The sequence below is a fragment of the Chlorocebus sabaeus genome, chromosome 4 (genome assembly GCF_047675955.1).
Source record: "Chlorocebus sabaeus isolate Y175 chromosome 4, mChlSab1.0.hap1, whole genome shotgun sequence".
Classification (NCBI taxonomy): Eukaryota; Metazoa; Chordata; class Mammalia; order Primates; family Cercopithecidae; genus Chlorocebus; species Chlorocebus sabaeus.
This window is the reverse complement of record NC_132907.1, coordinates 783,734-927,912: the sequence shown is the minus strand read 5'-3', so window position 1 is coordinate 927,912 and position 144,179 is coordinate 783,734. Positions and strand designations below refer to the sequence as shown.

Sequence of the window (144,179 nt, the reverse complement as noted above, 5' to 3'; positions counted from 1 at the left end):
TAGGCTTCTTTTTAAACTTTAGTAAATTTTTAAATGATAAATAAAATTAATATTGCTTATCCTAAGTAGTGGGTGATGATAAAAGTAAGTATATTAAAATAAAAATGGTTGTGTACATCTAAAATCATGTTGCATGCAGAATATTGTGCCTTCCTTTGAGATATCTGGTGTTACAAGTCCCAGAAACTGAGATGTGAGTCCAGACTTGAGGACAGAGCGATGACATGGAAGTCCATGAATGTGACATGATGGGGTAGTTTTATCTCTAGGTGCATGTCAAGGAGAGGATAATGAAGAAAACTGTCCGGCTCACACTTCAAACTGGTGACACTGCGTAGGCTCCTTAGCAGCTCCACAAGGACCTGCTGAGCTGTCCCATGCCTTCACATACACCCCACTGAGGCTTGAATTTGCTGTAAAGGTATCCTAACAGCCTTTTCTGGCTTTGCCCAGCCCTGTCTTTTCCTTCTCCACATAACTTGGTCTCCTGGCTTGGGTTCCATCTGTACCTTTGACTCCAGCCAGGTGGTTTCCTTTTGGCCACTATCGCTCAGCATGCTGATTGCTGCCTTGGTCCTTGTTGTTTGGCCTTTCTCTCTCTAAGGACCTGGGGCTTGAGCTGCCAATTTTATAAGGGAAGAAGGTCTTGTCTTTTAATAGCGTCTCTCCTTGCCATTCCCTGATTCCATTAATCCCATCAATGAAGTGCAAATTGTTGCCTTTCCCCTCCCACTTCTCGGTGTGAAGTGGTGACCCAGTTAACAGGGGCAGGGGCAGGGGCTCAGGGCTCCTCTGGCTCTGCCTGCACTTCCAGGACTCAGTGTGTGCCCGAGTTAGAGTGACCTGTACAGTGTGTTCCTGGTGGGACTTTAATACAGGGAGGCTTTTGCTGTTTTCTGCACAGTCAGATGAGGAGCTCTATGTTTGGAAAAGAGGCTTGGAAAAAGAAAAACCAGAATGAGCAGCCTTTTCCTGTTGACTTAGTCACCCTAGGTGGCCGGGCAAGTCTCTGACCTGCTGGGAGGCCTCAGTTTCCTCCTGTGTGAGTGAAGTGAATGGAAAGGAATGGGGGCCCATGAGCTTTCTCACTTATTTTTTCTGCTTGGTCTTCCCGAATGAAACCAGCATCCTCCTGGTTCTGATCTGGGCAGCCTCCTGGAGTCAGGTGGGGCCAGGGACCAGGTCCAAAGCTGAAGCTCCTTCTTCCTGCTGTTGGAGGTCAGCTGTGGGTAGGGAGCTGGACCGCTCAAGCTTCTGCGGTGAGACCTGAAGTTGGGGAGGCCTCTGTGTGGAGCAACAGTGGTGGGCAAGGGGTGTACTCAGCACAGTGATTGCTCAGGGGGGCTGCTGGAAAGGGTGTCTGTTCCAACTGAAGGCAAAATGAGAGAGAACAGGCATAAGCTCTGCTAAGCTGTGTGGCCTTAAATGCAACCCTTAGCCTCTCTGAGCTTCATTTATTCCGATTTTAAAAATACATGCAAAAGGGGTACAGTGCAGCTTCAACTGGAGGAAGCAGCAAGTCCCTTCCAACATCAGCGTTCTTTGAGTTCATGAATCCAAGACTCTATATTTTAAAAATATTTTTATGGGTCTCAGACCCTCACTTCAACACCCATTTCATATGCTCTTCACTATTAGCAAGCTTGCTACCTACTTTGTTCAGAAAATTGAGTTGTACTGGGGCTGAAGTTTCTTTATAATACTCAGGTGCAAGAAATGTCATATAGCACAGTTTTGTTGTTGTTGTTGTTGTTGTTGTTCATTGTTAATTCAAGTTTAAAATTCTCCCTCCAGAGTGTGACAAGGGTCAGTAGCAGTCATTATTGGAGGTCCTGCTCTCCAGGGGCAGTCAGGCATCCTTGGAGGATTGCTCAGTGCAGAAAATTCTAGGAGAGACCTCTTTTCTCTAGCCTATCACAGTCATTGCTTAGTTGTTTATTGTCTGGGCCAGAAAGGTCCATTTAAAGGCTGGAAGTTCTATTCCTAGGCCCGCCCACCCGCCTCCACACGTAGTGCAACTTGGGTGAGGTGGCCTGGTTCTCACTACTGGGAAACTCAGGACCCTTCACATCCATAAGCCACCCCATCGGAGGTCCTGCCATCTTCAGGGAACTGTATTGGAAAGGCCTGGTTTTCAGCCTGCTGCACAACTTTCTGCCACTGGCCCCTTTCTCTGTTCCAGAAGAGTCACCCCCATGGTCCTGTCACTCACTTCCTTCAACTACAATGTCACTTCCTTAGGTATGAATATAGCCACACAGTGGGCATAGTAGTGACTATTTGTAGAATCCCAATTAAATAACCACTTCAAACAAAAGCCTAGGACGGAGCTGCTACCTCAGTGTCCCAGAAACTCGTTTTTCACCCAGAAGCACAAAAGTGATCCTTACCCTTGGAGGCAAGATCAGGAGCGCACAATACAAAGGCTGACTTGTTCATCCACTGGAGACTCTGCTACAATATAAATGCAATATCAAAAATGATATCTCAATTCATTATCCTTCTATAGAGGCAAATGAGCATGAGCTCCTTCCATTTCTTGCCTCCCCCACCCCTAGGAACAGAGCTCCACTCACCCTGCATTATCGTTCTCCAGTTTCAGAAGATGCAGTGTCTCCTTTTGTTCCAGGCTGACCCCAGTTACCCATGCCAAGACTGGGCTCCACAGCCATCCTCCCTATTGAAACATCTTCCTCTTGCAGGGTTGTGTCCTCTTCAGACTACAAGCTTACTCATCTCCTTCCCATTCATTAAAAAAGAAGTCTACCTTTGACCCCCATATCCCCTTAGTAATGTCCTATCTCTTCTTCTATTTCATCCAAACATCTTTAAAGAGTTAGCTATACTCAATGTGACCACTTAATGTGCCATTCACTCTACACCCCCTGCAATCTGGCTTCTGCTTTTGGTAAGGCCACCCATATTCTAGCTGGAAAATCCAGTGCTGGAAAATCCCGTGGACATTTTCCAATCTTTGTCTCACTGTATGTTTCTGGGGCATTTGGCCATGTTGCTTGTGTGCACCACTCACTGTCTGTGACAGTCATATTATATTGCCTCATTTGCTTCTGTTCCTTATCAACCATGGGCTCCTCTCCCTCCACCCACCATCTACATTGCTGGGGTTACCTACCTTTCTGTTTTAGCCCACTGCTCCTCTCATTACTGATACGCTTCTTGCGTGGATTTTTCTAGACTCAGGATTTCAGCTACCACCTGTATGGTAATGACTTTCTAATTCAATCTCCATCTCAAATTTCTCCCCCAAGCTTTAGGCTTACCAATTCCATCACCTGCTAGGCAAGCTTTGCTTGGGCACTCTTCAGACATTTCGGATTCAATTGCTCAAAAACTACATGTATCATTTCCCTCCAACCTAAACCTCTATTTGTTCTGTTGCCTTCTCTTTACCCAGTGACAAAAGTTATAAAATGTCTGCCTTAACTTTTTTCTTCTCCTCACTCCCTTTATCTAACTGATCATTACATCCTGATGATTTCCCCTCCTACACGTTTCTCAAACCCATCCTCTCCACTCCCCTCCTACCACCACTACCCTATCTCAAATGTACCTTCTTTTAACTGGACCAATATGACAGTCTCCCAAATGGCTTCCTGGTTTCTAGACCTGGCCCACTCCATTCTCTCTCCAGAGCTACCTGAATGATTTATATGTAAAACACTAATCTGACCCAGTCCCTCTCTTGCTAAAGTCATTCTGAATCTACACAAGGAAATTCAACCTCCTTTCCTGTGGCTGTCTCCCGTCTATCTCTTAAACCTCAGCTCCTACCACCCGCTGCCCCCTATTTTGACTCCAACTCTCAACCGGCAGTAGTTCTCTGCAAGCCTTCTGCTCTCTTTCTGTTCTTTACTTCCACTTTTACCAATATATATGTTTTACTTCAGTGTATTAGGTTAGTATTATAAGGGAAGTTTCAAGTTCATTTTTTATTAAATATTAGAGCCTTCATGCTTAGGGAGAGAGGGAAAAAGAAAAAAGCCCATAGCTAAATACATAGTTAAGTGGCGTTCTTCTCCAACACAGCCAAAAATTGGACTGGGCCTGAGACATCTGTGTGCCCTGTTTGATTTAAAGCTGTTAGAAAGTATGCCAAACATTTTAGGTTTTCACTCCCAGAGCTCTTGCAAACCCACGGCAGAACTTGTCTGTTATGAAGAGTGCACTGCCCTCTAGAGGTTCCCATCGGAAGGAGCACATCAAACCCACAGTGTTAAGGCATTCTGCAGTTTCTTGTGAGCTTTTACTGCAGACCTTTGCTATTACTGTTCTTTGTCCCCAAAATGCTTTTCCAGATGTCTAATTCTGAGTCATACAGTTTTAATTCACTTTGGGAATAGAGATTTGGGGTAAAGCACGTGATGGACCTCAAAACACTCAATTTGGAGTCAGAAGACGTGACTTTTAGTCCTGGTTCTTCCTTTAGTATCTGAGGACTTAGATTTCATGTCTGTTAATCAAGTAGTAGAAGATCACACTTCAAAACTGTGAATCACCAGAAAGTATGTTTTGGGAGTAAAAATGGGAAGAGTTTCATTAATTCAGTAAATATTTAATAAGCAGGACCCTAGGGTAAGAGCTGTTTTGCAGAAGCTAGGAGTTTACGTTTGATCTTTACAATGTTGGATGAAAAGTATTTGAAAAAAAGACACTTGGAAAACATTTGGGCTTGCAATTTAAATGGATGAATTTAACCCTGATATCATGGAACCCTAAAAATGAAACTGAGCTAAAACAAAGTAAAACTTACTCTGATTCCAAGGGTCTCTGCTGACATGAGAGTGGAAATGAATCACACAACCACGCACACACACCCATAGACACTTTAATATGCCATTAAGCTCTGACGCAAACTCCATTTTAGCCTGGTTTCCCCTTTTCTATTTTCAATCAAGAGAGGAAAAAAAGGAAGTCCTTCATTTAATGGTAAGAACCAACTATGGTCTCCATATATTCCTATAATGGTAACGAATTATAGGTAAAATTATATTTTACGTACTTTATTATGGTACTATGTCAATTGACATCGAACTTCGTAGTATACTGAAGAAAGGGAAAAAATATTGGGACACCATTTATGTCTGTAGTAGCACTGGGAGTAAGATGCCACAAAACTCGGGACACAGTAGCTGGGAAACAAGATGTCTGAATTCCTGCGATTCCATCCATGTTTGGAGGGATCTGGGGACACCAGGTGGATCTTCTGTAACACAGGTAACCATGTCTGCACACCGTGGTTATGATGCTTACTTCTGTGGAGTTCAGTGTTAATGTCCTGTTTGGCATCTACCTCCTCCAAGTTCAAAACTGGACTGCTGTGCTGGGAATCCAGCAACCTGAACCTTTTTCTTCATTACAAATCTGTACATCTTTGGACTTGATTTCTGACATCAAATCAATCGTTTTACTTCTCTCTTCATTAGTTTGCTGTCTGTCTTTACAAAGTCTTCTGGGCATTAGCAAAGACATGAACCTAAGAGAATACCTCACACATTTTGAACACATATAAAACGTTAGTACTTGAAATTTTTTCTTATGTTTCTATAGCTAAGGAAAACTTTTAATTTTTTTTCTGTCTTAGCCTAGTCTATCCAGCACTTCTTGCTGGAGGCACAGCTGGGACGAAAGCTTTGTAATGAGAAATGAAAGGAGTAAATAGACTTGACTTTACTAACAGTGTCCACGTTTTTATTCCTGAAAGTTATGACACAACAATTATTAGACCATAATCATTAAGAAATTCTCGGCATCATCTTCTCTTAGGTTGAAACGTTCAACAAACAAAAAAAACAACAAACCTATTTTTATTCTGCTTTCATATTTCAAATGCATTTATGCACTTCAAATTTCAGTTTCAAATATTGTTGAGGTGAGACTCTGCATAGTTCTTTGACTTATGACTTAATGCTATATGCTACCTTATGCTGGTTTACTTCTGCTTTCTTTATGCTTTGCTTCATTTATTATCCTATTCTTTCCTTCCTTCTTCCTTTGTAATCCTTGTTTATGGTATTATTAGAACTTGTAAATTTCAGTAGGTAGTGGTTACAATATAGGTAACTCACAAGGCGTAACAGGTATATTTAGATAATAGAAAGTATTGAACTCTGAAGTGGGAAAAGTTGATCACATCACTTCTCCCCCAAACAACATTGCTCTGAGATTTAGTCTAAAGAGATTCACTTTTCAATATGTAGAAATGTGATGTGGTGGATAGCTTGCTGCTCATTCCGAAGTATATTACATTTCTTTTTCTGGAGGTGAACCGCTGCAAAGAGGGTGCTTGGTGAGCAATGGATGCCCTGCCCAGAGGCCAGAGGTTTTTGGAAATGCTGCAGAACATCCTGTTCCTGGGAGCCCTTCTGCCTGGTTGTTTGTGCTCTAGAGACTTGGCTCCTGGTGTTCTTGCTCAGACCTTTGGACTTTGGCAAGGCTACTTCTCATGTTTCTGTCTTCCTCTATGTGCCATTCTGGCTCTGTAGATGGTTTGTTTTTTTGTGTTGTGACAGTGGAGGCTGCTTGGAGTGCACTGCCAGGCATTGGCTCATGGGCACTCTGCTACATTTCAGTAACAGCAACAGAACTTGGATTTGACTGGGAAATAATAACTATTACTGGAAGAAAAGAGTAGCAAAACATATTTCCTAATATGTGCTAACATAATGAGGGGCCGTGTCTCCAGCTTTATAGGCAATTATTAAAGTTTTTGACTATCGCCAGGTACCAACACTAGGTACTTTGGCTGTGCAACTTGATTTGAATAGTATTGCCAGAAGAGCACCATCAAAGGCTTTTGATAACATGCTACCAAGAAAATATGATAACTTATGACCCCAAGAAAATTATTTAATCATCTTGGTGCATCTATAAAAATAGAACCAAGTATAAAAACAGTATAAATAACAAAACCTTTCTCACTGAGGTTTTGTGAAGGATACCAACTAGCCCTCATGAAGTACCGTGAGTTTCCTGGAAGGAAGGCCTTTTGTAAGTTCGAGGTATTGCTATGCACTAATTATTGGTCATAGCATTGCACATGATAGATAGGAAATGGAAGAGTGGGAGAATGAAGTGATTAAGCTAACGTCACACAGTGAGCTGGGGGAAAACCCAGAAGTGTGAACAGATCCAAATTTGTTTCACTGGAGGAACACAGTTATATCTGGACAAAGTCCCAGAGTTTAAGTGACAAGGATACCTAACATAAAACTTGAAGTCATAGGAATGTAGCCAAATAATACAAATATCCTTGTTAAATGCAAGTGTATCCACTACCAGTTATGGATACACTTTTCCTTGGAGGAGAGCTAAGGTGAGTCCTGCTGAGGACAGAAACTCTTCTGTGTTTGATTTCCAGGTACAGCGAGTAGTTGACCCTCTGAGCTCAATGCTGCAGAGAACACATAAACCTAGTAAACTGAGTGTGGCTATGCCCCAGGGTGGCCCTCTGAGAATTCCCCCTAGGTTCCTGAGAAAGACAGGTGGACAGGCTATAGGTGGAAAGAGACAAAGTGCCTTGAGCTCTGTGGGTTAGGATCCTATCTTCAACCCCTAGACACTTAAAAGTCTTGCCGGCACTCATGGCCTTTCAACCAGGAAAGCATCACAGAAAGACTTTATGGTAATCAAACAGGAAACAATGACTGGGGAAGAATTTTTAAGCAGTCAGTGTTAAGAGAAAGAAGGAAAGCCATGTTTGTGCTGTTTATCTCAATGTTATATTTTGCAGCACCTAATGCCAACTATTAAACAAGGACATACTCTTATCTAATTTGTGCTGTTGTCTTCCCAGGATCTGGAACATTTTCTGCGGGAGTCCACCTTTATCTCTAGAAGCCTCTGGCAAACTGTTTCATTTCAGCTCAGGTCCTTTTGTAGAAAGAACTTGAGGCTGAAAGCAGCTCGCCCCTTCTGCCCTCAACCCCCGCTCTCCCCCTATCCTCCCCACCATGGTTAACTTGTTTTTCATCTTTGTTCTGAGTCGCTCTAAGCTGATTCAATTTTTATTTCTGTTTTTAATGAGTTAGTAATTCAGATATCTTGGCTTTGAATCTTTGGAACTGTGGGTTGTTAGTAAGGATTGAATCAGCTTGTTGGATCCTAATAGACTCTGAAATCCAGTAACATTCATGATGTGTTTGTTCACTCTGTTGACTGCCAGGTCCCAGTAGGAGCAATGGCCAACAGAGAAGAATAGAGGTAAATCCTCCTTGGTTGCCTAAGAACTGTTGTTGTTTACCCCAGTTGTATAACCTTTTCACATTGAAGCATCAATGTGAAGTTACTCCCCACTTTGAGTATCACTTACTTGACTTTACAAGAAACTTTCACATCTTCCAAACCAGTAAGCTATAAGATTTGCTCCAAGCTCTACACCGTATATACTGTGACCATTTTCCATTTAGAAATTATATTACAGCTGTAAGTCTATATGCTGAACTTACGATACTTGCTACTGAATGAATGATAATGGACATGAAATCGTCTGTAATTCATATTCAAAATCTACCATTGCTATGTTTGTCTAAGGAAGCTTCAGTGAGTATACTTGAGATGCATATGAAATTAGAAAAACAATTAACAGAAATAGTTCAGTAGAGAAATCCTCATCCTAGGACTAATAAAACTAGATTTTCTTAAGTCCAAATGTCTATAAGATTATATGCAGAAGGATAATTTGTGTCCAGCATGTAAATAATCATGATTCTCAGAGGGAATTATTTGTACTTTAATTGCTCTTAGTAGTGGAGAGTTGTGTCTTCTTATTTGTCCGCTTGTCATTAGAAAGTATGACTTACCATACATTTAATTCAAGTTTTTATCTTAAAAAATGTTATTCTAGAAATCTTAATCTCAATTTCCTTTCATTCCTGCCTACTCCCATCCCCCCAACCCTCTACCCCACCCCTCCATCCTGCTCGGTTTTGGTTTGTTGTTTTGGTTTTTACAAACCAGTGTATAACTCACTAAGGCTCAAGATACTATGTTTGAAACCTGAAAGCTAGCCTGAAGGTCAAATTTGAAGTAAGAATTTTCTTTTTGAATTTGAAGTCTCATTAGTGTAAGTGCCAGGATAACAACCCACAGTCTTCTTAATATAGTGGTTCCCATTTACATACTGTATCCTTAAACCACCTCTATTATCCCTTTCTGGGTGTTTTTCTTTTGAATGGTGCTTGTTTTATTTAAATAAACTTTCTTTAGATTGAACTTTCAGATAATGATTTCAAGTGGAAAACCAGTATCCTCTGTCACAATAAATGATATCCAGGAAGAGAAATAATGGTGAAAACAACAAAATATTATTGAATTCTAGCTAGAAACATGAGCCTACCGAGGCACTGAGCCCAAATCTTTCTCCTCTTGTGTTAAGTGTTAAAGATGTGTTGAATACACTAAATGGAGACATTCTCTAGACATTATAATGATTACTGGGAAGTTGAAAACAACTTTCTCATAATGTGATTTCGTGGATTTAATACCTTCTCCCAACCAAAAATTACCTTTACGTTAGAAAACAATGCCTCGATAAAACCAACTGAAATCCCCTAAATTTAACAAATGATGGTGGTAATGTACAGTCCTCCATGTGAGACCAAACTGAACCCAAGGCTCTATTCCCCAAGATTCTTCTTCCTTACTAATTCTCACTAATATGGAGTGGCTGCCACCACCACCACCATGATGCCCTCCAGGTGTGCCCTCCTGGACATTCTGGCTCAAGCAAATACAGGCTTCTTTCCTTAATTCCTCTGAGGACACCTGGGAAGAATGTGGAAGTTTAAATATGACTTCATAGACAAATAGGAAAATAAAAAGGAAATAGAAAAGCATAACTCATCTGCTTTTTCATTGTTGGTTAGGGTTTTTTTTGAGGCAGTTAGCACATATTGAAACCGGCTGGGGATTGTTAAAACAGAGTGCTAGGCCACCCCCACATTTTCCAATTCAGCAGGGCTGGATTGGGGCCTGAGGATTTACATTTTCAACAAGTGCCCAGGTGAGGCTGGGGCTGATGATCTGGAAGCCACACTTGGAGAACCACTGTCCTTAGGAGACCCATTGCTGCCTGGCTTCTGCCTACCTGCCTTTAAGCCAGGTCCATATTTCAGGTCTATTTGGAGACTTGTCAAGGGACAGACCCTAATTATAAAATGGAAAGGCAGCTAGTCCCATACATAAGACTGAATTGAATTCTCTCATTTCCTTGCAAGCTAGCATAGATCGGCTCTTCCCTCATAGCTAGCCATATGACTCCTTCTCATTGAGATCACCCAGCCATTTCTCCTCAATTCTAAGTGGTATATTTCACACATTTTCACATCCCTGAAAATGGGATGTGTTTCACAATCATGCCGCAAATGCCCTGAGCCTATGGGAATCCTGTTGTACTTGTTCGTAGTATCATTGCTTCACTGAGTTATGTGCATTTTTGGTACTGCATAAGTTGATTTCATTGCCATTTAAAATGTCTTTAAAATTATGATAATGTCATTGAGTATTGAGACAAAAAGTTGTTGTGTATGAAGAAAGGCGTGGGAATAGGGCAATGAAGCTTACATTTGGTATTGAAGGAAATATTTTGTTTCTAGAAGAATGATCACAATTTCATATTTTTTAAAAGAGCTATAACAGTTTTATTTTAAAATAGCAACATGTACAATATACCCATACATAGTTTGCAGTTATTAAAATGATGATGAAAATCTTTAACCTCACTTAAAAAAAACACATTTACAGATTTAAAAAAATTCTTTTAGGGGGTCACAAGATAAAAATTTGAAGACCTCAGCTGTAGATTGCAATTTCCCAAATGAATCTCAGAATACTGGCACCTGGCCAAAATAAATTCTTTAAACAAAGATAGGAAGATGAGAAAATAGGACAACTTCCTTATTTTTTTATAAAATGATGTTAAATGTTTTCAGTTTAAAGTTCTGTTCTATATTCTGAAATTAAGGTGCTTTCTACTTTTTTAGGGGGTTGGGAGGAGTTTGGTTTGAAAATAATGATGTTAATAGTAACACGCTTTTCTTTTTTCATTTCTACATTGCCTTTGAAAGCAACAACTATGTGCTTTACAGGGCCTGCCTAAGGAGGCTACCTATAAGGAGAAGAAGCTGAGTTTCATTTTGCTACTGAGAAACACACAAAGGATGGATGGCCTTTAACTTCCTAAGCGTTGCGCCTGAGAGCAGAAGAAATTGCCAGATCCCTGCTGATTTATGAAATGCATTTCAAAGCCACAGAACTACCATTTTAGGCATTTGCAGCATAATTTAATTGGCATTATTTTTCTTACTGGTCCAGGCAATAATGGTGTGCTTTACAAATGTTGATGTCTTCAATTTGATCAAACACTGTGTTTAAAATTGTATACCTCTTACTGCTGATCTACTTTATCCTGCTCTACTGAACTATATAATTCACTAATTTGCTCTAAATTTACCATCAGTCTCCTTCAGCTGAAGATGAGCTCCCTGAAGGCAAAAGCGTCTTTGTTTATTCATCGTAGGGTCTAGAAAAACCAATGTTCAATACATAGTTGTTGAATGAATTAATGACTGAAGGAATTGGATTGTAACCCCTACTTGAATGTAATTTTACACTTGCCCTTGTGACCTTGGTAGAACTGATAGCCCTGCCTTTGTCAGGCTGGCAGCTTTATGGCAAACCTACATTTTGAGTGTGTAGGGAGACTGGCCAAGGGACAACATCAAAGGCTAGTACCACAAGCCCTAAAGCAATAATGAAGAATAACATAGGTAGTTTCTGGCAATGAGTCTGTATGTATAGGAGGGAAGTGGGCATTGGGACGAGGAAGGAATCAATGATTATTCTCTTACAGCCATGGATATGGTCAAATGTGTGGAATGAATAGATGAGTAAATGCAACATTTGACAATTTCTCCAAATATGATTTTTTTTTTATCATGTACTAATGGTTATATTTTTTAAGTGGTAATCTCATTACCTCTCCAAGACCAAGCAAGACATCAGTCAAATGGTGTGAGAAGCAAATTCATGCATTAACTTAACCGTGAAAGCAAGCAGTGGCTCATGTGCCATGAAAAGAATTCAGATTTGAAGGAATGAGAATCAGGCAGCAGGCTGAGTAACTATTCTCACAATCAGAGCTTGACCTAGTGAGAAATTAAGCATACGCTACTTTTCCTTTAGTCTTCATTTATTTTTGCTTAAGTTTGTGGGGGATATGCTGGCTTAATTTGCGTCTGATGATTGTATTTCTTCTTGGGAGAAATGGAACAAATGACTAATACCTACCAGGTGGACGGCAGGTAGGCAGAGGTGAATGGAAGCAGAGCCAACACATTTTCTGTGCCAAGTACAATTCCCCAGGCTGAATTATATTCCAAATTTGTTTGCATTGGTTCTTTCATTATCTCTTACACAAATAGAGCTGAAAAACCAGATGGTTAAGTACAGAATACCGTGATATGATGACTTGTAGACACAAGGGGTCAGCATTTGAACGCAGATGATTTGGTCGAAGTCTTGCCTTGTTCCCTTCTGCTGCGCTACCTCTGCCTTGATGTGCTTATGTGTATGAGGGTAGATAGGGAAATGAAATTCAATTTGTATTTTGCAAATCGCTTTCTTTTCCAGTTTAGAATTTTGAGATCTCCCTTTTAGATTTAATCAGTCTGTTGTTGCCATAGGAGAGGACATCTAACAATGAGTCTTACCAATCTCACTGGCCCCAATGGTTTCAGCAAACTTCAGTGACCTCCAGATACATGCTAATTTTCCTCTTCCCAAAAGAGCTTCTTAACCTGAAGAGTCCCTAATCTATGCTTGCTTAATACATGTATTGGATAATACACTATTTTACTGATGTAAATCTGCCCAAAACAAGAGATACGTGGTTAGAGAGATTGTATCTTGATTCTGAGCTTATTCTGAGCTTTTGACTTCGCATTGGGCTCCATTATAATTGCTGTCTTTGATCTGTCCTTTCATTTTCTACATCTAACTCAGTGCAAATGCACACTACAGTATCTCTTAAGAAACACTATATTATTCCCATAATTAAAAATTATTACATATAGTAAAATTCACTTTTTTGGGTGCACAGTTCCTTAGCTGGGTGTCTCTGGCTCAGGATCTCATGAAGCTGTAATTGAGATGTCAGACAGAGCTGCTCTCCCATCTGAAGGTATAACTGAGGGGGAATCCACATTTGCTCATGTGGCTACGTGTGGGATTCAGTTCCTCATGGACTGTTGGACTGGGGACTTCAGTTCCCTGCTGGCTATTGCTGGAGGCTTCCCTCAGTTCCTTGTCATGTCTCCACAGGACAGAGTAACCCAGGTGACACAGCTTGTTTCCATGCAGGTGAGAAAGCGAGAGACTGAGAGCAAGATTAAACTCAGGGTGTTTTTTCTAACCCATGTAGAAGTGACATCCCGTCATGTTTGCTGTATTCTATTTATTGGATGCAAAAGTAGAGAGGATTACACAACGGTAATCAGAAAGCAGGGATCATTGGGGACCATTTTAGAGGCTGCCACCATAAAGGCTGTCACAATGATCCAATTGAGAAATGATGGAGTTTGAATTCGGGTGGTGTCAGTAGGCTAGCATCCTCCGATTGCAAAATATGAGTGACATTTAGAAGAATAAAATTGCTAAAACGTGATGGTTGATTGGCTATGGTAGATAAAGGAACACACATTTTTGAAGAAGACTCCAGATTTCGAGCTTGAGCTCCTGAGTAGATGGCAGTATTCTTCACTTATAATGATATCCTGCAGGAAGGGAGAGATCGTGACTGCTGTTTTGGGCATATTAGCTTGCAAGTACCTGTGAGGTATCTAATTTGAATGTCAGGCAGGTGGTTAGATATTCAGATTTGGAACTCATAAGAAAGTTGTGGGTCAGATAATAGATTTAGGTTTTGTCACCATAGAGATTGTAATTGAAGCCCGTCTTAGGTCCAGTTTCTAGGAGCGCAAATTTCCCAAATAACAAGTGAGTCAGTAGGAATGAAGTGAATGGACTCTTTCTAGTTCTACCCCTTGACTCCTGTATTCATATATTCTACCACTGGATTCTACCATTGGATACACAGTACCACATAATGATCATTGGTATAAGGTATATACTACATCCTAAAGCAACACCAAAACCTCATAATGTATTGTCTCTAAGCTGGCACGTTAGTTGTGACTTTAAGAAACTGTTCCAATCTCTATCAGAATAGCAATGTCTGGGCTATACAGTATGTGGGAATTGGTGGATTCCATACTCACACACCTGTTCTGTGACCCCCCTCTGCCATAAGTTGGCTTCTTGGTCTGATGCAATATTGTTCAGGATTCCATGTCAGTAAATCAAGTACTCTGTGAGTCTTTGAATAGTAGGTGTGAATTGAGGCACTGTGGGCAGAAAGGCAAACCTATACCCAGAAAATATGCTATTACTGGATAAGAAAAATCACTTCCCTTTTCAGGGTAGAAAAGGAATTATTTGCAACTAAATGGTGTCTTCTTGAGAGATGGTAGCATACTGGGCATCTTTCAGACAGGTTTGAGCAGTGGCAGTAACTAGATCAGCATTGGTGGGAGGGAGACCCTTCCACTGGGTTCATGCAGAGCCTCCATTTGAATATCCATGACTATTCTTTGAGGAGGCCCAATGTGCCAGCCCTGGTGTGGCCAGGGCTACCTGATATTTACCAGTTAAGTCATCCTGTCCAACCAGTTTTATAGAGCCTCTTCTAGAGTCAATACTCCCTAATGGACGTTAATGCATGATACACAGTTTGCCCATTCCTGTAGATCCATGAACCTGTTTCTACTCCCGATCTCTTTGTTGCCAATCTTCCAATCCAAATGGTCCAATTCCAAATGATCCACTCTGCACTGCTCAGAAGTCCATGCTTATCCTTCCTTCAAGCGACTCTCTTCACACAAAGTGGGTGACCAGGTGCACTCCTGTTCAAAGCTGAGACCTCTGTCATGTAGCAGCAGGCTATTTTTGTTTATACTAGTGCACCAAGCTGGTCTATCTGTGCATCAGACCTTGGTTTTTTCTCTCCTTCATCACTGGTGGGTCCTCAGTTATACTATAGAACTATTTTGGCATACCCACATCTTGGGCTTTTGAATCTCTTCCTTAGAACTCTGGTGAGACTACTCTGGTACCTCCACCTCATTTAATGCGAGTCAGCCTTATCACCCCACACCAAGTTCTTAAGAGTCATCCCAGCAATGGAATAAGACTGGTTCTAAACCCCACAGGAAGTCCTCTGAGGGTCACTGGGAGCAAAAGTGAACTAAAACCAGGGAAGAGGCACAGAGACTGGTAAAGATGATTTGAAGAGAGCTGTGCAGCCACTAACCGTGTCTACTGTGAAGCCATCAGGGTGGATGACATGGAGAGAGGGTGAAGTGAGAAGAGCACAATACTTCAGACAGAGCCCTCCCTACAAAACCCCAAAACCCCAATAGTTAATGATTAATAGAGAAAATATTGCCTACAAATAAGACAGAAATCGAGTTGCAAAAGATGATGCCAGACAGTGTTTTAAGTAAAGGATTATTTCACTGAACTGGCAGATGCTGAGTCATTAAGTAAGCTGAAAGTTCAAATGCATTCACTGGATGTAGTATAATGGAGGTCAATGATGACCTTGGCAAGGGCAGTGTCAGTGGGATGGTGGGCCCAGGAGCCAGATTTAGAGTGAAGAGTGGGAGGAAAGTAAAGAAAACCAAATAAAGAAAGGTAACAGAAGAGGAAAGGGAAGAAATAAGATGATGGATTGAAAGGACTATCGGATTAAGGGAATATTTTATTCTACTCTCTGTTTTGATTTTAAGTTTGGAGAGACATGAATAATGCTAGTTTGAAGGAGGTCTGGGAGAGAGAGGGAGAGAGGAAGAGAGGAAGAGAGGGAGAGATAGAGAGAGAGATTCGTTGGTGCCTGATTCCTAAGGAGAAGACTCTAGGGAAAAAAGATTCTAAGTCCAGATGAAGGAATTGCTTTTGATGATAAGGAACAATCTCCATATTGCAACAGAAAGGTGGAGAGAATGATAGTTTTGGGATTTGATGGTGGGAAGTTGAGGCTATATAGTTCCAATCAGATGGTTTATTTTCCCCCAGTAGAAGACAGAGTCATTTGGTAAGAGTTCATGGGTTGGACAAAGTACGAGGATTGAGGATGGTGGACAGTGTCTGAAAGAAAGGACAGATGGTATACAGAGGTGGCAGATGGCAATGGCAATAAGGAAGATAGAGACTGTAAAGCTAGACTCAGTAGGTCCAGGATTTACAGAGGCTGGAAAAATATTGTCTGGAACGTGAACCCACTTGCAGCCCTGAGATAGTTGGGGAATTAGGAAATATGCCACTTCTATCAAAAGGGCTGTAACAGAAGTGGTGTTCCACATGGGAAGTTAGGGTTAATTATGAGCAGAAAGTGCAAGGAAGACAAGTTGTGGGAATGTAGAAGAATTGTTTATCATAGAGCTGGGGTTTCTGAAGAATAAAATGAAGATTTGGGGAGTTTGGGAAGGGTTGGGATAGGGATTAAGTCAGGAAGGAGAAAACATAGAACATTACACAAACCGGCAAAATATTCTATAATTTTTTTTTCTGATCTTTCTCTCTCATTTTTCTTTTCAACCAACAAGGACACTATTTTTTTTTTTTACTAGTTATCAGTATAAACTGTTCCCTATCCAAAGAAATTCAATTGGAACAATTTGCAAAATTGAACTAAAATAAATCTTAACTGGAATTTAAGTTGACTATAAACTGAGATATTGCTTTTAAGAATATATTCATGTTTGGGCATTAATAGTTCACCATTTTGCTGTGATTATAATTAAATATTATTAACTTCTCTCTCCTTGACCTCACTGTGGCATGATTATTTTGCTGTAATTTTAAAAAGATCTACTTTTAGCCTTTGGATGTAGCACATGTAACTGTTCATCAAGGATCAACTGCAGATATTTTTGTCTTTCATATCTATCAAGAGGCTTAAGTGTTATCATGAGTCTATTAAAAACTCTTTGGAGTCAGCAAGACATTTACACTTATAAGGAAGAGTAGATAAATTTGTATCTTTCAAAATAAGAGGATGTTAGCGGCTGAAAAAATTTCAGTATTTTCAATTGCATACTTCATTGAACCTAAGAAGGTGCACTGGAAAATAAAGACTAAAAAGTAGATTGACCTGTAGTTGTTGAGGAAAGGGTGTGCTTAGGAACTGGACATTATTCTGTAAGTGATAGGGAGCCAGTAAACTCCTTTTTGTATGTGTAACTTTCACCATCAGAACTGAGCTTTAGTAAAATAGCTGCTATGTGGAAGTTGGAATGGAGAGAGAGAAATTGGAGGCAAGAAGGAAAGGAATAAGCTAGTGCAGTGGCTTAGGTGAGAAATAACATGAGTCTAATGTACATAAGTGACCAGGGATAGAAACGTGGTGATAGAATAAACTGGATAGATAATGCACACTTGATTGGAAATCGACTAAACTTCTTGATTTGTCAAATTATACTGGAAAGGTCATAATTCCTGACCTCATGTTTGTAAGCCAAAAAGTGTCGGAGACAGGTCTCAATCAATTTAGAAAGTTTATTTTGCCAAGGTTAACGACGTGTGCCCAGGAGGCAAGTTTGTGCCTTTCTCCAAAGATAATTTTAAGGGCTTCAGTGTTTAAAGGGAAAAGGCAAATATTGGGGAAAGAGAAATAAATTGTTAGAAGATGTGGGTAGATAAGAGACAAACAGTTGCACTCTTTTGAGTCTTTGATCAGCCTTTCACCAAATACACAATTTACATGTGAGAAGGAGTTAGAGGAATAGTCACTTATGCCTTCATCTAGCTCAGTGAATCTGCATTTTGTATACATCAGAGGAAGCAATCATATATCCATTTGTCTCAGGTGAACAGAAGGAGGACAAAGTTCTGTCCTTTGTCCCCCACCTGTGAAGATAAGCTATCAATTTACATTGTCAGGGTGAAATTCAACAGAACTGTTTTAGGGTAAAGATCTTGGAGCCCACAAGGAATTTTCTAGTGGACAAATTGTAGGGGATGTATGTAGCTTTTTTTTTTTTTTTGAATCTTTGTAGCTGTTTTATTTAGAAATAAAATAGGAGGCAGGTTTGCCTGACACAATTCCCAGCTTCACTTTTCTCCTTGACTTAGTGATTTTGGGGTCCCGAGATTTATTTTCCTTTCATATATTTTTCAGTATTCCACTCCAACTGCATTCTTCCCCATGTGCCCCCGAATATCTTTCTGAGCCATAAAGAGTTAATATTAAAAGGAACAGCACATTTCCTGACATCCGTGACACTAGGGAAGAGGAATAGAACACAATTGCATAATTATCATTGCACAATCACAACTGGAACTGATTGTTTCAGATTGAAAATGGCTCTTGGTTTCCCCTGGTGACATTTTCAGACCTTCATTATAAGGGAAGAACCTTGGTAACCATGTCATACATTTTTCCGTGGTCTGAAACATATCCATTTAATGAGATGATGACCTTTATTTATCTACAAAGTGTGAAACCATTAGCTGTTAACCAAACATACAGAGTAAGGTTGAGACAGTAATTTGGGACTTTGAATCTCAGAATTTAGATGTTTTTCTAAACAACACTTAGACAAAGTGAACAGAAATTTCCTCTTTTACTAGGGATTTTGATATAAAAATACATACATCATAACTCTGTACTTGAGTGTGTATAATAGATTGTATAACTGTTTACTAATATTCAGTGCCCCACCTTTAAGAAAAATTTGTATTTATCTGACCCTTAGGTTTGGCCATGTGACTTGTTATGGTCAAAGACATATAATGGCAGTGGCATGCATGTCCTTTTCAGGTGGAAGTTTAAGAACCAGTGCACTTTTTGGCCATACTGTCTCTGCACATTGCTTCAGCAATGGGTAATGTAGATTGTGTCCACTGTCTCAGGCTAGGTCTCTGTGTGAAGACAAAGTGACAGAAAACAGAACACTCAACTGGCACATGGGGGAAATGTATTATAAGCAAGAAGTAAGCTTTGCTGCTTTAGGCCACAGAGATGTAGGGTTGTTTGTTATCCCAGTGTAATTAAGCTGTCTCGGTTTGTTAAGGGTATATGTCTACTGCACACCTGTATTACATATCTGGAGTCATTTTTACAAGAAAGAAACACTGAGGGGAAAGGTAGTGTGGGTGTAATGAGAAAAAACTGGTAGAAAACAGTCTTTAAGTTGTCACTAGAAATTGGTGAAAAACACTCACTGTTCTTTTATGTTTAACTATATACTGCTATAAAAATGATCAAATATTTTGTTTTAAGTGCTTAGGGATAGAGAAGAAGGTGGAGAAATTGGAAGTGCAAAATAATAAATGTAGAAAGAAATGGAAAGTTCTCCAGATTTTCTAAAAGGATCAAAGAAAAGTTAACTAACAGAAATGCCTCTAATTGCAGAGACCCAAATAACTGTTGGGTGGGTATTTTTGTGACTCCTTGTCTGGAATTAGCCTCTAGGTGTGTACCTCACCATACAATCACATCTTAGAGGACTATCCTAACATTTAGAATATTGGAGAGGTCAATCGGATCTGCCCATAGTGTGATGGCCAAAGACTGGCTGGAACTCAAGAAAGTTCATGAAGAGCCTTTCTCCAAGGTGCTTAAGACTTTATCATGTTTATACATGTCTTTTTGGTCAGAAAGAATTTGTTCTGTGTCTCTTGTTGTGTTCTTCAAAGTGAAATGCATAATTTGAATTAAAAAGTCTGAAGAGAAAAAAGACTGAAGAGAGGATAAAATCAAGACCTTACTTTAGTGTTACTTTGAAGAAAGCAAGCAGGAGTTAATTCACCTGACTCATGAAATTTGTCTATGTTTCATTGTTTTGTATATGTGTTTGTGGAAGGGGCTTCAAGAAATTGAACATAATGTAAATGACTAGCAATGTACCAGGCAACTGTTTCTAAGGGTTTCAGAGGGCTTTTTAAATTTTGTTGCTGGACAAACTTGGCATCCATGATTCAATGCCATAGGAGATGTGGTTTTAGCTTTTTCTCTATGTAGGAAGTATTTGTTTCCACCAACAGGGGTAACAACATTCCTTTCAACACAATTCTCAAAATAAAATAAATCTGCATAAAGGAACCAACATCTTTGTAAGATGTGCTTAGGTTTTCTGGACAGGTATGCGGTTAATATGGTTTGGTTCTCTGTCCCCACCAAAATCTCATCTCAAACTATAATCCCCACTTGTCAGGGGAGGGACCTGGGGGGAGGTGATTGGATGATGGGAGGGGATTTTCTTCATGTTGTTCTCTTAAAAGTGAGTGAGTTCTTCCCTCCTTTCTCTCTCTCCTGCTGCCATGTAAGACGTGCTTGCTTCCTCTTAGCCTTCTGCCATGATTGTAAATATCCTGAGGCCTCCCCAGTCATGCAGAACTGTGAGCCAATTAAACCCCTTTTCCTTATAAATTACCCAGTCTTAGGTAGTTCTTTATAGCAGTGTGAAAATGGACTAATACAGCAGTCTTACATGAGCATGGTCAGGATTTGCTGACAATACCAGAAAGAGGCAAAAACTTACAAATACTGATTGATAAAAAAAAAAAATCAATACTTGAGGACTTATTTTTGAACAAGCACATAAACAAAAACCAAGACTTAGTTTATTATTATCTATAAAAGCAGGTGAACAATAACCATACTGTTTAGATGAGGGATGTAGGAAAATGAAGAAACAAACCCAAATTTTGTCTTCAGCTTAGCTAGGACAGCATTCCAGACTTGTGTATATAATTTTCCTACTAATCACTTCCACTAAGATGTTTAAGTGGCACCCAAACTTGTATGACCTAACTGCACTCTTGATCTTCCTCCTTCCTTATCCTGCTGTGATGGTTAACTTTATGTGTCAACTCGACTGGGTTGTAGAATGTCCAGATCACTGGTAAAACATTGTTTCTGGGTGTGTGCATGAGGGTGTCTTCAGAAGAGATTAGAAGTTGAATCTGTAGACTAAGTAAAGAGAATCCACTTTCACCAATGTGAGTGTGCATCATCCAGTCTGTTGAGGGCCTGAACAGAACAAAAGGACAGATGAAGGATAAACTTACTCTTGTCTGGAACTGTGATTTTCATCTCCTTCTGCCCTTGGATAGCAGTGCTTCTGGCTCTCAGGCCTTTGACCTTTAGGACTTAACACTATTCTTCTCCTTCCCCTACCCAAGGCTTTCGGCCTCAGACTGAGTAACATTACCAACTTTCCTGGTTCTCCAGCGTGTAAACAGCACATTGTGAATCATCTCAATTTCCATAATTGCATGAGCCAATTCTCATAATAAATCCCCTCTTACCTCTCTCTCTATCTCTATCATCTGTATCTATATCTCCTATTGGTTCTATTTCCCTGGAGAACCTTGACTAATACCTGCTTTTCATATAGTCTTCCACATCTCAGGATATTGAAACTTCATCCTTCCAGCTTCTCAGGCCAGAAACCTCGTAGTCATGTGTGATTCTCTTCTTTCTTTCATATTCCACATTCAATACATTGGTAAACTTGGTCAGCTGTATTTTAAATACGTATCAAGAATCTGACCAATTACCACCACCTCCATTGTTACCACTAAACCATCACCAGTCTCCTGAACCAAGCAAGAGACCCTGCTCATTTTCCCCTTCCCAATCTTATCCTCCTAGTGATTCTTTTCCACAAAACAGCCAGCGGGATTGTTAAAAACGTTTAAAACATGATTTTAAAGTCTTTTTGTGTAGAATAAAGAACACATATACATAAAGAGTCAAATAATTTCACAAGGTTGTTACTACAATAGCAGTCCCTTACCGCCCTCACCACCCCACCCATGTGGCTTCTCAGAGGCAGCCATTTTGACCACCCCACCCATGTGGCTTCTCAGAGGCAGCCATTTTGACCACCCCACCCATGTGGCTTCTCAGAGGCAGCCATTTTGACCACCCCACCCATGTGGCTTCTCAGAGGCAGCCATTTTGAACTCCTTCAACTGACTGGCATTGACCCCATTTTGTTAAATCAACAATGCCTGTGATTCTATAATGCAACAAATGCTGCCAGTTAAACTATGATACATCTTGGGTTGAGGCATATCCTGACTATGGAGATGTTGAAGTGTAAAATAAAAAAAAGTATGTCTCAGAATTGTGGAAATATGGGATTTTCATTTCTTTGAATAACATGTTTATATATGTGTGTGTATGTATATTTACACATGCTTATTTACCTATAGACAATATATATTATGTATATTATATATAATATAAATTATGCAATGTAAATGTAATATAGATGTTATGCTTATTATTAATGTTACATATATTTATGTATATATTTCTTTATTCTTGGGCTTAGGCAATAAATGTTAACTTCCTACTATGAAATATGCAGGTCTAGTATGCTTTTATTTATTTATATTTTTATCACTTAATTTACTTTTTATTTTTCCTTAAGTTTTTTATATTACATTTTCAATATCAGAGTATTTTCAGACACTAAAATATATTTTGGTCAGTACAGGTTTCAAAAATTTTACCTATGTCTCTGGATGCTTCTTTTTTCATTCTTTATAGTTTTTTTTTTTTTTTTTTTTGGTTTAAATTCAGGGATACATGTGCAGAACGTGCAGGTTTGTTACATAGGTATAAATGTGCCATGGCGGTTTGCTGCACCCATCAACTCATCATCTAGGTTTTAAACCCCGCATGCATTAGATATTTCTCCTAATGCTATCCCTCCCCTAGTCCCCCACCCCCCGACAGGCTCCAGTGTGTGATGTTCCCCTCCTTGTGTCCATGTGTTCTCATTGTTCAACTCCCACTTGTGAGTGAGAACATGAGGTGTTTCGTTTTTTGTTCCTGTGTTAGTTTGCTGAGAACGATGGTTTCCAGCTTCATCCATGTCCCTGCAAAGGGCATGAACTCATCCTTTTTTAATGTATGCATAGTATTGAGTGGTGTATTTTTGCCACATTTTCTTTATCCAGTCTATCATTGATGGTATTTGTGTTGGTTCCCAGTCTTTGCTAATGTGAACAGTGCTTCAATAAACATTCGTGTGCATGTGTCTTTATAGTAGAATTATTTATAATCCTTTGGGTATATACCCAGTAATAGGATAGCTGGGTCAAATGGGATTTCTGGTACTAGATCCTTGAGGAATCACCACACTGTCTTCCGCAATGGTTGAAATCATTTACACTCCCGTCAACAGTGTAAAAGCATTCCTATTTCTCCACATCCTCTCCAGCATCTGTTGTTTCCTGACGTTTTAATTTATTATTATTATTTTTTGAGATGGCATCTCACTGTGTCACCAGTCTGGAGTGCAGTGGCATGATCTCAGCTCACTGCAACCTCCGCTTCCTGGGTTCAAGCGATTCTCCTGACCCAGCCTCCCCAGTAGCTGGGACAACAGGTGCATGCCTCCACACCCAGCTAATTTTTGTATTTTTAGTAGAGATGGGGTTTCACCATGTTGGCCAGGATGGTCTCGATCCCTTGACCTCGTGATCCACCTACCTCAGCCTGCCAAAGTGCTGGGATTACAGGCGTGAGCCCCTGCCCCCGGCCTATTTCCTGATTTTTTAATGATCGCCATTCTTACTGGCGTGAGATGGTATCTCATTGTGGTTTTGATTTGCATTTCTCTAATGACCAGTGATGACGAGCTTTTAAAAATATGTTTATTGGCCACATAATTGTCTTCTTTTGAGAAGTGTCTATTCATATCCTTTGCCCACTTTTTGATGGGGTTGTTTGTTTTATTCTTGTACATTTGTTTAAGTTCCTTGTAGATTCTAAATATTAGCCTTTTGTCAGATAAATAGATTGCAAAAATTTTCTCCCATTCTGTAGGTTGCCTGTCCACTCTGAGGATAGTTTCTTTTGCTGTGCAGAAGCTCTTTAGTTTGATTAGATCCCATTTGTCAATTTTGGCTTTTGTTGCAATTGCTTTAGGTGTTTCAGTCATGAAGTCTTTGCCCATGCCTATGTCCTGAATGGTATTGCCCAGGTTTTCTTCTAGGTTTTTATGGTTTTAGGTCTTACATTTAAGTCTTTAATCCATCTTGAGTTAATTTTTATGTAAGGTGTAAGGAAGGGGTCCTGTTTCAGTTTTCCGCATATGGCTAGCCAGTTTTTTCAACACCATTTATTAAATAGGGAATCCTTTCCCCATTGCTTGTTTTTGTCAGAGTTGTCAAAGATCAGATGGTTGTAGATGTGTGGTGTTATTTTTGAGGTCTCTGTTCTGTTCCATTTGTTTATATATCTGTTTTGGTGCCAGTACCATGCTGTTTTGATTACTGTAGCCTTGTAGTATAGTTTGAAGTCAGGTAGTGTGATGCCTCCAGCTTTGTTCTTTTTGCTTAGGATTATCTTGACTAAACAGGCTCTTTTTTGCTTCTGTATGACATTTAAAGTAGTTTTTTCTAATTCTGTTTAGAAAGTCAGTGGTAGCTTGATGTGGATAGCATTGAATCTATAAATTACTTTGGGCAGTATGGCCATTTTCACAATATTGATTCGTCCTGTCCTTGAGCATGGAATGTTTTTCCACTTGTTTGTGTCCTCTCTCATTTCCTTGAACAGTGGTTTGTAATTCTCCTTGAAGAGGTCCTTCACATCCCTTGTAAGTTGTATTCCTAGGTATTTTATTCTCTTTGTAGCAATTGTGAATGGGAGTTCACTCATGATTTGGCTCTCTGTTTGTCTATTATTGGTGTATAGGAATGCTTGTGATTTTTGCACATTGATTTTGTATCCTGAGACTTTGCTGAAGTTGCTTATCAGCTTAAGGAGATTTGGGGCTGAGACGATGGGGTTTTCTAAATATACAATCATGTCATCTGCAAACAGAGACAATTTGACTTCCTCTCTTCCTATTTGAATACCCTTTATTGTTTTCTCTTACCTGATTGCCCTGGCCAGAACTTCCAGTACTATGTTGAATAGAAGTGGTAAGAGAGGACATCCTTGTGTTGTGCCGGTTTTCAAAGGGAATGCTTCCAGGTTTTGCCCATTCAGTATGATATTGGCTGAGGGTTTGTAATAAATAGCTCTTATTATTTTGAAGTATCTTCCATCAATACCAAGTTTGTGCGTGTTTTTAGTATGAAAGGCTGTTGAATTTTGTTGAAGGCCTTTTCTGCATCTATTGAGATAATCATGTGGTTTTTGTCTTTGGTTCTCTTTATGTGGATTACATGTATTGATATGTATATGTTGAACCTGCCTTGCATCCCAGGTTTGAAGCTGACTTGATTGTGGTGAATAAGGTTTTTGATGTGCTGCTAGATTTGGTTTGCCAGTATTTTATTGAAATTTTTGCATTGATGTTCATCAGGGATGTTGGCCTAAAATTCTCTTTTTTGTTGTTGTTGTGTCTCTGCCAGGCTTTAGTATTAGGATGATGCTGGCCTCACACAATGAGTTAGAGAGGAGTCTCTCTTTTCTATTGTTTGGAATAGTTTCAGAAGGAATGGTACCAGCTCCTTTTTGTACCTGTGGTAGAATTCGGCTGTGAATCCATCTGGTCCTGGACTTCTTTTGGTTGGTAGGCTATTAATTACTGCCTCAATTTCAAAACTTGTTATTGGTCTATTCAGAGATTCAACTTCTTGGTTTAGTCTTAGGAGGGTGTATGTGTCCAGGAATTTATCAATTTCTTCTAGATTTACTTGCATAGAGGTGTTTATAGTATTCTCTGATAGTAGTTTGTATTTCTGTGGGATCAGTGGTGATCTCCCCTCTATCATTTTTTATTGTGTCTATTTAATTCTTATGTCTTCTTTATTAATCTGGCTGGTGGTCTATCTATTTTGTTAATCTTTTCAAAAAACAACTCCTGGGTTCATTTATTTTTTGAAGGGTTTTTCGAGTCTCTATCTCTTTCAGTGCTGCTCTGATCTTAGTTATTTCTTTTCTTCTGCTAGCTTTTGAATTTGTTGGCTCTTGCTTCTTTAGTTCTTTTAATTGTGATGTTAGGGTGTCGATTTTAGATCTTTCTTACTTTCTCTTGTGGGCATTTAGTGCTATAAATTTCCCTCTAAACACTGCTTTAGCTGTGTCCCAGAGATTCTGGTACGTTGTGTTTTTGTTCTCATTGGTTTCAAAGAACTTATTTGTTTCTGCCTTAATTTCACTTTTACTCAGTAGTCATTCTGGAGCAGATTGTTCAGTTTCCATGTAGTTGTGCAGTTTTGAGTGAGTTTCTTAATCCTGAGTTCTAATTTGATTGCAGTGTGGTCTAAGACACTGTTATAATTTCCATTCTTTTGCATTGGCTGAGGAGTGTTTTACTTCCAATTATGTGGTCAATTTTAGAATAAGTATGATGTGGTGTTGAGAAGAATGTATATTCTGTTGATTTGTGGTGGAGCGTTCTGTAGATGTCTATATGGTCTGCTTGGTCCAGAGATGAGTTCAAGTCCTGAACATCCTTGTTAATTTTCTCTCTCATTGACCTGTCTAGTATTGACAGTGGGGTGTTAAAGTCTCCCACTACTATTGTGTAGGAGTCTAAGTCTCTTTGTAGGTCTTTAAGAACTTGCTTTATGAATCTGAGTGCTCCTTTATTGAGTGCATATATATTTAGGATAGTTAGCTCTTCTTGTTGTGTTGATCCCTTTACCATTACATAATGTCCTTCTTTGTTTTTTTTTAATCTTTGTTGGTTGAAAGTCTGTTTTATCAGAAACTAGGATTACAACCCCTGCTTTTTCTGGCTTTCCATTTGCTTGGTAAATATTTATCCATCCCTTCATCTTGAGCCTATGTGTATCTTTGCATGTGAGATAGGTCTCCTGAATACAGCACACTGATGGGTCTTGACTATCCAATTTGCCAATCTGTGTCTTTTAATTGAGACATTTAGCCCATTTACAGTTAGGGTTAATATTGTTACATGTGAATTTGACCCTGTCATTATGATGCTAGCTGGTTATTTTGCCTGTTAGTTGATGAAGTTTCTTCATAGTGTCGATGGTCTTTACAATTTAGTATGTTTTTGCAGTGGCTGGTACCTGTTTTTCCTTTCCACGTTTAGTGCTTCTTTCAGGAGCTCTTGTAAGGCAGGCCTGGCAGTGACAAAATCTCTCAGCATATGCTTGTCTATAAAGGACTTTGTTTTTCCTTCGCTTATGAAGCTTAGTTTGACTGAGTATAAAATTCTAAGTTGAAAACTCTTTTCTTTAAGAATGTTGAATATTGGCCCCCACTCTCTTCTGGCTTGTAGGGTTTCTGCAGAGAGATCTGCTATTAGTCTGATGGGTTTCCCTTTGTGGGTAACCTGACCTTTCTCTCTGGCTGCCCTTAACATTTTTTCCCTCATTTCAACCTTTGTGAATCTGATGAGTATGCGTCTTGGGGTTGCTCTTCTCGAAGAGTATCTTTGTGATGTTCTCTGTATTTTCTGAATTTGAATGTTGGCCTGTCTTGCTAGGTTGGGGAAGTTCTCCTGGATAATATCCTGAAGTGTGTCTTCCAACTTGGTTCCATTCTCCCTGTCACTTTCAGGTACACTAATCAAACGTAGGTTTGGTCTTTTCACATAGTCCCATGTTTATTGGATACTTTGGGCATTCCTTTTCATTCTTTTTTCTGTAATCTTGTCTTCACACTTTATTTCATTTAGCTGAACTTCAATCTCTGATATCCTTTCTTCTGCTTGATCGATTCAGCTATTGATAGTTGTGTATGCTTCACAAAGTTCTCATGCTTTGTTTTTCAGCATCATCAGGTCATTATGTTCTTCTCTAAACTGGTTTTTCTAGTTAGCAATTCCTGTAACCTTTTTTCAAGGTTCTTAGCTTCCTTGCATTGGGTTAGAACATGTTCCTTTAGCTCAGAGGAGTTTTTTATTATCCACCTTCTGAAGCCTACTTCTGTCAATTTGTCAAACTCATTCTCCACCAGTTTGTTCCCTTGCTGGTGAGTAGTCGTGATACTTCAGAGGAAAAGAGGCATTCTGGTTTTTGAATTTTCAGCCGTTTCACACTGTTTTTTCCTCATCTTCATGGATTTATCTACCTTTGATCTTTGATGTTGATGATCTTTGGATGGGGTTTTGGTGTGGACTTCCTTTTTGTTGATGTTGATGCTATTCCTTTCTGTTTGTTAGTTTTCCTTCTAACAGACAGTCCCCTGTGCTTCAGGTCTGCTGGAGTTTGCTGGAGGTCCATTCCAGATCCTGTTTGCCTGGGTATCACCAGTGGAGGCTGCAGAACAGCAAAGATTGCTGCCTATTCCTTCCTCTGGAAGCTTCGTCCCAGAGGGGCACCCACCAGATGCCAGCTGGAGTGTCTGTCAACCCCTGCTGGGAGGTGTCTCCCAGTCAGGAGGCACGGGGGTCAGGGACCCACTTGAGGAAGCAGTCTGTCCCTTAGCGGAGCTCAAGAGCTGTGCCGGGAGATCTGCTGCTCTCTTCAGAGTCAGCAGGTAGGTGTGTTTAATTCTGCTGAAACTGCACCCACAGCCACCCCTTCCCCCAGGTGCTGTGTCCCAGCAAGATGGGAATTTTATCTATAAGCCCCTGACTGGGGCTGCTGCCTATTTTTCAGAGACACCCTGCCCAGAGAGGAGGAATCTAGAGAGGCAGTCTGGCTACAGTGACTTTGCTGAACTGCGGTGGGCTCTGCCATTCGAACTTCCCGGCAGCTTTTTTTACACCTGCCTACTCAAGCCTCAGTAATGGTAGATGCCCCTCTTCTCACCAAGTTCGAGTGTCCCAAGTCGACATCAGACTGCTCTGCTGGCAGCAAGAACTTCAAGCCAGTGGACCTTAGCTTGCTGGGCTCTGTGGGGGTGGGATCTGCTGAGCTAGACCACTTGGCTCCCTGGTTTCAGCCCCCTTTCCAGGGGAGTGAACAGTTCTGTCTCGCTGGCATTCCAGGAGCCACTAGGGTATGAAAAAATAAACACCTGCAGCTTGCTCAGTGTCTGCCCAAATGGCTGCCCAGTTTTGTGCTTGAAACCCTGGGCTCTGATGGTGTAGGCATCCAAGGGAATCTCCTGGTCTGCAGGTTGTGAAGATCATGGGAAAAGCACAGTATCTGGGTTGGAATGCACTGTTCTTCATGGCATGGCCCCTCATGTCTTCGCTTGGCTAGGAGAGGGAATTCCCCAACCCCTTGCACTTCCCATGTGAGACGCCCCACCCTGCTTCAGCTCACCTTCCATGGGCTACACCCACTGTCTAACCAGTCCCAATGAGATGAGCCAAGGACCTCAGTTGAAAATGCAGAAATCACCTGCCTTCTGTGTTGATCTTGGTGAAAGCTGCAGACAGGAACTGTTTGTCTTCAGCCATTTTGCCAGCCACAATGCTAGTATGCTTTTATAATATGTTCCTCATTGTCCTCCATGTCCACTTATCTAATTTGATTATATAAGTATCCAACATTTTCATAGTCTAATTATGCAAACATGTTCATAACTGAACCTTATAGTATTCTTTAATTAAATAACTTTTCTTTTTTTCCGCCTTGCCTTGCCTTGCCTTGCCTTCCCTTCCCTTCCCTTCCCTTCCCTTCCCTTCCCTTCCCTTCCCTTCCCTTCCCTTCCCTTCCCTTCCCTTCCCTCCCCTCCCCTCCCCTTCCCTTCCCTTCCCTTCCCTTCCCTTCCTTTCCCTTCCCTTCCCTTCTTCCCTTCCCTTCCCACTTTTCCTTGGAGTTACTAATGACCAATTGTTCAAATTTCTATAGAACTGGCCGGGCACGATAGCTCACTCCTGTAATCCCAGCACTTTGGGTGGCCAAGGCTGGTGGATCACCTGAAGTCAGGAGTTCAAGACCAGCCTGGCCAACATGGTGAAACCCCGTCTCTACTAAAAATACACAAATTAGCCGGGTGTGGTGGCGCATGCCTGTAATCCCAACTACTCAGGAGGCTGAGGCAGCAAAATCCCTTGAACCCAGGAGGTGGAGGTTGCAGTGAGCTGAGATCGCACCACAGCACTCCAGCCTGGGCAACAAGAGCAAAACTCCATCTAAATATATATAATTATTCTCAGACTCACTTTCCCATGTATAAATCTCAGACACATTCAGTTCTTCCTCTCAGAGCCTTCTGATTCACTCCAGTAGGAAGTGACTGATCTCTCAGCCTGCTGCAGAACTGTGAACTTGGTATTTCTGTCCACTATCTTTCTGGGATTCTTGTCTTCTCTCTTAACAAGCTCCTATTCCTTGGATCCTATGTTTTCTTGAATTGCTCCCTCAGATTGAGAGAATATCTATTCTATTACTTTTCTGAAAAGTTTTGCAAAGTAATGTTTTTGAAACCTTGCTTGTCTAAAAATAATTTCCTTCTACCCACACCCTTAATTGGCTAGGTATGAAATTTAAACCTGGAAAGAATTTCTCTTAGTATTTAGAAACTGTTAACTCCATTTTGTTCCTAAAGCTTGGTATTGCTATTGCATGAAACCTGTTTTCTCACTCGTTTGAAAGTGTTCTTTTCTTTGTGGTCAGAATTCTGAAACTTTATAATGATTTCTCAATAATTGCTTCAATTATTTAATGACTATTTCATCCATGTACCCTCAATATTCTATATCTCTTGTTTAGACTTTTACTATTTGGATGTTGACCTTATGTTGTGTTTTTATCTATATATTTCATACATTTTTTTCTATTTCTGATTTCTGGTATTTTTATTTAATTTTCTTTTTAAAATAAATTTTACTTAGTTATTGATGGATTATTATGTAAATCTCTTATTGAGTTTTTCATTTTTTTATTCTCCAAATTAGCTTTTTAACATCAGTATTTCTTCTCTTCTCTCCCTGAAAATATCAAACATTTTTGAAGTTTTCTTCTCCTTGTGAAATCTTTGTTTCTTCTAAGTTACTGTTTTGCCTGTTGGCTTTGTCTTCTAACCTTCAGATTCGTGGCTGAAGATTAGAAGAAAATCTGGCAGCCCTTAGCTGCCTCTTCATATTTAACTATGGAGCACCAGAAAGCTTTCTCAGAAGCTGTGCAGCAAAAATTCACTCTGATGTGATCTGGCTGAGTTGTTTTGTTAATGAAAACCAAAGGTAATTCAGATCTTTTCTCTTGGGAAGATGATCATAGAAGAATATGGTGGAAGACCTTTTAATCTCCTTTCTGATATTTAATTACAGAGCTGCCAGAAATCTGAAATCCAAGTAAGGAAATGTGGCTGAGAGTCTCAACATTCAGTAGGTACATTTTACTCAATTCTCCTTGTTTTACTATGCCACCCCTCCCCTCAAGTGACTCTTTGTCTCTTTATTCTGTTTTATTTTCCTTCTAAGCTCTCTACACTACATGACCCACTATATTTTCATCTCTTATTCTGTTTATTTTTGTCTTCAATTAGAATGTAAAGTCAATGAAAACAAATTTTATTTTTGTTCACTGTTGTATCCCCAATGTCTGACAACTATGCTTTCTACACAGTAACTGCTCAATAAAAATGTATGTTATGACTTAGGTTAAATAATATGAAATTTCTGCTATTCATCTGGTTTTGACCTTCAGAATGGAAATCTCATACATTTCAAACTAAATAAAAGAGGATCTGAATGGATAAGGATTATCACCATTTTCCTTGTGATATGAAACTCATCATAGGAGGTATTAATATATTTTATAGTTTATTATATATAATTAATTTAAAAGATAGTAAGTGGAGAAATGCAAACTCAGAGAAGTTAAATATCTCGCTGACTTGCCTAAGATTACACAATATTAGGCAGTACTGGAGTAGAACCAGGACCAGAATTTTGTATGTACCGCGCACTGTTAGAGATTCTGGGGATAAAACAGCGACTATAATCTACTTCTGGGTATTTCTAGGAGTAAGATAGAAAGAAAAGAAGCAAGTAGCTATAACAGAGTATTGAATGAAATTGTTCTTACTTTCCTGAAACTTTAAAGGCCCCAAACTGAGGACAATATGCAATATGGAACCTCATAAACTAAAGAGAGCAACATGGAGCTATGAAACACCCCTGCAGGGCCAAATAGATTCTTTAATTTTCACCCCCCACAACTGCATCCAACTTCTATACACAGAAAACTGAAATTCACAGGCATAACAGCACTGATTCACAGTAAGGGGGAGGCCTGGAAGTCAACAGTACTGTTGCTTTATTCCAGATCTCTTCATATTCAGGGTAGGGATATGAAGACTTTGGATTGTAAGTGCCTAGCCTGCCTACTTGGACTACATGGTGCAACTATTGCTTCAGAGAGACTTGATGTGGTGGAATTATGAGAAGACATGTAAAGCAAATTCACAAGCAAAACAATAGAAGAAAGCACATGTAATTCCTATTTTCACCATAGAGAAGCTATGAGTAAACTTGAGGTGCTGTCTTAGGGATTCACCTGTTTATGATATAACTCAAGTTGGAGAGCTCCCAACCATGTATACCTAAACGAAGCCAAGTTAATATCCACAATACACTCACTCACACTTCCAATTCTGGGTACCTATCTTTATATTTAAAGTAAATGAAGAACATCTGTTAGCAGATGGCGGCCTACATAAGGGCCCATGAAATACACCTGTGTCTTGTAGGCCCCAGTTACAAAGGAAACAGCTGTTGACCTGGACCAGCATGTGTTAGTTTTCCATTAGCTCATAGTGTTCATCAGGCCGTCTGTAGTGTGGAACTAAGTAAATGGAGTCACTTTTCCATGTTGGCTCATTTCCATTGCTCATTATGTAGGAAGGCTGATAAAGCATTATTGTGCTAAAGCATTAAAAAAAACTCAGGTTCTGGAAAAGTTTCCAGAAAGGTCATCATTAACAAGGCTAGTCAATAAGTTCTCCACCTCCTGTAGATACTGTACTAATCCTGTGATAACCCACTGGGGAGGAGAGCTCTACTTGAATTGCTGTCAACTATTGATGAGGAATGGGGCAGAGGCTTAGCATATTCACATTTATTTTCTGAGAGCACACTTCCTGCCCTCTCTACCTTTCTTCCTTTCTTCTTCCAGAAACATTTATTGTCACTGACATGGAGATGAAGTATTTTATAAGGTGTCTGGACCCTCAAGGTGTAAAATTATACTTTCCTTTCATTATCTTCTATTAGGAAGCTCTGTGTCTCTTTCACTCGCTGGACTATAAATCACAGGAAAGAAGGAACCATTCTGGGTGTTGGGTTCTCGTTACCTATCATACCATCCAACACATAGTAGGTGTTCAATAAATACCCATTGGTTGAAAGTATGAAAAAGGAATTTTGATCATGAGCCTAGACAACCAGTCCATACTGGTCTTTAAAAGCACTCCAGCTTTATAGGCTGAAATGGGATTAAAACAAGAGAAGCAGAAGAAAAAAACCTTAAACACAGCAGGATTTATGATCATTACAGAGCTAAAAGTACATTATATTCTAATACTAAGGCAGTATACCAGGCTGCCTTTGTTATCATTCATATAAACTCCTCTAGCTCACTTTCTGATTTTTTCCTTCCAATAATTTGCCCTTGATTAACTTTCTTTTTTAAAACTAACATTTATTAAGTACCAATATTGTGCAGAAATGCTGTGCTTTTGTTTTCTCCTGTAAATTACATGAAGCAACGATCACCCCAGTTTTGGAAATGGGAAAAATTGAAGCTCTCAGAGTTTAAGTTCTTACAGGTAGTAAATAGAATGGTTAGGATTGGAACCCAGGTTTGTGGGCTGCTACAATGCAGTTTGTTAAATATCAAGTGGCTTCTTCAGTGTTCCTTGGCTATACCTCACCCTTTTAAATCCCATTTTGGAAAAAAATTCCTGAGAGCTCTGTTCTTCATTCCTTTATTTGTTTTTCTTTTGCCCATGAATCTGATGACATATAAGTTATACCCATGACCTTCAGTATTTTGCCAGACCTTGGCCAGGGGTGGCTCTTCTAGCCAATAGATATCATGGTGGCTGCCCTCAGAAGGCATGAAAACCTCCAGGAGGAGGACTTTGGAAATTTGGAACCCATTGGCCCAGGGAAAGAGCTGAATATTTCTAGGGAGGCCAGACCCACCAAGGACTGCTGCATTGGTCATAAACATAATACCAATGTTACACCTTGAGGGTCCAGACACCTTATAAAATACTTCATCTCCATGTCAGTGACAATAAATGTTTCTGGAAGAAGAAAGGAAGAAAGGTAGAGAGGGCAGGAAGTGTGCTCTCAGAAAATAAATGTGAATATGCTAAGCCTCTGCCCCATTCCTCATCAACAGTTGTCAGCAATTCAAGTAGAGCTCTCCTCCCCAGTGGGCTATCACAGGATTAGTACAGTATCTACAGGAGGTGGAGAACTTACCATGGGACTTAGGCAGAGAACAAGCAAGTCTGATCCCAGAGCTGAGGAGTAGCCAGGGGGTTATGGCTATTTCCAGATTTAAATACTGTCCCTGTCTCTACAAAAGCAACACATCTTTCTAGGGGTCCCCACACACCTCCCTGTGAATCCTGCCAAATTTCTGCCTTTCTTAAGGCTGCACCTTGGGAACCACTCTCTTATTTCCTTCATCTTCTGTAACCCTCTTTCCTGGCTTTGTGGATATTTTCAGCAGGAGCCACCATCAATGCTGACTGAAGAGGACATCTTTTGCATCATCATCTAGGAAGATTGGCTCCTGGGTGTCTCTTTCATCAATTTTTACTTAACCCAATGAAAAAGAACTTCACAGATGATAGCACAATGTCCAGGAGCATCTAGGAAAGGACATTACTAATTAGGATATATTAATATCCTCTCTTGAACTGATTCTCCAATTTTTTTTTTTTTTTTTTTTTTTTTTTTGCTTTCTTTCTAATGAAAGAATCCTTAGCGTCTACTTGAATTCAGGCATGCATATTTTTCTGCTGTGATACTTTCTCTTCATTTGACAGGCAGGATTGTCTTACAGGGAAAAGCTGAACACTCTGACAGCTGATTACGTTACATGCCTTTTTTGTTCTGCTCCACAAAGAGAACTGGATGACAGTGATGATGACCTATGAAAAGCAATTAAGGCCTCAGGATCATTTCTACTTGTGGGCTGGAGATTAGATGACAGAGGGCACCAAGGGATTGTTTATAATGGATAATAGGTTCTTTGTGTAAGATGCAGGGTAGGACATGAAATATCTTAGATTCTGTAGCAATGTGTTATTTTTCTTTGCCAAAATAGGTAGACAAACCCAACAGAACTCTTTAGTGCTGGTAGATCAACTTAATCTTTTCTGCTTTTGCCAACAATATTTCACAGAGGATGTGTCCATTTGTCTTTTTCAGGAACAGCTAGTTTTCCTCTGTCACTGAGTAGGACTTTCAGAAAATTGCTTCATATCCTGGATGCATTGCAGCCCTGCGGACATTTCCATAGGGAATAAAAGCAGCTATCCCTTCAAAGACAGACTTGTGAATAACTTAACATGTAACAATAGAATCGTAATGCTTACACTACCTAAGCAGTTTTGTCATCTCTGAGGGTGGTTGTGCCGGACGTGGAGCATTTAATTTCTTTTTTTCTTTTCTTTATATTTATTTATTTATTTATTTATTTATTTTAAGACAGGGTCTCAATGTGTTGCCCAGACTGGACTGCAGTGGCACAATCACAGCTCATTGCAGCCTCGAGCTCCTGGGGCTCAAGCAATCCTCCCAGCTCAGCCTCCAAAGTAACTGGGACTACAGGTCCACACCACTATGCCTGGTAAGTTTTTGGTATTTTTTTTGTAGAGACGGGATCTCACTTATCTACTTGAATTCATTGTTTTTGCTGAAAGACTTGATGTTTTGCCTGTTCTGATTGTGGGCAGCAGTATTTGCTGTTCAGTTTAGCATGTGGAGTTGGTATAAAACATGTGTAAAAACATTAAGATTTGGCACCTTATGTAGAAAACCTGCTACACTTCAAAGTAGAATAATTGCCAGCTACTCAGATACACTTGGTGGGGAAAAGATAGTTTCCATAACAGCAAAGCAATGTCTGCCTGAACCATATGTTTTCGAATCCAAACACAGGTTTTTGGATTCAAAACGTTCTCCCTCTTTCTTTATTTTCTTCTTGGTAATATGACAAGTAGAAAAACAGCAGGAAACATTTAGGACCACATAATAGAGGGCCATTTCCAGAAAACAAACAAATTCATTGGGACATTCCAGAAAGAAAACCTTGATATGCCCATGAATATTTGCTCTATTCTGGAACTTCTGACATAAAGGAGGTGTAACGGAAAGCCTCCTGGACTGAAATAATTTCTGATTTCCACTCTTCAAACTCAAGGTGTGAAAGGTAAGGATGACAAACAAGGAGAAGACTGTACTACGCACTAGACTCTCTGCATCAATCTGCACATTCAAGTGCCGATGGGTACAGTAATTACTTGTGTCTGCTCAACATCTTTTGAAAATGCTCTTGTATGTCTTGTAGTTTTCCATCTTTTGAGTTCTGTCTCATCAAAGTATGCTGCAAAAACTGCATCAGAATCTTTTGCTACTTAAGGTACAAGCATGTGACCTAGGTTTCCTCATTCAGATGCACCCCTACCAAAGACCGATGAGAAAGGGACTAGTGTTAGGATGTGGCCATGGAGAGATAAATTTTCTGGTAGTTGTGGTGGAAGAAATGTTCCGGTTCTTCTGGGGTTGTGGCGCTGGAGTTTCTGGCACTCAATCTCGGGTATGATCAGTGCTGAGCAGTGGGTGGTGGTAGCAGGGCTGTTTTCACTAATACATTTCCCCTCGGGTAGAAGATGGGCATTGTTCCTATATTTCTAGCTGCTTAGCATTTTAAGTCCAATTCTCTGACTCTTTGAGATTCTGACACTTTCTCATATATTCAGTAAGTCTCATTTTGCTTAAATTAGTTAGAAATCATCCTGTGATTTTCAACCAAGAGTCTTGACCTGAATAATGGATATAAGAAATAGTAATGGAGGGGCAGTTTAACCTCAGTTATGATAGCTAGAAGAGGTGTTGGAAATGGAATATTGGATGTGACCATAGAATAAAAGAATCTGATAGAGATTTTCAGGTGTCTTCAAATACGGAAGTTGTTTTCTTGCTTAAATAAAGGAATATTCTTTCAACTTGCCCTATAGCTGTACAAGAAATAGCATTAAGGGAAAAAATCTTGAGCATTTTTAAGAGTTTGTTAAATAGCATGAAGAAAATAAGTCCTGAATCATCATCTGGGATAATTTATTATTTGCTTTTTGGTGTATTTTGTTTTATTTTTTTGCTATGCACATGCATTTACTCTGATGCGTTTACTATACAGTATAGCTTCATTAAAGAAAAATTAAAAATATAAAAAGCACAAAACCAAAGGAAAGTCTTCTGTGATGATTAATTTATGTGTCAACTGGCCAGGCTATATAGTTCCTAAAGTGATTTAATAAAACCTAACTTAGGTGTTACTGTGAAGATATTTTAGCAATGTGGTTAACATCTACAATCAGCCGACTTTAAGTAAAGGAGATTGCCCTGTATAATGTGGGTTGGCCTTACCCAAGCAGTTGAAGGCCTTATAAGCAAAAACTGAAGGTTGCCACAGAATAAGAAATTCTGCCTCAAACACTATCATAGAAATACTGCCTACGTTTCTAACCCACTGGCCTATCCTTTGAGTTTTAAACTTGCCAGCCCTCACAATCCTATAAACTAATTACTTAAAATAACTCTCTCTATATATATATATGTGTGACATATATTTATATATATAATATATGATATATATATGTGTGTGTGTGTATATATGTCTCCTATTAATTCTGTTTCCTGGAGAACCCTGACTGATACTTCACCCATAAGACCATCACCCTCTAATATCACATGCTAATATCATGGTATCTTTACTCGTTTTTTTCTTTTCTTTTCTTTTCTTTCTTTTCTCAGACCTCTCAGGGTGAATTCATATTTTCTCTATATACATATATATAGTCTTATAATGCATAACATTTCAGCCAGTAATGGACCACATATATAATAGTGGTCCCATAAGATTAAAATGGAGTTGAAAAATTCCTATTGTACAACAATGTTGTAGCCATCCTAATATAGCACAATGCATTGCTCATGTGTTCGTGGTGATGCTAATTAAAGAAAACTACTGTGCTTCCAGTTGTATAAAAGTATAGCACACATAATTATATACAGTACATAATGTTAGATAAGGATAATAAAAAACTATGTTACTAGTTTATATATTTACCATACTATAGTTTAAAAAAATTATTTTTATTTATTTTTTATTTTTTGAGACAGAGTCTCACTCTGTCACCCAGGCTGGAGTGCAGTGGCGTAATCTCAGCTTACTACAACCTCTGCCTCCTGGGTTCAAGTGATTCTCCTGCCTCAGCCTCCTGAATAGCTGAGATTACAGGCATGCCATGCACCACCATGCCTGGTTAATTTTTGTATGCTTACTGGAGACAGAGTTTCACCATGTGGGCCAGGTCAGTCTTGAACTCTTGACCTCAAGTGATCTGCCTGCCTGGCCTCCCAAAGTGCTGGGATTGCAGAAGTTTGCCACCATACCCAACCCCATACTATACATTCAATCATTATTTTATAATGTACTTCTACATATATATAAAAAGAGTTAACTGTAAAACAGCCTCAGGTAGGTCCTTCAGGAGGTATTCCAGAAGAAGGCATTGTTATTATAAGAGATGACAGCTCCATAAGTGTTATTGCTCCTAAAGTCCTTCCAGTGGGATAAGATGTGGAGGTGGGAGACAGTGATATTAATAATCCTGACTCTGTATAGGCCTAGGCTGTGTGTGTTTGTGTGTTTTTTCTTAACAAGAAAAGTAAAAAGTAAAGCAAAATAAATAAAATAGATAAAAATCTTATAGAATAAGGATACAAAGGAAGAATATATTTTTGTACAGCTGTACAATGTGTGTTTTAAGCCAACTTATTACAAAAGAGCCAAATAAAAAAGTCAAACTTTGATTTTTTTAATTAAAATTTTAATTTTTAATTTTTTTAAAAAATAAATTTATAAAGTAAAAGTCTACAAAAAGCTAAGTTTAATTTATTATAAAAGAAATAAAAATATCTATGAATTTAGTGTAGGCTAATTGTACAGTGTTTATAAAGTCTACAGTAGTGTACAGTAATGTCTTAGACCCTCACATTCAATCACCACTTGCTGATTCACCCACAGCAACTTCCAGTCCTGAAAACTCTTTTCATGGTTAGATATACGGGCAAATCGTTTTTTTCTCTTTTATACTGCATTTTAACTGTACCTTGTCTCTATTTAGATATGTCTAGATATACAAATATTTACCATTGTGTTACAATTCCCTACGGTGTTCAGTATAGTAACATAGTCTACAACTTTGTAGCCTAGGAGCAACAGGCTGTACCAGGTAGCCTGGATGTGTAATAGGCTATACCTTCTAGGCTTATGTCAATATACTTCATAATGTTCACACAATGATGAAATTGCCTAACAACATATTTCTTAGACTGTATTCCCATTGTTAAGTGATACATGACTGAATATATGTGCAACTATTTACCCATTTATTTACAAAATAGGATAATACCATTCACACTGTATGTTAGGATGCTTTTTTTGCCCACTCAACAGTGTACCTTGAATACATTTCCAAATCAATGAATGTACTTTTAAAAACATAATTTTTAATTTATTGCTGCATTATTGATAATAATCAAGATATGTAAACAACTTAAATATTCATCAACCAATGAATGGATAAAGAAAAAATGTGGTGTGTATATATACAATGGAATGTGCTTTAGCCTTAACAAAGAAGGCTATCCTGCCACCTGTGACAATACGGATGAACCTGGGGGACATTATGCTGCGTGAAATAAACCAGACACACAAATACAAATACTGCATGACTTCATTTATATGTGGAATCTAAAATAGTCAAACTTATAGAAGCAGAGAGTGGAATGGTGTTTGCCAGGGAATGGGAAGGGGGAAAGTGGGAAGGAGAAATTGGGAGATGTTAGTCAGAAGATAAAAAGTTTCAGTTATAAAAAATGAATGAATTCTAGAGATCTAATGTACAGTGTGGTGACTACAGTTAACAAATACTGTATTGTATACTTTACATTTTTTAAGCAGATAGGTCTTAAATGTTCTCACTGCACCAAAAAAGAGAAAAAAGAAAATAAGAATGGTAAGTATGTGGGGTGATAGATATGTTAATTGGCTTGATTGGGATGATTATTTTACAGTGTATATGTATATCAAAACATCAAGTTGTGCACTTAAATATATAGTTTTTATTTCTCAATTATACCTTGATAAAGCTGAAAATTGTTTGCCAGTTTTATAAGCAAAAAACTAAAGAAACAAATTCATAAACCCCATCATTTTTAGTGCCAGTTTATTATCCCACTGTGTGAATAGTACAATTTCTGAAAATAGCTCTAAAGATATCCTTTAAAACTCCTAGAATTAGAACTTCTGGATGAATAAAATTCATATTTTTAAAATTTTTGGTACATACTGCCAAACTGCTCTAAAGAAAAAGAATACCAACTTATACTCTTATTTATGAGTGTCCTTTCACCGTACTTTAACCAATTCATTTTATTATCATTCAAATTATTTTCTAGTTTAGAACTTTAAAAAGTTAACATGTATTATTTTAAAATTTTATGTTGGTATATATGTATTTTTGCCTAATTGAGATTAGTGTATGTATATATGTAAGTAAATATATATATTCTACTTTTAAAAATAGTTATTACAAATAATTTCTTACATTATAAAACTTTCTAATTCATTTTTAGTGACCTAATAACATTCCTCTTCACAGATGTGCCATAATTGATTTATGCATTCTGCAATTAGTTATATGCTCTCATTTTTGCCAAAATTTCTATTTCCTTAGGATATTTTCTCAGAATGGGATTATAGGATCAAAAATTAGGAATGTTTATGAGCTTTCGATACCAGTGAATGTTCTCATTAGTAGAATAAGTCTGTTTCACCATATTCATCGATTTTGAATATTGGCTAAAAAAGTGAGAAAAACTTTTGGCTAAAAAATATTGGCTAAAAAAGTGAGTTATGAATGTGGTATGTAAGAGTGAAGCAGGTATTGCATTAAAAATAACATACAACTGAAATTACTACGTTAATAGTTTACATCCTTAAAATACAACTGTTACTCTAAGACGTAAAGTTATTTTTTTAAAATGCATTCTTATTTTACTTCCTTTGTAAAAAAAAAAAATGAAAGAAAGAAAAGAAAAGAAAAAACAAACAAAAAAACACTTTTTGGATTTTGTTTAAAATATATATACTGCTTAGGTTATAAAGGGGGCTATGAACTGAATCAAGGGCCCTATTCCTGCGAATTTATATGATGAAGCCATAAACCCAACGTGACTGTGTTTGGAGATAAAAATTTTAGTAGGAAAATAAGCTTGAATGAGGTCACAAGGGCAGAGTCCTAATCCAATAGGACCAGTGGATTTATAAAGAGAGAAAGAAAAAAGTCTTTCTCTTCCTGTGTGTGTGTGTATGTTTGTGTGTGTGTATGTTTGTGTGTGTGTGTATGTGTGCACTGAGGCATGACCAGGTGAGGTCATAGTGAGAAAGTGGTCATGGCCTCTATAAGACAGGAAAGTGCCTGTCCCAGAAATTGAATCAACCAGCATGTTGATTGTGGACTTCCCAACGTCCAGAACTGTATAAAAATAAATTTCTGTTATTTAAAAAAAAAAAAAAAATACTAATGAGGGTTAATTTTGGCCCTCATCTAGATTCATTTGCTATTTCTCTTTCTTGTTTTATAAATGAGAATGAGGGACTTGAAACAAGTATTTAGTGAATCCATTCACATTGGGAAAACGTTTCCCAGGTTTCTACATTAGTATTAACTTACACTGTAGCATAGGAAAAATAGCTAGGGCAACAAAAATGAAGAAGTATATAAATTGTAAATATAAATTTTTATAAGTTACAGATATGTACATAATAACATTTTATAATTGCCTGTCTTTCAGGTCCAGAGGATCTACTACCACAGAACCATTCGAGATGTGAGTTCCCAGTGTGAAAGGACTGGGAGTTAACAGAAGAGCCACAGTGAGGTAGAGTTTGCTGTGTTTATATTTGCATTGAAGTTATTTTTAAAATATTATTTTCTCTCTCCTGCACACAATATTTTTGATTCTATAGCATACACAGAATCTATAGGTTTGATTTGATAGCATAAGTTCATTTCTTCCCAATCAGCCTTTTTGGCCATTTTGTTAAAGATCAGAGGTGTAGCCGCATTAAGGAAAAGCATTCAAATCTGGATTAGCCCTATCCGTGGTGACAGTTATTACCTGAGTGCCAGCACCAGGATTGGATAGAGGGGGTATACAGCAGCCTGTCCTGAATGGTGTCTGAACAGGACCATTTCTGGTTCAATGTAGCCTTCCTTGGTTTTAACCTGTATCGCATGGACTTGCCTAAAAGGAACAATATCCCTTAATATTGAAAATTCTCTAACACAGCTATTCTTAAATTATTGTCCACACAACCCCAGGAATCCTGACATCTTTTCAGGGTGTCTGCAAAGCCAGCATGATTTTCGTAATAATCCTGACATAATTTGGCTTTTTCACTTTGTTGATATTTAGATTGATGGTGCAAAAGCTATTGGTGGTACCTTAGTTACACCAAACTGTACTAGAAGTCATTTTATGCTTCACCCTTACATACTCATAATTTTTTAAAAAATTCCAGATGCAATTAAAAACACTCTTGGTGAAGCAGTAAAAACTAAATATAGACCCTTGAATATATGCCTTTTATGTTAGCTGATGAAATGTGAAGTTTATATAAAGCACTTTACTGCATGCCAAATTATCAGGCTTTTCTTGAAGAAAAACATTTGTGTAATTGTTTGAGTTGCAAACTGAACTAGTTGCTTTTTTCATCGAACATCATTTTTACTTGAAAAAAAAAAAAAGACTTATGGAAAAACTGTGCTTATTCTGACCTGAGTATTTGGCAGAAATGTTCTTCAAAATGAATAAAATGAGCTTGTCACTTCAAAGAAAACAGCTGATAGTCTTCATTGCCGGTGATGAAGTTTGAGCTTTCAAGTGAATTAAAGTTTCAGAACACTTGTATCTACTATCATGAGGTTGACGGCTTCTTAATATTTAGAGATTTTATTATGAAATTAGGAATATTAACTAATGTGATTTTTAAAAATATTATATGATTAAATGTGTCAAAATTTGGAACATTTGCTAACTCAGTGAATCAATATTGTCCAAATAGCAATGCTTGGGGTTACAAAATTATGCATGGATAAAAACTCTATTCCAAGTTCAAGATAGACCAATGTATTTTAATTTAAGAGAGCCCAAAAAGTTTATTGGTATAGTTTCAGAGTCTACATTGTATCTTTTAAAAAACAACTTGTTGAATCTTGGTGCAGTATCACAGGAGAATATCTACAACTGTGTTCCTTCCTTTTTCAGCCGTATCTTTATGAAGCTACTTTTTCTGCATATACTTCAACCAAATTTTATGTTGCAGCAGGTTGAATGCTGAAGTAGGTAGCAGAATCCAGCATTCTTCTATTAAGCCAGACACTAAAGAGATTTGCAAAAATATAAAACAATGCAATTCTTCTCATTAACATTATGTTTTGGAAATATAATTATTTTTTCATAAAAATATGTTAATATACAGTGGGCTTAAATATGTTATTTATGTTAATATACAGTGGGTTTATTACTGTAATTTTAGAATTAACTAGTAAGTAGATATTTAATTTTTTACATTTTTAAATACAGAAAGTTTCAATAGATATAACCCACATAAACAAAAACCCTTTGGGGTCCTCAATAATGTTGAATGTGAATGGTGTATGAGTCCAAAAACTTTAAGAACTGCTATCGGGCGCGCACCCAAGGCCGAATAGGAACAGCTCCAGCCTCCAGCTCCCAGCGTGAGCGACACAGAAGATGGGTGATTTCTACGTTTTCAACTGAGGTACTGGGTTCATCTCACTGGGGTGTGTCAGACAGTTTGCGCTGGTCCACGGGTGCAGCCTGAACAGCGAGAGCTGAAGCAGGGCGAGGCATCGCCTCACCTGGGAAGCACAAGGGGGAAGGGAATTCCTTTTCCTAGCCAAAGGAAATTGAGACATACAACACCTGGAAAATCGGGTAACTCCTACCCTAATACTGCGCTTTACCAAGGGTCTTAGCAAACAGCACACCAGGAGATTATATATCCCACACCTGGCCCAGGGGGTCCCAAGCCCAGGGAGCCTCCCTCATTGCTAGCACAGCAGTCTGAGATCTAACTGCTAGGCAGCAGTGAGACTAGGGGAGGGGCGCCCACCATTGCTGAGGTTTAAGTAGGTAAACAAAGCCTCCGGGAAGCTCGAATTGGGTGGAACCCACCACAGCTCAAAGAGGCCGGCCTGCCTCTGTAGACTGCTCCTCTGGGGACAGGGCACAGCTAAACAAAAAGCAGCAGAAACCTCGGCAGAGGTAAATGCCCCTGTCTGACAGCTTTGAAGAGAGCAGTGGATCTCCCAGCATGGAGGTTGAGATCTGAGAACGGACAGACTGCCTGCTTAAGTGGGTTCCTGACCCCTGAGGAGCCTAACTGGGAGACATCCCCCAATAGGTGCAGACTGACACCTCACACCTCACATGGCAGAGTACACCCCTGAGACGAAGCTTCCAGAGCAAGAATCAGACAGCAACACTTTCAGTTCAGCAATATTCTATCTTCTGCAGCCTCCTCTGCTGATACCCAGGCAAACAGGGTCTGGAGTGGACCTCAAGCAAACTCCAACAGACCTGCAGCTGAGGATCCTGACTGTTAGAAGGAAAACTAACAAACAGAAAGGACATCCACACCAAAACCCCGTCAGTACGTCACCATCATCAAAGACCAAAGGCAGATAAAACCACAAAGATGAGGAAAAAGCAGTGCAGAAAAGCTGGAAATCCAAAAAATCAGAACACCTCTCCCCCTCCAAAGGAACACAGTTCATCGCCAGCAATGGAACAAAGCTGAATGGAGAATGACTTTGACGAGTTGAGGGAAGAAGGCTTCAGTCGATCAAACTTCTCAGAGCTAAAGGAGGAGCTATATAGCCAGCACAAAGAAACTAAAAACCTTGAAAGAAGAATGGATGAATGGATAGCTAGAATAATCAATGCAGAGAAGACCTTAAAAGAACTGATAGAGATGAAAACCATAACACGAGAACTACGTGACAAATGCACAAACTTCAGTAACCGATTCAATCAACAGGAAGAAAAAGTATCAGCGATTGAAGATCCAAGGAATGAAATGAAGCAAGAAGAGAAGTGTAGAGAAAAAAAGAGTAAAAAGAAATGAACAAAGCCTCCAAGAAATATGGGATTATGTGAAAAGACCAAATCTACATCTGATTGGTGTCCCTGAAAGTGACAGGGAAAATGGAACCAAGTTGGAAAACACTCTGCAGGATATCATCCAGGAGAACTTCCCTAATCTAGTAAGGCAGGCCAACATTCAAATTCAGGAAATACAGAGAACACCACAAAGATACTCCTCAAGAGGAGCAACTCCAAGACACATAATTGTCAGATTCACCAAAGTTGAAATGAAGGAAAAAATGTTAAGGGCAGCCAGAGAGAAAGGTCAGGTTACACACAAGGGGAAGCCCATCAGACTAACAGCAGATCTCTCAGCAGAAACTCTCCAAGCCAGAAGAGAGTGGGGGCCAATATTCAACATTCTTAAAGAAAAGAATTTTCAACCCAGAATTTCATATCCAGCCAAACTAAGTTTCATAAGTGAAGGAGAAATAAAATCCTTTACAGACAAGCAAATGCTTAGAGATTTTGTCACCACCAGGCCTGCCCTACAAGAGATCCTGAAGGAAGCACTAAACATGGAAGGAACAATAGGTACCAGCCATTGCAAAAACATGTCAAAATGTAAAGTCCATTGATGCTAGGAAGATACTGCATCAACTAGCGAGCAAAATAACCAGCTAATATCATAATGACAGGATCAAGTTCACACATAACAATGTTAACCTTAAATGTAAATGGACTAAATGGTCCAATTAAAAGACACAGAGTGGCAAATTGGAAAAAGAGTCAAGACGCATCAGTTTGCTGTATTCAGGAGACCCATCTCACATGCAGAGACACACATAGGCTCAAAATAAAGGGATGGAGGAAGATCTCCCAAGCAAATGGAAAACAAAACAAAACAAAAAGCAGGGGTTGCAATCCTAATCTCTGAAAAAACAGACTTTAAACCATCAAAGATCAAAAGAGACAAAGAAGGTCATTACATAATGGTAAAGGGATCAATTCATCAGGAAGAGCTAACTATCCTAAATATATATGCACCCAATACAGGAGCACCCAGATTCATAAAGCAAGTCCTTAGAGACTTACAAAGAGGGACTTAGACTCCCATACAATAATAATGGGAGACTTTAACACCCCACTGTCAACATTAGACAGATCAACGAGACAGAAAGTTAACAAGGATATCCAGGAATTGAACTCAACTGTGCACCAAGCAGACCTAATAGACATCTACAGAACTCTCAACCCCAAATCAACAGAATGTACATTCTTCTCAGCACCACATCGCACTTATTCCAAAATTGACCACATATTGGAAGTAAAGCACTGCTCAGCAAATGTAAAAGAACAGAAATTATAACAAACTGTCTCTCAGACCACAGTGCAATCAAACTAGAACTCAGGACTAAGAAACTCAATCAAAACTGCTCAACTACGTGGAAACTGAACAACCTGCTCCTGAATGACTACTGGGGACATAACGAAATGAAGGCAGAAATAAGGATGTTCTTTGAAACCAATGAGAACAAAGATACAACATACCAGAATCTCTGGGACACATTTAAAGCAGTGTGTAGAGGGAAATTTATGGCACTAAATGCCCACAAGAGAAAGTAGGAAAGATCTAAAATTGACACCTTAGCATCACAATTAAAAGAACTAGAGAAGCAAGAGCAAACACATTCAAAAGCTAGCAGAAGGCAAGAAATAACTAAGATCAGAGCAGAACTGAAGGAGATAGAGACACAAAAACCCTCCAAAATATCAATGAATCCAGGAGCTGGTTTTTTGAAAAGATCAACAAAATTGATAGACTGCTAGCAAGACTAATAAGAAGAAAAGAGAGAAGAATCAAATAGATGCAATAAAAAATGATAAAGGGAATATCACCACCGACCCCACAGAAATACAAACTACCATCAGAGAATACTATAAACACCTCTATGCAAATAAACTAGAAAACCTAGAAGAAATGGATAATTTCCTGGACACTTACTCTCTCCCAGGACTAAACCAGTAAGAACTTGAATCCCTGAATAGACCAATAGCAAACTCTGAAATTGAGGCAATAATTAATAGCCTACCAACCAAAAAAAGTCCAGGACCAGATGGATTCACAACCTAATTCTACCAGAGGAACATGGAGGAGCTGGTACCATTCCTTCTGAAACTATTCCAATCAATAGAAAAAGAGGGAATCCTCCCTAACTCGTTTTACGAAGCCAACATCATCCTGATACCAAAGCCTGACAGAGATACAACAAAAAAAGAGAATTTTAGACCAATATCCCTGATGAACATCGATACAAAATTCCTCAATAAAATACTGGCAAACCAAATCCAGCAGCACATCAAAAAGCTTATCCACCATGATCAAGTGGGCTTCATCCCTGGGATGCAAGGCTGGTTCAACATACGCAAATCAGTAAACATAATCCAGCATGTAAACAGAACCAAAGACAAAAACCACATGATTATCTCAATAGATGCAGAAAAGGCCTTCGACACAATTCAACAGCCCTTCATGCTAAAAACCTCTCAATAAATTTGGTATTGATGGAACGTGTCTCAAAATAATAAGAGCTATTTATGACAAACCCACAGCCAATATCATACTGAATGGGCAAAAACTGGAAAAATTCCCTTTGAAAACTGGCACAAGGCAGGGATGCCCTCTCTCACCACTCCTATTCAACATAGTGTTGGAAGTTCTGGCTAGGGCAATCAGGCAAGAGAAAGAAATCAAGGGTATTCAGTTAGGAAAAGAAGAAGCCAAATTGTCCCTGTTTGCAGATGACATGATTGTGTATTTAGAAAACACCATTGTCTCAGCCCAAAATCTCGTTAAACTGATAAGCAACTTCAGCAAAGTCTCAGGATGCAAAATCAATGTGCAAAAATCACAAGTATTCTTATACACCAGTAACAGACAAACAGAGCCAAATCATGAATGAACTCCCATTCACAATAGCTTCAAAGAGAATAAAATACCTAGGAATCTAACTTACAAGGGATGTAAAGGACCTCTTCAAGGAGAACTACAAACCACTGCTCAGTGAAATAAAAGAGGACATAAACAAATGGAAGAACATACCATGCTCATGGATAGGAAGAATCAATATTGTGAAAATGGCCATAGTGCCCAAGGTAATTTGTAGATTAAATGCCATCCTCATTAAGCTCCCAATGACTTTCTTCACAGAATTTGAAAAAACTGCTTTAAAGTTCATATGGAACCAAAAAAGAGCCCACATTGCCAAGACAATCCTAAGACAAAAGAACAAAGCTGGAGGCATCACGCTACCTGACTTCAAACCATACTACAAGACTACAGTAACCAAAACAGTATGGTACTGGTACCAAAACAGAGATATAGACCAATGGAACAGAGCAGAGCCCTCAGAAATAATACTACACATCTACAGCCATCTGATCTTTGAAAACCTGACAAAAACAAGAAATGGGGAAAGGATTCCCTATTTAATAAATAGTGCTGGGAAAATTGGCTAGCCATAAGTAGAAAGCTGCAACTGGATCCTTTCCTTACTCCTTATATGAAATTAATTCAAGATAGATTAGAGACTTATCTGTTAGACCTAAAACCATAGAAACCCTAGAAGAAAACCTAGGTAATACCATTCAGGACATAGGCATGGGCAAGGACTTCATGTCTAAAACACCAAAAGCAACGGCAACAAAAGCCAAAATTGACAAATGGGATCTAATTAAACTAAAGAGCTTCTGCACAGCAAAAGAAACTATCATCAGAGTGAACAGGCAACCTACAGAATGGGAGAAAATTTTTGCAACCTACTCATCTGACAAAAGGCTAATATCTAGAATCTACAAGGAACTTAAACAAATTTACAAGAATAAAACAAACAACCCCATCAAAAAGTGGGCAAAGGATATGAACAGACACTTCTCAAAAGAAGACATTCATACAGCCAACAGACACATGAAAAAATGCTCATCATCACTCACCATCAGAGTAATGCAAATCAAAACCACAATGAGATACCATCTCACACCAGTTAGATGGCAATCATTAAAAAATCAGGAAACAACAGGTGCTGGAGAGGATATGGAGAAATAGGAACACTTTTACACTGTTGGTGGGACTGTAAACTAGTTTAACCATTGTGGAAAACAGTGTGGCGATTCCTCAAGGATCTAGAACTAGAAATACCATTTGACCCAGCCACCCCACTACTAGGGATATACCCAAAGGATTGTAAGTCATGCTGCTATAAAGACACATGCACACGTATGTTTATTGAGGCACTATTCACAATAGCAAAGACTTGGAATCAATCCAAATGTCCATCAGTGACAGACTGGATTAAGAAAATGTGGCACATATACACCAAGGAATACTAGGCAGCCATAAAAAAGGATGAGTTTGTGTCCTTTGTAACGACGTGGATGCAGCTGGAAACCATAATTCTCAGCAAACTATCGCAAGAACAGAAAACCAAATACTGCATGTTCGCACTCATAGGTGGGAACTGAACAATGTGATCACCTGGACACAGGAAGGGGATCATCACACACTGGGTCCTATTTTGGGGAGGGGGGAGGGGGAGGGGGAGGGGGAGGGGGGAGGGGGAGGGGGGAGGGGGTGTTGGGAGGGGGTGGGGGGAGGGATAGCATTAGGAGATATACCTAATGTAAATTACGAGTTAATGGGTGCAGCACATCAACATGGCACATGTATACATATGTAACAAACCTGCACGTTGTGCACATGTACCCTAGAACTTAAAGTATATTCAAAAAAAAAAAAAAGAAGAAGAAAAAGGAAATAAAAAAATTAAAAAAAAAACCTGCTGTCTTCATAAATTATTCTTGGATAATTTTGCATGTGAATATCATGAGGCTCTCCCAAGCAAGGTAATGTGCTCAGCAATAGATTAGGATGACCTCCTGATTTGAATGTAAAATTGGGTGTTATGGTCAATAACAGTCACACAAATAATTAATTAAGAGATGTCAAAAAGAAAAACACAGCTTTCAAAAGCCTCTTGAGTATTTCGCTCATGTGTGCCTGACAGTTGGACGTGGTTACTGAGGTGTGCTGGTGAGTGCAGCTCTTGGTCTCCTAAGGGAGCTGTTTGCTTTGCCTTGTCACACACATGCTCTTTTGATCTCGGATACTAGTCTCTGTCTGGCTTCCTTGTGGTTAATACATCCGACATATGGCTTGTTTCTTTGTCTAGCTTTTATTGTGTTATTTCATCAGGCTACTTTGAAATCAGTATATGCAATAATCGGCAGACTACAATTCAGTTTTAAGTGCATTTTCTTATCAAGATACATAGAGTTATATGGCATTCTTATGATCCAGTGCTTCAACTAATGGCATATAATGTAGCGTTAAATAAAACTATACAGCCTGACATAGTTGAGTGTATTATTACCTGACATCGAACATAAAAACAGAAGAGTGAAAAAGGTGTATGAGGTCTTCATAGATAACTAAGCAGCTGAATGAAAATACAGAAAGATATTTCCCTGCTGCTTTTCTAATATCGCTACTTCACTTTCTCTAAGCTTTGGATTTCTCTCCTCATTTCCTCTTTCTGTAGGATTCTGTTCTCAGCAAGTGTTTGATACCACCTAAGGGTTCTGTCTTAGTGCTCACGCAGTTTATCACACATCTTCACCACGTATTAGCTATGCGACCTTGATCAGGTGAATTCAGCTGTTTGTGTTACTATTGTATTTCCCTCTCTGTAAAGTGGGGGATGATAATAAGTGTATCCACATCACTGAATGAAGAATAAGTGAAACCATCCATATACTGGGCTCAGCATCCTGACTACCACCCCCAGTGGATCCTCCCTGGGTATCAGCTATTATTCCTCTCTACTTTTACTCATTGGCACTTTCATCTCATTTGCACAAAGAACTGTATTAATTAATTCAACAAACACATATTTAATAGCTATTGCGTACCAGGCATTGTGCTAGGATGAGGGATACAACGATGAATAAAAACAGTGCCCATGAGAGCAGAGGGCATGTCCACATAGTATTTAATACATTATGCTATTTCTGGCCTCTATCACAGTGTCTGACAGAGAGTAGGTGTTTCATCCATATAAGCAAATAACCAACCCTAAGAGTTAAGTGAAATTTTTATTCCTATTTTACAGATGAAGAAACTGAGACTTAGAAAGGAAGAGTAATCCATTCAGTGACACCCAGGTAGCCAGTCACAAAATCCCTCCCGAGGGATCTAGGAAGAAAATGCTTAACATTGCCAATTCATGCTGCTTGAGAAGGGTTAATCTGACTTCCCAATTTCTAATTTCCAAAGCACATCACGGACCTGCAGATAAACTAAATTCTCAACAACACTTTCCATAAGTACTCATTGATGTCCACCTTGTGGTACAAGACACTGTGCCAATCTTTGGGATATTGCAAGTTAACCTGAGAGACATTAGAGGAGCTTACATTCCATTTGAGGAGACAGTTATGAAACAACTGGTTATGTGTGTGGTTGCCTTGTGATAAACACTATGTAGACACATATATCAGAGGTTCTGACTTAAGCTGGTATGATGGTCAGAAAGGCTTCCCTGAGGATAGGATTTGTAAACTAAGCTCTGAAGAGTAAGTAGGAAAGAAGTAACTAGAAAAGAAGTGCAGGAAAAGCATTTCTAGCAGAATAGCATGTTCAAGAACTTGGAGCAGTAGCATACTGGAGGAAGGCCAGTGTGCTATACCCAGAGACTGAGTGGGGCAGGGAGATGACATGGAGCTATGGAAACAGGTTAGGGACAAATTCCCCAGGGCTTCAGACCCATGCTAAGCATTTTGATTTTGTTTTGTTTTGTTTTTGAGATGGAGTCTCACTCTGTCGCCAGGCTGGAGTGCAATGGCACAATCTCGGTTGCCTACAACTTTCACATCCTGGGTTCAAGCAATTCTCTGCCTCAGCCTCCTGAGTAGCTGGGACTACAGGCACAGGCCACCACGCTCAGCTAATTTTTTTTGTATTTTTAGTAGAGACGAGATTTCACCATGTTGGCCAGGATGGTCTTGATCTCCTGACCTCGTGATCTGCCTGCCTTGGCCTCCCAAAGTGCTGGGATTACAGGTGTGCATTTTGGTTTTATCCTAAGTACTCTTCAGTGAGTTTTCAAGAAGAGAGTGATGTGATAAGATACACAATTTAGAAACATCACAGTATGAATGGAGACCAGGGAGCACTCTGTTGCACTAGCGATGTGAAAGAAGATGGCATTGTGGACCAGGATGGTCACACTGAAGACAAGTGGGCAGGCTTGAGAGATACTCAAGATGTTGAGTTCATAGACTCGTGACTTAGATGAGGGAGATAAGCAGGAGGCAGATCTGAGCTTTCTGGGGTCTGAAGCTCATGGAACTGGAGAGCTCTTTCAGAAATGGATACTGTATATGGGAAGGTCCTAGGATGACCATCAAGGTCCTAGGCATCTCATCCAGGCACAGTGAGATATGTACAAAGAAGAGGAGGTTTCTTTTCTCTGCATCTCTTTTTATTAAGAAGCAGCACTTTTCTCAGAATCCTCTCCAGCATTCCTTTCGTGCGTAGGAAATTGGGTAGAAAAATAGGTAATTCTTTCCAATTCTGAGACTCAGTGATTGTGGTGGGAACAAAACATTTTAGGAAGTACAATTTCTCATCAGCAAGCTGAGAAGACAATTCACATATGTGCTCTGGTGACAAGATATAATTATTGTTCAATAAGATACTTTTGATACAATTATGCTGGGACAACAGGGATAAGCGAAAGCTGTCCTTGACAAACTGGAACAATGACCACTCTATCTGTTATGGACATACGTGACTGGGTGAGTTCCCTCTCTTCTTCCCACCTCTGAGCAGTCTTCCCTGCCCTTGTGTCCCTGCTGCTGGGCTATGACTCATCTTCCTCACTGACCACAGTTGGCACCTGTTTTCTGTCAGCTGACTGGCACTGCAGCATTTTCCACTGGGGCAAGGAGAAGGCATGAGCTGTAAGCTCTCAGAAATAATCAGGAGCATGGGGATTGTTAGCCTTGCTTCTGACGGAACCCAGACTCAAGCTAGGAAATTATTGACGGGATGTAGTTGGCTGGGAGATAGTGTCTTTCCAAGTGAGCCGAGAGAACACTGGTCCCTGAATATGCTCCAGGAGAAACAGATTCTGTCTGGACAAATGCTGAAAAATGCACTCCTAAAGAGTCTTAGTGCACATTAGTATATTTAAAAGACTATTGAGAAGTCCTACAATGAAAAAAATGCAAAAATCAGATTTTGTCCACAACTATGCAAGACCAGGGCATCCTTTCTAAACATACACACCCCACACCACTGATAAATATCCTGAAGAATAGACTTGGAGAAACTTGTTAAAAAGAAGACACATTAACATCAAGGCAGGAAGACCAAGAAATGGAGAGACAAATAGAATGGCCCAACATACTAGAATACTCCTAGAGTCAATGTGCTGGTTATTAATATATCTTAGCATCCCTGGGGCTGAGCCACACATGAGTTCATGGGATTAATTCTTCATCCAAATGTTGCTTGAGTTATTGGATTGGTCTGTTGCCTCCTAAGAATTTCGGTTCATTTCAAAATAGGTCAAGGAGTGATGATTGACAAGGACAACTTCTCTCACATTTAAATTTATTGGGGTTTCCAAAATTTGAAGTAAAGAAGTGGTATAAACTCTATCTAAGTGTTCCTGGAAGCAGGAGATTGCTTATTAAGGCACCAGTTTGCAAAATTTGGAAGTAAAGCTAAAAAGTGAAACAGAGTGAAGGAGCAAAAAGATGGGGTTGGATAAATCAGTTTTAAAATTGTGGCTTCACTGTACAACCTTTGGCAAATGATTTAACCTTTCCAAATCTCAGTTTCCATATATGTAAAAATACTTCACTTGTAGGATAATGCAAGCATTAGAAATAACATGTCTTATTCATGAATTATCATTGTGAAAATATAGAAAATGTGTGCTTAATGCAAAGAAAATGTTCAGTTTACAAAAGCTGTTCCTATTATTTCAAATAACAGAAAAGAATCTACGGTAGATTCCTATGGTTCAGGAAAGCATACTCTGTTCATGGAGCAGAAGGGGCAGAGTGGATAATTCAAAGTGTCATGTATATTAATGCTATTGCCTTGCAAATTACAAGGCAGTTAGGACAACTTCATCTTCCTTCTCATAGTTTAAATTTGTATTTAAGAACAAACATTTATTCCATGCTATAAGTATCTTCTAAAGTGTCATGTCACCTTTTTTGTCTTGCTAATATGAGGCATAGCTTGGACGCTGGAATTACTGCCAGGTTAAAATCTCAGCTCTACTCCTTGCTATCTGTATGACCTTAAGCAAGCAAACGAAACACATTATCCCTCAGTGCCTCACTTTTCCCATCCTCAAAATAAGGACAATAATATTATTTATCTCAGATTTGTTTTACAATTCTTGTGAGAATTTAATTAAACAATGCACTGTGCTGTGAATATAGTTAAGCAAGAAGCTGTATTATATTGTTATTATTGGCGTCTCTATGCTTTAGAATTTTTTTCGTTTGAAAATTGTTACTCCAATTTCTTTCTGGATGTTAGGAGAAATCCTTACCAACTGGATGTAAGACAAAATCAAACAATGATTTTCTTTATTCAATATCTTCTTTTCCCTCACTTGTTGCCTCTGGCTTTCCTTAGTCCTGGGGAACTGTCTTTTGAGTCTCACTGTCACTTCAAGGGCTCCTCGTTGCAGTTCAGTCTACACTGGCGATGATTAACCCATTTCCAATGTGGCATTAGGAAAGGAAGGTTCACATTGGAATGACAATTCACGAGGCCACATGATCTTAACCAGAGACATTTAACAGTATTTTCATCTTCTTCATCAATTCTTACATTTTCTCCTTTATTAGATTTGCAGATAACTGCTACAATTTCAAATCTGTTTGGTTCTAAAGTCCATTTTGTTTTCATGACACCACAATAAAAACAAGAATCTCACAAATAATAAAAACTAACATTTACTGAATATTTACTTTCTACAGAAACCATACTTTGCCAGGCACAGTGGCTCACACCTGTAATCCCAGCACTTTGTGAGGCCAAGGCGAGCAGATCACCTGAGGCCAGGAGTTTGAGACCAGGCTAGCCAACATGGCGAAACCCCGTCTCAACTAAAAATACAAAAATTAGCTGAGCATGGAGGTGGGCACCTGTAATCCCAGCTACTCAGGAGGCTGAGACAGGAGAATCAGTCGAACCCAGGAAACAGAGGCTGCAGTGAGCCGAGATCACACTGCTGCACTCCAGCCTGGGCAACAGAGCAAAACTCCATCTCAAGAAACAAACAAACAAACAAAAAAACTAAATTACTTCTCTGCACTATCTTATTTAATCCTAACAGCAAATGCATAAGAGGTAGACTTAATTATTGTAGATGAGTAAATAAGGCCCAGAAAGGTGAGGTAACCCACTCAATGGCACATAGTTAGAAGGTGGTGAGCCTGGATTCCACACCTCTGGCCTTTAACTTGTTAAAACATTTTCAGACATTTTTGGCCCTTTAATGATTAGAATAGTATCATTTACAGCAACTGATTGAGAAAAGCTAAGGCTTGTGCCTTTTTGGTTTCTGTAAGTAAAAATAACATCAGCAGGTTCATGGCCATTCATTCATGTCACGAAAGTTTAGTAAATGCTAGTAAAGAATGACCAGAGCCACGGGCATAGATGCTCAGATAAACAAGATGGATTTGATCCACCCCTGGGAGGCCTGATGGGATGGATAGGATCTTGCAGGTGGGCTTTCTTCCTTCTAATTCTCTCTGGCAAGAGAATTGAAACAGCCCATAAATTTCTTTATTATTACAAATCTCTCTTAACATTTTGGGCTCAAAACTTATACTATTCAATAAGCGTTTTCTTATCCAAAACAGACTGGCATTAGGCACCCTACCATGGAACACTCAAATGACACTCTTTTCTATGAATGTGACTATGAACTGAAAATTATGCATGATATGTGGGGAGCACTGGACCCTCCCCAAGGATGAGTTTGGGGCTAAGCCCTGGTGGTGCCTGGAATAGGAGACGTGATGATGCAAGAAGTATTGTAAAGTATGTAAGACGGAACTAAGGCCGAAGGCTACTCTCCTCTCACTGAGACATCATCTAGGTTTATAAATCACCTGCCACTGGGGCTACTAGGGACAGGGATCTGGGAAATGAAGGTATCAATCATGACAACCCTGCAGGAAGAAATTTGAGGATATTTCCCTCTATCCTCTTCTAAGAAAAAGAATTCCTTCTAAGATTGGGGGTCCCTGTTCAGACACATATTTAATGAAGATACTCTCAATATGGGAGTGTGTAGAGATGGGGTGCGGATGGATCTGGAGGAGACAGAAAGTGCTTTATGGCATTCTAGACAAATTGACTGAAAGTGGCATGCATGGTAGAGAGAACCAGTATAGAAACCAGGAAAGTGGTCTCTGCCTCCCTGGCACATGCCATGAGAATGAAGGACACATAATGATTCCAGTCACCTCCTTTTACTGACACATTAATGATAGAGTAATGCTTATAAAATATGTACATACAGCAACATACAGGCTGGTTAGACTGTTCTCCTCAGGATGGCTCTGCCTCGTGCTATGAGTTGGCTGGGCTTGGTTCCAGAATGTGGTTTTGATTTGCATCTGGTTCATATACATCTGTTCTGGAAACCAGGCTTACGGGGCAGTAGCTCCTGGGGCACACTCTCCTCACAGCGCTGGTCACTGAAAAGCAAGAGCCAAGCCAAACTGTGCAAGCACATTTGAGGCTTCTGCTTGCTTCACATTCATTAACATTCCATTGGCCAAAGTAGATTGCATGGTCAACATCAGTGGTCCAGGAAAGTATACTCTGTCAACGGGCACGGAGGGAACAGAGTGGATAATTCAAACAATCATTTATATGAATACTATAGCCTTGCAAATTACAAGGCAGTTGGAAAGCATTTCTCTTCCTCCTCATGAGTTTAAACTTGTATTTAAGAATTAATGTGTATCCTTTGTACACGTGCATGTATTTGTGTTTGTACTCACAGCATGTGCATGGTTAATCCAACAGTTACCAGATGGACATTGAAAAGAAAGTAGAGACCATCTATGGAAATTGTTTTATATACACACAAACACACACACACACATGACTATTTCTGTGTATATATATATTTCTGTGTATATATATGTATACACATATATACACATATATACACAGATATATATATGCATATACATATATACACACATATATTTCTGTATCTATATGTATACGTATATACATATACATATATACGTATACATATATGTGTGTGTGTATATATACACACACACACGTATATGAAATTCAGCCTCTAAAAGGAGATCTTGCCACTTGCAATAAATGGATGAACCTAGAATATATTATGCTAAGAGAAATAAGCCAGACACAGAAAGAAAAATGCTGCATAATGTCACTTATATGTGGAATTTTTAAAAAGTCAAATAGATAGAAACATAGAGTAGAATGGTGGTTGCAGTGGGGTGGGAGAGGTAGGGGGAAATGGGGAGATATAGGTGAAATAGTATAATGTTGTAGTTATGTAGGATAAAAGTCTAGAGATGTGATGTACAGCATGAGGACTATAGTTAATAAAAAATGTATTACATACTGGAAATTTGCTTAAAGAGTTTTCTTAGCGTTTAGGTGCTTTTACCACAAAAGAAAAAAGTTAACTGAGAGAATGGATATGTTAATTCGCTTGACTGTAATCATCCTTTCACTATGTGTTTATATATCACAACATCACATTGTACACCTTAAATATATACAATCAATCAATCGATTAATCAATGAAATGAAAATAGAGATATATCTTCAATCAATCCTGATGGAAAGAAGTCCTTCTGGAATTTCTGAAAGATCATTCTAGTTTGACTGAATGGTTATGACTTAGGACAAATGAATGGATTCTGGGGAAAAACCAGTCCCCAAGGGGAGAAAGGTCAGATTCTGAGATGGTGGGTCGAAATTCCGGGAATGGAAGTTTGAAGCAAGAGAGAGACGTGGGCCTGAAGTTCAGAAATCAAAGTTGGGAACTGGGGCCTGGCACAGCAGCTGATGCCTGTAATCCCAGCACTTTGGGAGGTTGAGGCAGGTGGATCACCTGAGCCCAAAAGTTTGAGACCAGCCTGGGCAACATGATGAAACCTGTCCCTACAAAAAACACGAAAATTAGCTGGACGTGGCGGTGCACACCTGTAGTCCCAGTTACTAGGGAGACTGAGGTGGAAGGATTGTTTGAGCCTGGGATGTGGAGGCTACAGTGAGCCATCATCATACCATTGCACTCTAGTCTGGGCAAAAGAGTGAGACTCTGTAGAAAAAAAAAAGTTAGGGCTTTGAGGGTTCTAATGAGAGAACCTCTGGGAAGAATTTCACACTTAGCTGCTTTCCTCTGGCCTGTAAACTAAGTTGTATTTGGTGAACTGTTGGAAATCATTTCTCTTACAGGTAGTAAGTCCCGTTAGTTTAGTTTAGATAGTTTGTTCATTTCTCAACATTCCAATTAAGGCTCATTCATACAGCTCTGCATGTTGCCAAGAAAGTGAAGGATGGGCTAGAGAGGAAAATAAAACACACCTTGTTCAGGTAGATTCTTAAATTGACTCCTAGAAAGCCCAATTTCCTAAAAAGGAACTAACTCCTTAATGTAAACTTTCAGTTTTTCTTTTGTATAGTCCATTTGGGAAACACAATAAAAGAGGGAGATCTTGTTTGTGGTGGAAACATGAGCTTTTTTCTTTTGACTTAGTGAGAAACCATTTATTTTTCTGATTTATAAGCATATTTTACATATTCTGGTCAATACATCAAATGTATAATGTGGAAGTTCCCTTAAGAATACCAAGACCGCACATGTTAAACTCAGCTACACGTTGTATTAGGCTATTAGACGAATGTCACTTTTAATATCACAACACATACATGTACTTTGTTTCATTGACAGAGGAACATGCCTTTCAAAAATATTTTATTGGATGAAACTTTCTTATTCTCAGGAAAACTTTCGGTTCTTTAATATAATTTATTATGCTCTTTAAAATTCTGTTTGATAAAAGCATTGGCATATTATAAATACCTGTAAAGAAAATATAGTTTAAAATTTCAAGGGAAATAGTATATAAGTTTTCTCTTTTACATTTTCACAAAAATCCACACAGGCACTAAGAAAGACTGACAAAACTGTTTTATATCTGAATATTATACTCCAGGTTGGAAACAGTCAATATGATTTTATTTAAATATTAAAGCTTCTTCAGAGTGAACCTTTGGCTACAACCCAATGAATTGGTTGGGGTTTTAACCCAGAAAATATTTTGTTAGGAAGAATCAAAAAGAAAGATTTATACATCTAGCACTAGATTGGGAATGGAAAAGTGATGAGTTTTAATACTAACTCTTTCATTTATTGGTCTCTCCGGGCCAATCTAAGAATCTTCTGGTCCTTTTTGGTTTTAATACTTTTTGATATGCTCCAATATTGGAAATCATATCTAACACTTTATATCAAACAATATATGAAACTTCCAAGGACAGAGTGATTCTGCAAGTCTTTTAGGAGAACATTCTCTAAGCATTATGGGCATTGCTCTGGAAACACCCTTGTTCTACACAAATTCAAATGGTAGAAGAGCAGGTGAAAGTTTGTGTTACCAACCATACTTCAAACCAAAGCAAATGACAGACTCTAGTGTTCTTTTCATGAAGCAGTTGAATGCCATGAATGGCCTTATGAAGTTCAAACTTCCACGGAAGAATTGCACACAGCAAACTCAGTGGGAGAAAGCCAGCATTGTAGGTGACTGGAGACTTTGTGAGCATATTGAAAGAAGGAAGCTAGAAGGTTAGTAATAAATGAATTAGTATTAGTGAGCATCCAGGTGAGGTGAGATTACACAAGCAAACTCATAATTATTATGGTACAGAGCCTGCCTAACGGAAGATGCGGGTAGTTTGTTTTTTCCTAATGCATTTACACTTTGTACACATTCGCTTAGTGTAGTAGTGGGCAAAATCAAATGCCTATTGGATACTGCCCAGCAAGGAATCAAGTGCCTGTTCTAGGTAGCATGGAGCAGGATGCCATGGAGACCCAGAGCTCATCTAATCAGGCAGCTGCTACTCAGCTCCGGCTAACTGTTGCCATGAGCAAAGATGGGTCCGAGAATCAGGTTTTATGTGAAACATCGTATTTTCAATAACCACTCACATTTTAAAAACATTCTGCATACCAAACAAAATCTACCTGAGGGACATTTAAGGTCCATAGCCTGCCAGTTTCTGTCTTCTGATTTGAAGCTTAGGAGCAATTTGATGAGAATTTGGACACTATCAGTGATAGGATTGGAGATCTTTTAGTATCAAGGAATAAACATTCAGTTTCAATGACCTAGGACACCCTGTTCTAATGAACACAGTTGGAAAAAAATAAAAACAAAAACAAAACTTCTCATAGTTTCTCCCTATTATAAGTATTTTTCTGTTATTACATTAGGTCTCCATGTGATGAGTGGTTTCCTGTTATTGTTGAAAAAATTGTGACTAGGAATTTGCCAAGTCCCAAGTGTAAGATTTTTTCTAGGAAAGTGGTATAAATCATTTCTCCCAACATTTATTTTGTGGCTGAGAAAGGAGACAGGTATAGAAAACTTTCAGAAGAAGGAGAAAGAGGAAAGACCAGGCATGCAGCACAAGTCATAGCCGCCTCTGGGTCCACAGACGCCTCTGGCACCACGGACACGGTGCACCAGGCAAAGAAGAATGTTCCAAAATTGCTCAGACCAGAGCATTCAGATTTCAAGGTCTGTTTCTAGATCTAAATAATCCAGCTTTTGCCCAACATGACCAGATTTTGACTACAGGAATGAGTGACAGTTTGGAATAGAAAGATCTAGGGAATGAGTCTTACAGTGAACTCCTTCATTAGACTTACCAAATACTGTCTTGGCATCAAAATTTGAAGAACCACATGGACAAGACAGGGAACAAGCAACAGAAACAGTTTCTGTCTCCTTCTCCTTCTTTGCAGATTATTTTCAAATTAATTGACATCCCAGGTTTTGCCTTTTCTTTTGAGAATTGAAATGGGTTCTAATGCAGTGTTCTAATGTAGTGTAAGAGCTTTTTGTCAACTGTGACTCCAGAAAGAACAAAACACTTCACTTGTGCAGACAGGAAAGATGTGTTTTGAAATACCTGTGATCAATTCTGGAAGTTGAACTTCCTGCTTGAGCTCATCCCCTTCACATGTACAGTTTAGGGAGAAAAAGAAAAGGTACCACAAAGGTTATTATAAGCATAAGAATTCATGACAAAACAACCACTTCAGACACAGGCAAAATTTCAGGATAAGGAAGAAGCATGAATATTTCCGAATTGGGACCACACACTTGTTTTAATTTTCCTCATTCAGAATGTCCACCAGAGCTTGAAGCAGCCGGTCATCTCTGTGCTTGTAAGGTTTAGTGTTATAAAAAACATCAACATAGTCATTATAGAGACTGTCTTCAGAGTCTTTAAGCTGGGAAGGTTTGTTCAACTTTTCCAGGGCTTCATAGAAGTTTTCATAAGGGATGTTGAGCTTTGCACTTGGGGACTTCTTTGGTGATTGCTTTGGCGGCGAGTTTTTACTGAAAGCACTTTGTAGGAGTCGCAGCATGGCCTCGGAAGGGGCTCCCTCCTCCAACTCATCCCTCTGGCCCCCTATGCTGCTGCTGCTAGGTCTTTTGGACACCAGGGTGTTCTCTTGTGTGGGCTGCTCCTAAAACACAGAATGCCATCCACAAAGGGAAGAAGGTTCATTATTTATGGCCAGGCAAGCTAGGTGCAACCCTAGACCACCGTCTGCTGCTTGAGAGACAATGAGGGGAGGGGAGAGAGTTCAAGACTGGGAGCCAGATGGACTTGGGCTTCAACCCTCCTTTGCCTACCCTCTGGGGTACCTTTAGCAACCTTTTAAATCTCCCTCCACTTCACCTGTCAGGTGGAATAAGAGTACCTCAATTTGTGGTGGTTTTGAAGACTGGATGAGAGAGTATAGGTTAAGTACTCAGTACATACTGGTTTTCTTCACTTGTCAGCCTGATGTCATAGAATCCATTTTGGGAAGCAGAGGATATCAAAATACCTAACAAGTCATATAGGAGGCACCCACCAGTTGCGGTAGCATGGGTGTGCCTTCCTGGAGGCACCTGCTTTCAAAACTACCCTTTTAGTCACTGAGTTGTAAGAAGTGGTCAGGGGAAAGACTGAGGTGCTCGGCTGGGGAGCAGGAAGCCTGAGAGCTCAGAGAAGCAACCCTTGGTCAACTGCTGTGGAAGGGTTTCAATATTATAACAACAGAACAGAAGGGTCCTGTTAATGTTCCTTAAGGAATCTCAGAGGGAGAAACACTCTCAAGGTTAACCTGCTTCAAGACTGTGAAGAAAAGTACTCAGGACGCAGGTCCTGAAGGGAAGCTGCTTTGAAGAATATAGATGGGACTAGAATTCAAGCTGAGGCCTTCACAGTTCATGTATAAGTTTCTTGAATATGTACTTTGTCTCTGTATCTTCCAAAACACCCAGCTCAGAGCTGGACCTATTCAGAGCAGGGCGTTCTGAAAATTCTGAAAACCCACCTGTTACACCTGAGGCACTGTGCTAGATGCTGGGATACAGAGACAAAGAAAATGTGGGGTTTTCCCACCATCCGAGAGAAGGAAGCCAGGAGCCACAGCAGGCTGAGGCCCAGGAATGTGAACGACTTACTTGAGCTATCCTCTGCAATTTTTTGAGAAAAAGTGTGATCTATTGCTCTCCTTGGTGTTGCCAAGAAGTATCAGTTAATGAATTAATAAAAAGAAGCCTACATGATTTGGCCATTTGAGCCTTGTTTTTCTTTCTGCAAAATGGATACACGAATGTCCATCCTTCCTAGGTTATAGGGATTATAAGTTAATGAGACAATGTGGAAAATGCTTAAAAACAAAGTGCAATACAGATGTTAGATATAGTGATTGTGCATAAAGACAACTTTTTTTTTCCATTTGATATCTGTCATAAGTGGGGAAAATTCATGTTAGGAAATTTAATAATTTTGAATTCATTAACTATGATTTCTAAGTTCTGGATAAAATATCAAATGAAAAAAATACAGTTTTATCCTATGGAAAAAAATAGTTTACCACTGTCACTTCTTTTCCTCCCCATCCATGTTTGACTTATTCCTGCTTGGAAGTTGGGTACAGCTTCACTGACTACATTGTCTACACCAGTCTAAAAGAGAACATGCCAAGAACAGAGTCAGACAGACCTCCCCTGGATCCACCATCTTCTCCACCCCTCTTCTGTCATTCTGAACGGTGTTGTAGGACGTGTACACACGAGGCTGCTTCATATGCTCTGGCTGAGAAGAGGTCCCATGCAAAATCAGCTTCCAGTTCACAATTCTTCCTTCATTTTGAATTCTTCCAGACTAACAAATAAGCATACCCATATTTAGTATGTGTTTTGGATAATATAAAACAAACTCATTCAAAATAGCTAAGAAGGATTTCATTGTAAAAATCTAATTTTAAGATTCTGTGCATTTCATGTGAAAGAAATCACTGGATTCACTCTTGCTATAAAAACTGACAATTTGTAGGTTCAACAATTTAAAAAATGATTGCTTCATAATCAACATTTAATTTAAAAATCAGAACTCTCTATGTAAATCTTCTTTTCCATATTGGATGTTTTCTTGAAAAGCTGACTGTACCTTCTATAAATATAATTATATTTCCCAATTATCAACTTACAGAAACATTCCACTGGGGAAAAATTCGGCCTCTATGGAGTATTATAAACAACCCCCAGCATTAATAAGCCCTTAAAAATTGCGTGGCACATATGCACCGTGGAATTCTATGCAGCTATAAAAAAGAGTGAGTTCATGTCCTTTGCAGGGACATAGATAAAGCTGGAAACCATCATTCTCAGCAAAACAACACAGGAACAGAAAACCAAACACTGCATGTTTTCACTCATAAGTGGGAGTCGAACAATGAGAACACATGGGCACAGGGAGGGGAACATCACACAACGAGGCCTGTCAGGGGATGGGGAGCAAAGGGAGGGATAGCATTAGGAGAAATATCTAATGTAGATGACTGGTTAATGGGTGCAGCAAACCACCATGGCACACATATACCTATGTAACAAACCTGCACATTCTGCACATGTATCCCAGAACTTAAAGTGTGTGTGTGTGTGTGTATATGAGGTCTATAATGTTCAATGACAAAATATACAATAAATAAAAGAGGTATATAAATTCAGTTACAAAAAAATGTATATTTGTGGGAATAGTCATAATTTTCAGAGGTTCAACAATGATAAATAATGTGTTAAAATCTAAAATATCTTTAAAAATCTAGAAGTGTAAGGTCAGATTTTGCAGACTTGACATGAAATAAATCCCACATTGGTAAATAGATTTTCATGGTTTTCTGATGGTGAAATTGAGTTGAAGAATAGAGGCCAAGTTCAAGAACAGGCCCATATACTAAGAATATTTTTTTTTTGCTCTATGAGAGCAGGACATTTTACAATTTCCATTTCTAAATCAAAATTTTAGCAGTCTTTAGGAGAAAGCTATCCTCAGAGAAAAAATGTAACAAACGACTATAGAATTTGTATTAATTTAATTGACATCTCCAGGAACTTTAAATAATTTCTTTTCAAAAAGTTATCTAGGCTGGGTGTGGTGACTCACTCCTGCAATCCCAGCACTTTGGGAGTCCAAGGCAGGTAAATCACCTGAGGTGAGGAGCTTGAGACCAGCCTGGCCAACATGGTGAAACCCCATCTCTAGTAAAAATACAAAAATTAGCCAAGTATGGTGGTGGGTGCCTATAATTCCAGCTAGTCAGGAGGCTGAGGCAGGAGAATCGCTTGAACTCAGCAGGCGGAAGTTGCAGTGAGCTGAGATTGTACCATGGCACTCCAGCCTGGGCGACAGAGCAAGACTCCGTCTCAAAAAAAAAAAAAAAAAAAAAAAAAAAAAAAAGTGATTTAGGCATATAATTCTACACTGCTGATATTTATTACACCTTTGTCTCAGAATAACTCAGAGCCAAAACATTATTCATTTATATTCTCACCTACAGAGAATGTTGGAGAAATGATGCAAAAATAAATAATTAAGCTATATTTGGCTTTTTTCTGACTTTTGCTCTGTCCTTTCATTTTTGTGACTGTGTGTTAAAATTACAGAAGGATGTCAAAGAATGTTAGTAAACAGAATGAAAAAGAAATGAGAAATGCTTTTCGGTTTGTTTCATGACTAAAATTGTTTTAAAAAGTCACATTAAATAAGATATCTCTCCAAACATTAAGCTACGTCTAAATAGCTAGTGCAGAATAATTGTAAGTGTGCCTTTAAGATGTGACCCTGGCAGAATGTCACACCAAAGCTGGTCTGAACATTTAAGCGTCTTTGTGAATATGGTTGGTTTTGTTGGCTGAATAGGTCAGATGGCTGGCTGCATGCAGACGTGGGAACCCCTGGCTTTGTCCCACAGTCTGTCACATTGTTTATATAAGTGTTTTTTCCCCTCTTATAGTATGGCTGGTGCCTAATCTTCCTTTTTGAATATTATCTACATAACCAAGCAGTCAGGGCTTGAAACATCTACTTTTCCCTTACTTCTACTAAGAAGGGGTATAATTCTTCAGGGGCCTAATTAATGATGAAATCACCCTTAAAAGTGCTTCAAAGTGTTTAAAAGTAAGCTTATGTTTTTTCATCCTCTCATTCACACTTACCATATCTGTAATTCGCAAAGTCCAAGTACCTATAGGGTTCTCTCCCCATGTGTGAACAGACATGAAGTCCCAATTCTTAAAGCCATTAGGAGATGTATCCCGTTCTCTTTCAGCCAACAGCACAGTGCTAGTTCCTACGAAACAAATACAAGTTTAATGAATGTCCTAATAGTTCTGACAGTAGGATACACTCTAGCATCTGATAACTGAAAATAAAAGCTGAAAAAGATGAGTTCTCCTACTTTTCTTTCAGTATAAGACCAGGATAGAGACACTCACAAGGAAAAAATATGATGTTTTTATTTATAGTACTTTGCACATTGCCTGGCATATATAATAATGAATAATATAATTTGCCTCAATAAATATTGTGGAAAAATAATGAATGAATGAATACGTTGACTAAGGTTTATTTAAATAAGGAAAACTCAGCAAACTACATTTACACGTTGAATTAAAGAAGAGAGTAAAAAGTCTAAAAATATTTTAATGAAACTATCATTTCTGAAGTGTGAGAGGAAATCTTGAAAATTTAGTAGGTGCCTGACTCCACAATGATTTAGACATAAAAATTATTATTTAATTAATTATATAATCATTAATCATCATAATTATTTAATTAATATATTAATTAATTCCTTAAAGATAAATTAATTTAACAATCTCTTATATTAAAACACAAGATTACCTGTACATTTTCAAGTCCAAGCCCTCTCTAGATCAATTAATAATAGTTTTATGTGGAAGGGTTAAATAACTGTAGGTCTATCAATTTAAAAAGTATACCACCAATATTTCAGGTTAATTCCAATACATCTAGAAAGCATAACTTCAAAATTAACAGAGCCTATTCCAAACCTCTAGCAGTTAACATTCAGGAGGAAGATCATAGAGATAGCTCATCTTTCCTCACATATCACCCACAGAAACCAAATTTAGTCAGTTGAGTCCTACTAAAACATAAAGGAGTATTGGGACTGCTCCTCCTAGTTAGATTATGGCTTATGGTTCATGAGTCCTTTCCCATCCACTGTCTTATCTGAATTAGTGCCCTTGCAGGAAAAAGCAAGCGTTCGTATAGCATATAAAATGGCCTTATTCATGTTACTATGGTAAATTTGTTAATCTTCTGAATCTCCTCTAATGGATCTGAATTCCCAGTTTTCAATGGACTCCTTGTATGTTTCGGATATATCTGTGAGTTTGATTAATTATCAGAGTAACTTTCACTAATTTGTTATCTAAGAGAAAAGTGATAGGTCAGTAAAATGGAAAAGTAAACACAGTTTGAAGATGCATGACTTCAGAAAACTGTAATAATTGGCATTATCTGAATGGGCCTCATTCTCTGCTTATCAAAGGATCAATGGGAATGGGCAGGGCAGAGGGAGATCTAACACCAAGAAAAAGGAAAAAATAAGCATGTTTTTTAAGACCTGAAAATATCTATTAGGAGACTTTGTTCTAAGAACAAACAAAAGCAATCAGTTGTTTGAATTATTCAACTTACACTTAAAAATTTAAATGGCTTAGAACATTTTTCTTTTAATTTACCAGCAGCAGAAGTAAGTGTGACATGAAGGTCTCCTCTTCGGGAATATTCAATTGTTGCTTCAAATTGCACATGCTCCAGGGACTTGATGGCATTTTCTTGTCCTTCACAAGCTTTTGTTGGAATTTCAATGATAACTTCTCCATTAGCTTTCAGGGCTCTAAATACATTAAAGAATGAGCATTGAATAAAGTATATCCAAACTTCCTTGCATTTTATGCATATCTGTACACATCAATCTTGACTAGATCAACTAAGCTTTTTGTCATTCCCTGTGATGTGTAGAACCCAATTCAGAATTAGGTATACATGAATTTTAATGCAAAGAAAATGGTAAGGGACACTAATACTTAAATACAATGCTATTTGCTGTGGAGTCAAATTCAGGCAGATTTATTGCAGACCCGTCAAAGAGACCCTCTTAAGAAAAAAATTTTATCTAGAAAGCTTTCTGAAGTATGCCCCAAGCCTCCCATCCTTGGACATTTTGTGTGAGCGGGTCTTCAGTATTATTTTGATTGCCTTGATAGAAATTACAAAACAGTCACAGCAGAAATTTCTTCTGTGACAAGATGCGGTGTGCCAGAGGGAGTCTATGTAAGTGTGTGATAAAGAATCTTTCATGGAAGAAAATCCATGAATCACACAGTACTGTGGCATGAAGCAAGGTGATTTTGCAAGCAGATTTTGGGTAAAACTGGTTGGCAAGTACTGCATTTCATCAACCCTCAGATGCATTTTAAAAAATAGTTAAACATTGAATTTAGAATGAATCTTAAAGCTGATGGTTGGTTGATCACAGTTTAATTGACAATGAAACAATGATGCATCTTAGACTGGGTGCTGTGTGGTAGGTGGACTACAAGAGGAATATGCAAATGTGTTAACATGGTTTCTAGAGCTTTGGTCTCTCAGTGAATCCCCATGGAGACCCACAGAGAACACTAGAAAACTCCACCTCCATCTACTTCAGAAGGGTAGGTACAAAAAAAAAAAAAAAAAATAGGCAGAATGGCAAACACAGAAATTGTGCCACGAGCACACATGTGTTTAAAATTCCAGGGGACACTTACCTGGGCTCAAAGTCATTGTCCTTTACAACACACTCTTTCTTCTCAGGCACACTCCTCCACGTCCTGGGATCAGCTAAATCCACCAGAGCTTTGGCATTTAGCAAGCCAAATCCAAATCGACTATTCACCATCAAGCCTGCTCCATTCTTTTTCCATCCAGGGTTATTGGCCAGCGGGTCATACTCAGAGGTCCAGACAACCAGGTGCTGCATATCTCGCCAGGTGAGATTTGGGCTGGAGGGGAAGTGACCCAAAGTGTCTTTCAGAGAAAAATGAAGTTTCCTTGCAAAAGCAAGTGCTAACAATAAGCATCTCCATTCAGGGATCATGAAGTGCATTTTGCTATTGTAGTTATATTATTCTAGAGTCTATTACTGTTCATATATCTTCTCATTCAGAATACAAAATACAGTGCTGAAAACTTCTCCCTGTAACATGTAAGTTATGACTTCTCTCCATAGCATATAAGCTTTTACTATGAGTAAAATTCAGTCCTCAGCAATATAGAAGTATAAAACTTTGTCCTTAATTTCTAATTACTTCCATTTAACTGAGCAAACATTTTATAATGGTAACACTTTCTTTATGCCCTCCAGCCTCATTCTGTCCATTAAAAGCCTTAGCACTTTCAACATTATGAACCCACAGATGAGGCCTTGACTTCCTTCTTAGGAAGAGTGAGATGTTAAAGACAAAGACTGGCTACCTGCTGCAAACATGTATTGCCCTTTTCTTATCAAAAGTGTCAAGAGACTCTTAGCTATTTGCGCTCACTCTTGCAAGGCACTGTGCTAATACTGTGGGGATATTCAAGGATGTGGTTCTTGTCTTTAAGAAGTTTACAATTCAGTAAAAATAATTAAGTCTTTTTATAATTCTGTCTGGTGAGCTATATCCATGGCTTAATGCATTGCGGGAGTATACAGTAGAAAGAATTTCCATGGAATAGAAAGATCTAGCAAAACTTTGTGGGGGAGAAATATTTGAGGTGGACTTTGACAGCGGGTAGAGTGTTGAGAAGTGGAGATAGAGAAGAAGGCCACTAGAGCAAAGGCACCAAAATGGGACAGTACAGGTGTGGCCAGATGACAGCCTGGTTTGCTGGGGCAGGGGAGAGGCAGTGAGGAGTACTGAGCCAGAGCGATGAGAACTTTGCATGCCAGAAAGGGAGCTTATACTTTATCCTTTGGGTAATGGGAATCAGGGAGAATTTTTGAGCAAGGAAATAGTAAAATCATAAGTCTTAGTAAGATTAATTGAGAACACTAAAGATAAATCAGAGATATAAGGGATTGTTGGATCTATTATACTATGAGGAGGCCTTCCTTGATCAACGTATTTAAAATTTCCACTCTCCTACATGCTCCCAAGCTCTCTTATTCTGCTATATGTGCATGTTCTCCTTCCATTGCAGTTATAGGCTTCTAACATGCTGGAAACTCATTTGTATTGTGTTTCATTACTGTCTGTCTCCCTGGTTCTAATTTAACCATGAGAAGTGGTGAAATCTTTATCTATCTTGTTCTGTGATGTGTAACACCCAGAAGAATGCTGGGCACAGGGTATATGCTAAGAAGATATGGTTGGTTCAGAGACCGAACATGCCTAAGTGCTAACTAGCCCCAAATATAATTTTAAAACATATTGCTCCCAGTCATCAGTCGGATTCTGAAACTTTTCCTTGACTTTGAGACCTGTATTGTTCCCTGAAGCCAATCAAGCGTTATGTAATAAGTAGATGCCCCAGTTTTTACTCCTCAAGGCTCCTGTCTCAGCACTTGGTTGGAAAACAATCATCAGGGAAGTCTGGCTCACTTTGCTGCCTTCTCCCCAGAGCCCATCATGTACTGGCTCAGTAATCCCCTGTGACAAGAAAGAGGCAGTGGACATTCCTAAACACCGAAGAGTCTGGCTGCTAGTTAAAAATTGTGTGTGATTTTTCAGGCCTGACCATAGGTGATTTCAAAGGTTTTACCTGGCACGACACACGGGGAAGCTGCCCTCCCCACATAGACACAGTGCACAGCTGGTGGCTCACAGCCTCTGAGAGGAGTTTCCATGAAGGCCACAGGCCCCCTGGCCCCTCATGTTCTTTCCATATTGATATTCCTAGCTGGTGAGAGTCTTTCTAGGTCCCTCCGTCAGGCGTCTTCGTGGAGAGAGGAGGGGAAACATCCAGACACTTTCTTCACTCGGACTCAGTGCCTGGTGCTTCTCCACTCCTGTACTCTCTTGGTCCCTCTCTGGTTCATATCTCAGAGTCCATAAAATTGCCAGAGCCTTTTGTTCAGGACTCCCTCAACAGTGAGATGACCCTCATGTCCATGCTGAGCCACTCAACCAGTATGCCAGGAACAGGGCGAGTCAGTGTTTTCTCCGGTTTCACACTCTTGCTTATATCACAGCAGTAAGTGACTAAAGGCTCAATGCTTTCATTTTTGGCTTGTTGCATTAATAGGCTACTCCATACCTGACAGCTCAGCTCACCTGAGCTGAGCTCCCGACAGACATACCACTTTACCCCAGAGAGTGACTGACAGAGGCCTTGGAAGGACACCAGTTTTAAGGATCCTCAGTGAGTCCCAGAATGCTTGCCTTATAATCATCTGGTACACTTGTTAATAGAATAGGGCATTTTATTGAAATGCTTGCTTCCTTCCAGTCTTTTAAAAGGAGTTTTAGGTAAAACCTCTTATCAAGGCAGTCAATGGGCAACACAACAGTTTTCCATTTGGATCATCAGTGTGTGCAGGTGCATGTGTGGCGGCAGGAAGGAGGAAGCATATTGAGGAGGCTTAAGACAAGGTGCTGATAATCACGATTATCACATATAGCACACACGTCCTAGAGTTCTGTAGCTGAGCATTTATTTTATATGTAGTTGCAGGTTTTATTGTTTTAAAATTTTCCTTTATCTAGTCTTTGCAAAATATTAAGGAGCTTCATTGTCATGCAATTAGAAAATCCTATTTTTCTAATAAAGTTATTCTTCATTCATGTGCTTGTATTTCATGAATGGAAAGGAGCTGCTAACAACAGTGCAACTCATTCCTGACAGCCTTCCCTTGTTAATTTGTGCTCAATGACATCCACAATAATTAAATTTTTAAACACTGCATTGAATTGCTAATCAAAGATATGTTTACAGAAAATAAAAGCATTCCTTCTCATTAGAAGAGATGGAGATAATGTAATTTGGAAACAAAATTCCAGAGTGAAAAGTCGTAAGAGCTATCTGGTTCAATCTCTAATCATACCTAAATTAACCCAGATCTAAAAAATTTTCTAACTTGGACTTTCTAACATTTCACAACCCACTAAGTCAAGAATTTTTTGTTGTGATTTTTTTCCCAAAGGTTTCACATAGCATTGAAAGTCCATTTCTCTTTCTCCAGGCTTTAATAAAACCAGAAGTTTGGCTCATTTGTTCATTTAATATTTCCAAAGGTGTGAAGGGATTCAATGGTTCACTTCAGAATTTTCCTCACCTATTAAAAATTATTCTGGTTCTTTTGATCTCTCCTCAAGAGGCTGAGGCCATTTTCTACCAGCTTTCTTAGGTACACTCACTACATAATAATAATAGTGCCACAAACATTTACACAAATAATTCCTTTCTTTCTTAGTATATTTATCTCCAAGATGCGCCTACTAACTACCCTAATGGGTTTCTACACAAACACAGGTGGACGAGGTTGTAGGAAAACATAGTGGTAAAAGTAACTCTTTATAGCATTTGTTTCTCAAAACTTGGTTAAAGTATTACTAGCATTAAAAAGTGCCTGGGAGATTTGTTAAAAAAGGAATTCCTAGGTTGCATACCAGAAACTTCTAGGCAGATACAAGTTCTGAATAGTTGCCAGCAAAAGGACCTGGGAACCTGCATGTTGAATAAACTCCCCAGGCAGTGATTCTGTGTGCTGGTGCTTGAGAAACATTGCTTTGGGAAGGAAAGTATTTCTTTGTGCATATTTCAGCCAGCAACCATGCCTTCTCCTTTCCTTTTCTCCTCCCATTCCCCAGCACTCTGGCTATATGACATTGAACACAGCATATTGAGTAGTCTGCTTGTGACAGAAAACTTATGAGAAACTCATAAATGCGTATTCATTTATCAGCCTCAATCTTCTGAACCCTCCTTTCTTTGAGGGGATGATAGGCTGCCATTCAACATTGCCTCTCCCTCCCAGGGCTGTGGGAGGTTACAAGGTGTGGTTGCTGATAGCACAGGCTTTGCAATCAGAGAGACTTGAGTTTGAATTTCTTTGTGGGATCTTGGTTATATATCTCAACCTCTCTAAACCTTATTTTTTTCCATTTATAGGTGAAATTAGTAATTTCTATGTCATAAGAATGTTGTAAGGGTTATAATTAATACTGTATACAAAGAGGCCAGCTGTGTCTGGTCTATAGTAAGAACCTAATTAATATTGGATGCCATTATTTTTGATAAGTTTAGGCAAGGGCTTTTCAGTCTCCATAGTTGTTCCTATGGGATGGCACATGATTAAATGATTTTCTCATTCTTGAGTGCCTTGGGATAAAGCTTGGTCACATGTCTAGAAATTCTGGCATTCAGCTTCGGTATAGACAATTGAAGAGAGTTCAAAAAAATGTTCAATTGAGAACAGAAATCTTAATAATCTCTATGTACCTTGGCAGTAAGGATATAAATGTTAAGATAGATCAGTCATATCTATCTTACTGATGAATTGAATCAAAATGAAGGGAATTAAATTCTTATGATATGCACCTGGGAGATCATAGACTCTTAATATCTCTCAAATCATGAACACCGAGGATCTGGTGAAACCTATAAGCCATTCCCCAGAAATATGGCATATACACATTTATAAGCAATTCTGCATTTAGTTGCAAAGAGATTCATGGACCCCTTGGAACCCATCTGAGTGTTTCACAGAAATGAAACCCCTGCTTTAGAGACTGTCCATCAGAGACTGAGATTAATGAGGCTATATCATTCCTAGATCATTTTCTCCTATATAGAAAAAAGAAGGATCAAATTAGCCAGGCGTGGTGGCACATGCCTGTAAACCCAGCTACTTGGGAGGCTGAGGCATGAGAATTTCTTGAAACTGAGGGGTGGAGGTTGCAGTGAGCCGAGATCACGCCACTGCACTCCAGCCTGGGTGACGGAGTGAGACTCTGTCTCCAAAAGAAAAAGAAAGGGAAGGATTATTTTCTGTATGGGATCATTTTCTACTATACAGAAAAAGAAGACTTGAGGTTTTAGAAACCAAGGATTGCACTTTTATAGCTTCAGCTCTTACATTAAATTGACATTACATCTGTTCAGCAGATGGATATTTCTACTATATTGGTCACTATACAAGGATAGGCCAGGCATGGCTAGTTATATTTACATACATCTGACAGGTGTTGGACAGAGAAAAAAGGCTCTAGACGTAAAATTTTAAGATTGCTTTCTTTTAACAGCTCCCAGGGATTGTAGTCTATATTTTGAAATCTTAAATATAATAAGTCTGTTGCACAGGATCCTATAATCCACAGGACCCTATTTTCTTCCAGTCCAGAACCCTCATCACACCCCAACAATTCACGTTGGATTACCTATACAGGCTGACATTTTCAATCTCAATTCTGAGAATCTTAGGAAATTAGAAGTTTGTAAAAAGTGGTCTGGTTTGACCCCTTCATTTTATAGATGGAAAGACTGAACCCCACAAGTAAATTAACTTGCCTAAGGCCACATAGCTAGTGGTAGAGCTAGAACTCGAAGCCAGGTATTCCTTGCAATTTTCACTGCTTGGACAATTATTTATCAAAGTTAATTTGGATCTGCTGATTCCAATCTCAGCTTGCGTTAATAGATTTTTGGCTTTTGTCCATCACTTCCTATTAAAAGTGAACTTAGATTCTGAACATAGCTTTCCTGGAAAGCCCAATATCTATTTCTAATTGAGCACCTGAATGTACTTCTTCCCTTACCAAACATCTTGCCAGCCCCTCCAGGTAGATGGACTCTTGGTAAAAGCCTTGCTAGACTTCTCTTACTTAGCCACTGTGGCCATCTCATAGCCGAAATACCCAGGAATATACCCCACCTCCATAGGAAGCCCCAGGGATCCAAGAGATAAACAGACTCTCCTGGACAAAGACTCAACAACCTCAGGGCCTTGCCAGTCGTGGCAAAGGCCAAGATGTTCCTCCCTTCTGTTATTACGAACTGAGTCTACTGAACATGACATAAGGACACTGCTTTGTTCTCTCTCTAGAGAATATATAATTTATTCTAGGATAATCTCCTTATTAGGAAGGATAATAGTAATTTACAAGTTTAATCACTTCTAATACGCAACCATAGCACCTGACTTGACATTTCAAGATTCACTGTCACCACGCATCAGAAAGCAGGAATGAGGACACATAAAAAGCTGTGATGTGCAGTGTGAGACAGTTCAATTTTTTCCTTTGTGTTAAGTATCGGACTATTGGGTAATTATGAGAAAAAAAAAGTTAAATCTTTTTTTAACATCATACACTAAAATAAATTCCAGAAGGATTTAGAATTTAAATATGGTAAAGAAACCATAATAAAAGACATATAAATAAATGTTTATCTAATTTGGGGTTGTGAAACTTTTTCTGAGCATAAAAGCAAAGGAAGAAGCCCTGAAGAAACAGACTGACAAACATAACTACATACATATTAACTACATTTCATTAAAAATTACACAGAAACAAATTAAAAGGTAAATGTCAAACTTATAAAGCATCTAACTTTTGTGAACGAAGGCCATAAAACAAAACGAAGGCCATAAAGAAGCAACCCCAGAAGACAAAGAGCTGAAGGGTATGAAATATTGAGCTTCATTAGTAATTAAATACAAGCATATTAAAATGAGATACTGTTTTCGCCTATCAAAATAGCAAATATTTTAAAAGATAATAAAAGTAGTTTTAACAAGGGTTTTGGAAACTGGCACTTTCACACATATATTCCTGGAGGGAATATAAAATGGTACAGTCTTTCAAGGCAGCATCTTGTCAATATGTATCAAAATCATTAAAACATGCTTGCCCTTTGACCCAGAAATTCCAATTCTGAGTGTTTATCCTGAGGAAATTATCAGAGATGACAACTAATATTTACTGACAATGGTGTTTCAGCATGATTAGATGACTTTCACAAAATTTACGTTTATACAATGGAGCACTATGAAAACCTAAAAATCCTGCCTTTAAATCTCATGTCTCCTGATGTGGTTAAATCAGCTCCAGGACTAGGCTTATATATTCAAAGAAAGGAGTTTTTAAACTTGTTCGTAATACTGCCCACTGGAAACTATTTAAACAAAATCCTGCTGGAAGAGAATAAACAAAAGGCATTGTAGCTGAGTGGGAAGAAGATTTGAAGGACAGCATAAGTTTTAAAGGTCAAAGAATATTGACTTAGGAGAAAGTACATTTAATATATTGTAGAATGGGTTTTAAAAACAGATTACAAGATAATGTCTATATTAAGATCCCAATTTTGTAAGATGTGTGTGTGTTAAATCTACATTGAGATGTTAATTATGGTTAGTGACCTCAAAGTGGCAGGAAAGAGCTTGTCTTTATTTGCAGTATTCCAAAATTTCTGCTGTAACCATGTATTCAGGAAAAAAAAAAGTGTTATTAAAAAGGAGAATCAGCATTTGTAAAGGTGATTAGAAGCTTTCCAGGCCTTACTTTGCTTCCAGGGCCAAAGCGAAGATGCCAGCAGCCAGAGGTGCAGAGGCAGAGGTGCCCGTGTGCGTCTCCGTGCAGTCATTGTGCAGGTCAGCGCTCGTCTGGATGACGTCAGGAAGGAGAGAAAGACAGGGAGAACACGTGAGGAGTGTGAGCCTGTCTTGGGGGTTCACTGTACCAAAGGCTGCATCTGCTATGACCAGGAAACTCAGCTGATTCGATTGCCTACTTTCTCCTCTATACCACAGGCGGATGTTTGCCATCTGCTGATATTTCAGTTCACTCTCCTCTATATGCAACTCCTCTATAATTCTGGCAGCAAGATGCCTTTTCTGGGGATGAAGTACTCCCACTATGAATATTTTCTTTTCTGAGATTCCCAAACGAAATGCTGTCTATAAAAAACAAAGTTTCAAAAATCACTGTGAATCATGCTGGCCCATTAATCATCAGGTCCATTGTGTTTGGTCTGGCATATTTAGAAATTCTGTCTCATACAAAACTCCCTTTTGCCTTCAGATTGACGTTTGGCTGCCTCTTCAGCACAAGGATATGAAGCCATCCTGGTCTTAGCCACTTGAACTACTTGCACAAAAAATGCTTAGTATGTAGTTTGCACTCACTGTTGAACTAGATTTGATACCTGTGAATTGGTGTCCACATTTGCACTTTGAGGAAAATGGTGGGTCCTTAAAATGAAAAGTGTGCTGGACTTAGTCCTGGGTTCAAATTCTCTAACTGCTACTTAATAGAGTTGTCCTCGGGCAAGTCATTTGGCTCCCCATTTGTAAAATGTGATTTATATTTTCTGACTCATAGGCTGAGACTTAACCGAGATGTTCTCTGTGAAAATAGTTTTACATAATTTTCTTGCAAGTAAGGAATTAGCCCAGCTAACTTTAGGGTAATGAAGAGATTGCCGAGATGAAGGGAAGAGACTAAAAAGACTTCCTGTCTGCCATAAGGACCACGGCGCTGCTGGTTGGGCCAAGGGATTACTAACAAGACACCCACCCAGGCTCCAGCACTGAAGTTCTAGCTCGGTATTTCGATGTGTGGGAGGGACGTGTAAAAAAATAATTTGTTCTATTATCACCTCCATTGGCTTCCTGCTTGGAGTTGCTGAATTTCTCAAGTTATGATGGCTCCGCTCCTCAGAGGGCTGCGGAAGCAAGGTTGCCCTTTTTACCTGTTGACGCAAGCAAGCCCCCAGAGATGACTATGCTGAGGAAAAGGTTTGCGTAAGAAAAAGGTTATGTTACTGAGGCTGTCTCAAATAGAATCCACCAGCTGTCTCTCCTAAGGCTGGCTTTCTTATGGAGGGAGTTTTACAAAGATAGAAAATCTTTCTTCTGCTTCAGCGCAGGGTACTCCAGATAAGGAACAGTCTACGAAATGGTGATTCTGAAATGCCTAACAGGCCGTTTTCTAAAGGGAGCTCTGGACACCCGGGAATGTCTGGAAATGACAACAGCCAGGAACTCTGGAGACAAGTGGGGCAGATGTCTGATATGCCCCTTTCAAAACCTGTAAGATATGCCTGCCATAAAAACCCCTGGGTGGAATGTCACTGTCTACTACTTGAGTAGCTGAAGAGATGCGCATGAAAAGCAGGCCCACACTTCTAAGTTGAGACCACAGCTTTACTGTCTAAACTAGGTTACAGAAGTGATCCTGCATGAAGAAGATATTCATGCTGACAATTTTGTTGAGATGCCATTAATAGGAATCTTGCATGCATTCCAAGGTCATTATTATAGGGTTCACCCACCCTCTAATTAGATCATGACCTGCTATTTCATTGAGATAGGATCTATACACTTTAGCTAGTTGGTGCTTTCTGTGTCAGGAGTTAAACTGGGGGCTTCACATTTTTAAATTAAAAGTGTCTCCCTTTGTTCTCAAAGCCCCTAAATGCCCCTCCATCATCATGTCCTTGAAGGGAAATCCAATAATTGCCCTTGGCCATCTGACTCATGGAAGCAAAGGCACAGGCAAGCGTGGGCTGGAGGAGCTCTCTGAGCATACAGCCTCCCTGAGCTGCTTACCCAGATGCTGAGCAGTTCACCTCAGGGGACACTGAAACTGCTATTTTCCTGCGGGTCATCCATTCTTAGGAGACATAGGTGGTGTAGACTCTGTATTTTTATCATCTGCTACAGGCCAAGTCAGACTATATCCCTGCTGTTAAAGGATCAGCAAGTACAAAGGTGATAAGGCCCCTACAACGGTGAAATCTCCTTTAAGACTGTTTCCAGGGAGGCATCAGACAAGCAGGAAAGACGTTTGGAATCTCGGCTGTGTAATGACAGGTTTGGTGGCTTCTCAAGGCTGGGTTTAAAAATGACAGAGGGGAAGATCATCTTGGCAGAAGTGTCATTATCCCTGGAGAGAAAACTTTCTGATGGATGCCAGCCTTTCAAGCGAGTAAGTGTGAGTCTCCCCAACTGAGACATCAAGCTTAAGCAAATCAATCGTACCAAAGGTCAGTTAGGGGAATCATTTTGTATGCATGCCACGCTCTCCTACCTAAGCAGAGAGAATTAGACAAAAGCAACATACGATTCTCTGGTCGGTGTAATCCCCGCTGCTGTAAGAGGTGGCCAGTGTGGAGGAGCACTTCTCAGCATACCAGGGGGATAGGCCTTGCTGGGAGGCACTGCTGATGGAGATGGTGTAGATGCTGTCTGTGTAGCCATCACAGTCACAATTATCTCCCTGACGCCCCCCGTTTCCCGAAGCCCAGACGAAGATGGACCCCTTTCCCTGTCTCCCCTAAAGGAAAAGCCAGAATGCATATCATCTGTTATCATCTATTGGGGTCACTGTTATATCCCAATAAAACCCCCAACAACTACGTGTGTGAAATTCTCAGAGGCAGCCTTTTGGGATCTATTTTCAATTCCAGATCTTTTGACTTCAGTGTTGGAAATCTCACAAGGCTGTGTATTATAAGCCACTGGACCCTGGCCCTGCCAGTCTCTGGGCCCTCCTGGGGTAGGGCTGAGCACACGCTTTTCATTCTTATACAGATTCATAATCTAGCGTTTTGCACTTGCTCGTATTTTTCCACCCTTCTCTTGGTTTGTGTCACTGCACTTGAATCTTTGAACTTCCTCTCTTTCTTTCTGCTTCAATCTTCTGGCTGACTGATAGAATGACAAAATTAGGAATTATTCAGATCTGCCTTGCAGCTGCATTAAAAGGGACTCTTCAATTGAATGGAACTCGTCAAAGCCGCCCTTTCTATGATTTTTCAATTTGTGCTCTCCAGAGTTTCTACTTTTGTTTCATCTTGTGGAGCACAAGGCTTTAGAATCTGTGCAAGAATACAGTAAACCCAAGTGACAGAGCAACCCAACCAAGGCACGGGTATTCAACAGGCACGTGCAGAGCAGAAGGCAGCACGTTTCTATATTTGAAAAGCATTTCCAGAGCACTTGGAAGAAGTCTGGGTATTTTTTTTACTAGTGTAAAAACCCAAAGGCAGCAGGAAAATGAGTAAGGAGAAAGAAATGTCCAGAAGTACTTTTAAAATAAATATGCTAAAAGTAATACATTTCCATTCAACCTCAGACCCAAATAGGGAAAACTCATTTTACTTATTTATTTTTATTTTTGAGGAAGGGTCTCACTCTGTCACCCAGGCTGGAGTGCAGTGGTGCAATCTCAGCTCACTGCAACCTCCGCCTTCTGGGGTTCAAGCAATTCTTGTGTCTCAGCCTCCCGAGTAGCTGGCGCTATAAGCATCTAAGTTGAGACCATGGTTTTACTGTCTAAACTAGGTTGCAGAAGAGTGCAACCTAGTTACACCTGGCTAATCTTTGTGTTTTTAGTAGAGGTGGGGTTTCTCCATGTTGGCCAGGCTGGTCTCAAATGCCTGGCCTCCTTCGCCTCCCAAACTGCTGGGATTATAGGCGTAAGCGACCGCGCCTGGCCACAAATAGGGAAAACTTTCTTAAGCCTTAACTCTCATCCCTCTGAAGAATGATTTGGTTCTCTAACTGCTTTAAAATTGTAAAGGACTTTGTTAAGATATCTACAACAATGTTTTTCCATGTAACCTAAGTGTTTTTCCTTCTCCCCATATCCAGATGGTCAGGTTTCATTTCATGTGGGTCTATGTTAAGCGTCTTACCTGTTTGACACCATATTCAAATGCCTTCTGGGCTAGCCGGCCAGGCCCCTCCACAGTTTTCCCATCATCATTAGGGCCCCAGCTTGCACTATAAATGTCTATGTGTCCAGGATTGAATCCAATTGAACTGGCCTCAATAGCATCCGTCACAATGCCATCCAGCATTCTTATGCCTGAGAAACAAAATAAACAAACACACACAAAGGTTGATGTCAGTGTGTACATGGACAAAAGCCCAATACTCTTACTATTTGTATTTTTAAAGGACTTTAAGAGTCAAGAACCAGGTAACTACTAGATGTCCCCAATTTCTGTAACTCAGCTACTGACACCACAGAAGGAAGGAACATGTCACTGCACCCATAAGCTTTTTTGTCGCACTTTGGAGATAATACTATGCACTGTTTAGGCAGCTGTGATTTTTTTTGGCGGGGGGAGTCCCACTCAAGGCTCTATTCCCAGCGATACCTCTGGGCATTGAGTCTGAAGTGGAGCCACATCCTTGGATGAGAGGAAGTGGCAGTGATTGTTGCCAATTACAAAATGTTTGCCCTCTCTCCCACCCCAACTAAATGGCAGGCCAGCTTTTAGAAAGACCCTCCAAGCAGCCCTCCCGTGATGCACCTGCTCATGGCTGTCCCACAAATGGCTGTGGCCCAGTCTGTGCCACACAAGGACTCTGGACAGGAAACATGTAGCTTCAAAAGATCTAGCCACAACAGGAAACTAACAAATAGGGAAAGAAGCACTTTTGTTTCTAAGCCCTGATTAAAAATAACCCAGAGGCCATCCTTTCATGTGTTTGCTAAGAAACATTTTCAAGGAACATGCTTCCTTTTCTTCTAAAATAATCTCAAGGATGAAATCATTGCCATGGATTTCACTCCCGAGGGGGAATCATTTTTCATCAGGACAACGTAGGTGCAGTAGCTCTTCGTGCTTTCCAACAAGCTGTCACCAGTCATCAGACTTATGAATTCAAGAGCCAGGAAGGCAAAAGCAATCTGGACAGATTACAGGCAGCTACCTGGTTATTTCTGGCTTCAGGCTCATAATGCAATAAAGTGCACAGCCTTAGATTTTCACACTTATTTACTATGGAGCAAAGGTAAAATGATAAGTAATTGATATGATCAGTGAAAGCTGTATTTGTGAAAAAGAAATTGCTTAAAAATGCATTTAGGGCCAGGTGCAGTGGCTCATGCCTGTAATCCCAACACTTTGGGAGGCCGAGGTGGGTGGATCACTTGGGACCAGGAGTTCAAGACTAGCCTGGCAAACATGGAGAAACCCCATCTTTACTAAAAATATAAAAATTAACCAGGCATGGTGGTGCACACCTATAATCCCAGCTACTCAGGAAGCTAAGGCACAAGAAATGCTTGAACCCGGGAAGCAGAGGTTGCAGTGAGCTAAGATTGCACCACTGCACTCCAGCCTGGGCAACAGAGCCAGACTCTGTCTCAAAAAAAAAAAAAAAAAAAAAAATGCATGTAGGAAAAATATCCCAGCTCTGCTTCTTACTAGCTGGGGACTCTTGGGCAAGCCACTTAACCCACTGTACCTCAGTTTCTTCACCTATACAATAGGGATGATAAAAACAGCTCATGTGCATTCATTATGTGCAGCCACCAAACCACAGGCTTTACATGTATAAACTCATCTAAACCTTGCAACCACCATTCGAGGTGAGTGCTGTAATTCTCCTCACTTTATAAATGGAGAGATTCAGACCAGGGAGGGATAGTGACTTGCTCAAGGCCACACAGCTTGAAATTGGGGAGCCAAAATTTGAACCCTACAAATCTAGCCCCTAAATCTGTTAACCACCAGGATGCACTGTCTATAATATGTTGTAGAGTAATTCACTGACATACGATAGGTGCCTAATACATGAAGATTATTGGTAAAAAAATGCATTTGGGGTCAGATCATCAAAGGATGGAGTAATGGAAAACATCAGGAGGCTTGGAATCTTGTGTTTCAGTTCTACACTGCCACAAACTAGCTTTCATTACCTTGAGAAGCTTGCTTCTGATCCTTTCTCTACCAAATAAAGGGATCAGATGATTCTGTCACAAACAATAGCTGTTTAGTTCATTATGACTTAAAGAGTGAATTCTTTTACTAGCTGATTACATAATTTGTGCTTCTCCCTTCATTTTTTTAAAAAAAATTAACAGAACACTTTGAAGATGTTAGTATCAAAGGAATCAGAAATGACACTTAAAATCTAAGAGTGCCCTGTATTCATGAAAGACGCATTACATGTCAGGATGTATATTTATTTGATTTCTAAAAAGGAATACATAACCAAATGCAAGGTATACTCATGTAGAGTTTATGAGGTTTAATTGTAATTGACATGTTCTACAATAGATTCTTTTTGTGATTATAGTTTTTGAAAACCGAATTAAACTTGAAGCTTATAACATAACCTGAAACCCTGAGGTAGGGATAGCATAAAGAGGAGATACAATTTTTATCTTTTCTGTTGGCCCCTGCAGATCCACTTTCCACTCTTCTCCATTAGAACATGGACTGCATCAATGGGCTCTCTCTTTCCATTGGGTTCAGCCAACTGAAGACACCAGCAAGAGGGTGGGAATCAAGAGGAGAATGAGGTGCCTATGCCCCTGGATCCCCTTTGCCTAGAAGTAGCTCTCCTTTGCCTGAATCCCCTTTGCCTAGAAGTAGCTCTGTTGTTGTACTCAAGGCCTATCCAGTGGCTCTCTCCTGTGACTACAGCTTTTCCTCTCTATTTTCTACAGGTTTCTCCTTCCCTTTGCTTCTTAAGGCTAAAGGTGGTAACGTCTGCCTACCGCTTCTTAGCCCCTTGTTGGTTTTCTCTAATACTTGTAAACAGTTTCTTTATTAAAATGTCCACAGTTGCCCTAATGCAACTTACCATGCGTGTCCCCATAAGGACACTGATGAAAACAATTAGAGATTCTACATCCTTGCTATAAAAGATAAAATTTGGCTACTTAATATAATAAGTACGTATTTTTTAAAACGTTGAAGCTGTTCTTTTCTATAAAGTGAAGAACTTCTACAGAATCGAGAGGCAGGAAAAGTCTTTGCCTAAATTTACCTCCTCCTTCTGTTTCCTCAGCAAGCACTCAATAACAAACCATTCTAAATCAGAACATAGAGAAAATTAGATTTGGTTCAAATGCTATTCAGCATTTCTACATGTTTTTTCCTGCAAAGATGTATAGGCTATATTCAACTATCCATTTTCTAGGAATCCATATCTATTGACTTGCTTGCAAATCATATTCAGGTCCTGTAGCAACTTTTGCATGGGGCTAATTTCTTCCTCCAGTTGTTAAAAAGAAAAGCTCCCCTCCCCCATTCACAATGGGTGACATAAGCTTCACATTGAAGTGCCAAACTGTAGGGACAATCCTCTGTTTTACCTCCAACTTTGGAATTGTATGCAACTCCAACCCCGCATTTGTGATTATTTGCTTGCATGGCAATTTCTCCTGCACATCTGGTCCCATGTCTGAGGGTTGAAAAATAAGAATTATAAAACATACAGAAGAACAAACATTTGTTTTGCATATGAATAAATTAATGGGGCATAGATATATTAACTTTTTGTCAGCCTTGTTACTGCTTTTGTTTTTGTTTTAGATTACTGTGACATAAAACTTATGTTCAAATGAAGGGCACAAGTACTAGAGCCAAAGTATGTGATTTCAAATTCTGGCTTCTGCCATTCACTAAGGGTGTGACCTTGGGTAAGTTACTTGTCCTCAAAGACTCGGTCACATGACAAATTATATGTAAAGCACTTAGAACAGTGGATGGCAGAGAGTAAGAACCCAGTAAGTGTTAACTATTGATACAATTATAAGAACTCCGACATTCAGAAACAATTTCAAAGAAATGACTTCTGCTTTGTACTTTTTGGTAGCAAAGTGGCTCCTCACTTTTCTCCCTAGTGACTGCCTTGGATTAGATTATCCCTGATCAGCCTTAGTAGGAGATGATAGAACAAGCCCCTATTAAGCCCTTCTCCTCTCCTCTAAATGTACGCACGCTAAAATATCTGAAGATCATCTGGTACCAAGAGGAGCTTGAGATATCTGCAAGACAGTCTCGGCTAATTGGAAAGCCAAGATGCTCCTGAAATCCTAACTGGGGCCAGAAGCCTGAACATGATTGGTTTTGCAGTTAAGCAAAGAGAGTAATTTATGATTTCAGAGTATTTGGAAGAAAAATGCATCTTCAGAACACCAAATTCCACCGTTAAAGCATCAGTTCTGAAATTCTGAGGATGATAATTGTCTTTTCCCACCACCGTCCTGACTCAGGAGCGTCAGTAAGCCAAAAGCACATGAATGTGAATTCATTTATTTCATGATTTTCTGTTGTGGAAACAACCTGTAACAGTGTGAAGGCTGTTGGTGGCTTGGAGGAGTCTATCAGATATACCAACATAGAGTGAAAGAGAGGAAGGGTTAGCTCTGAGCAATAATTTTGACCAGTTACATTTCAGTTCTACTATACTGACCATCTATTAATTCAGCATAGCATGGAATATAAAATTCCTAAATTGACTGAGCCCTCAAGAAGAGTTGTTTGACTTCTCTTTTTCCTAAAGTAACAAAGATGATTTTCTGGTCTTCTTCCACAAAATAAGATTCCTGCTCCTTCATGTTAATCCTGGCTAGGAATTCTAAGTCAGGACAATATAATTATCTTTAATTCAAGATCTTCCCTGATGCAGCAAACACTTGCTTCTTTTATGTATGCTAGAATTTTCCTTTTTGGGAAACTTGCCCTCCTGACATTTTGTGATTTTTTTCAATCTTGGGGCCCCTGCTCTCAGACAGCTTTCAAGGACTGATGCAGATTATAGGGAAGAAACCCTACTCTTTCTTGGGAATCATGAGGTTTAAGTTCCATGTGAGTCATATGGGTCTTGCTCTGCCAGGCAGGATTCTATTGAAAGTGACGCCAAGTGGAGGCGAGCAGCACTAAAGATGGAAGCAGAGTTCTTGGTGTCCTGAGAACATATTGTCTGAGCTCTTGGATGTTGCAACATCAGAAACTAGAACATCACTTGGGTGAATATTTTTTAAATCCCTTTGTTACTTAATGTTTGAGTTAGGATTCTTTCATTTGCAACTGAAGCCGTCCTGACCACACCCATTCTCTGAGAAAAGTGTGCACATCTGAACACACAGAAGGCACCTTATGCTTTGTGGATGGATTAACGCTCTTTGTCTTAGTAGAAGGAGTAATTCAGTTGTCATCTCCCAGAAATGTACTTCCAGAAGTTACCACTGCCTTCTTATTTATTTCCATGTATACAGGATGGGAGACAGGGCTCAGGTCAGCAAAAGAATCCAGCGCAAGTCTTCAGCCTGAGCCAACAGAATCAACCTGCTGACAGACATCCCCAGGAGTGTGCCTTCGTCCTAAAACATGATACAGTGTGACAGCACCTATTATTTATCTCTCCTTGTATATGGAGGACTATTCTCTAGTGAAAGCTGCAGGAGGATCATGGTACAAATATGTGTTGACATGTTTTCCTCCTCTTATCCTCACATTCCACCTCCAAACGTTGAGAGAAAGAGAAGTGTTCCTATGTCATTCTTTATAGGCTGCAGCTCTTTTTCTTTTCTAAGTGAGGTGCTGCAGTAAAAGAACTCTCTATTATCTTAGAACAATGGTAGTAACTGGCATTTAAACAAAATGATTTATTTAAAAATTATTCCACGAGATAGTTGAAATACTACCCTTATTTTGGTTAAAATATCCTTGTCACACTTGTTATTTAACTAGAAAAACAGTCTGTAATTGGTGTTGAAATACTGAATACAGATTTATGCCAGCTTAATAGTAAGCATTACCTGCACTGTTAAGTTTTTATTATTTAGTGATTCCTCTTTTGGCTTTCAGAGTAGCATTCAAATGCAGCCTCTATTAATCTCATTTACATGGTAATAAAGAACAGCAGCAATACAGATAGTTTGAAGAGATAATACTCTTGGAATTGGGATATAATACCTCTCCAATTGCTGTAAAGGCCAAGACAAAATGGGGCCATCCATTTTCCAAACCTAAGGGATTTATGTCTGACAATATGCTAGGAGGCAACTCTACTTTTTTATTATACCTTCTGATAAATGATAAGGATGCCACCTTTTTGGTTGATAGTCAAGAGGATCCTGAGACAGAGTTGCTCATTATGTCATTTCCAAATAGCAGATTCTGAATTGGCTCAGAAAATTGACTTGTCTCTGCTGCTCCCATCAGATGATATTATTCTTGTCATGTTGATTTCTCACTGAAAGGAGGTCTACCTCAGTTACTAAATGAATAGTTGTGATCATTATCATCATTATCATCACCACAGCAAACACTTATTTAACTTTTTTATGTACCAGTGTCCAAGCCATATATGTATGTATGCCCAAGCCAAATAGCCTTGTCGCACATGTTATTTATCATTTTATATATATATATCATTTAATATATATACCTATAAACTCACTTAAAACCTCTAACTCAATGAAGTATTATATGTGTTATATAATACTTATTATGTATAAACTCACTTAATACCTCACTCTCTCTCTCTCTACACAGATATATATATAAAATCAGTTAATACCTCTAACTCAAGGAAGTAGATTCTTTTTCAAAAGATGATAAAACTTAAGCACAAAGAAGTTAAATAATTTGCTCAAGATCACCCAACTACTAAGTGGCAGATCTAAAATTTGACCTAAATTTGGCTCCCAAGTCTGCTCTTAACTGTTGGGCTATGCCATGCTTTCTCAATGCTATGTGGAAGGTTCACAGCAGGCTATGATCTGGAAGCTCAGAGCTTTCAGGCACAAAACAAATAGCATTATATGAGCTTCTTCCCTGGGGCCTTTGCAGCTCCCTGAGTCAGGGAAATTTTATTTTATTATAATTATTACATTCATATATATAAAACAACTATTATAAATGCTGTACTATGAGATCCCCTTTGTTTTGAGGAAGGTCTGAGTATTCCATCTCCTGACTGGAGAAACTCCAGAGAATATCATTTCATCAAGAATTCACCCACTATGCAGCCATCACACAAGTTATCACCCACACTGGATCCTGAGGCCAGACTCGGGCTCTGCCTGGAAGGACCGAATACTGGAAGGAGCCAGTGCCTCCATCTAAGTCACCTCAGCTGCACTCAAGTTTCTGGGAACAGATTTCCCAAGTACTTTCTTCCAAGTACTTATTACCCATTTCCTCAGGAAGTTCATTTAAGAAACATAGGGAGAAGGTACGTCGTCACCCATTTTAGGGGAAGAAAATGGAGTAGAGGCAGAGAGAAGTAGTGATTTCCCCAGGTCACCCTCTCCTCTGGGAATTGGCAAAGCCATAACTACATTACAAGGCTGTGCCCCAAAACAGGAGAAATCCCTACTGGTCCTGCATTATCCTGCTTCAGTCATACAGTGAAAAGTTTGTCTGAGGGTCTGCTGTAAGCTCTCGAGACACTCTCACTTTCCTCCAAAGGTACCCCTGCCAGAGGTTCCTATTGTATTTTTACTGGAATGTTTTCACCTCTAAGGGGTATTTGCAGTTAACCCCTTTACTCAACCTCAAAGAAATAAATGGTACTGAAAGAAGTCATATGCCTGAACTATCCACAAGCTTCCCATTCTCCCCAAGGAAGAAATAAACACCCAGAAGTTGAGGCCAAGTCCATGTGCCCCAGCCTCCCATCCTGGGGTTTGTTGGCTTTCTGGAGGGAGGAATATCCAAAGAAAGAAATAACTTTAGATCCATATTACTGCACCAGCCACTTTGGAGTTCTGAGGGAGAATAAGGGAGGGAGGAAGGGAGGAAGTGAGAGAGAGGCAGAGAGAGAGACAGAGACAGACTTGTCTGACTCAAGTTGGGTAACAGTCCAAGAGACAGAGCCATCCAGAGAGAAGAGAGAAGCATTCATGTGACATATACCAAGAGCTATTAGATGCTTGGCTTTTTCCATCCTCACTTGTTGTAGCAAACCCTAATTTTGACCTTGGTTTTGATCATTTTGGTGTAAGTCTCTTCTGTGTAGAGAAAATGAAGAGGAAAGGTTGAATGTCTCCTTAATGTCTGTGAGAACATCGGTATGAACAAAGATGGTTTCTCCCATGGGCATGGACACGTTGAGGGTCCACATGCCTAGAGGGTGAAGTTTCTTTGGGACTAGGAGAGAAGTTGAAAGTCTCTTGCTTCTGGGTCTTTCTTTCGCCTCTCACTTTAGAAGATTGTGCTCTTGGCCTCTGTGGCTCTTGGCCTCTCTCACCACAATGTGGCTTCAAGGGACAGAGAGTTAATCTGAGAGTTGGGTGCTGTCTCCTCTCTTTCCTATGGCCTTATAGCAGCAGGAACTCTGGAGGAGACTTCCCACTGGCTCAATGCCCTGGAGACTGCATTGGATTCAGGGGTCAGAACTCAGAGGCATTTCTCTTGTCTGGAGTCTGGCCATGCTTTTCTGAGAGAACTGGTGATGGTGACTGTAGCCACCGTCGGAAGTTGTGGGCATTGTTCATATCCATTTCTTTACATATATTTATTTTCATGACTAACATAAAGCATGTTGCTAAGAGTAAAAGATTCATAGAGGAATTGAGGGGAGGGATGGGCTTAAAGTGTGTACTCTTTATGTCTCAAATATTCTTTCTAAAGCTACAACAATTCAGTAACATTTGAGAGGAGAATTTCATAATGTAAGAAGTTTAATGAAAATATGGTTCTATAAACTAAAGGGAATATAAAAATAGAAACTTTGGTTTCTGTTTTAAAAGCAACAAAATATTGTCGTATGGATGTTGTGCATTAACATTTTCTGAGCGCTGAAATGTGGATGAAATGTATGGTATAATTTTCTCAAACAAGATAAAAGCATTGTAAAGTACTTTATTTCACCCAATTGCACATTTACTCACTTGTTCTCATTTGTGGGATCATATCGGGGAAATGGATCATGGTCATTATCATTAAAATCATAGCTAGCCTCTGGATCCTAAAGAAACAACAAAAAACAACACTGTGACATCATAAAAAAAAAAAAAAAGCATCACTTCCCAAGGTACCTTATACCTTCCCATCCTGGCTGATAGCTCAAAAGCCTGCATTTTAGCGTTTCTGGCCGAGTCACTGAATATTTATTATACCCACAAACCAGGCAGACATGATGAACACAACCAGCATTCAATTCTCAGTGAATGTTACCAAGCTTATGGTTCACAGACACTCATAGGATATTGGAGTTGGAAGGAATCAGTTTACTTAGTTCAGTCACCCCAGTTTTCAGATGAGAAAATTGAGGCCCAGAGAAGTTAAATGACTTCCCTAAGGCCATAAAGCTAGTTAGTGATACTTTGACACTCATCTCTCTTATGAATATAGGTGCAAAGAGGTGGCTGGAGATGGGACTCAGGTCCATGGTGTTCTCCTTCAGCCTCCCAGGCACACTAAATAAACATAATTTAATTCGAGAGAGGGTGCTTGAAATTCAAGACAAGATTCCAGGTTCCCCTCCTTTTTCCAACCCCGTAGCTACACTTAAACGCCTTCCACATACCATTACTGTTACTTTTCAATGCTTTCCGTATATTTCAATCATTCCTAATTTCTACTCTGTGCTACTATTTGTCCTTCTCTTTTCCTTAGCTCTTTAGCTTGGCATTATAGCCGGGGAATGTTTGATAGGTGGAAAGGATGAGAGACAAGGGATAATCTTAAAGATGAAACACCAGCCTCCTGATCTAAAGACCTAAGATATATGATGGTGTTCATACTATATTATAAACTTCATAAACAATGAAACAAATTGTTTTTTTATTTATTTTCCCATTTCTAGAAAACTTTTCCTTTCTCAGCTTGGCATAGGTGCATTGTGTGTTATTCACTTTGGATTTGCATGGAAGAAATCACATTTATATAATTTTACAATGTCAGGGATATAGACTCATAAAAGAGGTGAGGAGGGAAACTGTGGAAATGATCTCAGGCAAGGGGCTTAATTTGATTACTTTAATGCCCCAAACACTGAGCAACTCAAAGTCATTGGATTTTGGTAACTTAATTGGTATAGGCACTGCCCTTCCTTCTCCCAACACATATACTTTTGTGCAATTTTTGATCCCACTGAATTATTTCAGTGCCTACTGGTACAAAATAAATTCATATAAGCTAGTGGGAAGTAGGAGAAGAGACAAAACCTTGGCCCATAATCCCAGGGACTGACACCACAGCAGCATCCCCTTGAAAAGAAGGAAAGCCCTAACTGTGCGTCTGCACAGACAGCTCCCTAAGTCAGTCATGAGAAGGCACACACTTACATAGTTGGCATAAATGTCCGTGTGATTCCACTCCAAACCATCATCCAGTACGGTGATAACAACTCCTTTGCCTGTAATGCCTTTTTGCCAAACAGGTATCACATGAAGGTCCAGCTTGGGCAGGGCTGCCGTCATCCTGGTATCTTGCTGGTAAAGAAAAACAAAGTCATAATTAGCTTGCTACAAAATGAGCACTTAAGTTCCAACCTGGAAACCCATCTTTCTTTTTCTTGGGTCACTCTACTCTTTAGAAGAAGCCAATTCAGTGAAATGAAAAAACAAAGTTGAGAGTAGGGCCAAATGAACCCCCAGAGTGCTGCTCTTCTCCCAATTGTCCCAAATGGACATCACTTGAAAAGATGAATCACCTGTGCTCCTTCTCTTTGAACTACGTGGCTTTGAAGAATTTTATCCCTAAATGTCTTTCATTTATAATAACATGCTCTACCCTTTCATCTACGGAAGGTCTATTTGATAGTCGATGTTTTCATCTCCCCCCAAATCCTGATTCTCCATTGCCACATTGAGCTCTCATTATATTGCCTAGTGCATAGTCGTTCATGAATGTTTTAGAATTTTTCATCTAAAAGAAAAAGCAGAACCTGGAATGCTCAGGAGACTTGATTGCCTCAGGAATTGCAATGTAATTGCCTATTTTTAAGTATGAGTGATTTAGGGGGTAAGTATCTGTGAGAGGAGATTCAGGGTTTTCCTTTTCAAATACATTTTCTGATAGTCAGAGTGTGGGACTGTACAGGAGATAAGTTGGGTAGCAAGAGAACACAGATACAAGCACATTTCTAAGCCTGTGAGAGAGAGACAGTAAAAGAATGCCAGGTACCTGGTGAAAGGGTCAATAAGAAATCTATAAATAACCACAATCAAAAGTGTCAGTGAGGGAACTGCCCTCTTGCTGTTGTGCCCTCCTCCCCATAAAGAGGTTGGGGGAGTGGGGTGACAAGTATTTATCAGGCTGGTATGAAGCTGAATCACAGGAGGCTGGGAACTGTTTGGCCAACAGACTGTTGGCCAAAGTCAGAGAAGAAGGCCTTTATGTCAGTTGTAGGAGCAATTTTAGACTGTAGTTGTTAAGAGTATAGACTCTGGAGTTATGAATTATGGTCCCACCACTAGCAGCCATGGATTTTGGCAGATTATTCTACTTTCCAATATCTCTGTTTTTCCATCTGTTAAATGAGCATAAGTACTATTTCTACAACACAGATAATCATGAGAACAAAATGAATTAATTCATATCAAACATTTTAGAATAGTGTTCATCACACAGGAAATGCACAACAAGTGTTAACTGATAAGTCTCTTCTGCTGCAATGAGCAAATACTTAAGACAGTGGCAAGAGGCCGGGTGCGGTGGCTCATGCCTGTAATACCAGCACTTTGGGAGGCCGAGGCGGGTGGATCACCCGAGGTCAGGAGTTTGAGACCAGCCTGACCAATGTGACAAAACCCTGTCTCTATTAAAAATACAAAAATTAGCTGGGCATGGTGGCGGGCATCTGTAATCCAAGCTACTCCAGAGGCTGAAGTAGGAGAATCGCTTGAAGCCGGGAGGCAGAGGTTGCAGTGAACTGAAATCACGCCATTGCACTCCAGCCTGGGCAACAAGAGCAAAACTCTGTCAAAAAAAAAAGAGAAAGAAAGAAAGGGAGGAAGGAAGGAAGGAAGGAAGGAAGGAAGGAAGGAAGGAAGGAAGGAAGGAAGGAAGGAAGGAAGGAAGGAGAGAGAGAGAAAGAAAGAAGGAAAGAGAAAGAAAGAAAGAAAGAAAGAAAGAAAGAAAGAAAGAAAGAAAGAAAGAAAGAAAGAAAGAAAGAAAGAGAAAGAAAGAAAGAAAGAGAGAGAGAGAGAAAGAAAGAAAGAAAGAAAGAAAGAAAGAAAGAAAGAAAGAAAGAAAGAAAAGAAAGAAAGAGAGAAAGAGAAGATAGTGTCATAAGAAACTGATCCCCTTTTCCATCCATTATGCAACAAAAGTATCTAAGTCTTAGCTTGTGTTTTTCAAGAGAAATAATCTTTTATAACATTCTCACAACAAATCCTTCTACTAGCCTATATTACTACCATACAGACATAACATTAAACAGAAGAGAGGACACCCTGCAGGTAGACAGCAACACTTAACAATTTCTCCACTCAAGGATTTGGTAACTATCTTAAAGGTAGAATGGTTTGCAAGTTCAGACATTTGCAATAGACTTTTCTTGTGTTCCTTCTTTTAGCCTCTTTCAGAGATTCTCATCTGTGTCATATAAGAATTGTCATTCAGGGTTGTAGATGCCAAATTATGTTCACTATACTCTGTGAGTGCTTTAAAGAGTTCTAAAGAATACGTTTAACCAAATGAGATTTTTGCCCTAAGTACTGTTTTTGGAACCCCTAACCTGCAAGATATGATTTTTCTGCACTTACCCCAAATAAACTTAAGAAGACAAAAAATACAACCTATTGTTTCACAGCAACTAAAGGTAACTGTTTCCAACATCCTTACTCAGTAAAACAGAAGAGACAGATCAAGAAGGTCCCACCAGCCCTAATCTCCAGATAAGATAGCTTCCTATGAAATCCTCCATCATAAAAAAAAAAAAATTCTTGTTGCAAATGTAACAATATAAAGAAGTCAGGTCCCAGGTGCCACCCACACAGTCCTTCTGTATGTACTTACCAAGTACCATTGCTGATTCCACATGGGATCATTGAAGAGATTTTGTGCTGAGTCCTTTACAGCTGAACGTTTAGTTCTTTCTTTTTCATACTGTTGTTCAGCCCATATCACCTACAAGGATTTTTATAGCAAGAAAATAAAAAGTCAAATATCTACCTCTGTATCTTTCCTCTAACTATCTCCAGTACCCTTCCTAGCAGAGTTCAGGCGGCTCTGCAATATTTTCATTTGACTACAGATCAAACTGGCACCTCAGTGAGAAAAAGGGATTGCCCACTGGGGAGATGAACATTTCCTCTATTACAGTAAAGTGCACCTTTAGGGGGAGGAGAAGCAGTCAGTGAAATGATAATTCCCTCAAATTATTTACATTGTGGTTTCAGTGGAAGCAAAAGTTCAGTCTGCTTTCATCAGCAAATGGACCATAATACTCATTTTTATATTGAGGTTTCAGGGCTCCATGGCTGAAAATTTGTCTGCTTTTATGGATTAAGTCAACAAGCCAAGAGACTGCTGTTATAATGCCCTTATAGATTAATTTCTCTTTCTTTACGTACAAAAGGTAGAAATTGCAAATATTTTATAAAGTAAGAATGGCGTTGTATCCATGCAAATGTGCAACTATCCCTCCCCTGTGCTTCGAACTCTGCTTAAAAGTACTTAATACGAGAAACATCCTGGGTGATGAATAGCACTACTGACCACGCACACTTACCATTAATTCAGTCTCATGTATTATGCAAAGAGATCTGACAATATGAAAATTACCTGGCCCATATTTACAGCATAATCCTATTATACTTGAAGCCCTAAGAGAGTGAGGGACTGCCTTGTAGTTATATTCATTATAAGATAATTCTATACTCTTATTTTTCTTGGCAACATGACTATTTCATACCCCAAACACATCTTTTCTGCTCAATGCATGATGACAATTCAGTGTGTGGTAGAATATTGTTAATGTGAGAGTACTCATGAATCAGTTCCAAAAATAAAAACTGAAAAATAATTTGCAACTGAAGGATAAAACCATCCACTAAGACTGCCCTGAATTTTCAATTAAAAATATACTGCAAACCTATTAAAAATAATGGGAAGAACTTGAAAGCTAGAAATTAGTCACTATGATTTATTTTTAAAGTGCTTGTATTTTCAAGCTTAATTGTTTTGGCTTAAAATACCTCAATGCTTGGAATGCTGCCCATCATCTGAGTTGATCTCTGGAAGCTGACTGCTAGGGCATAAGTACTAATCTTTGAGGTAGAAGGTCACTTACACTTGGAGATTTTATTAATAGATTTGTAAAGATAGACTATTGCTGCATTTCACAGAGCTGATTTGAAAGAATATTATCTTCCATCAAAAAAGAGCAATAAAATGAAAACCAAGAGCAATTTTTTAGAAATGGGATACAAGAGGAGGCACTCTGCCATCTGATCAGATAAACATCCAATTGTAGAAAACAGTGTTATGATTAATGTCATTAACTCAGAATCACATATTAATCTCTAGAAGAGCAGACTGAATAGAATAGAGGAAAATTGGTAGTGTCTTTCTATTATGCATAATAGGTATCATGTACTTAATTATAAATAGTACTTTTGATCTGGAAAGAGCATTAAAGATCATCTACTTCAACCTTCCAATGCAAGTTTCTATGGTCCTAGACTGCTTCCTAAAATAAAATTATTCTTGGGCTAACTTTTTACAAAGTTATACCTGTACAGGAGACTAAATTCTTAGCTTTTTTCCATAAATGTCTTGAGATTCCCCCCAAAAAAATCAGCTATCAAGGGGATGTATAAAGAGTAGAATGGTCCATCTTCATTTTCATGAGATACTTTGAGTAAGAATAACAGTTAGGTATGCTCTATTCTGTCCAATTTTCTCCTATGAAAATGAGAAGACAGATCAGTTTGACTTCTATGTGCATTAATGGGCATGCAGTTTGGGCATGCATTTAGGCAAAGAAGGAAATCTCTCTCGTGCTTAGCCGGGAGACAAGCCTAGCCAGAGTGCTGGAAGTTGTTCTGCTTTTCAGAGCCCACACGCAATGAGCCATCTGCCTTGAAGTGAGTAAGGGAAGACCTCAATGGACAAGAAACTTCTGTAATAAGGTCCAGGGCCTCTGATTTGGTCTTCCATATCAAGCAATAACTTGACAAGAGCTAGCAATGGGTGTAGATGAGCTATCGGGTCACTGTCCGTGGTCCCTACACAGCATTGTTTGTCAGGATGTGGTTGTTTCTTTTACATTCCAACACTGGTGACCCAGGTCATTCCCATCCCCCACCCTCATAATTTGTCTTTTTCTTCTCCTTTTTAAAATGCTATCCAATTCAGAATGAATAAAACAGTAAATTATCTTACAGGCCTCATGAATTCCGTCTACTTTCAACAGTTCTATCACCTGTCATATATATATATATATATTTCTGTCATATATATGTCAAATATATATATTTATTTCTGCCTCATATATACATAGATATACATATATGTATATACACATACATATATACATAGATATACATATATGTATATACACATACATATATACACACATACACACACATATATGTGTATATATACACACACATATATATACATATATTCCCCTCCCCCGGGAAGTTGAAAGCGTTTTTTTTTTTTTTTTTTGAGACGGAGTCTCGCTCTGTGGCCCAGGCTGGAGTGCAGTGGCCGGATCTCAGCTCACTGCAAGCTCCGCCTCCCGGGTTCATGCCATTCTCCTGCCTCAGCCTCCCGAGTAGCTGGGACTACAGGCGTCGCGCCCGGCTAATTTTTTGTATTTTTAGTAGAGACGGGGTTTCACCGTGTTCGCCAGGATGGTCTCGATCTCCTGACCTCGTGATCCGCCCGCCTCGGCCTCCCAAAGTGCTGGGATTACAGGCGTGAGCCACCGCGCCCGGCCGGGAAGTTGAAAGGATGTTTTTAATTCTCTTACCAAGAGGATCTCTCACCATAATTCTCCAGGGTGTCCTAGGTAACAAAAATCATGTACACAGATATCAAGATATCAGTGTAAATTGGAATCAGGGTAAATTTCTTCCAGTATGGCATATCCTTGAGAAAAGGCAACACTGTATGAAAATTACAATACTCCCAACATAGTCAACATTTTCTGATATATTTGTTCACCTTGAAAATAGACTTCAAAATCAATAGGTACATTAGCTATATATTCAAATTGCCTCTACCTTATTTACCTGTATTTATTCTGTACATTTTCTGCTGTTACCTAATCATTGAACCAAGATACAAACTAGGATGAAAAGAGATCAAATGGTTTGGTTCCAACAATAGAATATTTATGGAAACATCTGTCTCATGAAGACATGGATTTACAGTTCTTTCATAAACACTAGCTCCTTATACAGCAAAACGAAATAGAAATAATAGACTTTTTTTTCAGTTATGCTGAAATGTTATTGAAAGTAAGGCTCATGTATTTCTTTGAGCCCATATTGGTATTAAAATGTTTGGTACATAATAGTTACCTAATAAAAGGTTGTTGATTGATTGTATTGTCAAACATTTTTATTAGTGCTGCCCTCTCATTTTAAACATTCACTTTCATGCTCTTAGACTGAATTTGTGAGTGCACATATAAAATTAACTTTAGATATATATATAATTATATAATTAAGGTGCATATATATGTGTAAAATTAACTTTAGCTCAACCAATTCAACCCAATCTTCTTATTATTATGTGCAATTATAATTTTATGGAAAGAAATTAGAAACATTACTGATAAACAATCTTGGTCACAATAAAAAAGAACCACATTTGCAAAATGCTTCTGTTCTTATTAGAAATCATAAAGAAAGCAGGTAAGTTAGAGTATTCGTTTGAAGACAAATGTACAACACTTACACGATCATCATCAGATAATCTCTTAGTGATATGAAAGGCACTCCTTCGAGACCTTCTGGGGTGGTTTTTATGTTTGAATAAGTAGTGATTTTCAAGTGAACCAATCTATAAAAGGAAAGAAATAAAATAAATATCCACTTTCCCAAACAAGTGTATATGGACTAGTTTAAAACTCAGCTAACTTAGAGGTAGGCAACTTTTATTAAGCCCATTCCTTGTATCTGAAGTTAATATTTTTCTTTTCTTTTTTTAACTTTTATTTTAAGTTCAGGGGTACAAGTACAAATTTGTTACATAGGCAAACTTACGTCACGGTTTTTTTTTTTTTTTTTTTTTTTTTTGTACAGATTATTTCATGACCCAGGTATTAAGCCTAATACCCGTTAGTTATTTTTCCTGAACCCTTCCCTTCTCCCACCCTCCACCTGCCAAAAGGCCCCAGTATGTGCTGTTCCCCTCTATGTATTTACGTGTTCTCATCGTTTAGCTCTCACTTTTGAGTGAGAACATGCAGTATTTGGTTTTCTGTTCCTGTGTTAGTTTGCCAACAATAATGGCCTCCAGCTTCATCCACATTCTTCATGAAGAAGGCACTGGTAGAGGTCTTAAGATGACCCTCAGAATATTATTGCTTGAGCTCACAGTATACTCACTAGCTCACAGTAGGAGACTAGTGATGCTTCTATTTTACACACATTGGAGGAAATACATATTTGTGTGTGTGTGACAATATCATATTAAAATGTTCATTTGATCAAATATATCTGTTCAAAGAACAATTATTTGTGGTAAGCAGGCAAACACCTGGGATACTATCTATGGTCAGTGCCACTTTCCACTAAAATAAATTATCGTTTTTATAAAATGTAGCCATTGAATTCATAGTGATGAATTGTTATTAGCCACTATTAGTGACCATTTGATTTCCCACTAATTCAAGGCTTTCAGAAAGGAACATGCTACATTTAGGGCAGGTGTTCCACTTAAGAGTGTGTATACTTCTCTGGGTAGCTATTGACACCTTTGGTTCATTTAGAACTATATTCATTATCCTTTTGAGCTAGTCTCCCTTTACTCAGCACTAAATTTGAAGCTATCAAATCCTCTAGATAACCCTACATTTTTAAAATTAAGAAACAAACAATTGACAACAGTATATTACAGAAGAAACACGTTCTTTAAATTGGTGATTCTCATCACCTAGAGAATTTTAAAATAGAGAAGCTTAGGCCCTGCTCCAAGCCTGAATCTCAGTGAGTCTTCCTATAAGCTGTGGATGGAATTGGGGAGAGAAATCAGCAGCCATAGAAAAAGATCACCAGTGCTTAGCTCTGTTTTCTCTGCTGTCAACTAGTTTTTCTTCTTGTCACTACCTTAATCCAAGCTTTATCCTGAGGCAATAAGGTACCTAATATAGTAATGCTAAACTTGTGTAATTTTAGTAATATTAAACAAAAAGAGAAATAAGCAGAACCAGGAACGTGCTATCAGTCTTCTACAAATAATTATTATTCTAATAAAATAATTTTTGTTAAATTTGTTTTAAAACTTTTGTTAGTAATGCCATTTTAACTAAAAATGGATGGAGGAAATATAGCATTGTAAATCACATATAAATATGGATGGTTTTCCCCCACTATCTGTTAATGCTTTTGTGACTATGCTATCCCTTACCCAAAGATCCTCCCAAGAATGATGATGTATTGTTTTTTAGTATTAAGATTTATGTTTATTTGTTTTGAAAAGCAATTTTCACATTGAATGGTCTAGGTTTAGATACATGCCTAGAGCTAACAGGTGGGAAAAAGAAGAGAGATTTAGTTTTTGCTGTCTTCCCCAGTCTCCTCCTACACAGTTACCAGTGCTATTTAGCCTTTCGGTAGCTGCTCAAGGAATACACAGTTAAATCCCCAGTGTCTACCCCTATAGGACATACATAATTTTTATGATGCCCACAGTATCCACCAGCACAATGTCATCTGCTACTCATGCTCTCTTTGGGTCTCAAAAATTCCTAATAATTGCGTGCGATTCCCAGACTTACTACTAAACTGTATTATGTCTCACTGTTTTCCCACAAGCTGTTTTCCATGCCTAGACTGTCTTCTCCAATCTCATTATGTTCTCCTGGAAATCTCTGACTCCTCTTCCCCGTGCAAATGTTTCCTCCTTTGGGCAGTTTTCATTCACTCCTCTCAAATTCCCTACTACTTTCATTCCTTCAACCAATGAATATTGAGACTTCAAGAACAGCTTTTATTATTACACAAATTACAACCAGTTGCAATCATCAATCTCTAAGCTAGTCTCCTCTAGATTCTTGATTACTTGAGAGCGTTTTTCCCCTCCTCTTATTCCTCAGCCCCTAACACGGAGCGTGGCACGAGGGCAAGGGCTGGCCAAAATCAAAAGACTCATCTGCTGCTGGGACACCAGGAAGCCAATCTGCATAGATTTTCCTGCCGGGCATTTCAAAGACAATTTGGTTTATAAAGTTAAGAATGAAGCCTCCAGCAAGAGCAGGAGAATTCCCCAGCGGGTTCGGTCCACAGAATCGCCAACGCCCCCGCCCATTACTCATCCGTGACTCCAGCGGCGTCTCAACCACCACCTCCAGGAAAAACGCGCCAAAATGTGTTACAACTCCCTCCTCCCACGCTTCAGTGCAGACCGACTTCTCAAGCAGGGGCCAGGGCTTGGTTCTGAGCCAAGGAAAGGAAAGCTCTAGCTTAGAAGGGTCCCCTCGGAGTCGCCCAGCTGTTGGCAGCCTCCCACTTCATGTCTTGGCGCTCGCTCACCTCCAACCAGCTACCTATTGACAAAGCCTTCACTTGAACAGGCACCAATAAGCTGAAATTCCCGGGAAAACGATTACGTACTTAGCTGAAGAACAAGAAGGAAATAGATCCCTTTCCCACAGTCAGTTCGGCATCTCGACCCTGCAGTGGGACTGGTCGGGCAAAGTTATGAAGCCTGGACTTGGTAAGTTCCCAGTGAAAATCCGGAGCTCCCCAGAGGGGTGCGGAGATAGATGGTCCCGTGTCTCTCACCCCCCATTTCTCCCCCAGCTTCCCAGGCTACTCCGCGGCCTCCCAACCTCCTGGTCGCCAGTCCCAGCAGCTGGCACTCTTCCAATGCCCTGGGCGTGCCCTTACAGGCTGCCAGGGCGCACAGCCCCAAGCCCGCTGAGCCCCTTGCATCAGGACTTGGATCTGATGCTGCCATATTGAAAAGAAGGCAGCAGCCGGCCCCTGACGCAGACAGCCTCAGTCCCGGGGGATGAAGCGCACTGATTCTCCCGGGGGCGCTTGGTTGGTAAGAGCTTGAGTGCATCTCAAGTTCTCCGAACAAGCGTGGAGGGATTTTTCTTCCAAACCGCGCGGGAATGGATTTCAATTCTAGAGCGCAAACAGTAAGCAGAAGCCCTACCCAGCTGCAGCGGCTTCCTTCTGCTTGGCTGCGCCCAGCCCAAACAGTAAATAATGCAAGCTTTCTCTCTCTCCAAGCGCGCCAGGGGCTAGAGTGGGAGCAGCTCCTTGTTCTTTGCTACACTGGGCTCCGGAGAGTGCAACCTGGGGCTCCCACTTGCAAGACCGCGCTCCAGTCCCGCCAGTCCCCTGGGGCCCCAGAAAGTTTCTTGAAAGTGGAGACTCTTACCTGACCCAAAAGGTCATAACCCAGCTCCTCGGCGATGGCCGAGGCTGCTTCCGGGCCCCCGGGGATCTCCGCTGCCCATTCATTAACGAATTGTCTTTTCGCTTTTGCACTGTTCAGTGCACACCAAGCGCAAAAGAGGGCGAAAGCAGTGCACTGCAGAGTCCAGGCTCTTCGCTCCATGGCTCACACACTCGCTTCAACACGAGTGGGAAGGGAAGAGGAAAAAGAAGCAAGATAGGAGAAAAGCCAGAGAGACTCCCCCTTCCCACCCTCAGGCTCTGGACCACTCCTGGCTCCTGGTTGCTCTGCGAAGAGCTAGGAGGAGCGCGAGGAGAGGCTGGGCGGCTTCGAGCGCTCAGTGAAGCGCTTCGGTCTCCAGGCTGAGTGGAGCCCCAGCCCTTCCCAGCCAGAATGGAAATGAGTGTTTACACGTCAAATCGACGAAAGCCATCTCTTGACGTCAGATCTACCTGGACTAAGATCTGAGTGGTATTCCCGGCGGGGCGGAGAAGCGGCTAAAATAAGCAGCCAGGGATTAGGAAAAGGAAGGAACTGTTTGCTGGGATTAGTTAAGTCTGCTCCTTGTCAGCCCATAAATTTTGTACCGTGAGAAACATCTTCACTTTTCAAAGAGAAGTGCCCCATTTGAATATAACTACCAAGAATAAAAGGCTGGGAGTGCTTTCCCACCCTTCCATCCATTTTCTCTGTATTTATTATCTCATGTGTGTGGCAGGGAGGGGGGAGGCGATAGGATTCTTATAATGGCCTTTTGAGTATCAGCACCTGCTATGAAGAACAATACTCTTAGGTCTTTCAAATCAGAGAGAGGCTAGGAGTGTAAGGAGAAGAAGGGAAGCTACTACTGCCCAAATTCTGTTCTAAATTGTCTAAGAAAATGAGCATGTCTCCAAGACAATGTTAAAGCAATACTTTTAAAAATGAATTTTTAACCATTCGAACACTTTAGTTTACAGGTTTACTTCCTCCTCCCCTTTGTTTCTCAACCTCAGTAAAACCATATCAATAATTATACTCCGATATTGCAAAGCCAGCGCCACTACCACCTTTTACAGTGTTTATCAGTAAAATGATTAATCATGTGATTTTTAAAAAAACATCTTTAAGAATTTGTCAACAAGGGGATCTAGGGTCCCAAAAGCTGTTGTGTTGATTCAGGGAGGGAAAGAGCAGTTTTTATTTACCTCGACTTTCCATTTTGCCTCAGTAGAGCTCTTCACTTTGGTGCTGAGCTGGAGCTGTGCCATTACTTTCCCATAAAATGCACAATGCCTCTTTGTGGAAAAATGGTTTCCTGTGGGAGGAGAGCAAGCAAACATCTAAATGAATTTTCCACCCCTCACCCTGGGGAAGTGAGTTCGGTCTCCCATGGTGGAGCCTATTCGAACCCTGAGGGATTGAACCTGGCGGGAGATACCAGTGCCTGGTATTCAGCACCGAGGTCTGGACAGCGACACGCGCAGGACTGCAGCAGGAGCTGCTCTGTCTTCTGAGCACCAAAGACGTCCACTCTTCTGTAGCTGGCCAGCACCAAGCTGTTTTCCTTTTGATATGTGCCTTTCCCTTTTTTGAACAGCAAAATAGGAAATTGGCCGCAGAGGGGAGTGTGGTTAGGTTCATGATCGTGACAACTTGTGTCCAGCTCTTGGGAACGTGTTGGACTCAGGCCAAAAGTAAAATCGCCAGGCGGTGAAATTGAGAAAGCCTGCTGCCCCTGGGAAGATTTTTTTTTTAAGCTCAACCACCTGAGGGCGCGATCTATGCTGTAGAAATAGAAGAAAGGGGAGAAGGTTGGAAAGAAAGCATATGAACAAGTGGGGAAAGGATGCAAGAGATGTTCCTTACAAGAAGCAAATGAGACAAGACTTGGTGGAGGATGGGGCTCCGTAGTGCTAGTTTTTCATTAGCCTCCACGTTTGCAGAAATATGCACTAGATAATTTCTTTAAACATAAAGCATCTTTACAAAAACAAATGGCAATGTTAGTAAGCCATGTGATATGGTTAAGTGTTTTACAATAATGTAACTCACATGAGATGAAATGGAATGGGCTCCGATTGATGGCTTTGTCGTCTGTTCTGTAAAATCTACCTGTGTGGATGTTGATGGCTGGGTAAGCTGTGTCTTCTTTTCCCTTCACACCTCAGCCTGAGTTGTGGCCTTGAGCTCTCAAGGGTGTTTCATTCTCACAGCAGACAGATGCTAACTGTGCACTAGCAAGGCAAGAGAAGCCCAGGGCAAATGTTTTATAATGGTAGATGTGTCAGAGGAGGAACATATTTTTGTCCCTTTCTTATTATTGTTCAAGTAAATCAGTTTGGCAGAGTGTTGGCAATAAGATCAGTGTTTCTCTCATTAATGAGACATTTCTCTTAAATGGAGCACCATATAAGCCTGGAATAAACATTTGGTTTATATACCTAATAGGGCAAAGTAAACTCTCACAAAAAGAAGATAATATCCTCATCAACACAATACATATATCAGTAACTTAATCTGCTATTGTCTGATTTTTATCCATGAACCTCTTTGCCAGAACTTCTGGCATGCAGAAGAAATAAATTTCTGCCAAGACTAGAGGTGCAAGTAGATTTAGAATCCATTTTTAACTTTTTTATCAAGGACTAGTCCTATCCTGATTTGTAGATCATGGTAGTGACCTCCAGGCTCATCAGTATTATACTTCATATTATAAATTGGAAGAGCCAATTATCACCCTTAAGTTGGTTTTAATAGCATTTGATTCATGTGATTAATTCATATAGAAAACCGGATACTCCAGAAACTAAAGAGGATGTGTTTCCATTATAAGTTATCAAGTGAGTGCCATGCCTTTCATGATGCTCACAAATGCCCAGTGATACAGCTAAGCATTCATTAAGGTTTCTTGGAGAGTAAAAGAAGCTACTATGAGCAGGATGTAAGAATATGCTCAAAGGAGATCTATAGATCACCATATCTCTTCAGTCTTAGGAAACAAATGTTTAAAACATTTTGTTATTATGAAATAAAACATATCCCCCTGAGCATACTAAACAATGTACTCAATATTTATCACAAAGTGGACACAGTGTAACCTTTTGGGACAAGAAAAAGAGCATTTCTAGACCCACAGAATAACAGAATAATATTCCTAGATTTTCAAGAGATGTTAAAGAATGGATAAGGAAATAATGTAGGTTTAATATTTTCCAGTTATCATGTAGACTTACCTGTTTGCTGTGGGTAACAGTAAATGCACATTAACTCAAAGGTGTAACGAATTAGTCTGTAATTAAACTAGATTTTTGGTAGCAGAACACATTATATGGGCAAATCTACCCATAGCAGTGTTTTCCAACATAGAAAATAACAACATTTCTGTGACACACTGAGGTAAACTGGAGGAAATTTGAAGACATCTGTATGGAGCTGGGTGAAGAAATTAATAACATTTTCTTTGTATGCTATAATTATATAACAAAATAAAATATAACATTTTGGGCAATACATTAAATTGCATATTAATAACGTTAAATTGAGAAATCTGAATATACTTTCACCAATATGTTTTTATTTGAAGTTTTATGCTTAAAAGGCTATATATCATTTCTAATTAAAACATTTTAATTACAAATGATCTTTTTATACTCTTAATAGCTGCTGTCAATGAAACTTTTTTGTAAGATTCTATTTTAAATAATGTAACAGTCTTTCTTTTTATTTTCTTGACAAATTTATCATTGGAGCTTTATATGAGAATGCGTATAGATTCAGAATCCACCTAAATTTTACAGGTCAAGTATGACAAAATAATATTGAAATTATAGGTTGGAAAATACACACACTTTCTAGAGAAGTTATCATCTACCAACTTTACCACAAATTGAGAAAAGTATCTAGTATACACAAAAAACTGATATTGGGGTTGTCACTTAAAGAAATACCTGCCAGAAGTCCCTGAATTACTTTCTCATGATATCTTCTCCCATGACCAAATTTTGGCGGGCGTGCCATGCTAAGTACTTAGAATATGAACTCCTCCACCAGATCCACAGACACTTTTCACATGATGGAAATAGACATGCTTGCAGCAGGTTGCTGAAGTAAATACAGCATCAAGGTGGTGGACACGGCTTGGTTGAGTTCCAAGAGTTCAGCAACAAGCTACTTACCTGGCCTTCCCAAGTGATGAGAAGACCAAATATCTTGAGGGACATCTTTAACTGTACTGGTTGGGATGCTCTGACCTATAGAAATGGAAGTAAAAGAGTAACAAAGCAAAGTCTATACACTGCCAAGACTTTGAGGTAGATGAATAATTATGAAGGACTTTTGCTCAATGAACTAGATAAACACAAAATCTTGAATTTAATATTGAATTGAATTATTAAAATTGAAGCAGTGAGTGCCATAAATTCCATTTGCTAGAAATAATTGATCTTTTCTAATGAAAATGGATAATTAAGTGTGGCCATATACAAGTATTTAGGCTCTTTCTTTAACAGGTTCTTTTAAAATATGCATTTACTGAGTTTCAGAGCATCCCTGCTTCTGCTTGCAGGCAATGCTCTTGCTTCCTTTATGCTCTCAAACATTGCCATTTTCATATTAAAATCTCAGCACGTAACTCCTTTCTCTGCTCCTGAAGTATGTCTTTCTATGAGAATTATAGACTTTAGTGTTGAAAAGTGACCTTGAATATTATACAGCTCCTTGCTTCTCAAAGTCTTCTCCACATACCAGCATTATAGGCATCACTTGGAAGCTTGCTGGAAATGCAGACCCTCAGCCCCCACCCCAGAACTACCGAATCAGAATCTGCATTGTTAATGAGTCCATAGTGATTCATACTCAATTAAAGTTTGAGAAGCACTGATCTAGTTAACACACCTAGTATACATGACACTCCTCTGTGATATATTTTATCAAGTCGTTAGGCAATTCCTGGTCTCCCAAAGCAACCCATTCTTTGGTTTGGATTGGCGCAAATGGTTACAAAGTCCTTCCTTATAATGATACTATAAAACTTTTCCTCATTACTACCTCCACTCAAACATGCTAATTTTGCCCTCTAATACCACACTGACAAGTCTCAATCTCTTTTAGACATGATAGCGATTCATACTTTGAAGGCAGATTGTTATATCTTGCCTAACTTTTTTCTGCTCTAGGTTAAACATCCCCAACGTTTTTAAGACTTTGGCATTCTGCTTGCTCTTGTCCAGATAAGATCTTATAACAGAATTTTTTAAATGGGGCACCCAGAATGGAATATAGTATAGTTGGCCAACTAAAAAAAAAGATAATTTATATTTCCAACTTTTTATTTTGAGATAACTTTATATTTACAGAAAATTAAGAAAAAACAGTACACAAAGCTTGTGCATACCGTTCATGCGCCTTTCCCAGGGGTTTACATCTTGTGCAACCATAGTACTGTTAGTTAAACCAAAACATTAACATTGATACAATAGCCTTAACTCATTTATAGATCTTTATATTTTTCCAATTGTTCTATTAATACGTCTTTTTTTAAGGTCCAGTATTCAATTAAGACTCTCTATTGTATTTGGTTATTATGTCTCCTCCAAACTGGGATATTTTATCTTTGCCTCTCACAACCTTAAAACTTTTGAAGAGTACTATTCAGTTATTTTATATTATGGTCCTTAATTTTGGTTTGCCTGGTGTTTCCTAATGATTAGGCTGGGATCAAACATCTGTAGGAATAAGTGATGTTATGTCATTTTCATTGGCTTGTATCAGGAGGTACATGGTGTCCATATGTCTAATTACTAGTGATGTTATCTCTGATCAGTTGGTTAAGGTGGTATCACATCAACCAGATTTCTCCACTATAAAGTCACTATTTGAAAAATAATATTTTGGTGCAAAAATGATTGACAAACTCATGATGCAGACAGCCATAATGTAGTAATATTCTCCAAATTTATATTTTTGGAGAAAATGAAAATAATTTTACTTTCATAGACATTTATGTTTGTGATAACTTCTCATTCCACATGTCAGGAGATTTTCTGTGAGATTAAGTGAAATAATCTATTTGAGATACTTAGCAGAAGGGTGAGGACAGAGAAATCGCTTAGTTTGCTACTACTATTAATGCTATTAACCTGTCACTTTCCACTTAATATACTGATATACTTCCATGTCGATAACTGTTCACTGGCCTAATTTATAACGGTTGCATAATTTTCCATTAAATGTGTTAAGCATACTTTAACTTATCAAGTAACGGGGAACACTTAGAGTGTGTCTACTTGTTTGGCTACTATACTTCCAGGTAAATTTGGTTGATTAAATATATGTGCCTTATTTCACTTCACACTAAAACCCCTCAAAAGCTACAGAGAAGGGATTTTGTTAAGCACATAAACTCATGAAATGGGGAGAACAGGAGTGGAAGCAATCACAAAAAAATTATGAAAGCAAAAAAGCAAATAATTTAGCAGACCCAAGAAAATAAAATGTCAATCCAGCAGCAAGGAAAGCCAAGAACTAACCCTTTCTATGCTTCAGAATTCCCCATGACTTAGGAATTTGCAGGCACCAAATAGCTTGACATTAGGATGAAAATAGGTTGGAAAATAAAAAAAAGATTGCTTTAAAGTCTGTTTCGCAGGCAATCCTCCCCAACTTCCCTCATCACTCTTTATTGCCGAAAACCATCCCTTTGTCACTCAGCAAAGAGACTGAGGGTGTTTTCCCCAGAGACATCAGACACAGTTAAAGGTGGAGGCTTCACACCCCTGAACCAACTGTAAGAGACTGGTCACCTCGGGGTTGCTTGCTAGCAGGTGCTACTGAGGGATAAATAATAATGGACTGACCCTAACCTCCCCTTTGTTTCTCACCTCCCTCCAGTGAACGCAGGGATTAATCTGCTTGTTGTTTAAAATAATATAATCTTGAAGCTGTTGTAAACAAGTGGAGGAAAGCAGACCTTCAACAATTGTCTTTAATTATGGTTAGAAGAGGGACCAATCTTGATTTCAGTATGACAGGCAATTACGACAGGCAAAAGATTTGTACAATCAGTAAAACTGAAAGAGAAAACAAAGCTACTAAAGCAGAGCTGGCCCACAGCACGTTACTTTAAAAGTTCTAAGTAAGCTTCTGGTACTGAAACTCAGGAAATGCCTGACAAAAATCTGGTTTTCTGGCTTATCTTTATAAACTAGAAAATGTTAGTCTGGAAACTGTGACCCCTACAATTCTCAGACAATGAGACAAAGTATGAATTTCTGCAATTATGTTTACCCCACCTTTTTTTTCTTCCAATGGAGTTCAGAAATCCTTAACTCTCTAAGGGGAAAATAGCAGAGACAATTGAGGGTTTGTAGCTTTTCTCTTATGCCTGCCTTATTCTATTCAGTTATGGTATCTGCATGCCTCCTGTGAGCATCCGTGTCTCTAGCTGTTTCCTTAGACCCTGCTGTAGACTTGTCGCTCTGCTGTTCAGACCTGGCCACGCTGCAGCTGTAGCTGTTTACTCACAGCAAGAGAGAGAAGCTAAGACCAGCAAGCCCGGTAGGTTCCCCATCTCGAGCAAACATGTATTGGCCAGGTCTGAGTTGTTACATGCCAAGGCGAGGAGCAGGTAGCAAAAGTTTATTCTAAGCCCATGGACTTGAGAAAGTGATGGACTTGTGAGTGGGGGACGTGGGTAGGATAAATGGCAGCAGGGTGAGGGGGGTCATTTTAAGGCTACTCAAGTTCTTCTGACTCTCCAGTCAGAATTACTCAGTAATTCAGGGTAGGGCCATACATACACATGGGGGAAATGTCAGGGTTTAGAGTTAAGAAAGCTAGGAAAGAAATAGGTATGGGAAAGTATTTCATGAGTGCAATGGTTGATGATCCAGCATCTACTTTCTTAGTGCTCTACAGCTGGAAAAAGTAGAGGCAATGGCTTTAATTCTATTTGCAAGGCTAGTTAAGAGTTGATGGAAGAACTGGCACTATTTAATAAACTGTGCCCAAACTCTAGGTGAACACTATTTCAAAAAGCATTAAACACAGATATAAGAGCAGACTCAAAACAGACCACCTGGATTTGATTCTCAGCTCTGCCACTTATTAACTGGGAACATCCAGACACGTTTTGAACATGTCTTTGCTTTGGTTTCCTCATTTACAGAATGAGGGTATAATAGTAATTTACCTGTTGAGGTTATTATGCATAACATACTTACAACATTGTCTGGTGCAGGTAAATCATAGTTATTATTATTGAGAAAATAGCACCCTAGTTACATAATAGTTTGTTACACAAGTTTGTCAAATTCTGGAGTGGAGAGGCATCTTGGACAGATACATGATTTCAAAGTGTAAAACTTACTAGCTCTGGCACTCAATTCTCATCTCTTTCTCCCTTTTTTCCTACTCACTAATTTTTAGTGTGTTACCCTTCCTCTTTTTTTTCTTTCTCTCATAATTCTATACATTCCTAATTGGCTTTTCCCATAAACCCATTGAGAGAGCCAGAGCAGGTTTTATTAACTCTGATTCACTAAAATGCAGACAAGTGAAGCGGTTTACCATGTCTCACAGAGTGAACTCCACATGTCTGACTTGAGGACCTGACCCTTCCTCTTGGAGCACTTTGCATCTGATTTCTTGGTGGAGTATCAGTAACGATGGGGTTAAGGGCTCTGGGAAGACTAGAAAGTTGCCCTCTCTAAACACATTTATTGAAAGTGGCACCTTAGGAAAAAAAGGACTATGTAAACTTATTAAGTATGCTGGAAATGTATAAAGTATGAAAGCAGGCATTAGTATGTTTGACATTCAGCGTAGTAGAAGTCAGATCATGAGGTACGCCAAGAAAACAGTCAAAAGGGGCACTTTTTAATAATGTGCTTGCTCCTCCACCTTGCCCGCCTCCTGATATTAGAAACAATTTTTTCTGTGATTATGCCTACTGGTGATTGATTAGTAACACCATGACTTCATTTCATTTCCCAACTTCCTGTGGGAAGGTTTGGATCCAGCCTACAAGAGCCATGATTGTAGGAGTATAATGACAACTGATGTTTATGTAGTACTTTACAATTCTCACACAGATTTCCATGTATTGGCTTCTCACTACACCATTATTACCATTCCCACTTCACAGACAAGTAAACTGAGTCACAGGGAAGCAAAGCTACCAGAGTTTTCATAGATAATCTGGTCACCTCGGGGTTGCTTTCTAGCAGGTGCCACTGAGGGATAAGGCTACCAGAGTTTGCATAGATAATCTCACAGAGCTAACTCAGGTCTGCAGTGCTTCTACCTTCCACTTATGTGGAGTAGTTTGATGTTTAATATTTTAAGCAGGTAAGTATTTGAGTATTGTTTACCCCTTACCAGCACTGTTGCCTGGAATATCTCCTGAATCTTCAGCTTCCTCATGAAACAGAGGAAATAATACTGCTTACTATTTATAAGATTTGAATGGACTAAATTGTGTAAAGCGCTGAGAACATGGCTTAGCCCATAGTAAGTACTCAATGAAATCTAGCTGTCATTATGATTGGTCTGTCTTCTGCCGTTTTCTTTGCTTTGCATTGAAGAGAATTGTCCATGATTTTAGATTACACTCAGAAGCCCTATGTTTCTAAGTTTGTGTTATTCTAAAATATTATTACCATTTGTTGGTTTGGTAAGAGTAGGAACTTGGAAACTAAGTGAGTTAAATGGACAGTATCCCTGGCATTAATGCCCAACGTATTGTAGGACAATCATTTTCAAATGGTTTACTAGGCATAATGCTTACATGGAGTAAGTATCAAGGTAGTTTAAAATGCAGCTTCCTAAGCATTGCTCCTCCCATTCTGATTCTGGAATGGCCTGAGGCCCAGGAATCTACAAACTTCTACAGATACCCTTGGAGGTCATAAGGAGCACTGTGAAAAGCCTTAACTGGGCATTGGCCCTTATCCTACCACTGCTGCTGCTGTTGCTGCTGCTTCACTTTCTTCTCCTCCTGTTCTTCCTCCTGATCTACCTCCTGCTTCTTTTTCTCCATTTCCTCTTCCTTCTTTATTATTGCCATCACCATCATTCTCTTCATTCTCTTTGTCTTCCCCTCCAATTTCTTCTCATTCTTTTTTCTTCTCCTTTTTGTAACCATTTCAAATAGACTACTTGAGGTTATTTTCCACTATTAAGGTAGCTCTATTTTTATCTCTTCAGAGAAAATGCTGCTGAACCTGGGGAAAAAAACAGAGTAATGACTCAAAGAAAATATGTTTATACATAACTTCCCAGGAGCCAATTAGGAAGATAATCATTAGGTTCAGGTGATCCTTTGCTCACACATCACCATAAGGCTCTGGCCCTCTCACCAAGAGTAAAATAGCCCATTCTTGTTTCCAGAGCTTATTAATGCTGGATTCAAATATAATGCCCTGAAAGTACATTTTAAAGTCTTTCTTATCAAGATGTATAACTAGATACAGGATCATTATTCTTATAATCCAATAAAAATTATGTATGTCAATCTTTTGCTTCAAGCCAGCCAGGCACTCCAAGAACAATGTTAACGGTTTCTACATCCTGTCCCAATACCCAACCTATTGCATCTAAATTCTGGGAACCTAGTCAAGAAAGCCAAGTGCCAGTTATGAAGCTAGTTAAACTAACCAATTGTGATCACCAATTTGGATACCATATCTGTATAGCTTCAAAGAAAGTAGATATTTTGTAATCACCAACTTTTTTTAAAAAGTAAGAATGGGCATTGAAGTAACTTTATCAGTGGTTATCAATTATTGCTGCACTTAGTGTCTTGAAAACAGCGCTGATGCCCTGGCCCTAAGTCCACAGATTGTTATTTAATTGGTGTGGCATGGGTCATGCCAGGTGATTCTATTGGGCAGATATACATGAATCAAATTTATTTAACAATTGTCTGCTCTCTATATCCTTCTGCAATTCATGGACAGAGATTAAGCCTAGAAGTAAAATGAAGCAGAGAATTTTAAGATTACTTCAGTCTCAACTACATGCATATTTTAGGGAAAGTGAAATATTAGTCTAGCATTTCTTCTTAACTATCTCAATTCTCTATTTCATGTTGCTAGGGTATACTTGATCTTGTCAAAATACTTCCTGCATCTAATAACCTGTAGATCCTCAAGGGCATTCCAAATGAATCACAGCAATATAAGAAACGAAGGTAAAAGCAAATTAAGTTTGGTCAACAATTTCTTTCGGTTGAATCACAGTTGTCATAAAAGCAGCCACAGGGGTGGAGAGTCCACCCACCGTGTCCCTTATGGAGCTTGTAAAGGCTAACTAGACCGATTCACATAAAGGGGCATTCTTTGCACTAGTCTGTGAGTCTAGGTTATGCCTTCACTTCTCATCGAAAATAGGTGCATTGAGATCATGGCTTGCTAATAAGCCTCATGGAACAGATTTTTCACTGAATTGGTGATGGAAGTAAGACTCATGTAATTTAGTGCTTGAGAACTTGCTACCTGCCTTGATATTCTGGCACTTAAAGTAGAGTTTTACTGTTTTCTGTGTTTTGGTGTTTAAAGAACTTTACAAATTGAATTATTCTCTCTTTTTATCTCAAGCTGTACAATCTGCTGGTTTCTATAATTTTAAATATCCTCTTGCCTTCAAATATTACCACCAAATCATTGTCTATGACAGATAAAAATTATCCTTTCTCTTATTTACATTTTTTCTTTATGACAAAATTTCTGAAATTTTTCTCTCAGTTGGAATTATTTTCTCCATCATATTGTTCATTTCTAAAATATCATTTTTATTTTAGAACTGTTCCTTTCAACTTCTTCTTCTTCTTCTCTCATGGTTACAATATCTTCTCATGTCTGAGAATATTAATGCTAGGGGGGTTTATTTGTTTGCTTATTCTGTTTTTTATTATTTTTTGCTTTTTTTTTTTTTTTTTGCAAAAATAAGGAGACCACTATGATGTTTTTTCCTGTATGGTTCAGTCCCTTTTCTCATGGTAAAGACATTCCTCAAATTTCCAGTTATCCGTGTTGGTAGATCGCATTTGAGAGCGAGAAAAGCAAAGCTGTCATCATTTAAATGGGAACTGGCAGCTGTGAGTTTTGCTGCAGGACGGCCTGGCCAGGTAGAGTTGAGAAAACCTCAATACCAGAGTCTTTACGTCTTTCCTCTTGGGTTAGTTGGATTCCAGAGAGAAGACTCCCTGACCTGCAATCTTCAGTAAAAAAGGCCAGCCACCAGAAGAAAAGGACAAGAACCCTGAGGAGCGCATTCACTGTGCCTCACTTAGTTCCATGTTTCAGTGTGAAGCCTCCACACTTAACTGTGCCTGGTCTTTGGGGAAAACACCTTCAGTCTCTTTGCTGGGTGACAAAGGGATGGTTTTCTGGCAATAAAAAGTGATGAGAGAAGCTGGGGAAGATTGTTTCTGAAATAGACCTTTAAGCAATCTTTTTTATTTTCCCATCTATTTTCATCCCAATTTCAAGCTATTTGGTGAGCCTGCCAATTCCTAAGTCAGGGGAAATTCTGAGGCATAGAAAGGGTTAGTTCTTAGCTTTCCCTGCTGCTGGATTAACATTTCATTTTCTTGGGTCTGCTAAATTATTTCCTTTTTTGCTTTCATAATTTTTGTGATTGCTTCCACTCCTGTTCTCCCCATTTCATAAGTTTATGTCCTTACCAAAATCCCTTCTCTGTAGTTTTTGAGGGATTTTAGTGGGGCATGAAAGGAGACACATATATTTAATCAACCAACTTTACCTGAAAGTATAGTAGCCAAACAAATAGATATACTCTAAGTGACTCCCAGTATTTGGTAAGTTAAAGTATATTTAACCCATTTAATGGAAAATTATGCAACCATTATAAATTATGCCAGTGAATAGTTAATGACATGGAAACATATTGATGCATTAGGTGGAAACTGATAGGTTAATAGCATTAATAATAGTAGCAAACTAAGCAACGTCTCTGTCCTCACCCTTCTGCTAAGTACCTTAAATGGATTATTTCACTTAATCTCACTGAAAAATTCTATAAAGAAGCTACTGTTGTTGTCCATTTTATAGACAGGGAAACTGGGGTTTCGAGATTAAGCAATTTGCCCAAGGTCACAGTGTTTGTGGCCCAGATTTTAGAAGACTATCACTGGGCTCTAAATAAAAGAAATAGAACTTACAAGTAGCAATGAATTCTGTTCATAAGCTGTATCAAACGGGTAAGAGAACAACATTAACAAGGATGCATTTGACCAAGAACGGGCTCTGTTGTTCTCCTACTTCTTGGCAGGGATGAGATGGTGGTCAGCAGCTTGTGCAAGTGAGATATCTGACAGGTTTTAGAGGCCCACAAGAGTGGTCAGGCTTACCTTCTTTCCTGTTTTTCGGGCTATTTCATTGCCCAAAGATAACTTATTCTACTATGTAAGGTAATAATTCTCCTAGTCAGTAATTCTGACATCCAAGTCTTTGTCTGGGTTCTGGGTCTGGAGATTCTTATTGTGGCACACTGATGTGATTTAACTTTATTGTGAACCTGAATTTTGGAAATTTTCCATTTATATGCATTTAGTGGTTCTCTACAGACAGGTCTGCCACAGTTTGTTTTGTACATAATAAGCAAAGTTTGAAGAATATCATTTAATTCATGTAAAATAAAAGGAAACATATTTCTGTAACCCATATAAAATTCTTTTTGAAATTTCAAAAAATGTGCCACCAGCTGTCCTTAGGATGTGTGTTAGAGTAGCAGACACTGTTATTGGTTTCACTGTTCTTGAGGTCTGTCCTTTACAGCCTAATGTCCACGATGAAAACATTTACCAATGCCCACGAAGGAAGGAAACTCTCCCTTTTCTTTCTAAAGAAATACCTTGGCCATTGGTCCCCAAACTGAACATGTATACAGACTTACAATGGTAAATTCAAAACATGCAGAGTGAGGTTGGTTGAAGATTAAAAAATAAAGGCAATGTGGTGAAATCCCATCTCTACACAAAATGTGAAATTTAGCTGGGCATGGTGGTGTGCACCTGTGGTCCCAGCTACTACACAGGCTGAGGGAGGATGGCATTAAGGCCAGGAGTTCAAGGCAGTAGTGAGCTATGAAAGAAAGAAAAAGAAAGGCTTTATGTAGCTACTTTATCTTCTTGCTATGCAGAAAAGAACTGGATTCATTGCCCAGACACATAATGGGTTGCTTTCGAATGTACTCTAGACCTCCATGGGCTGTCATCTGAAATGGTTCCTGTTTTTCTAACTTTACCTGTCTTTTCCTCTTCATGCAGTTTCCTCATATATTTTTTAAAATCTTATCTTTTCTCTCAATGTTCCACTCTTCTATTTCGGGAGCACGCCACTCTGGCATTCTTAAGTTCCCAGTCAGGTCTTGTCCTGTAAATGTCCTCAGTCTTGTGCATTTTTGCCAGATCGCTGGCATTCTCTTTTCTGCCTTTTTTGAGGCTGGGTTCTGAACAAAAAGAAGCCCAATATCCATCCTATGGTATGTGTGAATCTAGGTAAGGCCGGGGGTAGTGGGGGTGAAGTGTTCTACTTAGAACTGCAAAATAATCTTTTTCTTTTGAGGCAGGGTCTTACTCTGGCGCCCAGGCTGGACTGCAGTGGTGGATATGGGCTCACTGCAGCCTCGACCTCCAGGGCTCAAGCAATCCTCGCACTTCAGCCTGCTGAGTAGCTGGAACCACAGGCATGTGCCACCACTCCTGGCTAATTTTGTTTATTTTTTGTAGAGACAAGGTCTCACTACGTTGCCCAGGCTGGTCTCAAACTCCTCAGCTCAAGCTCAGACTTCCAAATGATACAGTGACTCTCTTTAAAGTGCTGTGATTACAGGCATGAGCCACCATGCACAGCTGCAAAATAATTTTTAGTGTACAAAAAAAAAAAAAAAAAAAATCAGAGAACTCCATAGATTACCTTTCTGAGAAAACCCCTCATTTGGTCTACATAAGAATCCTATATTCTAATTGTTAATATAACTTGACTTTACTGTGGTACAAGAACTATTTGTTCATAACCCTGTATTACATTGCAAACTGCTCTACCATTAACATGGCTTTAAAGGATATCATGGCCAATTGTGTCTCTATAATTTTAGGCCTTTTTTCTGTGTTTGCAGAAAGGAGGGAATAGACAGCCCCGTATGTTTGTGGCAGGATATTTTGAGATATTAACCAGGGTTCCCCAAGCTCCTTTCCTATTCAGTCAGCAGCAGGAATTGCTTCAGAGAGGATGCAGGGTTTTAAGCCAAGAACACAAAAAGAAAATAAGCAGTCAGTGCTCAGCTTTTGAATCTCTAAAAATAAAATTTAAACCTCACTGTGGAGATGGAAATCTATAAAGTCAAGGTCATTGATATTCAAGATCCAGTTTCTTTTGAGCAGTAAGAAGCCAAGCCCAAAGGACGTCAGGCATAAGGTTTGTGCCGTAAACAATGGAATGGAAAGAGAATAGATGAAGAGTCAGGCTGCCGTATCCTAGAGACTAGATAAAGGTTGCCTGGGCTAGAAAAAAAGAGTTACCTTGAAGAAAAAGCATCTGTGGAATATGAGCATGCCACTTCAGTTTCTGTCCTCTTCAGACCAACATCTAGAGAAGAAAGAGGGTGACTGAGCTTCCTGTCATTTGGGAGATTTGGGAGGAAAGGTAGGATCCTAAGTACTCAACAAACAGAAAATCACAAGCATTGGCCAATTAGAAGAGGTGCCCAATTAATCCAAATGGTTATTCTGGTGCATGTTGGTTAAATTACAGACCTGGAGAGGGCATGAATGCCTGGCTCCCATCAGAGAATCGGAGAATTCAGTGTGGCAGCACTCTTGGATAGGTGCTGCACAGCATGGTGGCAAAAGAGGAATTAAACAAAATGAGCCCAGGCGTGAGAAGCCATGAGACACAGCTTTGAGTTTCTCTCAGACTTGCAAGTGATATAGTGACAGCTGAAAGCGTGCAGGCCCTTGGGGCCTTGGATGTGGCTGAGAGAGCACCAGTGGACTTGAGGAAGCTTAAACCCGTGTTAGGACCTCAGGCAGTAGCAGAAGTCGTGGGCATAAGAACTGATTTCCAGAGGCTAGGAAGTTAAATAGCAGCTGATGCCAGCAGAAGGCACAGAATAGCCACTGACTACATATACCAGCACACACACATGTGCACACACACCCACACACTCATCCACACGCTCACACGCCCATCCACACACTCACACACATCCACACACGTGCCTGCATGAGCCCTCTGTGGAATTTAAATGTTACTCATGGGCAGAAAATAGACAACGGCAGAACCTTAAAATTGCCTGAGTTTAAAATGAAAATGACTGAGGAATAATTTGACTGAGTTTACTTGGGAACACTTGGTCAAAGGTTCTGATTTTAGAAGGAAACATGAGTTACAATAAAAATTACATTTATTTATAGAGAAGTAAAGTATATGTTACCCCTTGGATGCCTACTCAAGCATATAGGAGGTGTGTGTGTGTAAAATATATCACATATATTTTTAATATATGTGATATCAGCTGAGGTGCCCTGCCAGTGACATTCTAATTAAATTGGCTCTAATGCTGTCCACTGTGTGTTGAAACCCCATGTCCACTCTGATCTTTCTGGAAAACATAAAACAAGAGTAAAAACCTGCCCTGCTAGAATAACTCTGTCCTACATCAGTGATTTTCAAACATTTTAAGTGCTGGAGACATCATTCTGGATGGAACTCTCATATGTTAAAAAAAAAAAAAAAAGATAAAGCCAGGACCATTCTGGCTGCGCAGAGATGAGGGACAAGAACCAGCTCAGGGCATTTGTCTGGAATATTTTTATGCACTGAAATGCCCTTACAAAGAAAGGCATTTTGAAAGCTACTGCCATACTCATTGCTGTCCTAGGTGAATTCCAGAAAGCGTATTAACTTGTGTGGGGGCTATAAATCTTAAAGTCTTAGGTTTGACTCCAAATGGAACAGGAAATCTATGCATAAAATGTTTCTAATTATGTCCCTTGGGGTTTTGAGGCTATGTGTTTGCAATGCTGGATTTAAAGGATAAGTGAAAGCAAGTGACCAAATGTTTTGCTCTGGCGTATGAAGACCATCCTGTCAGCTATCCAAAAACCAACTTGCTGTATTTCATTCATTTATTCACTCAACAAATGTATATTGTGCTTTTATCAAGTAGTAGGCACTGTGCTAGCTGCAATGGGAACAGTTTCCCTGCCCCCTATTGACTGTTATAGCTTTACATGAATTCTTTGAACTATAATGTTTCTGCTGCTTGCTGCCTTTTCAGAACAGAGCAAACTGAATGTTTGAATGCATTTCCGCTAGTGTGCAAACTCTTGAAGTTCTTGGTGGGTTTAGTCACTTTCAGGAAGATCAATACAGAAACTCTGAATAGCTAGAGCATGCCCAGGTTTACCATATTCACATAAGGGAGGAGTCTGGTCTAATATACTGGACCATAAATATAGTATCACTGATCAAAAAATGTAGTCAAGCAGAGCTCTTCAAAGGCATTTCTATTTGCTGCCTAACTGGATCATATGCCATTTTAAAAATGCAACCATTCCCCAGACTTAAACTCCCCGGATAAATTGTGAAGAAAAATAGTATCTTTAAAAATACTTAGTGTTTTATTTACTTACTTTATACACCTAGTTAGATCAATTACTTCTGCTAGGCTTATTACGAAAAACAACAATTCTCTGCCCTCCCGTCTGCCCCACTTCCAGCTTCTCCAAGACAATCTTCCCACTTTCATAGCTTTCAGTACTTTGCCTCCGTATCTCTAAATAATGCCATTCTCTTTTTTCTTGATAACTTTTAGTTTTAGGCATTATGTAGTCTAAAAGCATCTCTCTCCTTAACCATCAATGCAATCTTGCCATACACAGTAACTTCTTCCACTTCATAGTTATGTCGCAACTCTGTATAGACACATACTCAGTGTTCACATCAGGGGTCCCCAACCCCAAGGCCATGGAACAGTAAAGGTCCGTGACCTGTTAGGAACCGGGCTGCACAGCAGGAGGTGAGCCACCAGTAAGCAAGCATGACCGCCTGAGCTCTGCCTCCTACTGTACATGCAAGGAATCTGGGTTTCATGCTCCTACGAGAATCTAATGTCTGATGATCTGAGGTGGAACAATTTCATCCTGAAACCAACCCCCAACCCTGCACACCATCCATGGAAAAACTGTCTTCCACGAAATCAGTCCCTGGTGCCAAAAAGGTTGGGAACCGCTGGTTTACATGATTAGGTATGTAAAGCCTATTCACTCTTGAGGTATATAATCTACTATGATTGCTTTTTTCTTTTAAAATACTTTGCCATGTGTATTTTTGCTTAGTTTTCTATGTATTTCTCACCAATTCATCCCTAAATTCTCACCCATTTGTCCAATCTTCTCTCACTATGTTCAAATGCATTAGGTAATCCATCAATGCCATCTTCCTGGGAACATTTTCCAGAGCCTGCTGGCCTGGACTCTCTGGACAGGACTCTCTTTATCTCTGGTGCACCTTGGTGGGAGAACCCTTCATCATCATCATGGATTCTCTTACCACTCTCTTAAGATGGAGTCAATATTCTGGACCCCATATCTCCTGCCATCTTGGTATTTTCACTTGTTTTTATGGAGTACTGTTTTTAGCAGATTCCTGAGAAACAGTGTATGTCTGAAAATGCCTGAAATATACCCCCATATTTGATTTCTCAAAGAACTAAAAGTAGAATTACCCTTTGATCCAGTAATCCACTACTGGGTATCTCCCCAAAGGAAAATAAATCATTTTTATCAAATGCACTTGTTTGTTCATCACAGAGCTATTTACAACAGCAAAGTCATGGATTCCACCTAAGTGCCCATCAAGAGATGGCGACTGAATTTTAAAAACGTGATATCTATCTATCTATATATCTGTATCTGGAGATAGATATATAGATCATGGAACACTACTCAGCCGAAAAAATAAAATTATGTCTTTTGCAGCAACATACATAGAACTGGACATCACTATTCTTAGTGAAATGGCTCAGAAGCAGAAAGTTCAAAACCTCATGTTCTCACAAGTGGGAACTAAACGATGAGTACACACAGACATACAGAATGAAATGACAGACATAGGGGACTCCAAAAGGTGGGAGAGTGAGAAGGAGGTGAAGGTTGAAGTACTACCTATTGGGTACAATGTACGTTATTCAGGTGATGGATATTCTAAAAGCCCAGTCTTTGCTACTAGGCAATATATCTATGTAATACAACTGCACTTGTCCCCCTAAACCCATATAAAGCCTCATAGTTACTTAAGGGCTCAGCTAGATATACAATTCCACATGAGAAATATAATTTTCCCTGAATAATTGCAAACATTGCTCCAATGTCTTACTGCTGAGAATTTTTTTTTGTTGAGAAGTTCATAACTATCTACTGTATTTTCTTTCTGAAGGTTTTTTAATAATTAAAAAATGCTCCCCTAGCGTTCTGAAATTTTACAATGATGAGCCTCGGCACAGGTCTATTTTCAACCTCAGTGCTGGACACAGGGTATCTTTCAATTTAGAAGCTCATTTTTATCTCTGAGTCCCAGGTAGCTAATCTTAGCAGTCACTCAATAAATGATGATTGAATCAGACTAAACTGAGTAAGAGTTCATATAAAGAAAATTCCCTCCTCCTGGGATGTCCTGCTTCTACAGCATCTTCACAAAGTGACATTCTGCCCATCTACCAAGATCTGACCTATGCCCTCTTCGATTCTTCCAGTCTTTCCTTGTAGCGCTTAACTGCACCTACCATTTGCTCTTGTGGTATCTGTTTAATCGCTTATGTTAATTCTATGTAATCTTAGACTGTACACTCCTGGAGGGCAGATACCTAGTCTTATACATCTTTGTGTACTATCTACCACCTCCATACCACTCCCAAGAATCTAACTCAGCACTTAGCACTATGCAGTTCTTAATAAATATCTGTTGAATGAATTAATAAATAAATAAGGAATACATAAAAGAAATTAGAAAACTATTGCCTTTCAGAAAAAATCCTGTCACACAAACTTGACAAAAACAAGAAATGAGGAAAGGATTCACTATTTAATAAACGGTGTTGGGAAAACTGGCTAGCCAAATGCAGAAAACTGAAACTGGACCCCTTCCTTACATCTTATACAAAAATTAACTCAAGATGGATTAAAGACTTAAACTTAAGACCTAAAATCATAAAAACCCTAGAAGAAATCCTAGGCAATACCATTCAGGACATAGGCATGGGCAAAGACTTCATGACCAAAACACCAAAAGCAATGGCAACAAAAGCCAAAATTGACAAATGGGATCTAATTCAACTAAAGAGCTTCTGCACAGGAAAAGAAACTATCATCAGAGTGAACAGGTAACATACAGAATGGGAGAAAAGTATTGCAATCTACCCATTTGACAAACGGTTAATATCCAGAATCTACAAAGAATTTAAACAAATTTACAAGAAAAAAGCAACAATCCCATCAAAAAGTGGGCAAAGGATGTAAACAGACACTTCTCAAAAGAAGACATTTATGTGGCCAACAAACATACGAAAAAAGACTCATCATCATTGGTCATTAGAGAAATACAAATCAAACCCACAATGAGATACCATCTCATACCAGTTAGAATGACGATCATTAAAAAGTCAGGAAACAACAGATGCTGGAGAGGATGTGGAGAAATAGGAACGCTTTTACACTGTTGGTGGGAGTGTAAATTAGTTCAACCATTGTGGGAGACAGTGTGGTGATTCCTCAAGGATCTAGAACCAGAAATACCATTTGACACAGCAATCCCATTACTGAGTATGTACCCAAAAGATTATAAATCATTCTACTATAATGACATTATGCACATGAATGTTTATTGCAGCACTGTTCACAATAGCAGAGACTTGGAATCAACCCACATGTCCATCAATGATAGATAGGATAAAGAAAATGTGGCACATATACACCATGAAATACTATGCAGCCATTAAAGAGGATAAGTTCATGTCCTTTTCACGGACATGGATGAAGCTGGAAACCATCATTCTCAGCAAACTAACACAGGAACAGAAAACCAAACACTGCATGTTCTCACTCATAAGTGGGAGTTAAACGATGAGAACACATGGACACAAGGAGGGGAATATCACACACCAGGGCCTGTTGGGGGGTGGGAGGCTAGAGGAGGGATAGCATTAGGAGAAATACCTAATGTAGATGACATGTTTATGGGTGCAGCAAAGCACCATGGCAAGTGTATACCTAGGTAACACACTTGCACGTTCTGCACATGTATCCAACAGCTTAAAGTATAATAAAGAGAAGAAAGAAAAGAAAAAATCCTGTCACAGAAATTCCGAGTAACTAAGGAATGACTTCAGCTAATGAACAAACATGATCCCTACAGTTAAAAATAAAACAGAAATCTGTTTATTTCAATTAAGGAAGAATGCTTATACAAAAATGGACCTGCAAGGTGTGATGAAAAGTAAATCCTCGAGTCATGTTTCTAAGTCTCAAAACACAGTAGAAACAGCTACTTGAAAATGCCAATTGAATACTTGTTTTTCTGTTAATTTTCACCACTGTGTGTATAATGCAGTGGATTTTGAACTCTATTGGCATTGACTTAGGCAGAGTTATTAATGTTATTTAAGGAAAGTATGTAAGCAATAAGATTTACAACTGGTCCACAAAATTATTTTCCAGATTAACTTTATTTCACCTGTGTGTAGTGAAATTTAATGTAATACTTCTAGAGAAGACTGTAAGTATTGCAAACTGAATCTTAAGGCAATAAAATTTCTTTACAAAATTGAGAGTGGACTAATATAAAAAAGAAATGTGCAGTCTTGAGTATATCACAATAATGCGTCACTGTAGCTACAGGCAGTGTGTCAGGCATCACCATCAAGCACTGATAGAAGAAATCCAGTGTAGTTTTCCTGTTGACCTATCAATTGACCGTGACTGCTGCACTACTCTCAGTGGCAATGTTTAGCTCAGTCTGTGTGCCATAACTGTTTCCAAAGCATGCATGGAATATGATTCATTGACTTTTTCAGGTAACTAGACTCAATAAAAAATGTTGACATATTGATCTAGTCATAATGAATGCTTTGGCATCAAGTATAAATCTTAAATCTAAAAGTAATTCTCCAATATACAAAACATCCTTAAGACAAAGATAGACAAAGTAGTGTATTTGTTGCTCCATATTAAAGCTCTAGTCACATTGGAAGAAAAAAAAAAGAGAAGAATTTAGAAAATGATCTACATGCATCAAGATCAAAATAAACAACAATAGAAACTGGCCTTGGTTAGTTCCATTGTGCAGGATTTTTGGCCTGCAAGACCTGCATAATTTCCTCAGGATTTATTTCTAACTTATATCCATAGATAAGAATTTTTTGTTTTGCCTCATTCTCCAAATATACCTTTTTCTTTTTCAACTGTTTTATAAGACGAGATCTTAGAGCTATTGTAGCCTGTCTATGTGTTGTTCTTAAAACTAGCTCCAAATTAATGAACCCTACTACGTGGCAGCCATATAATCTATGTTACCTCATTAATTCTGATAACATTCCTTTGAAAGATGTCATCAGACCCATACTACAGACAAGAAAACTGAAGCCAAAGAGGTAAAATAACCAGTCCAAGGTCTGAAATTAGTGAGTTCCTAAGCCTATATTTGAACCTTGGTCCAAAGTCAATTCCCCTTTAAAATGCTCATTGCTACTTTTATGTTATTATAACACAAAAGAGGTGCTGGTATTGACTGGCAATAGTCCCAGCCCTGTGATTTTATTTTCCAGCTGTTCAGTCATCTCATGGCGCCCTAATATTTGCAATAAAAATAAACACTTTTGTGGCTGTCTGCTAGAGGCAGGGGTGCAGTCTTGGCCACACACATGAAGGCAATTGCTGAGTGTCTGTCCTGTACCCGGTCCTGTGCTGAGTCTAGCGGGAGCTACACAACACTGGAAGACCCAGTTCCCTTCCTTGGTAAATTAAGCTGAACGGAGATTGTTTCTTTTTAAAGTTCCTGTATTTCTCAAGTATTTCACCAGTGGCAATTGGAATGATTTTCGGTGGCTCATTGATCTCTGAATTAAGTAATATTGAATCTCAAAGAGAGATGTATTCTCTTTTCCATCCTTCCAACAACCATCAAGGATAATGACTCAGTTTGGTGCTAATACGCTTTTAAAACTACTGCTAATCTCTTTTGCCAATAAAATGAAAGCAGTCATTTGGCTCAGAGCCTTTGGCAAGCAACAGAGAATTTATTTTATCGGCGTTTCTATTTATGACAATTGATGGTAATTTTCTATTTGTGACAGTGTTAAAATTTTCCTTTCTAAATGAATTTAGGATAAAAGTGAGTCAATTAAAATAAAGGTATTTTAAAAATAATAACGCAGGCATATGCAATATGGACAAGGATATGGCAAGAAAAGTTCACTCTGTAAGATGAAAGACTGCAACGCAACCCAAAGGGAGTAGGCAGGGTCTTAGGAAGCCTAGCCTGCAGCCCCTCTTGGGACTGGGCTCATCCCAGCTCAATTGTAGAGAAAAGCTGTCTCCAGCTTCTGTGAAGAATGAAAAGTAAAAAATTCTTTTCAATAGAAGAGAAATTGTGCACTAAAAATTACTCATGTAAGCTTGTTCTCAGTAACTAGATGCTATCCTAAATAAGTAGAGTGACCAACAGATGACTTTCATTCCAGGCAAACTCTAAATGCCTTCTGGAAATAAGAGTTGTTTATACAAGATACCGATAATAAACCTTGGCAACATGGTTCCAGTAATTAAAAAGAGTTTCATTTGAAGAGCTCAAACCAGAATAAGCGGGAAATCCATTTGCTACTTAGTTGCAACAGCTAAGGAGGGTCTTACCTCTTGTTTAACCTTTCTCCTTTAATGAGCATATCTACAACCTTTCTCCCATGAGCGTGTCAACAATGCCAAGCTCTGTCCATTCAGGACCTCAGTCCTGCCGTTCCCTCAGCTCCGAACCCTCTCCTTCCTGGCTTTTCACCTAGCTTAGTGGTCGCCTCCTCACAGAGGCCTCCGTTGAACAACTTAATTCCATCTTCCCTCCGTATTTTTTCTCTTCTGCTGCATATTGTTTTTCGTCATAGCTTTTACCATAGCTTGGAATTATTTATGCGTTGATTTTTCTTTTTTTCTGTCTCTTCTTTCATACTTTAAGGTCTCTGATGGCAAACACTGCATCTATTTAGAGATAGTCATATCTCCAGCACCTGGCCCAGAAGGCCTTCAACATGTGTTGCAGAAACAAAGAGGGGATGAGGCACGGAGCTCCTGAAGTTGGAGGAAGCAGAGGCCACGTGGGGAGGAAAATGACAGCAAATACGAAGCACTCACTCCAGAGATACAGGGGACAACAAAAGAATCCCTCTGGGTCCAAAACAGAAAATGAAAGTGAGGAAGACGGCTGCGAATAACATGACAGAATAAACTTCCCCTCATTCTCGATATTTGTAAGACAATAGGGAATAGTGGGGATATTTAATGACCTGAAGAAAGGATGACCCGACCCCCCTAAAGACAGTGGATGGAACTTAGCTCCGAGTAATATTTGGGAGGAAGAAAGAAGAGGCCAATAGGACTAGACCTTGATTTCTTCAAGAAAAGCTAGAAATCTAAATGTTTTTGTGAATTCTGCTTATTTTTAATGCTGGAAACTAAATCAAAGTGTTTAAAACATTGTAGTGGCCAATATTGAATGAGCTAAACATACATATCTGGGCTGCCACTTTGTGACCCATATGCTGTTGTGAAAACCTCTATTGCCTTTGCAGATTTTCCTAGTGGCAAAATCTCCTACAAGTATAAAGTCACAGTAACATATAACTACTTCTCAGCACCCACTCCCACCATTTGGAAATCTAGATGGTTTAACATTCAACTTTTCCAAGAACACAAGAATATCAAGACTATTGTTCTGAATTCCCTTGCAAATCCATGTTGGTTCGATAATCTCCCTTTTAATATGCCCAACTTATTTCATTCATTAATTTACTTAAACAATTGAGTGCCTACCCGGTACCAGAAACTGGCATAAAATTGTAAGTAATGTGGACATGTTCTTGGCTTCCTTGGGCTTCTGTGTCATGAGGGATCTAGAGAGGTAGTTACAGAGTCTCGCTGTGTCCCCACCCAAATCTCATCTTGAATTGTAGTTCTCATAATCCCCGCTTGTGGGAGGGAGCAGGTAGAGATAATTGAATCATGGGGGCAGTTTCCCCATTCTGTTCTCATAATAGTGAGCTCTCATGAGATCTGATGGTTTTATAAGGGGCTTTTGCCCCTTTTGCTTTGCATTTCTCTTTCCTACCATTGTGTGAAGAAGTATGTGTTTGCTTCCCCTTCTGCCATGATTGTAAGTTTCCTGAGGCCTTCTCAACCCTGTGGAACTGTGAGTCAATTAAATCTCTTTCCTTTATAAATTACCGAGTCTTAGGTATGTCTTTATTACCAGTGTGAGAACAGACTAATGCAGGTAGACAGCAGTTATATTGCTACCACCCAGAGGTTATTAGCATCCTCCCTGATTTCTCCTTCTCCATCATTCCTCGCACCAAATCAATCCTCCCATCTGACTGATTCTTAGATCTCTCAAAGCTCCCCATTCCTCTTTGCTTCAGATCCATTTCTGCTGCTCTAGCCCACGTCAACATCGTTCTCATTTAAACTACCAAAACAACACTTTAATTCACCTCTCTCTCTTTCTACCCTTTGACCATCTGCCATGGTCTGCCCTCAACACAACAGCTGGCATAATCCTCTTTAAAAAGGAGCTAAATCATGTAATCCTTGTATTCAAAACTCTCCAATAACTTTCCATGTCACTCGGAGTAAAGCTCTTAGATTGGCAACGCGGCCCTGGATATGGCTACATTCCTTCCTCGTCTCCTCACATGTTACACCTCACCTATGTTGCTCCAGCCACCCTGGCTGCCTTCTCAAACGTACTAAACTCACTCCTACCCCAGTGCCTTCACCCTCGCTCTTCTCTCTACCTGGCGTAGTCTTCTTCCCACCTGCACACTTTGCACAAGCAAATCTCTTGGCATTCCTGACTCTCTTTCCTCTTCCAATTTGAATTACATTTTTTGAAGGAGTCCGGATGGTCTGTCATCTTCCTCAATCCAGAATGAACCGTCACTGTCCTCCACTTGGAAGCCACCACACCCAACAAAAGGATGGTGCGGGAACACACACCTGACCAAGGCCACATAGGAAGGCAGCTGTCATTTTTCCCTATTAGGGGTTTATAAGTCATTTGTGCAGCTTGTAATTGGATTTTAAAACTTAACTCATTTTATCCTTTTTACATTCCTGATTTTGCTTTGGAAAGTTAATAAAGGATGATGTATATTTACATAACAGGAAATTGTCAGGATAAATCTTACTGCTCTCTGATTTCCTGGGTTAACGGCTCGCCCAGTCTGTTGTCATATAGAGCAGAGATTGGGCAACTATGGCCCCAGGGCCAAATCTGTCCAGTCACCTATTTTTGTACAGCCACAAAGTTAAGAATGGTGGTTACTTTTTAAAATAGTTGAAAAAAGTTGAGACTAATGGTAATATTTTGTAAGACAGGAAAATGTTATAAAATTCAAATTTCAATGTTCATAATGAAATCTTACTGGAATGCAGCCACACTCATTTGTTTATATGTTGTCTATGGCCGCTTTGACACTATACTGGCAGAGTCAAACAGTTGCAAAAGATACCGTATGGCCTGCAAAGCCTAAAATACTTACTATCTGGCTCTTTACAGAAACTTAGATCTAGAGAAGTCATTATTACACTTTGAGATTTCATGAATCAGTAAAATTTAAGGATGGAGGAGGAGGGTAAACAGATAGTTGCCAACTTTCAGGTTTTTGCCAAGGAAAGACACAAACAAATCTTGCTATCTGTCATCACCCACCACAATTTAATAAAAGAAAGAATAGCATAAAAAAGTAAGAATGGATATAATTTCAGAAGAAAGGGGAATCTTACACAGTTACAAGCTCAGGCCTTTACCATTAATTCTAACTACTTTGAGTCCAGGGTCCAGCTTTCTCCATGTGTGGGAAATGGGCCTCATTGTGTAAGCCTTTTAATCTTTAGTGTCCTTGATTTAAACTTTTAAGGGATGTCATAAGAATTTTCAAAATGAATTATTTGTTAGTATTATTAATTACTTCAATAAACTGACAAGATTCTAGGTTCCCCAACTCTCCCACATCATGTTTATCCAGCTCACACCCTCAGATCTCACCCTATTAAAATTGCCCGTAACATGGGAATTATGTCAGTTTTTGGCATTCAGCATATATTGCTTTTAATTATTTATTACCTTTTTTTATGCGTTCTAGGTACCAAATTAGTTTAATGTCCTTGAAGGTGGTTTGAAGGTGGAGACTAAATGTGTAAACTTTTTCATGTTTTGGTACCTAATGTGATGCCAAGAATAAAATGAGTGCTTCTATACTGGATACAGTTTGTCCCCAGGATTGAGGAATATCCTGGCTCCCAACCCTGTCCCTTCTGCTTAATCCATGGAAAATACTAAGGGTGAGAAATGAATAAAATCATCAGTTGTTTCTCCTTACCAGAAATAAATGTCTGCTTTCCAGAGCTGGTTAGGGTGCTCCAGTCTTGGCAATACAAACATGACAGAAGGCCTCCTTGTGTTAAGGAGATGACCACCCTTTTGACATCATTCATTTCTCTTGTGGTTGTGTATTGTAATGTAGATCTCAAACTCAGGAGCATTCTGTGTGCCAACCATGTGGTGCAAAGTTAGGTAAAGTCCCTGTCAAAAATGGGGCACTGGGTTAATAAAGCCTGTGATCCTCCAGAAATAACATCAACAGGAAAATTAATATAGTAGTTGAAATGTACAATTTGCTGACTTAGAAAAAAGTGGGCCATGATGGCTTTAAAAAATTAAGTATAATAATTACAGGATTCAGCTGCTTAAACTTTAATTCGACAGAGGACCAGAGAGCCCTCAGAACTCCCATGGAGTTTTCTCTCTCTCTCTCTCTGCTGGAGCCAACCCTGCAGAATAATTAAGAAACAATTTCTGAGTAGCCACACATGTAGGCAATCAGATCTAATATAGGAAACACCTGCTTTTACTTAATTCTGGACTGCTTACTAATAGAACATATTTATCTTGGGACATTGTGTTTGCTTGTGTAATTATGCATAGCACATTTTCGGATTTTACTGCAGATTGGCCCTGAAATCAGTTTTGAGTGTGTCTAGGTAAGCAAGACACAAAAAGCCTCCCTCATCTTCTGTACAAACAGACGTAAGCAGAACAAGGCTCCACCTTCCCTTCTGCCCACACTATGCGGTGCAAACAGGAAGCAGTGAACAGCTTTGATCTTTCCAGGCTTAGCAACCAATGTTTTTTAGTTAACAGTTCTAGACCCATCCAGCCAAAAGGGGTAGAAAATACACAGGTCAACAGCTAGACAAATAGCGCTGGCAAGTAGCCCTGACGCCACTGAAGTAGAAGAGGCTTCGATTTGGTGGGATGATCCTCTTCAAGTGGTTGGAGTTTCAATGTCCTGCATATTAGCTGCACTTTGACAAGGGTTTTCATGACATAACCCAGAAGAAGGCTATTATGAGAGTCACAAAAGAATGAGAAGAGTCACTTGAGAACATGGAGAACATGGGCACAGAGAGAAGAATTGTAAGGAGAATATGATTAGAAAAGAAATAAAACTCAAATACTGGGAGGGGAACATGACACACTGGGGCCATTCAGGGGGTTCAAGGGGCAAAAGGGAGAGAGTATTAGGACAAATACCTAATGCACGTGGGTCTTAAAACCTAGATTACAGGTTGATAGGTGCAGCAAACCACCATGCACATGTATACCTATGCAACAAACCTGTACGTTCTGCACATGCGTCCCAGAACTTAAAGTAAAATAAATACATAAATTCTAAGTACAAAAAAAACCCCTCAAATACAAAGAATCAGGTTAGAATTAAAAGTGGCATTCGATAGCTCTGTTTGCATATGTAAATTGAAATGAGAACAGAGATAATGGAGTGGAAAAAGTCATGCTCGCGTAAAGTAGCTGCACTTTTATGGTAAAAGTATTTTTAGGCTTCAATTATCTCAGATTTTCCTCAATTTTATACTTGTTTGGGGTGGACAGAAATATGTGAACATATTAAACATAGTCACGATTTCTGTATAAACTATATGTCCGTCCATAGACCACAAGTTTTTTTGATAATAGCTTTATTGAGGTATAAGTCACATACTACAAAATTCACCCTTTTAAAGTGTATTATTTGGTAGGCTAGTTGCATCGTGTGCAACTATCACACACTACCTAATTTTAGAACATTTGTCTCCCTCCCGCAAAACCCCATATCCATTAGCAATCAATCACTCTCCATTGCCTCCTCCTCCAGCTTCTGGCAATACCAGTCTGCTTTCTGCTAGAGACACTGGAGATACTCTACATAAATGGAATCATACAGTATATGGCATTTTGTGTCTAGCTTCTTTCACTTAATGCAATGTTTTCAAGATTCCTCCATGCTGTAGCATATTTCATTACTTCATTCCTTGTTATGACTGAATAATTTCCATTTTATGTATTTTTTTTTGCCTATTCATCAGCTGATGAACATTTGAATTGTTTCCACTTTTTGTCTATTACAAATAATGCTACTATGAACATGTGTAAACAAGTTTTTATCTGGACATCTTTTTGGTTATCTTGGGTATATAACAGTAGAATTGTTGGATCATATAGTACCTCTATATTTAACTTTTTGAGGAATTTTCTGGAACTGTTTCCAAAGCAGTTGCACGATTTTTCATTCGCATCGGGAAGGTAGGAAGGTTCTAATATCTCCACATCCTCACTTACACTGGTCGTTGACCATCTTTTTAATGATAGCCATCCTAGTGAAGTGGTTAGATTAGATAGAATGATTCTGAATGAATCCTCGAGAATGGCCTATCGAGGTAAAACATGCCTTGGTCTCTCATTTTGTTTTATCATCTGATCCGTGTTATCTGAGGGTTCTAGACGAAATTTATTAAGTTAATTATATATTTTTTGTCTTAATTTGAGGGTAGTTTTCCCTTCTCAACCATTAGTCAGTGAACATCACAGGTCATGTTTTAATACTTATCGCAGGTACAGGTCATGTTTTAGTCATTATTATAGGCACAATACAAGCATGCTTTTATTTGAGAAGTCAAGTTTTGTGCTAAGTGTTGATGTGCATCAAGTGATTAAATCCCAGCTTGAAGTAGATAAGTGCTCTATTTGCCTGAGCATGACCAACACTGACTATAACTGCTCACTAACCAAACAGAGCCGCACAGGTGGACAGCGCTAATAATGGCTGATTACGCCTTTTCCCTATGGAAGTATAATGAAGCAGTATAGCATGGGGTCTTGAAAAGAGCCCTGGCCTAGGAATCAAGGGATCTGGACACCAGTTCTGTGAATGAACTGTACCCAACCCTGTTTCCCAGCACTGACTCTTCCCAACTAGGTTAGATATATCTGCTGTTTGCTTACCATAGTCTTCCTTTACTTACCCTAACAGTTCAAATTTTTACATTATTGCTTTCTTAACTGATTGCTTTTGACCCCTAGATTTTACGCTCCATGAGGCCTGGGAACCATTTATGTTTTGTCTACCATTGCTTCTTTGGCACTTTAGCCCAGCACTTGACATCAAGTAGCTAGTCATTAAATATTGTGGAGATCTTGTACAAGCCACTAAACTACAATTTCAACTGAATATTAGTACAATAGGTTATCATTTATGTAAATAGTACCTCTCCCCTACAAATAAAGATTCTTATCTACAAAATGTAAAATAGGCATATTACTAGTACATACTTCCTTGGGTTGTTATAAGGACTTTATTAAATATAAATTAATACACTTAAATTGGTGACATACAGTAAATAATCAATAAATATTCATCATCATTATTATTTTGACTCTCATTCCCAAGTATCCATTTCTCAATAAAAATTTAAAAGGGTTAAATAAGAATCTCCCTAACATGTCTTTCTGCACCAATATTCTGATACATTTGCTAGCAAAATGATACGGTTTGGCTCTGTGTCCCCACCCAAACCTCATCTCGAATTGTCATCCCCAGGTATCAAGGGAGAAACCTGGTGGGAGGTGATTGGATCCTGGGGTTGGTTTCCCCCATACTGTTCTCATGATAGTGAGGGAGTTCTCACAAGATCTGATGGTTTTATAAGTGCTTGGCGGTTCCTCTTTCCCTGTCTTTCTCTTCCCTGCTGCCTTATGAAGAAGGTCCTTGCTTCTCCTTTGCCTTCCACCATGATTATAAGTTTCCTGAGGCTTCCCCAGCCATGTGGAACTGTGAGTCAATTAAATCTCTTTCCTTTATAAATTTCCGAGTCTCGGGTATTTCTTTATAGCAGCATGAAAACGGACTGATACACATGACAATGTGTATCTAAGATATTTATCATTATTTCATCACTGGGGCAAGTGGTAAGGTGTCCCAGGTAGACATATGTATATAGCAGCTTGACAACAATGTAAGTGTCAAATTGTATTCTTGGAGACAAAATTACATTTGATGGAAGCTATTTTTCTCTAAATCATTTGTAATCTGACACTCAGCTTCATTTCTCTCTTATGTAATACATTGATGGTGCACAGTGAATTAGGGTGGGTTTGGAAAAGTTCCAGTAAATGTCAACTGTTCTTTCCAGTGAAATCAAATCCTGTGTGTTGGTTGTTTTTCGATTTACAAAAGGACATTATCATGGAGCATTTCAGATTCTCAAAGTTAACTTTCAGAGCACACAGCTTCTTGGGGAAACCACACTGAAGGGAAAACACAGGTCCTTCCTGGCTTTCCAACTATGCTCTGCAGCTCTAAGCTTAATTTCCTCATCTCATCCAGGATGTAAACACAATATTAATTCCTGCTATTCTGGAAGTATTTTCTTAAAAATAATAAACCTCCATTTAGAGAAAATGGCTGTTTCACAGATTCAGTCTATTCTGACTGATATAAATCTGTGTTAAAGGACTATTTGTCAGTCATATTTTGATTAAGGGGGTATAGAAGGTGGTACCCCAGTTAAAACCCACGGATCGATTTCACTCCCCTCCATCTGTCTTTGTGCTTCTCCTTCTTCTCTGCCTTCCCACCCATAACTAAACTCTCCTTCTCTTCCCCTTTATCTTTCTTTCTTTCACCACCTGTGTTCATTTGACTTTCATTTTATCTTCACCTCTTATTCTTTTTATGAACTTCTTGCATCTTTAACTTCTCTATTTTGACATGAAGATACAGAAACCAATAAAGTGAATCAGAAGTAAAAAGTAGAAGATGGAGAAGAAAATTCTGGAGGAGGATGTAGAAGAAAAGAAGATGATTATGATTGAGGGTGAAGTGAAAGAGAAAACAGGCTACCAAAATACTTTGAGAAACGTGTGTGATAGATTCTCTGGGAAGACTAGGTCCAAAGGTTTTGTTTTGGTTTGGCTTGGTTTTTGTTTAAGATACCCAGGCTAGATGTGAACACACTTTTACTGACATTGAGGAAAAAAACTACAGAAAATGTTCTGGTAAAAGAAACACACTATTTAGCTTTTTAATAAATGTATCTTCTTTTTGAAATAGACTATTATAAACTGTTTCTCTATGTTATTTTTCTCTATTAGGAACTCTATTGTTCAGTCAAAAATGACAGTATTTACTGTCTGTGACATATTGAAATAAGGCCTCATATAAAGGGTAGTTACCTAATTGAATTCAAGGTCCAGGCCCAAGAAACATATACAAAAGATATTTTAATAAAAGCCCTGGGTTTTACATAGTTCATTCTTACATGATATTGTCAGTATACTTGAGATTTTTCTCAGCTAGTTCTACTCAGGTCAAGGAGCATTTAGCCAAAATACCACTGAGCAAATCGCATATTACATGGCTTTGAGCCATTTGCAGCCCAAACATTTAATACCCACAAATCAATCTTGGTTGAAATGACAGAAAGAAGCATTTTTAACTTCCTTTTTCAAATGGCCCTTTTATTGTGAAATGTAATAAAATAAAAGTTGCCTATTCTTCCAAAAAAGTGCATAAGCATAAATGTATAACCTAATGTATATGGTAAACACCTGGGCAGTCATTACATAGCTCAAGAAATACAACATTGTTAGCTACAGATTTGTAATGGCCTTGAAATCCAATATAGCAAGTGCTCCCAACTTGTTCTTTGGGAATATTGTAATCCTTCTTCACTCCTTGTCATTCCACTTAAATTTCAGGCACAGATTTTCAAGTTCCTAATAAAAATCCTGCTGGGATTTTGATTTCGACTGCATTGGATTTATAGATCAATATGGCAAGAGTTTACTTCTTTATAGTATTGGGTCTTCTAATCTATGAACACAGTAGATGTATCAATTATTTATTTAGGTCTGTTTTTTCTTATAAATTTGTATAATCAACTCTGTATAAGTCTGGCATATCCTTTGACAGATTTTTTCTAAGCATTTGATATTTTATAATCGTGTAAATGTTCTCTTTATTTAAATTTTATTCTTTTTATATTTTGTCATTTAGAAATAAAATTGAGTTTTGTATTTCTGTGTATTTTTTATCCTGCAAATTTGTTCAGCTATCTTTTCAATTATAATAAGGAAACTGTGGATTCTTTAGATTTTTAAATATACATAATCATGCATGTACAAATAACGATAATTTTGGCTATTTATTTTTTATTCTTACACCTTTTCTTCCTTGCCTTCCAGCACCAGGTAGGGCTTCCAGCACAATGTGAAATGGAAGTGTTGATGGAAGACATCTTGTCTAGAAAGGGAAACTTTCAATATTTCTTTTTTATTCACCAAATTCCTTTTTAACTTTCTTTTCATTAATACATAATAGATGTGCACATTTTCAAAGTACATGTGATAATTTAATGCACTCACATAATTTGTAAAGATCAAATCAGCAGAACTGGGATTTTCACCACCTTAAACGTTTGTCTTTTCTACTTTCAATATTTTGACCACTGAGCAGAATGCATGTTGTAGGTGTTTCGAGATATTCTTTGTCCAATTTAGGATGTTTATTTTATTTATTTATTTATTGAGACGGAGTCTCTCTCTGTCACCCAGGCTGGAGTCAGTGGTGCGATCTCAGCTCACTGCAAGCTCCACCTCCCGGGTTCACGCCATTCTCCTGCCTCAGCCTCCCGAGTAGCTGGGACTACAGGCGCCGCCACCTCGCCCGGCTAATTTTTTGTATGTTTAGTACAGACGGGGTTTCACCGAGTTAGCCAGGATGGTCTCGATCTCCTGACCTTGTGATCCGCCCGCCTTGGCCTCCCAAAGTGCTGGGATTACAGGCGTGAGCCACTACGCCCTGCCTAGGATGTTTATTTTATCCTTAGGTTACCATGAGTGTTTTTAGAAATCATGATGGATATGGAATTTCTCAAGATCTGAAAATAAGTTGCTCATTATTACTGGATTCTCACTGATTCTAACCTTTTCAGTGAACAGATCTAGGAATGGGTATAGCTATACATGTACATAGATCTATATCTGCATCTATTCAGCTGTATGTGTATATCCATGAGTTTATAACTGATACCTCCAATTCCAATCCAACACCACAGAATTCCTTATAGTCTTCATCCTTTACTTCTTTGCAATTCCTTTCTCCAACAAGACTTCTGGACCACATTAGCCACAATATATATACTTGTTTTCTCAGTCATAGAGTACACATAAAGCAATTTTAAAATTTCTAACACATACACCTATGCAAAATAAATTCACTAACTAGATTACTCTCTGTATAGTTCATTTTGTCCTTAGCCTTAGAGTTATTATGAAAATATTATTTTACAAAGTTACTTAGCTTTGTCCTTCTCTCCCCTCCCACCTCCTTTACTGGTATTATATTGTTGATGAGTATTTTAGTTAGGTACATTTGTTCATGTTTTTATTCTATTTGGGGTTGCTTCCACATCTGAGATGAATTAAATTTTTCAAAACTGGAAGTACAATAAGATTTTGAAATAAAATGAGTGTGAAACATGACTATGGTTCTACAAGTCAGAACTGTATTAAAGAGCACACTCAGAGCAGAGCCACTAGTCACCTTCTGTCCTACCACAGTTCCTCAGGCTTGCCACCCTATTCCCACCCACACTTTGCACTCATTATTTTCTGTTGTATTCTTCCTGGGTTGTTTTTTGTTTTGTTTTGTTTTCATAAACAGGTAGATAAATTAAGATAGCTTACCATAGATATGCTTTCATACTTTGCTTTTTATATACATAATGATATCCTGGAAACCACTTTCTATCAATTCATAAATATATTCCTCATTAATTGTATTACTTCTGTATAGTACTCCATATACTCCATAATTTATCCAACTACTCTTCTTTATGTAGAAACTTATAATACCTCTAAAATTTTGCAATGCATACAATGCAGTAATGAATAACCTTGTGAATGTGTATTTATATTGCTGGAGGTATAGGTTTCTAGAATTGGGAGCTTTGCTAGAAATGATCAACTTCTTTTAGAATGGTCGTACCAGTTTGCATTTGAACCAACAATTTAAAATACTACTTCCCTACATCTTTGCAAAAGAATGTGTTGTCATACATTTTAACAAATGTTGATCTGATTGGCAAGAAATGTAATCTCGATGTTTTAATATTTATCTAATTATTATTGATTTTGAACATCTTTTTATATGCATAAGAGCTATTTTCATACCATTTTTTTCTGTGAATTGTCTTTCCTGTCTTTTCCCCATTTTCTATTGGTGTTTGGCCCTTTGTTCCTCAAGTATTAAGAGTTTTTTTGTACGTTAGGGATGTTAGTCCTTGGTCTGTGATATATGTTGAAAATATGTTCTATTAGTATATAAGTTATCTTTCAACTTTGATGTGTTTTTTGCCATTCAGTATTCATTGTTATTGTTGCTATCAAGTTTTTTTAAGTAATTTCTTTTATTCCTTCTGTATTTTGAAAAAGTTAGAAAGACTTCCCCTATACTGAGATTAAAAAGAAAATTACCCATGTTTTTCTTCTAGTATTTGTATGGTTTTAGTTTTTACATTTTGATCCCTAATCCTCTTGGAGTTCCTTCTTATGTAGGGATCTAATTTCATATTTTTCCAAATGGCTACCCAGTTTTCTTGGTATCATTTATTTAAAAGTCCATCCATCTAATTGCAGCACGTTACTCTGGATTGGATTCTGGACTTGATGTCTGAAACTCCATATCCTCCTTGGTAATATGTAATAATATCTTTTTTAAAAACCTGTGTGCCCTTACTCAAGTCGGAATGGTCATCATTAAAAAGTCAAAAAAAAAAAAAAAAAAAAAAACAATAGCTGTTGGTGTGGGTGTGGTAACAAAAAGAAACACTAATGCACTGCTAGTGGGAATGTAAATTAGTACAACCTCTATAAAAGAACAGTATGGAGATTTCTCGAGGAACTAAAAGTAGATCTACCGTTCAATCCAGCAATCTCACTACTGGGTATCTACCCAAAGGAAAAAAAAGTCATTATATTAAAAAGACACCTACATGCCTATGTTTATTGCAGCACAATTCACAATTGCAAAGATACGGAACCAACCTAAGTGCACATAAACTGATGAGTGGATAGAGAAAAGGTGGTATATATATGCACCATGGAATAATACTCAGCCCAAAAAAAGCCTCCAGTGCTATACAAGTTGCTGCAAAAGACATTGTTTTATGGCTAAGTGAAGTAACTCAAGAATGAAAAACCAAACACTGTATGTTCTTATTTATAAGTAGGAGTTGAGCTATGGGTACACAAAGGCATTCGGAGTGGTATAATGGACACTGGAGATTCAGAAGTGGGGAGTGTGGAGAGGAGTGGGAATAAAAAAACTGCATATATGGTACAATGTATACTACTTGGCTGACAGGTGCACTAAAATCTCAGACTTCACCACTATACAATTCATCCATGTAACCAAAAATCACTTGTGCCCCGAAAGCTACTGAAATGTTTTAAATGTACCAAAATAATTCAGGCGTGCAATTTAAATGACGTAACCTACACAACACGGTAGGTCCCTAATAAACGTTAGTGGGACCACAGCCCAAGAAGCATTAATCTTAAGTGTGCCTATCTCATTCAATCCCATTGTAATGGCTACAAATATGGAAAGATTATAGCCCAGGTAGAGCCATAAATCACCATATTCATACAACAATTTTACATCAGCGACAGAGCAGTATGTCAGATACAAATGCTGAAGATTTCAAAACTCAAACGACAATTACAGTTGATTTTAGCTAATTTGAACATGCAGTTTTTGAGGCGGATCATAAAGAAAATTAGGAGCGAGAACGTAAGAGGGAGCAGTTGTGTTTGTGCATTTGGTGGCTCTTGGGCATGTTACTAAGCTGCTCAAACCAACACATCTTCCCCTATTCCCTGACAACATGGAGAGAAAAGGTGGAAAAACGTATCCTTCTACTGGCCTTCCACAGCTGGTTGGGGAAAATAAAAGATAAAGGAGATCTTGTCTAGAATAGTTGCCTTCGAGCTTTAGTTAAACTAAAAATAATATGCACTTGGCTTACGCATAAACTTAAATTTTGTGCTGGCCCAGCTACTGACTTAAATAAATAGATTCTTGGCTAAAAACACATTTAATGTTTATAACTATTGTAGAAGAACACCGTCTCTATGTCTTGCTCCAATGCTGAAATAGACAGCAGGTGACAGGGAGACTGTAGCTATGATTCATTCACGAGTATTGAGTATTGTGTCTAAAAGTAATTCTTGTGGCAACTCAACCACGGAGTGATTTCACATTTCTAAATAGATGGTAAAGTACATCAGCGTGATTAAACGCACTCCCACAAGAACAAGTGTTTGTTCTCAATATCATCATGTAGCCTATACAACTCTAATTTGAGAGTCTAGATGTTCAAAAACACCTGTCACAATACATTGAATATGATTATGTTTTGTTCAGTGGGATGGTTTGTGAAAAGCTCAGCTCTTGACTGAAGAATAAAATATGGAGTGGCCTCCTTTCTCCAATAAGAATCTGACTGCCAAGGTGATGTTTTTTTCCTATTGGCTAGGAATTTTTAAAGATTAGAAACCAATAGTTTGCATTTTTAGAAAACTTGATTATTTTATTCCTGTTGGATTATTCCTCAGGTTGTTGACTTTGAGGGGTCAATTACAAACTGACATGAGAATTCCCCTTTTCTCTTACCAATGGAGAAAATAGAATGCATTGAAAGAGAACTGTCCAAATGATGTACAGATAATGCACACATATGTATATGCATATATACATATGATTTACATCAAATACTGTTTTCTAGTTGGATGATGCAATGTGGTCTTTTGAAAAGCATCTCTGTAAAGGAGCATCCCATGCATAATAGAAAGAGAGAAGAGAGAGAGAAGAAGAGAGACGGAGAGAGAGAGAGAGAAATGTGTATATATAAACATATATATATATATTTCATGTTTGTATAAATTGTCCAAGGAAGATACATGCTTAAGAGACACCAAAATTATCACAAACGTGATGTAAATTAAAATGCAAAATGCAAGCATTAATTTTAAAAATAAATTAATGTTATATCTACATATCTACATCATTCTATTTCATTATATTTCAGACTTTTTTAGTGTGGTCCTTTTTGGCAGGACCCAAGATCCCAGGCTCAACTTCCTCACTCATTTCCTACTTCCTAGATGAAAAATTAACTAGGTGAAAACAAAAAAACTATCACTAATAAATAAATGCTCACGCACACACACACACACACAGAAAACTCTGATTTTTAAAATGGTAGAATGGATGACTCATATTGAAACCACAGTTATATGTCTTTTATTTTTAAAAATATATAAAGGCTAGTCATTTCAAAAACTATGGAATTATGGCCAACAATATTACCAATCCACATATGGATCATCATGCACTGCAGCAGTAACAAAACCACCCCAATAAATAAACAGATAATGATAAAGGTAAAATAATAATATATTGGAATGGAGAGGAAAGAGGACCAGAATCTGAAAATCACATATATTTTAAGACAACACTGGTGCTGTATCAATACCAGATTTCTGGTATTCAAATTATGAATATGCCTGAAACATTTCAGAGCACTATGTGTCAACTGGTCTTCACAGTAGAATACTGAATTTAAGTCCTCGGTATGCTTAATGTGCTAATTTATTTTAGGAATAGCATATGTGAATAACTCTAATAGCTTACCCATTGATTTAGTCATAAATAGCCTTTGATTCTATGTAAAAGTAAAAATTTATAGATTTGCATATCCTTTACAGGGACTTGCCTTTTTAGAGAGTTGTGAAGTGTATTAGTAGTCTGCTTAGGACCTCCAGCTCACCTTAAGAGTCATTGGTGTACATGATCAAAAGGAAAGTACATAATAATACATAATATTTTTAAGTACTATAGCTATAAATCTAATATACACAGATGTTGCAAATTGTTGAGATTCAGTGCTTAGTAAACTGATAAAAATGACCTTAGAGCCTCTTCTCACAAAAGCACATTCCAGAGTTGAGAAGGGCTTTGAGGTCATGGAGACAGGACATTTCTTACAATAGTCCTGCAGCCAGATTAAACAGTCTTGGAGATCTTTGTAACTGTGTAGGATCACAATAACTCCAAGCAACTTGACTGATAGTCACAAACCAGATTGAAGACAGGTCAAATTTGCACAGTTCTATAATTTCCAAACAATGAATCAATAGCTCCCAGAGTCATGTTCTTCAGCTATCAGGTGACAGAGAATAAAATATTTACTAAAGTGTTTACCAGAAAATTCACACTGAAGCCATACCTTACCTAAAACCTAAGTGGCCCCACTGAGATTACCATAATGTTCCTGGATTTCCTCAATCTCCAGCCAAAATTATATTCTCTCTCATCCTTTTACAATTGAATTGCAATTAAAAAATTAATTTTGCTTGAACTAGCTACAATATTCACGCAAGTGTGATCAGAGGAGGTTGTATAACATGAATTGAGATGCCTGGCATTTTTATGCAAAAAAGACTGCTATACACAAACTGAAGGATTTAGAGTTGTCACAGACACTGAAAACTGTATTAATCTGGAAAGCTGGTTTGCTGCACAGCATTTGCTTCCAGTCCGTTCCTGACTCTTACCAAATTTTAAAACTGGTTGAGATCAAAAGAATACTTTAAGTGACACACAGAAAATCATCACTTAGTCTTATTTCAAACAAAAACAAGATCTCAATTATCCTGTATTTTGACTGTTTAATTGCCTTTTAATGATTAAGAAGTTATTCTTTCAAATGGAGTCTGTGTGTGTGTGTGTGTGATTTGTATCTGCATATTGGACTGAATAAGCTTTTAAATTTAGCTTACATTTTTTTTCTACCACTTCTCAGAAGTGCAGCTAAAGACACATTCAGCCTCATGCCAGCCTTTATCTGGACAACTATCCACAGCTATTATTTTAGAGTTATGTACATCTTCCAACTTCTAGCTTTTACTCTCTAATACAAAATGAAATTATTTGCTTCAAGGCTGTATACTCTGAATTTGCGACTCTGATTTAGGCAGAAGAGTGTCCTTAACTTGACCTGGACTTCAGCAGTGTTTGGTACAGCAATAAAACACTCAGCCCAGCTCCTCTAACTGGGGTCTACAACTCCCATGCCTTTTCAACATCAAAAGTAGAAATACCTCTCAGCAGAGGTGAGTGGAGCAAATTGTTTACATGAACTCCAAAGATGAGATACACACAATTGTAGAACTGCCTGAAAATCTGATGCTATGACTAGATTTAATCTGGAAGGATGGCAAATATATAGTAAGATGCCTCAATTCCTCCCTCCCATGTTTATGGAAGACATCTATAATCCATCACACCATTCTTTCCAATGTCAGCTCTATGGGGGCAAGTATTGATTGATTCATTGGTTAACTGATTTTGCTCTTGTGTGTGTTGCTATATTCCCAGGACCTAAAATAGTACCTTGAATATCACACCGTGGGCACTCAATAAATAATTGTTGAATAAATGGAATAAAAGACTCAAAAGTCGTTTCAGAATTCTTTGCAACACAACACTCTAGGCAAGCAAGATACAGTGTATTGGCCCTCCTTGAATAAGCCAGCCTCATTGTGAGGAGACAGAGCATGAAGACAGCCAATTGTTTCCTCACAAAGCGGGCTCAATATATTTTCCAGCTCTGATCTACCCCATGTAATGGCTTTAGGTCTGACTTGCTCTGAGGAAAATATTAATACTAAGGTTGGTACCTCTAATGTAAGAAGGAATAGTACAAATCTGAACAATGTAGGCATGATCACTATTTTAGATTCCTAGGGTAGCCATAACAAATTACCAAGTGGGTCTGACTTAAAACAATAGAAGTATATGCTGTCTTGGTTCTTGAGGCTAGAAGTCTGATACGAAGTGTTAGCAGTATCACGCTCCCTCTAGGAGAGAAGGCTTCCTTGCCCTTTTCAGTACATAGTAGCCCCAAGCATTCCTTGGCTTGTGGAAGCATAACTCCAATCTCTGCTGCCACAGCCACCTGGCCTTCCCTGTATGGGTCTCTGTGTCCAGTCTCCCTCTGCTTTCCCTTGTACAGACACATTGGACTAGAGGCCACCTTAACTGAGCATGACTTTATCTTAACTTGATTACATCTGCAAAGACTCTATTTCCAAATAAGGTCACATTCAGAGGTACCAGGGGTTAGGATGGGAACATATCTTTTTGGAGGACACCCATTCCAGTCACTGTCCTCATGGATCTTACAACTGAGGGTGACAATACAGATGAGTAAACAGGAAATTACAACTGAGTGATAATGTGTTTTCATAGGGGAAGTAAAAGATGCTGTGAGAAAAATAAAAGGAGCGCCTAATCAGATTGCCTGAGGGGCTCAGAGTTGCACTGGATGGCAGACAACAGAAATCTGACAATAAATTATATCACATTACATAACAAGAAATTGGAAGCAGGCAGTTTATGTCTGGTGCCACTGTTCCAGGAAGTCATTGAGAATCCAGGCTCCCCCTGATTTCCCTCTCCTCCAGTGTGGCTCTTGTTCTCATGGCCACAGAATGTCTGCCAACACCAGACATCAGTTCTGCATTACAGATAAGAAGGAAAGGAATGGGGAAAGACACATGTGAACGGAGACTGACTTTACACAGGGAAACCAATAGCGTCCTGCGGGCCACACCTGGTAGGCTTCTCCTTACAGGTCATTGGCCAGGACTGAGTCTTATGGCCATTCAGTCTCTCCTAGATTCAGAGAGACCTAAGAGGAGAGTAAAACTGACTGCGCGCATGACTGGTCTGTACAAAACTGGAGTTCTGTTAGTAAAGCAGAAGGGAAGAGGGGATGTAGGTGGGTAACTAGCAGATTCTGCTATGGAAACTGTCCCAATGATGGCGATACAAAAACTGAAACTCAGAGGAAGAGTCAGCGTCCTCCCAGTGCAGAGGGTTTTTCAGACAAAGGGCAGGGTATTTAGAAAGACTGAGAGGTAAGAAAGAGCAAAGTAAGAAAAGACTTCCAATATAGCTGAACTGCAGCATGCTACTGGGAAGGTAGGCTGAGATGAAGCAGGGGAGGAAAGGGGTGAAATCCTAAAAGACCCTGTAAGCCATGTGGATCAGTTAGGGCTTTTAGATGCAATTAGGAGCAAACTTTGGCCATTTTAAGCAGAAAATGAGAGTATTAAAATGTTCTTGGG

The 144,179-nt window shown here is 39.0% G+C and overlaps 1 protein-coding gene and 1 long non-coding RNA gene across 3 annotated transcripts; one reads left to right on the top strand and one right to left on the bottom strand.

The window, feature by feature from the left end:
• Positions 1-28,046: 28,046 nt before the first annotated feature.
• On the top strand, positions 28,047-126,773 carry LOC119618331 (uncharacterized). Its single transcript, XR_005234656.2, has 6 exons — positions 28,047-28,504; positions 30,952-31,103; positions 31,191-31,247; positions 35,592-35,733; positions 42,030-42,116; positions 125,547-126,773. It is a non-coding gene; the product is annotated as an uncharacterized lncRNA (long non-coding RNA).
• Positions 60,524-101,732, bottom strand: PCSK1 (proprotein convertase subtilisin/kexin type 1). 2 transcript variants are annotated; one of them, XM_007979038.3, is made up of 14 exons: positions 101,305-101,732; positions 97,648-97,752; positions 93,751-93,861; positions 91,074-91,220; positions 89,676-89,752; positions 84,144-84,232; positions 80,722-80,894; positions 79,146-79,358; positions 76,584-76,684; positions 68,871-69,104; positions 67,800-67,957; positions 66,246-66,379; positions 63,751-63,912; positions 60,524-62,218 (listed from the first exon to the last, which is right to left on the bottom strand). In XM_007979038.3, exons 1-14 carry the CDS (start codon positions 101,482-101,484, stop codon positions 61,853-61,855), a joined length of 2,250 nt encoding a protein of 749 aa, XP_007977229.2. In that variant the 5' UTR covers positions 101,485-101,732; the 3' UTR covers positions 60,524-61,852. The 2 variants fall into 2 exon arrangements, with proteins under 2 accessions (XP_007977229.2, XP_072870669.1); XM_073014568.1 differs by lacking the exon at positions 101,305-101,732 and adding an exon at positions 100,527-100,822.
• Positions 126,774-144,179: the final 17,406 nt, after the last annotated feature.

Excerpts from the sequence above, each read along its gene's own strand:
- PCSK1 (XM_007979038.3), bottom strand. The coding sequence starts at position 101,484 with ATGGAGCGAAGAGCCTGGACTCTGCAGTGCACTGCTTTCGCCCTCTTT. Across the intron at positions 97,753-101,304 it reads GTTATGACCTTTTGGGTCAG|ATTGGTTCACTTGAAAATCA; the intron begins GTAAGAGTCTCC and ends TTCCTTTTATAG. Across the intron at positions 76,685-79,145 it reads ATTACACCGACCAGAGAATC|ACGAGCGCTGACCTGCACAA; the intron begins GTATGTTGCTTT and ends GACGTCATCCAG.